This window comes from Microtus oregoni, unplaced genomic scaffold (genome assembly GCF_018167655.1).
Source record: "Microtus oregoni isolate MIOR12 unplaced genomic scaffold, Mior012 000014F_ref0000157, whole genome shotgun sequence".
Taxonomy (NCBI): Eukaryota; Metazoa; Chordata; class Mammalia; order Rodentia; family Cricetidae; genus Microtus; species Microtus oregoni.
This window is the reverse complement of record NW_024543073.1, coordinates 16,550,962-16,682,577: the sequence shown is the minus strand read 5'-3', so window position 1 is coordinate 16,682,577 and position 131,616 is coordinate 16,550,962. Positions and strand designations below refer to the sequence as shown.

Below are 131,616 nucleotides of genomic sequence, written 5' to 3'. Positions count from 1 at the left end.
AGCTCTAAAGAGCACAGGCTGCTCTTCCAGAGGACCTGCGTTCAATCCCCAGCACCACAGACAGCTCACAACTGTCTGTGATTTCTGTTCCAGGGACCCAGCACCCTCACACAGACACACATACAGGCAAAACACCAATGTATATAAAATCAAATTAATTACAAAACAAAAATGCACCATCTGCTACTTTTCACTTCATGCATGGGCTTCCGTGTTTAGGGGTAAAACTATGTGCAACTTCCAGCTCCAGCTGCCAGCTCGTTCCACAAACATTTCTCACATCCCAGGTGTGTGGACAGGACAGGTGAATCCTGTTCCCAGAGTTCTCCCAGCCAGAGGGAATAGACAAGGGAATACATAGTATAATGTCTGTGAGTGGATACCTCGGGGGCTGATAAGTAAGTACAATGTTAAAACATAAGAGGGCAGCAGCAGAATAGTGATGTATTGAATAGTGATCCCTACAGGGTGGGGACAGTTGGTAACAATACGCTGTACTTTTCAAAATCACTGAGCCTTTCGTTTTCAGTGCTGAGGATCAGTGTTAGGCAAGTGTGCTGCAACCCCAGGCCCAGGGATAGATTTTAATTGTTCTCACTAGACACATGAAAATAAGTATGTGAGGTAATGCATATATTAGGCTTTCCACACTGTACATTGATGATAAATACATATTTTTCAAATAAAAAGTAATGTAGGCAGGCCAAAAATGTTATGCACTCACTCTCTCCCTCCCTCCCTCCCTCCCTCCCTCCCTTCCTCCCTCCCTTCCTCTTTCCCTCTGTTCTTTTCTTTTCTTTTCTTTCCGTTTTTCCAGACAGGCTTTCTCTGTGGCTTTGGTTCCTGTCCTGGAACTAGCTCTTGTAGACCAGGCTGGTCTCGAACTCACAGAGATCCGCCTGCCTCTGCCTCCCGAGTGCTGGGATTAAAGGCTTGTGCCACCACCGCCCGGCTTGTTCTGTTTTTCAAGACAGGGTTTTTCTATATAGCCCTGGCTGTCCTGGAACTCTCTCTGTAGTCCAGGCTGACCTCGAACTCAGAGATCTACCTGTCTTTGCCTCTCTAGTGCTGGGATTAGAGGCCTGTGCCACCACCACCCCTCTGCTGTGCACACTCCTAGTACTCGGGAGGCTGAGGTATAAAGACCACAGTTTGCTAGGCTACCTAGCAAGACCTGTCTCCAAAGGCTGTTGAGGCGAGGGCTTTGAAATGGTGTCAGTGGTAGAGCACACGCCAAGCCTATGTGAGGACCTGAGTCCCCTTCACTGCAATAATAAGTTTCTGTTTTGTGTTGTCTTGATTTTTAAATAGCAAATGAGGGACCAAATAGGGAATGACTGTCAAATGAAACTGCCTGGGTTAATATCGAGGCTGCCACTCGTGAGCTCTCTGACCTTAGGAATATTGCTTAACCACGTGTATGACTCAGGCTGCACATTATCCCGTAAAGTAGGGATAATGATGCCGACTTCAAATAGTTGCTATAATGAATCAAAACATGTAAAGCTCTGAAATAGTGCCTGAATTGTGTAATGTAAGCATGTCAATTGAAAGCAGTCAGTCCTTTTAAGAACAGGGAGCAAGGGGCTATTTCAGAGAGTGTATCCAGCATAGACCTATAGGAGGAGAAGGAAGGAAAGAGTCCTGTGGTGTCTGCAAGATTCTGCCAGGCAGAAAAGCAAGTGTAAGTCGGAGAAAATGAGACAAACAATAAAGTCAGGGCTAGAGGGCCGAGGACCTGGAAGAATACTTCTGATGGAGTTTTAAGAGCCTTGAGAGGTCAGAGGATTTTCAGTAATGTTATGACCAAATGCTTAGAAGGTCCATTTTGCTGTGATGTGAAAAGTAAATTATAGAAGTGTATGTTAGCAGATCGTTAAACATCCCCAGCATACCACTAGATTCGATGCATTGCATCATAGAAAAAACATGGCAGGTCGAGCATAGTGGCACACGCCTTTGGTCCCAGCATTGGAGGCAGAGGCAGGCAGATCTCTCTGAGTTTGAGGCTAGCCTGGTCTACAATGCAAGTTCCAGGATTGCCAGAGCTGTTACATATGGAAACTGTCTCAAAAAGCCATTTAAAAAAGGGAAAGAACAAATCCCCAACATACTACCACATACTTTTAAAAGAAGTTTGATTATAAACATTTTAATGTGTATTCAGACATGTACACTCACAGTCTGTGTATATTTTAATACCTACCTTCTTCATCTCTGGAGCCAAGGGTATGTATGCAAGTGGTGACAATGATTCTTTGAAGAGGGGAACTAGGTGACAGTATTGAAAACGAGATCAAAAGTCAGGTGTGGAAGCCGGGCGATGGTAGCGCACACCTTTAATCCCAGCACTTGAGAGGCAGAGGCAGGCGGATCTCTGTGAGTTCGAGACCAGCCTGGTCTACAGAGCTAGTTCCAGGACAGGCTCCAAAGCCACAGAGAAACCCTGTCTCGAAAAACCAAACCAAAACAAAACAAAACAAAAGTCAGGTGTGGTGGCACACCCTTTTGTCCTAGCTCTCAGGAGATGGGCAGGCAAGTCTCTGAGTTTGAGGCCAGTCTGGTCTACAGTTCACAGGACAGCCAGAGATACATAGAGAAAGAAACGCTGCCTCGAAAAAACAAAGGAAAAAAAAAAAAGGAAATTGAGGTTGAGGAGCTGGAGAGACGGCTCCGTGAAGCATGTTTAATAAAAACCCAGAGACAGATACTGGGGTTCAACATGAAGATCCGAAAAGCAAAACAGCTGGTCACTGGCTCTTCTATCTCAGTTCAAAATGGCAATCCTGCCTCCAGGAATCTCAGAATGAGGCTGTGACTAAGAGCTGTCTCCTCCTATTTTATAATCCTCTCTAGGGCTGGAATTAAAGTCATACACCACTGGGTTTAAAAGCATGCACCACCCAGTTTCTATGGCAACTATTTAAAGGTGTGTGTTACTGCTGCCTGGTCTGTAAGGCCAACCTGACCAGTGGGGCTGTTTTATGCTCTGATCTTCTTGCAAGCTTTATTTATTAGAATACAAATGAAATGCCCCTACAGCTCAGTGGTTAAGAGTATGGACTACTCTTCCAGAGGCCTGGGGTGCGACTCCCAGCACATATTCCAGCTCCAGGAGTTCTGGTGCACTCTTCTGGACTCCACATAAATAATTAAAGATTTTTTGAAAGTTTTGTCAGGTGGGGTCTGACAGGCCTTTAATCCCAGCACTCAGGCAGAGGCAAATGGATGGTTCTCCGTGAGTTCAAAACCATCCTGGCCTACACAGCGAGACCCAGTCTCACAGTCAGCTACACAGTCTAAAAAAAGGAGATTGACTCTTGTACCTTGTAAGTTTTCTTTGTGTCAGTGTGCTACATATTTAGAAACAGATAAACTTTTGTATTAAAAAATAAATTTTACCCAGATATTAAAAAAATGGTGGTAGTCCTGGGGTTAAAGGTTAGTGCTGTAACCAAACATATGAGTCTGGTTTGGGTGTTTAATATGAAAAATGCAAATATCACTACAGAGGTGATGAGTGTATACAATAAAAATGAACCAAAATGAAAATTTTTTCCTGGGCTGGGGATGTAGTTCAGTGGTAGAGCTTGCCAAGTGTACGCAAGACCCTGGATTCAATTCTGAGCACAATAAATAAACAAATAAATAAAGGTTTTGGGTTTTTTGTTTTTAAAGATTGATTGATTGATTATCTGCATGTTTGCCTACATCCAGAAGAGGGCACCAGATCTTATTATAGATGGCTGTGAACCACCATGTGGTTGCGGGGAATTGAACTCAGGGCTTCTTAAAGAGCACCAATGCTCATTACCTCTGAGTCATCTCTCCAGCCCTTATTTTGGCTTTTTACTTCAATGACAATTTAGATGTTGTCAATCGTGTAAAATTACTAGTTAATACTTTATTTCCTTGATTTTAGTAATAGTCTGGTGAGGAATAATCCTTTTGTAGACTGTAAAGATTTGTTCCTCGAATTGGTTTAGTAAAAAAGTTGACTGGCTAGTAGTTAAGCAGGAAGTATAGGCAGGACAACCAAACTAAGGATGCTGGGATGAAGAAGGGCAGAGTCAGGAGAGATGCCAGCAGATGCAGAGAGAGACAAGATGGGTATGCCATACTGAGAAAAGGTACTAAGCCACATGGCAAAGTATAGATAATAAATATGGGTTAATTTAAAGTGTAAGAGTTAGCAAGTAATAAGTTGAGCTATTGGCTGAACATATACAATCACTATTAATTTTTTGTGTGGTTATTTGGGAGTGCTGCCAGGACAGGAAAACCCTGCCTACAGTAGTCTACTATTCCAAGCATTAAGATATGTGACTTCTAAACTCCAGCCTAGGACAAATGACTCAGTGCAGTAGTTAAGGACACATAATATTCTTTCAGAAGACCCAAGTTAGGGTCCTAAGACCTCAGTTCAGCAGCCCACAACCATCTGTTACTCCAGCTCCAACGGACCCGACACCCTCTTCTGGTCTCTGCGGGCACTTTTCTCTTGTTTACATACCCACACAGAGACTTACACATATACATAATTAAAAAGCCAAATCCTTAAATTCCAGCCTGAATTGTTTTTAACTTATAAATCTTCCTGCCTAAAAGATTATATATTTTAAAAGATTTATGTGACTTCGCACTGGTTAACATGGGCAAATTTATGTTTTCTTTCCTGTTTTCCCCAGACTCTGATATCTCATGTTTAATCAATATGAAGAAAAATATGATTTCATGCTTTATCCACCCTTTTTATCAAACAGAGTTTTGCTTTGTACCCCAAGCTGGTCTTGAACTCACAGTTCAACAATTGCAGCTTTTTTTTTAAGATTTTATTTATTTATTATGTATACAGTGTTCAGCCTCCATGTATGCCTGCAGGCTAGAAGAGGGCGCCAGATCTCATTACAGATGGTTGTGAGCCACCATGTGGTTGCTGGGAATTGAACTTGGACCTCTGGAAGAGCAGTCAGTGCTCTTAACCTCTGAGCCATCTCTGCAGCCCCAATTGCAGCTTCTTGAGTGTTGAGATTACCCACATGTGCTAACATATTTGGCTGGTCTCCATGATTATAATCCTGCATGTTTTGTGCTCATTTAATGGAGCTGAATTTTATGGAGAGTATTTTATTTTACTTTGGTTTTTTGAGATAAGTCTCAGTAGCTCTGGCTGGCCTGGAAGTTGCTATGTAGACCAGGGTAGTCTCAAACTCACAGAACCTGCTTTTACCTCTAGAATGCTGGGATTCAAGGCCTGTGCCACCACCTAAAACCCAGAGATTAACAAACCAGAGGTGTTGGTGCATGCCTTTAATCCCAGCAATGGGGAGATAGAGGCAGGAAGATCTCTGTGAGTTTGAGGCCAATCTTGTCTACATAGTGAGTTCCAGGACAGCCAACGTTACATAGTGAGAGCCTGTCTCAAAAAGGAAAAGGAGGAAAAGAAGAAAAGAAAAAAGGAAAATAAAGAGTTAATTCATAAAAACAACCCACGACAATCTGTCAGCTCTTTTTTTACCTGCTGCATAGTGAGCCTGCTTTGTCTGCCATTCACTTGGTGGGAACTTTTGTTTTCACCTCTCAGAACATGTTTTAAATGAAAGGCGGTGGTGGTAAGAGACAGAAATCTTTAATAAATAAATAAATTAAAAAAATAAATAAAAACAATAAAAATATCGTCTCCTAATTCCTATGGTTTTGAAAAGATAATTTAAATATAGGTGAATTCTTAATTGTTTTTCTGGAATTCTGTGAGAGAGGCAAAGGTTGGATTCCATTCAGCAGAAATTCTCCTTCTACAGCGTTTCTGTGCGAATCATCTCTGCAAGACTGTGTCCTCAGCAGCCGTCTGAGGTTAACCCAGATGTGCCACTGACAGTACAGTCTTCCTCTTCTCTCTTCAGCAGCATGCTACTTCCTGGAAAATCAGAAGTCAGCTGTGTAACTTCTTGCTCAAAGCCACTCCCTCAGCTTCTGGTCAGCTCCAGATAATCTTTACCACTAACCCTCATACCACTTGGGCAAGAATGGGACGACTGGTTTCTGTCTGTTCTGAGACACAGTCTTTCTTTGTAGTCCTGGCTGTCCTGAATCTTACTACGTAGACCAGGCTGGCCTCCACCACTCAGAGATGCGCCTGCCTCTGCCTCCAGAGGGCTGGGATTAAAGGCATGCGCCCTCATCCTGGGCTGGGACAATTGCTTTTGCATCTCTGGCTCTGCACTCTGCTTCTGAGCCATGAGTTCTGCTGGCTTTTTCTCAGTCCCACAGCTAAGTTTAGGTCTCCAGTGTCTGTGACCTTCGTTCAAGTCCTCCTTCCTTCTTTAGCTCTGGTCATCTTTTAGTTTTAGAGGTGTGGAACTGGCATTCTGCTTTCTTGTTCTTGTTGCTTTTAGTTTCTGAAAGGCAGCAAGGACCTAACTTTTCTTTGTCATGTCAATATTTGGATAGCTTACCTGTTTAGTTAAGGTACAAATCGAGGGCTTTTCTGATCCCAGTTCACACTGTGTGTCTTGCTCACATTTGCCCCTCCACACTGCCCTGTCAATCCTCCCCACTCTTGCCCCGGTGCTCGTCTCCCTGGCACACAGTCCCCTTCTCTTTTGTGTCATATGCATATAAGAAAACGTGCACTGTGTGTCCTTCTGTTCCTTCCCTGTTCCCTCTCCTTCCTTCTTCCCAGTAGGCCCTGTACACTTTCATATCATATACATGTGATACATATACATACATGCACATATTTAAGTCTAAATTTAAATAGATTTCATGAGAAAACTTGTTTATCCAAGTCACTTAAATTCATGTTCTCCATCCATTTTCCTCCAGGTTACGTAATTTTAATTCTTCCTTATGGCAAAATAAAACTCCACTGTGTATATATAGTACATTTTCTGTATCCATCTATGACTGATGGGCCGTAAGCCTAAGTTCCACAGCTTGGCTGTTGTGAACACTGCTGCAGTTACATGAACATGCACGCTGTGGTCCTGGGGATATCTGTTATAGTTAATGCAAGGTTCGTATCAGTTCTCATTAATTTTTGATACATTAGGATGGCCCTGTTCCGCTCCTGAATTCTTTTTCAAGCTCTTGTTTTGTCCAGCAAGTTGGTTCCTCACTTCCTGTCCGTTTGTAGTTACAGGAAATTCTCACTTCAAATGGGAGCTGTTTACCTGGTAGTGAATGGAGTTTTGGTTAGGGGAGGCTGTAGGTGGCATGCTTTCTTGGTCTCTCCTCCCTGACCCCTAGGGCACTGTCCTTGTTCTCCATCCTAGCTTGCTCTGGAGCTGTGGTATTTGGTAAATGTTTAACCACCAGCTTGGAAGTGAGGGGGTCATCCTGATTTGCAGCATTTCCTAATTTCCATGCAATAGAAGCTCTCCCACAGGAGCCCTTCAGTATCACTGAATGGCATGGATGGGCAGAGCCTGTTTCCTTCCCTCCTCTCGCCCCCGGTCAGCTCTGCTGTAGCCTCTGCTTTCCTTAGCCCCCGGTGCAGAGCTGGTGGTTTAGGTGGGATTGCCTCAGCGACTTCATGCTCAGGCTACCTCACCGAATGCCCGTTCTGCTCTGCTAGAATTTTCTATCAATTCTCACGTTTTGTACTTTTTTCAAAACTGTCTTATGTTTGTTTGCTGGAAGTACCCTTTCTGGTTTTTCTGTGCTATTAAATAATTATATAATTTATTACATATGTAACTTCTTTGTGATTTCAATATTTCAATGAGATTCAGAGAAGGAAAGGCAAAAGGGAGTCCTTCTAGTTCGTGCCTTAACTTGTTTGCTTGGGAAGTCACTTCCTCTTCTGTTTCCGAGGTCACGTCTCTCCCATGACCAGTGGTTTTCCTGAGAGCTGGTTTAACTGAGAAGGGCCGCAGAAGGGCTGCCAAGAGGTTTCTGGGGAAACTGATAGCTCCGTTGAGGTTATAGTGACTGCTCCGCTGGAGCTCCTCCTGGGGCACACATGCTTCAGGGCAGGGTGGCCAAGCATACTGGTCAGAGTGGAATTGCCCACAGGTGCCTGGGCTAGGCACAGCAAGTGTCTGTCTGAGATGACCCAAATGGGTGTGATCTTACAGGTCAAATAAAGGGATGCCCAGGCTCATTTAGAGGACCCATGAAGGTGGGCAATTTGGATCTAACATTTGAGAAGTCCTCCCTTGCCAGAGCAAACTAGACTGGGGATTATGGTTAGTGGAACACACACTAATCATAGCATGCTGGAAGCAGAGGCAGGAGGATCCCTTTGAGTATGAATGAGGTCGATCAGACAGGGGTAGGGCTACAAAAAACAAAAACCTGCTTCGCCCAAGACTATAGTAGCCACTCATGACTTTTCCTTGCTTTGCTATTAATATACACCTTAAGTTTCCTCTCTCTCCCCTTTTTGTGATCAACTAAAAAAATATGCAGCCGGGCGGTGATGGTGCAGTCCTTTAATCCCAGTGCTCGGGAGGCAGAGGCAGGTGAATCTCTGTGAGTTCGAGACCAGCCTGGTCTACAAGAGCTAGTTCCAGGACAGGCTCCAAAAAGACCACAGAGAAACCCTGTCTCGAAAAACCAAAAAAAAAAAAAAAAAAAAAACTGCAAAAAGCATGCTTTGGTAATCCACACACCAATAATCACCCCAGGCCATGAGAATAAACAAACAAACAAAACAAAACAAACAAAGGGGCTGGAGAGATGGCTCAGTGGTTAATAGCACTGGCTGTTCAATTCCCAGCAACCACATGGTGGCTCACAACCACCTGCAATGAGATCTGGCGCCCTCATCTGGCCTGCAGGTGACCATGCAGGCAAAACACTGTGTGTGTGTATATGTATGTATCTTAGTTTTATTTCAGTGTTCACACAAGCAACTATTTAAGGACAAACATGTCTTCAGTGTTCACACAGGCAACTGTTTGAGAACATGCATGTCTTCAGTGTTCACACAGGCAACTATTAGAGGACATACATGTCTTCAGTGTTCACACAAGCAACTATCTGAGGACATACATGTTGAGGTACTTACAGAAAAAGAGGTACCTCCAACTATCAGATGGTTCAGGAAGGTTTATCTACTTGTCTATTACAAAAAAGATTTAAAAGACAGTATTTACTCACTAATATTTATCAAAATGAACCTTGCATTCACACAAAAAGTCTATTGAAGCTTAATCCATATTTCCTAAACAGAAAACAACCAAGATGTCCTCCATCATGGCGCCATATACTGCAATACTACTTAGCAGCAAAGGAATGAGCCATTGAGTCTAGAAATCAGCATAGGAAAACCTTAAATGCTTTTTAAGTGAAAGCCAGACTCAAAAGGCTATTTATTATATGATTCTGGTTCTACATTAGCAAAAGCAGATCTGTAGAAATGGAAAAGTCCATGGAACCAATGGATGTATAAAGCATGCTTATATGGGGGGAGTATTTTGAGTAATTAACTGTTTTGGAAGGTTTTGGCATAGTTAAAATTAGTCAAATCAGAATGTTTTCTGTATAGGTTTTTTGTTTGTTTTATTCTTTTTTTTGTTTTTGTTTTTTTAGTTTTTTTTTTTTATTCTTTTCCAGACAAAGTTTCTCTGTAGCTTTGGTGGCTGTCCTGGAACTTGCTCTTGTAGACCAGGCTGGCCTCGAACTCACAGAGATCCACCTGCCTCTGCCTCCCAAGTGCTGGGATTAAAGGCATGCGCCACCACTGCCCGGCCGTTTGTTTTATTCTTTTGAGGCAGGACTTCTCTATGTAGCCCTGACTATTCTGAAACTCACTCTGTAGATCAGGCTGGCCTTGAACTCACAGAAATCTGCCTGTCTCTGCCTCCTGGGTACTGGGATAAAAGACACCACCACACCACCTCCTGGCTCTGTGTGTTTTTATAATCAGGAAACCAAGGGTGGTGGGATCCATGTATGAAAGGCAGATTCAAATGAGTTTATATATTTCAAGTACACATCCTGAGCTAGGGTGTTGAGAAAAGCAGCTGAGCAGCCTAAGGGCCCTCGGGAGCTTCTGCTCCAGCTGGAGAGCAGGAGGTTCGATCCAGAAGGTACTGTCTGGAAACACTGGGATCTGGTTCCTACATTTGCTCATCACAGTAGCTGAGTCTAGATTGTTAGGACTGCATAAATAACACCACATATTGTTGATAATGAGCCAGTTTATTATTTGCAGAGAAAGGTCATCAGTATTTGGGAGATGAGAGGGGATCACAGCTGAAGACATCAACATGAAGCTATGTTTAGTATGGTAACATTCATAGCAAGTAGACAGTGTACATGCAATTCCTCTCCACTGAGAAAAAAACATGACCTTAACAGTGAACACACTCAACACCACCTAAATACCAATTTCTAAAAGAAAAAGTGGGGAGACACCTCTCTCCATCAGGCAGCACCGCGATATTTATTCTGCCTGCATGCCACCAGCCTGCTCATGAAGTAACACAACTTCTCTTTTCCCCTTTCTAGGTACTGGCCAGAGGCTAAGCATGTTTGCCCTCATTCTGGTCAACCTCCACTGCAGATGACATCGCTTTCTCTCTCATCTCCCTTTCCTGGCAGCTGCTGAGATTTACAGCTTTACAGCTTGCCTGCCTTGTCTGTCTCTCTCTCTCTCTCCATCTTTTTTTTTTTTTTTGAGAAGACATGGTTTCTCTGTGTAGCTCTAGGTGTCCAGGAACTCACTATGTAGACCAAGCTGGCCTTAAATCCAGACTGCCTACCTCTACCTCCCAAATGCTGGGATTAAAGGCATATGCCACCACTGTCCAGCCGTTGTTTTCTCTTACAAATAAAATCTACAAAAATTGTTGAGCTAAAAGACAAATGAACAAAAACCAAAATCTAGGGACCTTGAAGAAATAGCTGATTCTACTGGTAGGGGAGACAAGAGGTAGTACCAGGAACTAACTCAGCATCAGTTCAAAGCTATAAAATCTTCATGGGGGAAGGGGGCTGGAAAGATGGCTCCAGCTCCAAGATGCCACACTCTCTCCTGGTCTTCCTTGAGTACTTGGGAGCATACACATTAAAAAAAAGTTACTTAGTAACTAATTCCCAACCATTTCCTTTTCAGAGTGGGCCTGTATCCAAGTGCTAAATAGTCTAAATATTTCAGTTTGCCGTGGCGTGAAAGTGCAGAAAACTTTTATGCTGCAACTTCAATGTGCACTGTATTGACTAATTTTTGTACTTTTTTTCAAGACATGTTTTTTCTATGTAGTCCTGGCTGTCCTGGAACTTGATCTGAAGACCAGGCTGGCCTCGAACTCAGAGATCTGCCTGCCTCTGCCTTGTCTGGGATTAAAAGTGTGAGTCCTCTCTGCCTGGCAGAGTTGACTAATCTTAACACATTACTACATAAACTAGGCCTGTTTGTTATAAAGCATCTGCTTATTTTAAGCTTATTATGCAAATGCATGGCATTAAATATGCATAGCTATTCAAACTCTTCTCTCAAGTTGAATTTATTCATTTATTTATTTTTGGTTTTTCGAGACAAGGTTTCTCTGTAGTAGCTTTGAAGCCTGTCCTGGAACTAGTTCCTGTAGACCAGCCTAGCCTTGAACTCAAGAGTTCAAGCCTATGCTAGGATCAAAGGTGTGCGCCACCACTGCCTGGCCTGAAGTTGAATTTATGTACTGTTGCACTCCTCATACTCCTCTCTCTCTCTCTCTCTCTCTCTCTCTCTCTCTCTCTCTCTCTCTCTCTCTCGGAGTCTGTCCTGGAACTTGCTCTGTAGACCAGGCTAACTTCAGGCTCACAGAGATCCGCCTGCCTCTGCCTCTCGAGTGCTGGGACTACAGTGTGCACCACCATGGCCGAGTTGCCCCACATTTTCTAACTCCTGTCTTGTTTGTAGGCATTCTAGAGAATGATGGTTCTCCAGGTTTGTGTGTCACCTTTGGTGGCTCTAAGCGTCCAGCTTTAATGAGGAAGGGCAGACTCCTTCCACTGTAGCTGGCCTGCATCAGCAGTAAATGCTTCAGTTTTGCCCATGGTGTCTTTCACTGGCAATGCATGCCAGACTTTTATTTTTCAGTTTAGAGAACTTGAAGATACCCAGTACTCTCCCACTTGCATACTTTTCCTGTTTAGTAGTATTACTTGACTTTCTGTCAGTGTTCAGGTGACCAAACTGGGGTTGGATTTCAGCTCATTAAATGGGATGCCCTTACTAGTTCAATTCTTTTATCTGATGGTGGACAATTAAGACTGGTTCCATTTCTTTGCTATTGTGGTAAGAGCAGCAAGAAACAGACAGGTATCTCTATGACACACAAACGGATAATGAAAAACTGCAATAAATAAGTAAAATTTGCAAAAAAAAAAAAAAAACCCAGATGGAATTGGAAAATAATATAGTAAGGTAATACAGACTCAACTACATCTTTTCTCTCTGTGGATTTCAGCTTCTAATATCCAGGACATAGTACTTAGTGGGGTAGTTTGGGTAGAGACCAGGAAACTTGAAAAACATCCATGAGATAGAAAACGAGGCTTTAAGGGAGGTGGCGTGGGTAACAGAACACAGGAGACATGTGAGGTTAAGAAGGGAAGGTTGATGATGGGCACTGAATCTGAACTCAACATGTACAGGCATATTTGTCTTTATTTCCTCTACATCATTACACAGCATTCACACTGCATTTTTCCTTGGTAGCTTCACAGTCTGTCCTGGAACTCAACGATCCGCCAGCCTTTGCCTTCTGAGTGTTGGGATTAAAGGTGTGCACCACCACCACTTGGCCTAGACCTACTAATACTTAAAAAGAAACAGTCCCCTTCGCCAGCCTTTCTACTTGGTTGTCTGACTTGCTGAGCTTTTTAACTTGAGGATTTTGACATTATGCATAATTAACTTATTGAAAAAATCAACTATTTAGGAGGGGGCTGTCCCAGATGCCATGTTACACTACGATCATTTTAAACAGATGAACATAGGGGTTGGAGATGGCTCAGCGGTTGAGAGCACTGGCTGTGCCCGCAGAAGACCAAGAGCCCAGTTCCCAGCCACCCCCAACTCCCATTCCAGGGAATCTGATGCCTCGTCTAGCTCAGTGGGCACTTCTCCCATACAGTGTGGTTACCACACAGGCAAAATAAACATAATATGAACATAAATCATTTAAAAAGTTCAGTATCTTCAAATCAGGAATTTTGGTGGAACGTGAAGTTATAAACCCAACTTCCTTGCCCTCAATTAGTCAGATAATTCATCTTGTCCACTGGAGCACAGTGGTTTCATGTTCAGACGTTTCCAAGCTCGGTTCTGTAGTTGTTGATTCCCAAGAGGAATCCCTCTACCGCAGCTCGAGAAGAGGAGACTCTTCTCCCTTTGTGACTTATTTTCTGCCTGACTCCATGAATTCAAATAACTTTCTCCAGCTAACATTTGGCAAATCTTATGGAGGTGGACTTCAAAGTGACCTCAGGCCACTTGCTTTTCACACGTTTCTAAATTTTTGAACTTAATTTCACAAAACTGAAGACTTCACTTGCCAATTTGACTTTGAGAAAATGGAAACCCAAGGTCTCTTAAGAGTCCCTGGAGAGATGGAGCATCATCTTTCCTATAGTTCTCAAAAAGCCCACCAAAACTAATCCCTTCTATACTGCTGAGTGCAAAGTCCACTCGACTCCCCCAACCCCAACTTCAGATACCATGCTTCTCCGTTCTTTGCTTTTTTAAAGATTTTTTTTTTTATGTTTGAGTTTTGTCTACATGTAGGTCTGCACACCAGAAGATGGCATCAGAGATAGCTGTGAGTCACCACCTGAGAGCACGGAGTTGAACTGGACCTCTGCAAGAGCAGCCAGAGCTCTTAACCTGAGTCATCTTTCCAGGCCCCCACTTCTCGGGCTTTCTTTACTCACCTTTGAGCTTCAGTGCTGACATGCTTCAGTCTGGTCCCTGAGGTTTTTTTTTTTTCTTTCCCATTTCCTTTGCCATCATTCTCAGATATTTTTTCAGCTTTATGATTTGAACTTCCATTTATACAAAACTTCCAGCTCATCATCTTCAGCAGGTATCTGCCTGTTATTGAAAATGCGTTCTCTACTCTCATGAACACCTCCAGCTAACAGTAGTTATGTCCTTCCAGCTGTTGCCATGCCCAAGGTCTCACAAGCCATCTGTGATTTTTTTTTCCTTCTCTACAATATACACAATTCAGTATATTGTCAAACCCTGATCACTCTAAGACATACCTAAGTAGCCAACTGCTTTCCAATTTTTCCACTACTACCCTGGTTCAAACCCTCCCCTGACCACAAAAGCATCCCCCTCTCAAACTCATTTTGACCTTAGTGCCATAGAGCATTTTCAATAAGTTGCATCAGTTTCCATCCCAAAGTCTTACAGAGCCCTTCCCATTCGGCTTTCATTAATCTCTTAGACCTTCTCTCTCTCCTTGCTCTAGACACTAAGGAGCTACCCAAATGCATAGCCTTTCAGGCCATCTAGCATGGTTCCCTTGCCTGAGATAATCTCCCCAAGATCAACAGCCTCACTCCTTCACACTTTTGCTCAAATGACATCCTCTCAGGCCTACTTTGATCTCCCCTCAGCTCAAGTAACAAAACAGTGCCCTGACATCCTGAGCTCCTTTCTTATACCAGCACTTTCCACCACGTAACACTATTTTACACAACTCTCTGTCAACACACGAAACCTCATGGGACTAGGAACAGTGTCTGCAACGTAAGACTGGGGTAACAGTTAAATCTGCAATATGAAAACATACTTCATACATAAAACTTCCTGATGTTCGAAACCATGCCATTAGCTACAACTTACAGCACACTGTAGGCTGGCTCTGAAAACCTGCAGACTGAAGGGTGACCTAACTACTACGATTGCAATGGCCTACCGGTCCCACAAAGATTGCTGCAAATGTGTGCCAAGTATTTCAGCACCTCCATATTCATCACTATTTCGCTCAGAAAAGTCCAGAAATAACATCTGAACGCACACCAAGAGGACAGTTGTAGCTACATCAGCTGACAAGTCTGGCTGCAGACAGCACTGCCTAGAAACAGTGCAGAAATTCTCCTCGCTAATTATGTACTCAGAAGTATTAACAGCAAATTACTGACAAAATTCATTTAGATTTATTTTTTGTTTTTTAGAGAAAGGGCCTCTTTTTTTTTTAAAAAAAAAAAAAGTAGTCCTTGAACTCACAGAAATCCTCCTGCCTCTGTCTCCTGAGTGCATTGATGCACTTCTTACCAATACTGACGGGGAATACTTGAAATGGTCACAGTAAGATACCTGTAACACTTGTAGAAATGAACTCATGAGGTTGGGACAAAAATCTAAAAGTGACAACTAGAACAATCTTCACATCACTATCAGTGGATCAAGTTTTACTCAACTTCAGACGGTCACCTGTGAACTGTAGTAATTAAGGGGACATTTCAGGAAGTCAGACAAAGGAGCTCAAATGACAGTCACAGTGTGAGTAGCTCCTGCTGTCAGCTGCACGATAAAGAAGACCCACCCGAAGACCTGTACGGTTCCAGTGCCATTCTAACCACAACCCGAAATAAGAACATGATTCTTTAAAGGTCAGACTTTAAATGTTCAGAAACAGAATGACCTATTTACTTGCTTATCAATATGCCTATCATATAAACTGAAAAAAAATCATTTGAATAAAAAACTGAATAAAGCTGCTGACTGTAGTTTCACTAAAAATGTCAAGATGTCATCTTCTGGAACAATTTCCTTAGGAAGCAAATTAGAACCTGAACTAATGATCGGGCAGATTAAAATGAACATCTCCACAAAACAAACCTCACACTCTGGGCTCTTGTTTTTTCAATTTTAATCAATTTATTTCCTTTACAACTTGGTCAGTTTTCCCTCTCTCTTACCTCCCAGGCCACTCTGTTTCTGTTCAGGAAAGGGCAGGTCTCCGTTGAGTATCAACAAAACATGGCATATCAGGCTGTATTAAGACTAAGCACCTCCCCGTGTATTAAGGCTGGGCAAGGTGACCCAATATGAGTAGAGTCCCAAAAGCCTGTAAGAGAGTCAGAGACAGCCCCTATTCCCACTGTAGGAAACCCACAATAGGACCAAGCTATACAATTATAACATATGTACAGAGTGCCTAGCTCAGTCCTACACAGGCTCCTTGGTTGTTGGTTCAGTCTCTGTGAGCCCAGGATAGTTGATTCTGTAGGTTTCCTTGGTGTCCTTGACCCCTCTTGACTCCTATACTCCTTTCTCCCCAACTCTGCACTCTAGAATTCCTTCTGCCAGGTGTTTCAGAGAACACTGTATCTCAGTTCCAATGCATAGTTCATCCTCGCCAACACAATTGTGTTACGTCAATTTTTTTTCAAGACAGGCTTTCTCTGAGGCTTTGCAGCCTGTCCTGGAACTAGCTCTTGTAGACTAGGCTGGCCTCAAACTCACAGAGATCCACCTCTCTCTGTCTCCCCGATTGCTGGGATTAAAGACGTGCACCACCATTGCCCAGCTTCCGTCAAATATTTTTAACAAAAGTCAAGAAACCCAAGCTTCACTTTGTAAGTTTCTGGGCTGTAATGACTCACCTCAGGCCCCTTCTTGTTCTAAAATGTTCTATACTTGGGTTAAAAAGAGCACTTTACAGTTATGTAGGCAGGCTCTAGATGTATCAATATATTTACATTTTAATTGGTAATATGTAATTATGTTGTCGATTACAGCCTAAAGAGGAAAGGACTTGAAAGTGTTAATTTCCAAAACCACAAGTCTCAGTTTTCTGAAGGAGCAGAGCTACAACAGGACACTTTTACACTGTCTTCCCTATGATTAGCTCTTTATGTCACAGGGTCACCTCTATTCGTTTCCTTTGGCAAAGCAGTTATTGCATCTATCCTCTGCAGCTTGAGTTGAAAAGCATTAATAGTAGTTAAGTTAAAATGTAGGCAAAAGTTTCTGTAGTACGTGATCCAAAAAAAAAGGCTGCTTGGATAACAATAGCTCACTAATGTGTAAGATAGAGAAAACAAAACCAAAAACAATAAAAATCACACAACACTTTAATCCCACCCCCCAAAACCCCACCAAATCTATTAGGACACAAAATGGAGGAAGACAAAGAAAGAATTTCTTTCCATTAAAAATCAGAGTGCAACATCTATAGTTAAACAACTTTATTAACATAGTCAAGCAGTGATTAACATTCACGTCTATCATGTCACATCATACAAATGTAAATACAAAATTACTACAGTACAATATATATTCTCTGCATGATCCAAAATATTTGGTGGCCCCAAAAAACTCTCTTTAAAATTCAGCAGCTTATCAAAAATTAAAACCGTATTCTATTTAAAATGAAGATCTGTTAGCACAGAGTTAGACTTCAAGAAATATCAATTGAGTACAGTTTGAGAAGTTGCAGGAGGATGTTTGAAGGACACATTTCTAACATAGTGTGGCAGGTACAGGAAACATCAGATTTAAAGCTTTTAAGCATAACTCATACAACCTAAGTTGTCAGCAGAAAGATCCAGTTATTCATAACTAAGCAAGTACTACTAAGTTATTGCACCCAACATTAGCATGAAGATTAAGTGTAAAACTTTCATAATATGAAGTGATTTACCACATTTAAGCATCTCTTAAGATGATAATCTATTGAGTAAAATTAATTACACAGTATTATCTAATATTATCTCCATAAAAAACCAATGAAGTTCAGTTTGGTTATATATCCACATAGGAAAGCAGGGACAAAAAGGTAAGAGGAAAATATAGTGGAACCTGGTGGACATCAGGAGGGACAGCACTGCCTTACAGGCTAACCACGTTACAGCAGGCATTGAGCAACATGACTATACCTGTGAAATAGATAATCCTGCATAATACCAAGCCACAGTTAGAGTGACTTATGGCAAACAAAAACTCCTACTAAAAGACAAACTACTGGCTTTGTAATTAGTGATCTACTATTGGCAAATAGATTTGGCTTAGTTTTTAATGTACAGAGGTGGGGAAAAGAAAACCGGCTTTAACTTCCCTCTAAGTCATGCATACATTACATTCAGCTGCTATGCATCTTTTTATTTCAACACAATACACTCTGGGATACAAACCACAAAAGCAGTTGCTGTAATTAAGCGTATACCTTACAATTGAATAAGTATAATAATTAGGCATTGAGAATTATCTACATATACGTAATACCAACAGGGAGAAGATCTATATCAAGCCTGAAGCTAGCTAGATTCTACTTACCCAGAAAGCATACAGGTAAGAGAAACTAACTTTCATGTGAAACTTAACTTGAAAGAGGCCTTAGAAGCACTGCCATATTTAATACACTACAAAGTGCACTCACTAGTTGATATACAATGCTACTGTATGGTATTGATACTAGATAATATTGTTACCAACACAGGCCGCTACTGCTCTTTTTCCTTCTCAATTATCCCAGGCTGTTAACCACAAGAACCTATTTTCCTTTTAGATTCCAATGCTTACTCACTTTATTAAACAGTACTAGCAGCAACAATTAGTGTCTCCCTGCCTTGTAATATTTGCAAAAGTAACTCCGTAAGCAAATCTGTGTGCACCTGTAGTATTAGCAAAGGAAGGAATCAGGGTTTTAGGTGTGCACGACACTCTTCTCTTGGGAAGAATGCTTTTGCTCTGGCATCTGTTAATACATTCAATATGAATATAATTAACTATATGAAGCAAAAAATGTTCTTCACTGCAAAGGTGTTAAATTGAGACAAGAGTTTAATACATAATTTAATTCCGGCACCTCAACTATGCAGAAAATTTTATGTAAGGGAGAAAAGGTTCCACTTTTGTATTTTGAGAGTCTGGAAAAGAGGAGAACCAAACTTGACTCAATTTCAGATAAATCTGCATACTAAATGTGGAGAGCTTTCTGTATTGCTCCAGTCTGATAGAACAATTGGGGGATGGAGGGAGGGAACACCAGACTAACTGGGAAGATTATCAATAAAATACATAAAAAACAACAACAACAAAAACAACTCACAAACCTCCCAAGACTATTAAGTATGATGATCTTTCTTTATAAACATGTCACCAAAGCAAAATGATACAAGGATATTCACCTGAGATAAAACTTGTATCTGAATATTCATAACTGAGTAGACAAAGCAGTAAGAGGAAAGTCAGTTGAAATTATTTTAAAATATACATCTGACTCTATTTTACAATATATGCAATTTAAGCAATTCAGATCAATGAAAAAGTCTTAACCAAAAAAATCACAGTGTTTATCAATGTTAATTACAAAATGTATGCTACTTGTTTTGTTTTAAGATGTAATGGCTTGGTTAAGTGTTTTAAGATCTGAAATCTAAGTTGCATAACAAAATCAAGTAGCAATAATGTAAGCATCAGAACTGGCTCTAAGGATATTTACAAGTTGATTATTTTGGAAATAACCAACAAACAATACAAAAGTGATTTTTCTTACACAGTATGAAGTCATAAAGAGATTAGACAATACAAAAAGCAAAATTACTTCCTGAAGAAATGAACACCTGTGGCACTAAGTCACTGCTAACTAATGGGCTGTAACATGGAACTGCCGCGTATGCTCTTAAACGCTACTAGACACACTTTCTGTTTCCAACTTAGGTTGATCAGCAGCTTTTGTTCTGTTAGAATCCTTCAAAGAGAGAAGCTCAAACAGGAAAAGAAGGCATATATAAAACAGTAAACACTGACCTCCTGAGGTTCCTACAACATAAAAATATTCAAGTAGAAAATCTACATCACTCAGCAGCGGCTAGCTCTGTAGCTGAGCACACTAACAGCATTTTAGTGTGAAAGGAGCAGGCGGAGGAAGCCGCGCTTTAAGCATGCCAAGAGGCAGAAACACTGGAATGTAACCATGACAAACGCACGATCTCACAGACATTCAGTCAACATTCAAAGCTATCAAGACTGCACAAGAATTAAGTTGCTTTATATATATATTTATATATCCCATGATGTGTTACGTTCATCAAAACAATATATGCTAACTCAGCGTTTACCTCAAACCCCCCCCCCCAAAACAAAAAACAAAAACAAAACAAAAAAACAAAAAAGTTACATGGCTTCTGCAAATTCCTGTGCTATACTATGTTGTCTGAAATATAATTAGGAAGAAACAATAGCCTCAACAAGAAAACTACATTAGAAAATGCCCCTAATCTTAGGTTGTCGGTCATATTTACTTAATTTTCTATTATAAAGTTATTAAACTTAGAAACAAATCTGTTTACTACAAAACTAAATATTGTTTGTTTTTGTGCTGCATAACTGCCAAATTGGAAACATGTTCTTAATCAGACAGGTGACAATATTGCTTTTACTTAATACAGAATTGTTAATCACAGGTCCATATAACTTTATTGAAATTTTTATATTTGTTTTATTATGTTAAGAGACGAATCTGGCTGCTTATTTGCTACTTATCCAAGACCATAACCTCCTATGTTAAGTTCTGGAAAGCATCTGAAGCACTGCATGGCATATACAACCCAAGGATAAAACAGTTATTCTGCTCCAGCTTTAAAGCCAACCCAAGAAGCAAATTTTTGAGCTCTCTGTAGGGTAACTGTATTAAAAAGGAAATGCCATACACCCTTGAGTCTAGCTTGAAATTAACAAAGATTGGGCATTTTAGATGATTTTATTTCAGGCCCTATAGACTGAAATTTGCAAAGCCAAAATAGGAGGAAAGAAGGTAAAAGAACATGTTAAAACAAACACATACACAACAACTAAAACCTTTTTGCATGCTACCATGCATGTGAAATGTTTTGAAACTGCATTTATAAAGTCACACGCACACAGCTCACACTTCAGTGCAATGGCCTTATCAGTCAACACTTTTAGAGAACAGAACCATGCAAAGAGGAGCAACTGCTTCTAAAAACTGTTATTCGGTATTTATCCTGCAATGCAAAGGTGACAAATTAAAATATAAAAAGTCTGTTATGGCTTAACAATTTGTTGCAGATTAAATATGCAGCATTGAAAAATGGAAAGGCGTGGCTTTATCTCTGACCAGCAGAGCTAAAAACAAAACAAAACAAAACAAAAAAAACCCCAAAACTCTCCATTTTCCTTCATCATCATGGGATACACACTGCTCAGGCAATCCGAATTAATAAAGACTCGCACTTTCATATGGACATAAGATCAAGTGTACCAGTTAGGGTCTTCACATTCACAGTATGTAAGAAAATACACATGGAAGGAAAAGTAAAGGGTTAACTTAACAAGGATTTATTCACAGGAATACATGTAAGTAGAGGGGGAAAATAACAGAAAAGCCAAACAAATGAAATGAAGAGGATCCAAACCAACTCTCACTCTGTAGCTTTGAACTTGCACCCTGTGTGCATATATTTAGGGCACAAAGGGCCACCAACATGCGCCAATACAGTGTAGGAACCCTGCATTACATCCATTAACTTAAACGTATCTTTAAGATCATGCTTTGAACAAAAAAATAAAATAAAATAAAATAAAAAAAGGAAAGCTTAGAGGCAATATGTTGAGTGGGAATAAACATTGAAATATAGCAATCCTGTTTCAACTTCTACAATTGTCTTTATGTCTTTATGTGCCAACTAATATTTATGCAGCCTTTTATAGATCTTTTACCATGTAATTTGAAATTTGATAAAATCACTAGTAGTATATAACCATGCAGAAAGCACATCACACTGACAGCACAGAGGCAGAGATTTTGCACAGGTATATCAGCTTTCCACATTGTGCAGGTTACACACAATACAATATCAATCTTATTCCTAACAGATCCTAAAAAGATATTTCAAGGCCTAGCTGTAAACTACAGTACTTTATATATCTATATTCTTAATAAAAATAAAATCCACAAATCTTAAAGTAATTTTAATGCAGGGCTATTGAACTGGTAAACTGCAACCCAAACTGGCGCAACATAGGTAAATGGATACCAACTGCACTCTATGTGATGCAAGCATGCTACGGTCCCACTAATTTACATCACTTTCAATCACTATGAGCCAGAGCGCATGCCTGAACCTTAAACTGCACCTTAAGATAACGTGTTGGCCTAGAAATTAAATCTAAGAAGTACAACCATGAAATCATATCCACTAACGTTTTAATGTAAAATTAGATGTCACCTTTAGTCTGATACCCCGACCCCATTTATTCCTCCCTCCCTGCCCAGCCCGCAAAGGTAAAAGGAGTGACTCGTTGGCATCTCACAGGGTGCTTCATTGTTCAAATTTGTTTTGTTTTATTTCCAACTTTTTGGGGGTACCTTAAATTGTAACTTCCAAGAACCTGCTTCTACTAGGGGAGGCAAGCTGATTTTAACTATTAGTTTTGTGTAGTTCTTCATCAGCATGCAAAACAAGGCCCCGTAACGTGGGAAAATTTATATAAAAACCTTTAATGAAAAAAGCTTCCTTACTGTTGTAGCTTCCCACTCTTAGGTTTCCTTTGTTGTGGACCACGGGATTTTCCTCCTTCTTATCCCTACGCATTGTTTATGTGGTTCTTGTTTTGGTACAATTCCCCATAATATTCCAGCAAGTACTGTTCTGTGAGTAGACTGAATAGTTTTTGCTTCTTCACATCCAGTGCAGAGTTGTAATTGGAGACAGATTTCCACCCACAAAGGCTCCAGATGTTAAAACATTTCCCAACATCGACTTAATACAGTGACGGCAACACCTCCCTCCCGCCCCTCCCAGTAGGGTTGGGATTGTACTGTATTCCCTACTGGTTTACCCTTCCCCCCTGTAAAGGGTAACATTTTCCCTGGGTGCAGAGGCTCCCTTATAGTCTCCAAGACTGATGGACCTGCAAAAAACAAAACCAATTTTATCTTTAATACCTGCCTCTCTTTCAGAGCCAATGAAGCACAAAACCAGTCAAAGAACATTTCTACCTTTACCTATAAAGAAATTAGGAAATTCGACAAATTGCCCAAGATCATGCATGCCATGTTCTTGTGAGACTGAACAAGTTAGTTACCTGCATTAAATATGAAAGTGAACAAACACTGGGGACATACAGTATATAGTGCTTCATATGATAAATTCTGCTTTGCATGTTATTTATCTTTACTTCTTTTAGCAGAATGGGTGTCACGCAAACTGAACATTTCCTGCATAATGTCACTTTACTTTCATAAAATGAAATCACAATATCCGATGTCTAAGAAAATAAATTCTAATTTTACCCTACTGGGATCAGAACATTCAATAATATTCAAAAATATGATTTAATACCACCATCATCTTAAAAAAAAAGATTTATTTCTTTTAACATGTACAGTAGTGGCACTCGCCTATAATCCTAGCACTCAGGAGGCAGACGCAAGAGGATCTCTGTGAATCCAAGGCCAGCCTGATCTATACTGAGTTCTAGGACAGGTTCCAAAGCTAGAGATACCCTGCCTCAAAAAGCCTAACAAAACAAAACAAAAATCCTGGGGGGGAAAAAAATTATTGTGTATATGAGTTGCTCTATCTGATGTACAGCTTTATGCCAGAATTGGTTATCAGATCCCATTACAGACAGCTATGAACTTCCATGTGGGTGCTGGGAATTGAACTCAGAACCTCTAAGCAGCTAGTGCTCTTTAACCACTGAGCCATCTCTCCAGTCTAACACACCCATTTTTGTGATGTTTGTAATTCGTCATCCTTTCAACCCTATTGGTTATTTCGTATACTCTTAGGCAATTTCATTTTTGCTGATGTAGACTTTTTAAAATTGTTACATAAGAAATTTAAGTAAGATTACTAGAATACATAAACCAATGTCTGATATGTGGTCCTTTTACAAAAATACTACAAACCACTCAGGCCACACTCTGGTCACTTCTAACTGTTCGTATGAATTCAGAGGTTAACGGACCCATCAGTGAAGTATGATCAACTGCTTTCTCCTGCTTCTGCATGCAAGCATAAAGAAGCAAGAATAAAAGGTACTGACCAATTTAAAGAATGACAAACTACTTAAGACTCACTAGCTCGATGTGGAATCTTTAAAGCTAAGTAATTCCCCTTTATTGCATTCTCACGACCTAAGAAAAATAAAACACTTCAAAATGCTGAAGCCGAGGATTCATAACTAAAGTGAACAATTCACAGAGTGTCTAGTCAGCCTGAGGCTATATAAACTCATTTCTACTCTCTTCTAGGTTAGGAAACTTGGATAATGAAATCTTTCATGCTCAGATTAAACGAGCGGCTAGCAAAAAAATGAAACAACCCCCAAACCCTTGTAATGTAAAGGGTACTTCAATCTGGTATAGTACACACTTTACACATTTAGCGTGTCCTATGCTGGTTTCCAGTCAGATAGGTAAGTCTCATGTTCAAAACCTGGAGAATTTTTACTAGCTCACTATACTATCCAAAGAGTAAGTCAGCCGGGCGGTGGTGGCACACCCCTTTAATCCCAGCACTCGGGAGGCAGAGGCAGGCGGATCTCTGGGAATTTGAGACCAGCCTGGTCTACAAGAACTAGTTCCAGGACAGGCTCCAAAACCACAGAGAAACCCTGTCTTGAAAAACAAAAAAACAAAACAAAACAAAAAAAAAAAAACCCCAAAGAGTAAGTCAACTTTGTAGGTAAGGCAAGCACACCAAGTTCTCGTACTATATACCACACTGTTACTCCTCAGCATAACTAGAGCTTAGCGAGCACAGCTGTTTATCTCAAACTGAGAACAGAGACTACCAAGAGGCCCAAGTACTTGGCCCTCTATTTCCTCAAACCAAGAGACCAATTCGTGAACAACTTTGAAAGAATTCTGGGTAGCTGCTAAGTGATTAACAAACGAGTGTTAAATGTCATCTACTTCCAGAATTTTCTAAATTTGTTTCCTTAAAGGTCACAACACACAAAGTTTCTTGTCCTTGCTTCCATCTACGATTATAAGGTACGGCTTCAAAACTGAACCCACTGAGAATGCCGCCCATGCAGGGAGACAGAACAAGAAAGGGATGAAATAATGTATAGAGTCAAACCAGTGCATCAACCAGGATTTCTGCTTATCTAAGACTCCTGGAGGATGGGGGAGATGGAGGGACAACACGACATTATTTGACTGGCGTATTCATTAAATACTTTCACTCTAAAAATTTCCAAAGTTTGTAACTTACCCCTAATTCTGGGACGCAGCTTAAGTGTATTAGATTAAACACCATAGAAAGCTGCAAGACGCTCTTTTAAGGGAAGAGGAAACTGGTCAGAGAATCGCCTCCAATTTTCATCCCCGACTTGGTTTTTAAATCCATGAAGGATCTGCAAAGAGTGAAAGACTATTACCTTATGAACAAAGACAAAAACTCAGATCTGTTTATCTTCAGAAATCAAGCATTATTGATTTTAATTATGATTTCCATTTCAAAGTAGTAAATCTCAAACGTTGTAAGTTAAGTTCTAGGCCCCACGAATGACCAAAACTACCCTCTATGCCTTACATTTAAAATTCAGGAAATGTCTTTACCAACATGATGTTGCTAAATAATATTGAGAAATCTCTGATATTAAATTGAAAAAAAAAAAAAGAAAACCAAAAAAGTAAAAACCAAACAACATAAAACCTATCTACTGGGTAACTTTTTTTTTTCTTTCTTTCTTTCTTTTTAAAGAATGTTGGGTTATTTCAACTTAGAAATAAATATATAAGCTTTGGGCTTTTGAATGCAAATATAGTCACTAATTTCAAGTGATTCAAGCATATTATATTTCTCCCTCTGTTACAGCCGAGTACAGACCACAGATCATCAGAAGGGAGTACTAACAAAGCAACACAGGCTCAATCCCTGTGAAGGGCACTGGTGAAGGTTTACTCTGTTCAAGATAGTTCATCTTGAGAACTTCAAGCCATTTTCTACAATTGCAATAACAAGACAACATGAGTCAGTGTTATTAACTAGGAGAATACTGTCCCGAGCCAGTTCTAGATCTTAAGATCAAGCCAGGTTCTCTGCTAAGAGTTGAGATCACAATACAGCTCTGAAGAAGCTGAATTTAAAATAAAGAGGAACTCCAGTGTTTCAACTAGGCATTAACAGTCATAAATGCTGATTAGTTACCTTACAGAACATGTCTCTGAGATCATCTTTTGGGTTAATCCACGATGCAACGGCATCACAAAAAAATATAAAATCCTGTAACAAGCAAGAGGCATTTTATGTTGCTACTCTTTTTACTGAATTCAGTAAAACACATCTGCAAATTTAAGAGCTCGTCGCGATACTTAACTAAAACCCCAATATTTAAAGTCAACTAGGACCACTAAGGTATTAGAACTCATTACCTCCTAGTAACTTATATCAAATTGTAATTTACAAAACAAAAGCAAACCAGTCTTGGAAATATTTAGCATTAGAAATGGTCTGAAAGTACCAGATAAAGTCAACAATAAAATAAGGCAGTTCTAGCTAGATTGTAAACAACCTGAATCAACCTGAATTTATACCACATGCTAGCTTGAAATAGACGAAGGGGATTAAATTTAACAACCATCTTGAGATAGTAAACAAAACCTTAAATACATGGCTAAAGAGATGGCCCAGCAGTTAGGAGCACTGGTTGCTTCTGCAGACGACCTCAATTCAGATCTCAGCACCCACAGGCGATACACAGTGAGAACCGACCAGGGTCTGGAGAGAGGACCAACTAACAAAAACCCCAACCAATCAACGGAACAAATGAATGCTGAGTATTTAATTTAGGGTTCCATACATGTGTTCTGTATTTGTATTTTGAGCATGTGGTATAGAATTCAATGGGTTTTTTTTTTCTGTGTTATGTCTGGAAAACTGGCAGCTGGAAAATTTTTATTGAACTCCCATATATAAAACCTGTCACTAAATAATTAAATGTCAAGAGGGGCTGCAGTTAGATGGCTCAGCAGTTAAGGGAGCACACTGGTTGTTCTTCCAGAGAAACCAGGTTTGATTCCTAGAACCCACATGGCTACTCATAATCATATTTAACTCCAGTTCCAAGGGATCTGACACTGACTTCTGGCCTCCAAGGGCGCCAAGCACACACAAGGTGTACAGACAAGAATGCAGGTAAAACATCCATACATATTAAAAATGATAGCTATAATTTAAAAAATGTCTAAAGATAACAAACTTAGGAAATAAAATAGGATGAATAAATAACAAGTTTTTAAAACAATTTGAAAAAAATAACTCAATACTCTATTTTATTTGCTATTTTAAAGTTCAAACTCTAAACTGATATCCATAAACAGGAGGCATGTACAAAGTAAATAAATGAACTCTAAACATACATGAAAAGGCCTGGTCCAGTGGAAGACAACAGTCTGCTATCACTATCTTACTTAGTGAAGTAAGACTTGAGAAATACTGCAGGGGTGCTGCCACCCCTAAAGAGCTGAGGTCAGTCTCTAGCACCCACCTGTAGGAGGGAGAGAACTGATTTCTGCAGGTTGTTCTGACTCCCTCCCCCACATGTGCCATGGCATGTGTTTGTCCACGCACAATAAACAAATGGAATTAAAGCCTTAAAATATTTTTCCTTTAAAAATCTCTTATGTAGTACACAGAATACTGAGAACAAACCCCCGTGAACATCTTACTTGGATTACGCCACTAGGATTCACACTGATCATGGTACAAATCCCACGGAATGCTGAATCTTTCTCTTCATTGTCTCTTATGTTTCTCAGAGAGGTACACCTATTGAATTACAGAACTGAGTTTAGTATTTAAAGTAAAAAGCAGGTTCAACACAATGCTAATAGACAGTATTTAATGGAATAGGCACCACAATAGAGATAATGATTATACTATGTTTTCAGGAAGCTTGACTTTCATTTCTCATGTCTGACCCATCTTATCTCAATAGTATTAACAGTGAAATTCACATTTTCTTAATAGACTGAATCTATAAAAATAGACAACTGGTTTTTCTTAATCTATTAATCAGCCTGAGACAAAGAGTATATTACCAAATTATTTTTTAAATTTTTTTATGACTTGTATTCCATTAAACACTACTGAAAATGACTTGAGTTAAAAGATTATCAATTGAAAGAAGCAGAACACAGGCTATACTGTCACAATATAAACTATTACTATACACTTATGGTGTAGATGTTTAACTCTGACATTAACAAGCAAATAAGATTTTGTATGTAGCAAATTTAAACGTGTATTTAATGCAATCCAAGTTTCCAAATTAATTCTAAAAAAGAAACATAATGCAAGAACCTAAATTTATAAAATTTGCATGCATCTTAATTTTTCTGGTGGATATTTAAATGCTTTTATGTATAATCAAGCTTTTAAACACAGCAAGCATGTGACAATCTTATCCCATGCATCAATTAGTCGTTAGCCACAACATAAAATAAATATACATGACGATGCTACTGAAAAACCTCACAAACCTGATAGGACAAGATTAGTCACATGGTTGGCAATGATTAAGGATTGTGATTTTTGTAACCAACTGAAAATATATCTAAAAGTGAGATAGAGAAAGAAAGAGTGAAGAAAAATGAATTAAAAAAAAAGATTGAATAATACACACCAGGGTCTTATAAACTGCTGTAGCATGGGGGCCACCTCTTGAGGACAAACGTAACCAAGACGACCAATTGTTATTGCTAAGGTAACGCAATCACGGTTATACACCACCAAACGCCAACCAAGACATGAGCAAATGAGGGGGAAGGAGAAAAAATAAAGAAAAAACAACAAATAACTCAGAAACAGAAACCAACAGAATTTGTGTATGATAATAAACATAAGATCTCACCAGTGCTGTTTATTACCACCCCCTGATGGAAGGGGCAGCAACATATATAGCATACTCTTGGAAAAAGGAAAACAAAAGGAATTAAAGTAACTAAAGATTGAGAGAACACCAAAAACCATCAAGTGTTTTTCCTGCTCACCAAGTGTCAAGTACTGGTAAAAAAGATGAGCTATTAACATGAGTGGGCTTACAGAATCTTCATTCAGAGCCCTCAGAATGGCAGAACATGGATTCTTCCCCCAATAATTAGCAGTAAATGTGATTACATTCAAATGAAGTTCATTCAAACACCAATCTCTGGAGCTACATTAATTCAAAATTTCTCCACTTTTTACAAGTAATTAAAACCTTTAAAAATCACCTAGGGATATTAACCCAAATTTTGGTAACATTTAAGTTAACTTTTCTCAAATTGATGGGGTTTTGTTGATTGTATCAATATCAATTGTTGGATATTAAGTACCATGGTGTCCACCGAATGCACAGACTGAAAAGCCGTTCCGGTGTATCAAACTCCATTCTGACAAATCTCCAATAACTCAGGTAACAGCACTAGCCATATGAGATAAAGCTCTAGAGAAGGAAATTTAGATAGTCCACTGTAATGACAGGTGATATGGACTATAGGAAAAAAAAAACAATCTTTGCTACAAAAGGCTTAAAACAAAATAAATAATAGCATAGTACATCATTTTTTTTTTTTTTTTAAAAACTTGTAGTGGGCAAACATTCTCCATCAAAATTCAGGAATTCCATAAATGTACAAAGAACTAAGAGAGCTGCAATCGGAACTGCATCTTGCAGTTCAAAGGTACATACATATAAATACATTCATACACAACGGGTAAATATACACACAGAAAACAAACCATGAGGTGCTTTAATGGTGTTCTCTCAAAAACTTACAGGTTAACCTTTCATAAAAAAGGGTGGGGTTGGGAGGGTAAAGAAAAATGTTTAAGGATTACTTGAAGCAAACTACACAGATAATACTAAAATTCAGCAGATTCATATGAAGCAAGAGAAAGAAAACCTATGTTCAAAAGACACAAAACTATGCAACATTCTCATTAAACAGGCAAGTATGAACAATCCAATGAAACATGCGAGAAAGCAGATGATGGTCCATTGAAAAAGTTCAGTGTAGGATATACTAGTTGGAAAAAGCAAATACAACACACTAAGGAATTGGCCTCAGAAGATATTGAGAATATGGTAAGTTGCTAAAACATATGGTGATTTTAATAGTTTAAAACCCATTCTTTTGGGTAAGGAATGAAGTCAGTAATTTACATAGCCACTTGTGTCAAAATAAACTTAACGAATCCTGTGTGGTTCTCATACTGACTCAGTTAATCAACCTGAATGGCATTATCATTACTTAGGTATTGCCATGCCAGGAGTATAATCTGATAAACAAAGCCAATTTTTTTAAAGGAAGACATCCGCCAGCTGATATCCCACAAGAAACTTCAGTATACATTACACTCAACATTTATTTGTAGTTATGCATTCACATTTAAAGATAAATAGAAAATTTGTCTTTAGGGTCAATGACATTCTTATAATAACCAAGTGTTTCCATTCTGAATGCCATGTATAGGTACTGCATTCTAGGAAGACAAAAAAATCTGCCAATATTTCAAAATCATTCTATACATAGACTGTTAAACTTTTCAGCAAGAAAATCTAATGTACTTTAAACTAAACAGTACCCATACAGTCAATCAGCCAGATAACTGCTCCATAATCAAAAGATTTCCTTCCATACCAATAAACATTACAAACTTCAATTACATGAAGGTAAAACTATGCAATTCAAAAATACCAAATTAAAATGCCTGGGAAAACTTTCATATTCGGAAGACCTTATTTTAATCTTTCTCTTACTATAGTGATTAGGACTCCCATTGACTATGAATAAACTGCTAGAATTGTTACCTCAATATATAAAGAAAGATGTGCCTGAACAGAAACGAAGCTGAAATATTCATTAGCAACTGTCTGAGAGCGTGGAAGAAAAGAGACGTAATCACCCTATGTGTGCTATTGTATGGAAGGCATTCTTTAACACCAACATGCTTTATATAAATGCAGAAGAGAAACAGTCTCTAAAATAAAAACCCCACTAGGAACTGCTTAAGTCCCTGATTTAAAAAAGTTTCAGGATAAAATACAAAATATATATGATATTTTGAGCCAATTAGTTGCTGAATTATAATCTATTTTTGGCTATATGTAAATGTCTTTACTTTTCCCAGTTACTTTCTGAATTTACAGTAAAAAATTCATATGACTCAACAATGATCTTAGCAAGAATACATATTAGAGGGTAGTGAACTTGAGAATATGTAGAAAAATGTTCGTTCAATGTCCCTATAAACTGGCTATGGAACATAGCTAAACTAGGACACTGTTACAAAGAATTCAAACTCATGATAATAACAAGTAGCTGGATTTTCAAAGTTAGCTTTGCTTTGGTTTCTCTACGCATCTTGATTTAAACTTAAGAAGCAAATCATTTTCTCTTCACCATAACATTTCATTCATATGGTACCTGTGTTCTCTAACAGCGTCTTTGGTGTGTTGGGTCTGTTAATGATTTCTACAAGCTGGTGTAACACCATAGGAATATAAGGCTGCATCTCTATACCTAGGTCATACCACAGAGAGAGAGAATAAGAAGAAATAAATGTTAAGACATCATCACAAAACATTTTCCTTCCTTCATAACTGTGACACAAGCTAGTCCTCCTCCCTCCGATCTCTCACAGAACACTGATGACAACGATTAAGGCACCTATGGATGATGCATAGCTCAGAGGTAAATAACCTTACCCATTTGAATCGATATTTCCCCAATCGCCCAGGTGGCATTGTTGCAGACTGAAATAAACTCTGGATTTAGATTTGTTCCCAATATTGGCATGAAATCAGCTGGGAAAAACAAAAATAACAACAAAATAATAAAATAAGGCTATGTGGTAAACCTGTCAACAGACTTCTTACTTTTAAAGGAAATCCAGGCAAAAATAAGTTTTATCATGAAAGAAACTTTATAGTGGCAATACTAAAACTGATAAAAAATATGCAAAAATATTTCTTTAAAGGAGTTTTAGTATTTTTTAAAAACTACAAGAGATAATATCTGACTACTGAATTTTCATATAAGGCTTAAGTACACTTCAGGTAGCAGCTCCCCTACATTTACTTTTAGCTTATATGTGTATGGGTGTTTTGCCTGAAATGTGTATGTCTATACCCATGAATACCAGTCATACTAACTTAAGCTAAACAGTGTCTTTAGATACCATAAACACTCCCAGACAGCAAAACTCTTCCAGGGTGAGAGCCACTATCTCTTTAATAACCACCATAGTTGGAAGCATTAACAAAAAAAGAGGGACAACTAGTCTCCAGTTACCTTCTGAAGTAGTATACAAAACTGGGAACAAAGAGATAGCTTAGTGGTTTAAAGAACTTGCTACTCTTCCAAAGAATCCAGATTCGGTTCCAAGCAGCCACATTAGTTGGCTCAAATGGTCTAACTCTAGCTACAGAAGATCCAGGTGCCCTCAGACCTCCCTGGATGTATATGCACATAATGCTTAACTGCACTGACACATGAACATAAATACAAATAATCTTTAAACTAAAAAAGCATATAAAACCATCTATAAAAACAAGAAACCCCACAAGCCTACACTCCAAACCCTGGAACTGAAATGAAGTTTGGCTTCTGGACCTATGTCCTAGCTGATGGCTAATACAGAGGAATGGAGTGCATGTTAGACAACACCAGAAGTGTGGTCAGTACACTAAGAACATCAGTAAGTTCAAGACAAAATCTCAGATCCCTTTAGCAATAAAGAACAATTAAAGAGATTTAGAGATAGGTTCTTGATGTAAAGTCCTTCTGTTTATGTGTTGCTTTCATTGGTTGAATAAAGAAACTGCCTTGGCCCAGTTGATAGGACAGAACATAGACAGGCGGAGTAGACAGAACAGAATGCTGGTAAGGACAGAGTGGCAGATGCCATGGATCTCCTGCATGATATGGACGCTGGTAGAATCTTGCCAGCAAGCCAGTCATATGGCAATACACAGATTAATATAAATGAGTTAAATTAAGATGTAAGTATTAGCCAACAAGAAGTTAGAGCAAATGGACCAGGCAGTGTTTAAATGAATACAGTTTCTGTGTGGTTATTTTGGGTGTAAGCTAGCTAGGCAGTTGGGACAAACAAAGGGACCCCTCTCCATGCAACAGGTTCTGAAATACTGAATTTAAAAATATCCATGGTCAGCTGGGCGGTGGTGGCGCATGCCTTTAATCCCAGCAGTCGGGAGGCAGAGGCAGGTGGATCTAGACATTCGAGGCCAGCCTGGTCTACAAGAGCTAGTTCCAGGACAGGCTCTAAAGCTACAGAGAAACCCTGTCTCAAAGAAAAAAAAATTCCATGGTCTTTGTGACTATGGACAGCAATGCATGGGAAACATGGTTTAACATGCACTGACAACACAGCTTTGTTACACTTGTATGAACAGCATCTCATATGAATGTTTTATAGGGCCTGGAGAGATGGATCAGTGGTTAAAAGCACTGACTGTTCTTCCAGAGATCCTGAGTTCAATTCCCAGCAACAACATGGTAGCTCACAACCACCTGTTATGAGATCTGGTGCCATCTTCTGGCCTGCAGGGACACATGCAGGTAAAACACTGTGTACATAATAAATGTTTTATAATTTAGAAGAAGGGAGTCGAGCTGCATGCATTTAATCCTAATACTCAGGAGACAGAGGCAGGCAGATCTCTGAGTTTGGGGGCAGCCTGGTCTACAGAGTGAGTTCCAGGACAGCCAGGGCTACACAGAAAAACCCTGTCTCAAAGATCAAAACAAATAAAAATATATACTTATATATAATAGAGAATTAAACCAAAACCACAATGACTTAACATATGATAGCTGAAATTACTTAAAATCCATAAATAGCTGATTCAAAAAGCATATTTCTACAGAGTGTGGTGGTACACAACTTTTAATCCCAGCACTGGGAGGCAGAGCAGGTGTATCTCTGTAAGTTCTAGGCCAGTAAAAGCTACAAATGAGACAAAAAGAGGAAAAAAAAAAAAAGCAAAAGAAAACAGGGGAAAGTATATTCCTATCAAATGAGATTGTTATATTCTGTTCTGTGAAATTTGTTTTTAAATACAATTAAGACAGATATGCTAGTCCACACCCAAAAAAGAAAACATTCATACCTATACAGGGCTTAACATGCTGAAAACAAGCTTTAGTCAGATCACCTAATAAGGCGAAAGAACTCTGCCGAACTTCGGGCATTTTATCCTACAAGAAATAAGGAGAAATTAACTTCTTATAACACAAAGAAGCAGGTTCCAAATCGTTCACTCTTACAAATCTTACCTGCATGCATTGATACATTAGTGTTAGGATGTTACTTCGGGCTACCAGTTGTTCGATGTTGCCTCCCAGCCCTTCAGCCAGGCCACTGAGTAAGTCAAGAGCCACAATCATAAAATCTTTATCTGGAGCTTCATATTGTTCTGGTTGAGCATTGTTTAGCTGAAATTAAACACACTGTCTTTGCTGTTGCACAATGAAAAAGTGTGTATACCTATCTCTAAAATTATGATACTCAGAAAGAAAGAAAAAAAAACCATATATATATATATATACCATGGCTTGTGCTAGAGTCTTCTGCACTAGGTTTACACAACGCTGATACACAGGTTCACAATAGGGAAGAAAGCCAGACTGCAAGGCTGTGGCAACGGATGAGAGGCACTAGAAAGAATCAAGTAGACACATTAAGTTTTCAGATTATAGAAAAGATTATAAATGCTTTAAATTAGGCAAAAAAGTCTGAGCTGTTTATGTATCCGTTCTACGATGCTATCATACCTTTTCTAACTTCTTTTGTTGTCAGCCAATCAGAAGAAAATTAAACTTCCATTATATCAGAAATAACAAGCAATCTAAGTGTGATTTATAAAGAGGGTCGATAGGGTATGTGTAAGATACACAAACATGACAGACAACCCGAGCATGAGAACACATTTCGGAGTGAGGAAGAGAGTCTGCCAAGTAGACTGCTGTGCCTATGGTACAGGAGTGGCAAGACTATTACAGAGCAACCAACCAGTCTGTAATTTAACCAAAGGCCTAGTCCACGGTAGAGAACTCATACTTGGCACTGTAAACCTAGTCAAAGTTCATGGTTGAGGTGGTCAGACTCTGGGAGTTAAACTATGATTGTTTTTGCTAAGTGATATGTTGTCAAATGTTTTTCTAAATATTTATACTTATAGTCATAGATTAACCGTAAGTTTAACCTTGGTCAGAGAAGCTTCTTTCTGCATTGTGAAGCAGTCCAGAGTTGAGAATAACTGAGTTTTGAATGTTCATCCCTAAATGAAACATCGACATACTCCCTTCCCCAAGCTCAGGGAACATCATGGAAAAGAGTTTAAGAAAAATCTAAGAGCCTGGCGATGGTGGCGCACGCCTTTAATCCCAGCACTCGGGGGGCAGAGCTAGGCGGATCTCTGTGAGTTCGAGACCAGCCTGGTCTACAGAGCTAGTTCCAGGACAGGCTCCAAAGCCAGAGAAACCCTGTCTCGAAAAACCAAAAAAAAAAAAAAAAAAAATCTAAGAGCCAGAAGATGCAGAGAAGTGCTGTGAGACGCTGTCTTCTGGCTATGACAAGGCCACAATGAACTCTGTGTCATAAGGTCAAGGCTAGTTAATATTCTAGAACAGATGGGGGAGGAGCTACGAAGGCCGTCCCTAGTTGAACAGCTACTGGTTGGTAACTACAATAGTTACCAACTACAGAATATCAATTTTTCTTTAGAGTTGTGGCTGCTTGTAGGTTGCTCTGGTAGATGGCCCCATACAGACAATATTAATTGGACTCAGTAAGTTATTTAAAAACAAAACAAAACAAAAAAAACAGGTATGGTGATGTACTCCTTTAATCCCAGCACCTGAGAGACAGAGCAGGGAGAGCTCTAAGGCCAGCTCGGTGTACACAATACCGACAATAAGTGGAAGGGACACACAGTGGTGCAGTTTTAGGAGAGGGAATGTGGGTAAAACATGACCATACAGTCCACACATGTATGAAACTGTCAAAGAACAAACTTTAAAATGCTGCAAAAAACAAGTTCTATAAATATTATTCAGCATTTCAACAGAAATTGTTTTGAGAAACAATTTATTGACATTCTATCAAGCACACACATTTTGGTTCAGAACACATTTGTGATGGGTTTACACTGCAGGAATTCGAACATCACCAGTTCAGCATACCTCAAGCAACGGGAAGAGATCTTTGTCTTCATCCTTTAACATGTTCCATTTCTGGATCAGAGGTGGCATTAGCATCTGAATATATTCCTGTTTACAGAACAACAAACACAGAGCTTCACTACCACCCGGGAACACGCTAGTTCATTTGGAGCAGTTGTGCTAAACTTTTACAAACCTATTTTTAAGACCCAGTTTTTACTTTACAGTTTCCTTAAATATTTTTCTATCCTATCTCCACTTTTTAATTCATATGACCCTGATTTAAAATAATCTTTCATATTTTCTAAAACAAAATGTATATAAGTATCTCATTCCATTAAAATCTGCTACTTGGGTTTCTTTCTCTTTTATTTATTTACTTACTTATTAATATTTTATGTATGAGTGCTCTGCTGGCCAGCAGAGGGCATCAGATCCTATTACAGATGGTTGTGAGCCACCATGTGCGTGTTGGGAATTGAACTCAGGACCTCTGGAAGAGCAGCCAGTGCTCTAAGTGCTAAACCATCTCTCCAGCCACCACTGCTTTCTATTTTAAGTCAGTCTCACCATGTACTGGCTGGCCTGCCTGGAATTCACTGTGTGGTCAAAGATGGCCTCAAAGTCAGAGATCCATTTACCTGTGCCTCCCAAATGCTGGGACTACAAGTGTCTGTCACCAAACCCAGCATAATCCACAGCTTGCTAAATCCCAGGTTTTCCTCCCAAGTAATAAGACTATTTGGGGTGGGAAGGTCTGGCTGTGGCTATACCATAATGGTTGTTGCTCTATAGTGAGCTCATGATAGTTAGACAAGAGGTACAGGATGTAAAACACAACCTATCCCTCAACTAACTAAGCAAACCACCCAACACCAAAGTAGACCTACAGACTGTCTGGCTCTAGGGCTGAGAGTAATTTAAAACAAGGGTGAGTTAAGGCTCTTCCTACAGCGACCATGTATCTCATCAAATCATTTCCAGCAGGGACACTGAGCTATATTAAAAATTTTAAAACGTTAAAAATTAAAAATTTTAAAACATCTTCAAAGCTCACCTCATATGCTACACCATGACAGACAAGACACTTTTAGTGCTCGTCAGCATTGTCCACCTACCATTCCCATTCTAACTTTTATATTATATAGTAGACTCCTGATGTCAGGTATACTCTGAAGAGAAGGTAGAAGCCAATGTTAAAGGGTGCTTAAATGGAAGCAAGTAAATGTAGAGCACAAACTCTTTTTTATCCCTTTCCTCCAGACACTATGAAGTGTATTCATGAGATGTTATTACTATACTAACCATAAGCTTATTTCAACTGCTACCTCTTTCTTAAGAATTATATTCCCTATTCCCACAGTAGTAAAACCTAACTGTTCATACTTCTCAGGCTTTTCATTTTGAAACACACACTATGTATTTATGCAGCTTATTGTACTGTCCCCATAGCAGTCGTCCTCAGATCCTTACTGGCTTGTTTAAATGATGTCCCACTGAATCTGCTAGTGTCCCAATGGCATCGTACAGAATGAGCAGGTTCTTATGCTGGTATTTACTGAAGGCGAAGACGAGGGTATCGAGTATATAAGCAAGGTACGGGACAAGCTCTGTACAAGCCTCCTCTTCTAATGTAGCGAAGGCACTACAATGGAAATGAGAAACACATAGGAGATGAAGTCTCCTGTCACAGATTATACATCACACCATGAGCACAGCCTTGCCTCATTCTTTTTTTTTTTTTTTTTGTTTTGTTTTGTTTTGTTTTTCGAGACAGGGTTTCTCTGTGGCTTTGGAGCCTGTCCTGGAACTCGCTCTGTAGACCAGGCTGGTCTCGAACTCACAGAGATCCGCCTGCCTCTGCCTCCCGAGTGCTGGGATTAAAGGCGTGCGCCACCATCGCCCGGCTAGCCTTGCCTCATTCTATAGGCTTACTTTTCTTGCCTCATTCTACAGGCTTACTTTGGTTTTTAATGATTTTTTTCTCACAAAAATATTTTATGTGTACACGCCTGCATTTGTATGTACACCACGTGCACGCGAGAGTCCTTGAAGATAGTTATAAACATCTAATCCCCTAAAATGAAGTTGCAGGTGGTGGTGAACTGTCATGCGCTGCTGAGAACAAACCTTAAGTGTTAAGCAATCTATCCAGCTCGCCCTCTTCCTTTAAAAATTTTTTTTTTGAGACAGGGTCTCTCTGTGTAGCCCTGGCTGTTCTGGATTTCACTCTGTAGATCAGGTTGGCCTCGAATTCAGAGATCTGCCTGGCTCCTCTTTTCTTAATATGCTACAGTGGTGAGATCTAAAACCATTAAGACTTCTGGTCCTTGTATTTATCCAACCAACAAGTTTATTTGGTGCTTACTATTCATATTGACAGAGTGCTGGGAATGCAGCAATCTGGAGTGTAAGTTCCACAATCTAGATTTAAAACAAATAAAACCAGGCATATTAGTGACTTCTTGTAATTCCAGATCTAGGAAGGTACTTGGTAACCCAGTCGAGCTTAGTAGGCAAGTCTTAGGCTAATGAAAGATCACCCATACAAGAACACTTAATGATAAGCTGAAATGGCAGGTAAATGACTTGCCTGGCATATTTGAGTATCTGAGGTTTGAGCCCTAAACCCACAAAAGGGTTAATGGTAAAAACTACTTGGAGTTATAAATTTAATGGCAGGTAGCCTTGCTCCAGGAAACAGAAACTAGTAAAGATGAAAGCAAATAGTTTTGATGTGAGAAAAGAGTGCCCTAAATCCAACAGAACAGCTATGGAAGATTCACTAAGCATATGATGTCACTGTGGACATACCAGAAGTCTGTAGGACATTCTGCCAAGTTTTGGCAGTGGATCTGTAGACTAAAGATCTAGAATTTTGTTATTCCTTTGAGATCCCACAAACACTTTAGCTGACAGAATGAGGAAGAAAGCAAAGGCTTATGCTTAGCTAAAAGTCACACTTTAACAAAACCATCAGTAAAAATTTTCTAGTCTAAAAAAATTGTAAAATATGCCATTGTGCAAATATTCCAGAGCTACAAATCAGTCCTATTAAAACCGAACCAAGGAAAACTAATTTCCCATCATAACTGCATTGTTGTATGTTTAATGGTTTAACGTCAACATTCTACTACTGGTTCAAAACCAGGCTCTTACTTTCACAATCACATTGTCCCACCTGCAAGCGGCTTCTTGTACTCTCTTGTTGCTATCCAGGATACGCTTCAGCAATTCTGTCATTAATGGCTTCAGGTATGTGTCTGGTGGCTGGCTGACTACCCAGTGTGCATAGCGGCTAAGAGTCCAGCAGGTAATGGACCGCACAAGAGCCTTTTTGTCAGAGAGGCACTGAATAAGGTGAGGAATGAGCTCAGGCAAGTATGGAATCATGCCTTGCATGCAACCTAGGAAAGAACAGCAATCCTTCAAAGCAGTGCTAAACTCAACTGTATATAGAAAGAACATAAGCATTCACAAAGAAAAATTTAGTACATTTCCAGTGCTACCAATAGAAAAGTTGATACCAAATTATTTAGAATAATAAATCAGAGTTAGTTGCTCCTAGATGTCTTATAGGAGGCTATAATTACATTTAAATTTTTGTCATGAAAATTCTGGTTTTCTTTTTTTTTTGTTGTTGTTAATTTATTTTAAATGCAAGGATGACTTACCTGAATATATGTATTTGTACTTTGTCTTTTATTTATTTATTTATTAATTATGTATACAATATTCTGCCTGAAGGCCAGAAGAGGGCACCAGACCTCATTACAGATGGTTGTGAGCCACCAATGTGGTTGCTGGGAATTGAACTCAGGACCTTTGGAAGAGCAGGCAATGCTCTTAACCGCTGAGCCATCTCTCCAGCCTTGTACTTTGTCTTTTTAAAATTGTTATTATTAATTATTTTTCTCCACTCCCCTCCCTGCCTCTCCCCTCCCCTTCAATGTCCTCATGTTCCCAATTTACTCAGGAGATCTTGTTTTTTCTACTTTCCATATAGATTAGATCCATGTATGTCTCTCTTTGGGTCCTTATTGTTGTCTAGGTTCTCTGGGATTATGAATTGTAGGCTGGTTTTTCTTTGCTTTATGTCTAAAAGCCATTTATGAATGAGTACATATTATACTTATCTTTCTGTGTCTGGGTTACCTAACTCAATATGATGTTTTTTTAGAACAAAAAAACCAATCTTCTTATAGAGAATGGTGACACTCTTGCCTTACCAAACTTCCTAGATTTACCTGGGGAATAAAGCTATTTCCAGAGCAACAGCCCTCAGACATCAGATTTCTTCTTAGTGGTACCTAACAGGAACTTACTAAAGTAAGGTGGTTTCTGAATTCAGTCATCTCTTTTAAGGTCAGTAGAGATCACAGTCCCGTCCACCACACACTGGCCTTGCAAGCAGAGCCGTGTAGTATATGAGTTCAGAGTGAAGTCTCTGCTTACTAAGTTAACGACTGCTTAAAGTAACCTAGCCTTATTAAAATCTATTAAGAACTTTCTTTGCAATTGGACTTACCTTCAGCAATTGCTCCTAAAACCAAGATGCCTGATTCTTTAACAACCCATTCATGATGGAAAAGCAACTCTTTCAAAAGTGGCAAAATGTGTGGCAAGAGTTCATCACGATAAACATTTGCAAGAACATCTAGAGCAGCAGCAGAACATTTTCCTAAGGAAATACATTTTTGTTGACAGAATTAGCAAATGTATTAAGATATTTTCTTCTGTACTTGATTACAGATTCTTCTATCTTTGTGGGAAAATCTAATGCTCTATTCAATCTAATGCGCTCCCAGAATGCCATGCACGGTTATTAAAATTCTGTGGTAGAATGTGATCTCTTTAAAGCAAACAAGCAGACTAAAAAGCTAAAGAAAAAAAATCACACTTAAAACTGAATTCTACTCAGGCCGGTAGTGGTAGGCCAATCTGTCAGATACTGAGTTCTAGGTCAGCGAGGGCTACAAGACCCCATCTCAAAAACAAAACAAGCAACAAAAGACCAGCTTAGCTCTACTTAGTATTTCTTTCTTTCTAAAAGATTTATTTACTTATTATGTATACAGCATTCTGTCAGCATGTATGCCTGCAGGCCAGAAAAGGGAATCAGATCTCATTACAGATGTTGCGAGCCACCACGGGTTTGCTGGGAATTGAACTCAGATCTCTGAAAAAGCAACCAGAGTTGTTAACCTCTGAGCCACCTCTCCAGTTTTCTACATAACATTTCTAATAGTAGATCATTTAAAATCAAATATATATATATATATATATTTTCGTGACAGGGTTTCTCTGTAGCTTTAGAGCCTGTCCTGGAACTAGCTCTTCTAGACCAGGCTGGCCTCGAGCTCAGAGATTGGCCTGCCTCTGCCTCCCGAGTGCTGGGATTAAAGGCGTGCACCACCAACACCCGGCTATAGTTGTTTTTTTTTTTCTGACCCACATTCTATTTTAAGTTTTTGTTGTTGTTTAGTTTGGGTGTTCTCCCTTGTTCTGTCTTTACATCAAGTGACTGATGCCTGAGGAGGCAAGAAGAGGGCAGCAGATTCCCTAAATCTGCAGTTATGGTAGGTTGTGAGCTACCATGTGAGTACCGGGACTTGAACCCCAGTCCTCTGCAAGAGCAGTAAACTTTCTTATCTGCTGAGCCATCTCTCCAGCCCTCTGGTCCACACTCTTAATTGAAGAGTAGCAGCTTGTTTGCTTGCACTGGATTAAAGTCTTGGATTTTCCCTTTGTAGGGACACATTACATCCCTCTTCCAGTCATAGATGGCCATGACAAGCAAGCAAGCAAGCTTATGCTGGATACATCTGCCCACAGACCTGAAAACACATCCACACAAAGTTCACCAACTGACGAAAGGGAAAAACTATGGATACATGCTACAACATGGATGCCAAGTAAAAGCTGGTTAGGAAGGGCTGTTTACAAGTAGCAAATCCTTAGACTGACATAGACTGATGGCTATGGGGATGGAGGTAATAGAAATAGCTCACATTAATGATCATGGTGATGGCTGGACAGATGTACAAATAAAACTCACTGTATTATTATTTATTTTCTTGACAAAGATCTTACTACATAGTTCAGGCTGACATAATCAAACTTGTGAGTCTGCTCACAGCTTCCTAAGAACCGGGTTAGACACCAACAATAGAGGTTGTCCAAGAAAACAACTGTGCTTTACCTATCCCACTTACTCAGATTCCAGTCAGAAATTGTATCATCATCATCAATTTCATCGTCATCGTCATCTTCCTCTTCAATCCCATCCTCCTCATGCTGCTGAGCTACTGTCCTTGAGCGATGAAACCGTGGCCTTATATCCTGCTCACTATCAGGGATTGTTTCATCTTCTTCCACATCGCCCTGTTGTTATTTAAACAGAAGCCTTCAGTGGCTACTCCATTTTAAGCTATTAATGCCTACATAAGTAAAGGGACCAGAGCATCATATGGATGTACAGGATTCTGGAGTGTATTTCCTGAGAGAAAACTACTTCTCTCTGTAGTAAACAGGTCCCCGTGAAAGGGACAATGGGCATATGACACCTGCTAGGTTATAGGCCCTTTCTACTATTAGTTGGTGCAATAAGAGTAACCCAAATTAAATTCAGATCAGTGTATTTAAAATAAACCCAGAGAGAGTAAGACGGTCTAAACAAACAAATTACAAACTAAAAATAAACCTCAAATAGCTTTGATCAAAGGCAAATTAAGGAGAGCACCAATGTCACTATCAATTAAGGTAACAAATTTAGTTTGTTACACTTTGAACATCTGTAGCCTATTATAGGTAATAGAAAGCCCTTACACAGGGTCTATCTTAAATAAATGCCCTAATGATCAAATTCAAAACTTTATCAATATAGATATTATGTTCCCTAATCAAATGATGGTTTACTTACCTTAAGCAGAATAATATCTATATCTGAATACTTCATGCCATTCACTAACACAGGAATCAACCTAGAGAGAATTAATGAAACACAGACCTAAAGATTCAGAGTATTAAGTTGTCTTAACAACCTCATGCACACCAAACCAATGATAACAGTGGCAACATAGTCTGTGAGCATATCCTGTGATATATTGCTGCTCCAATTAATTCAAGGAATATGAACAGGGCAGGTTTAAGAAATATTGGTCAGTCAAACATTCATGGTCAAAAGTTCCAAAATAGAAGACCAATAGTAACTAAACACTATAATTATGCTTTATCTGTAAAGGTAGGGTTTGTCCTCTGATCTCCAAGTGCCTGTTTTGGTACCTCTGAATCCACCCCCCAACACATGAATAAATTATTTTTATGTAGTTTAAAAAAAGGTAATCGTGAAAATCTACTCTATCAATAATGAAATCCAACATCTCCATGGTGAGAGAATGCATTTTGAGTGTCCTGAGGACTAGCGGCACTTGGAAGCGGGACACTTACTTAGGCAGATGCCTCACAAGCACATCTTTGCATATTGGCTGTTCAGCCAAAGTCAGCCAGAATTCACAGGCCTCCAAAGCCACGTTCTCATCTTGGTCTTGTGTCCTTTGCAGCATGTACTGTGAAGGGAATCACACTACTCGTCATTTTATTCTGGACAGCAAATAGGAATTTCGTCCTGATCCTACATTCTGCAAATCCTGGTTTCCAACCTGTACGTCTCTCTTTTAGAGCTCCCTATGTGCCTTTAAAACAAGACTAAACTTAAGAATGAAGTTCTCATTTGTGCACATTACTGATCCTGTATACAGGGAAGCTGCTGACCTTTCTGACATGTCAATGTTAATCAGAGGGGAAAAAAGAACTCTGTATCTTCCTTGAAATGAAGAATTTAAAAATAACAAGTTGTCTCTAGTAGACAGACTTTTCTCCATATTCAAAGTGATATATGTAAATCTTTTTTAATTTTGGGAAAAGAAAGTTAGATTTCTTTCCCCTTTTTGTTTTTGTCTTCAGAAGACAAGGTGGATCAGCATGGATCCCCGGCTGTCCTAGAGCTCACTATGTAGCAAATACAGCCTCACACTTAGGATTCCCCTTCTGCCTCCTAAGTGAGGGATAAGGGGTGCACACACCACACTTCGAACACCCTAACTACAATTGCGTACTCTGAACACATCGAACTGAATTCACACAGGGCATTTCCCAGTATACCTAGGACTGGAACCAAAGTCAATCGACAAATTTCTAGTACACTCTCGCTTCTGAACAGACTGTTACGAAAAAATATGGCAACTGTCACTACTCCACTACACGTCAAATACTACTAGGCTTTGAGTACTGCTGAAGAAAATGCTATGTAACACTATATCAGGCTCCCCTGCTGTGACTTACACCAAATGATAAAATTTTAAATGTTCTGATTAGCTTCATCTAACCTTTCAAAACTAATCTTAGGTGACTTCATAGACAAAACAGACTCAAGACACCATTTCTATACTTCTGACAAAAGAAGATGCTCTCTCTCTCTCTATACACACACACACACACACACACACACACACACACACACTGCTGAGCCAGCATTTTCTAACACATTTCGAAAACAACAAACAAAAGTTACTCAATGGCATCATGTTTATATGTTCTGTGTGTGCCTGCCTGTCTGTAAGTGTGCACCTTGTGTACGAACTGTCCACTGAAGCCAGAAGGAGTGGATCTTTTTGAGCCAGAACTACAAGCAGCTGCAGCTGTAAGCTTCCAACGCTAGAGATGAAACCACAACCTCTTCAAGAGCAACAAGCACTGTTAACTACTGAACCATCTCTCCAGAGTCTAACACACTGTAACTCTCACCTCCCAAGATAAAACTGGAAGCAGACGTAAGGCTCTGGACAATATACTGCTTAAAGCACCCGGAGAGCCATGTAATAAATAAGTATGATTACATTCAGCAATATGAAATCATATGGGAAAGTGTGACCCTACCTCTACTGAAGACGGCTTGAATCAGACAAATCTTGTTGATAATGTGAAAAAAAAACTCAATTTTTAATTCTAGTTCCATCAATTTAAGATTGATGTCACCTAATATCCCCCAAACACCCATAAGTTGATCTATACCATGAGAATTTCCTAGCAGTTACAATTAAACCTATCTCTGTTTAAAAAACTTCTCCCATAAACATCTCAAATCTCACAAGAGACAAATCACCAAGAGGATTTAAAAACAACCATCATATCTATTTTTTGCCCCTCTTCTCAAAGGTATTATATAATTCAGAAAACTCTATCCACTATTACAATTATTACATTTTGTGCCGACACTTCTCTGGGGTCTGCCCGGCTCGGGTTACCTCGACTATGTTATGCATATGAGGAAGCAGGCGATCCATCCGGACTTCCAGCAGCATCACCAGTGCCCGGCACACATTTTTCCGCACCTCTGCTTCCTCATCACCAGCCAGTGCAAAGAGGTTCTGTTGTAGAAAAAAGACAATTTTACCCATACTTTAACAGACCTACAAAAAGACTGAATAACGCCTGACAGCTGAAGACAAGAAGACCCTAAAGTTCAAGGCCAGAACGGGACACCTAAGATTCTGCTTCAAATATCCAATCCAACAAACAAACATTCTCCCAACCCCAGAACTGCCTCACGGACAATTGATAAAACAGACAACCAACTGCTAAGTGACAACTACCAAAGACCATGACTGAGATATAAAGATAAAAGTCTTTCTTTTTGATTTTCTGAGACAAAGTCTCTCTGTATATATATTGCTGACTGTTCTGGAACTCTCTATGTAGATGAGGCTGTCCTGGAACTCACAGAGATTCACTTGCCTTTGCCTCCTAAGTGCTGGGATTAAAGCACCATAATGCCAGACTAAAATGCAATTATATAATTATTTCTTTTAATTATGTTTGTGTGTTTAATTAACCTTGTCCGGGGGGAAAAACCCACATCTTTAATTAGGTGGGGGGTAGGGGTGCATGTAAATACAGGTGCCCATAGAGGTCAAGAAGGTGTTATCCCTTGGAGCAGGAGTTACAGATGGTTGTGAGTCATCTGATGTGGGCACTGGGAATTGAACTCAGGTCCTCTAGATGAATATGGTACATGTTCTTAACCACTGAGACATCTCTCCAGGCCTAAAATGTCAATCTTAACGAGAGACTACACACAGTTATGGTTTTTGTGTGTAGCTTACATTCATGTGAGTGATGGAGATAAATACACGGGGAGACCAAAGGTATGCTCTCATGGAGCAGCAGCAGAAGCAGGTTAACAACTTAACCCTAAACTAGTGAAGCAGACAGTAATCAAGGTAATCAATGCTATGTTTCTCACAAATTCTACAAGGTTAAGAGTGTGTGAGTGTATGGCGGGGGGGGAGGGGGGGATGAATAGACCACAAGGCTGTGGTGACATATCCAATTGTCACAACATATGCTATTTACTCATTTTCACAGATAAATAAGTAAACTTCAGTAGGGGTTTAAAAACATGCCATTCAGAGAAGGGATTTGAAACTGGCTTACATAGAATCCTAGGTCAACAAGTTTTTACTCTAAGAGTAAGCCAACTTTTAAGATGAGAACAGTAGCTAGTGCCCCCTGGTTGGCCTGTAACCTAAAGATCTGGCCTATACACTGAGGAAAGTTAGGGTCACACGGTAGTAATGCACGGCGGGCGGGCACAAGGTCAACAATTACATAGCTGTTCTTTTACTAAGTGCCTTTTGGATTCTTAACTTCATCAATCTTACTGTTTTGTATTTACTTGCTTCAAATACTACTCACAAGCTGGGAAATCAATTTGCACATACAATTTGAATGGTCTATTGAGGAAGAATTCTTTAAGTAGTCAAGCTAGTAAGCAGAACTAACTACATATACTTCCTCCGTGAGTAGTGTCTGCACCACCACTCCAATGTTCTATCACATACAGACTGCCTTTATTTCCAGTAAGGAAAAACTCATCAGATTGTATCCAATTTTAATACCGCCAGCAATAACAGCTATTTTTTGCATTGTAAATTACTAGGTATATAAATGAACCCACAGCCCCAGGGTAGTCTTACATGGGCAGTGGTGAATCTTACCTCAATGAAAGAATCAATATGTAGCATAAGTGCTTGAGTCCGACTGATGATGAACTGATTGACACATGCAACAGCGTGAGACCTAGAAACCAAGTTCATAAGGACTTTAATGTGCATCTCTAGAATACTATGGTATATGAGCCCTTATGTGTACCAGTAGGGCAACACCAGTGAGATAGTCCTGCCACACAGCCATGTACTCTAATTTCATTTCTTTTCTTTTATTGAGCTGTACATTTTTCTCCACTCCTTAACTAATTTCTTAATAAGACTTGCTTGACATTACATAAATGGCACTTATCCAAATACCTTTTTTTAAATAGTACAGTTTCTTTCCCATAGAACACAATACTTTTAAATTAAAGAGGGAAAAAGTGATTGCTTTAGAGGTATCTGAGTATTCAGTAAGCACAGAGCAAATTTAAGCAAAGTGAAACACATTTTAATTCCAATTTTCAGTTTAAAATGCCTACACAGTTTAGGTCAAATCATGTTCAGTCTTTCTTTACCCATACTGTGTCTTAAAAACGAGCTCTTGCAGGAGTTTACATTTTTAGGGTAGGTTCCCTAATTGCCTGCTTGACAGACTGTACTAAGAGGGCAACTCTACAGTTCTTTTGGAGGTTTACAATTTAGAAATTTTAGAGGTGGCACCTCAGTGCTCACGGGAATACTTATCACTGGGATGGTTCCCAGCACGGATGAGGCCAACTCCTTGAAAGCTGAAGGTGTAGCCTTCTGTTTCCCCAAACACTCTACAAGGCAACACCTACCACTGTGCTTGGAAAATAGTAATTGAAAGAGATGCACTCATCCCCCACCTCAATGGGAGGGGCTTCAGACGAGCGCACTTCAGAACTACTAAATTTTCATGTCAGTCACCACATTCACAGGATCAGCAGCTAGCCTGCCGCGATCACTCTGCTCTTATCAGTAGCCATTACAACTTTCTTCTGAAATGAGATTACAACTTTCTTCTGAAATGAGATTCACCAAAAATAACTTTCAAAAGTAAAAATCTATATTCCTATGAGCCTCCAGTGTCTAACTCTTTCTTTGTTGTGCAGTGATTACTTTCTATAAGAGTAATAAAAACTGTCTTTATAAGCTATATTCTAAATTATTGCAATTTGTTAAAAATTCAAAATTTTGTTCCAAGAACAGACTAGAATCTCGTATGGTCATTAAGCAAGGACCCAGAAGGAACAACATATACATAGGATTCGCATTGGTCACGGGAGATTCTAAAACCAACGTGGTAACTGTATTTATTTTGAGGCAGGGTCTCACTACATAGCTACAACTGGCCTCAAACTCAAGATGAACTTGCATCCCAGAGCTGCGCTCAGAAGGGAGCAGAGCAGTTTAATGGATGTGATGGTGTGGTGGTTTGAATGAGAATGGCCCATAATTGAACTTAGTCACCAAGGAGTGGAACTGTTTGAAAAGATTACAAGTATTAGGAGGTGTGGCCTTTTTGGAGCTTGTGATAATTAGGACTAATCTCTGACACTATAAACAAGCCCCCACTGAACTGTTTGTTTCCTTTTAAGAGAGTTGCCCTTGTCTCTTCACAGCAACAGAATAGCTAGGGAAAATCATGCTTCTCAATGGCGGAGGAGTGGACTGTGGGGAGGGGCGGTGGGGAACTTGTGGTTAGGATATAAAAACAAAGAAATAAATCATAATAAAAACATGCTACTCAAATGAATCATGATCACGAAAGCAGCAGTTCTCAACCTGTGGGTCAGGATCCTCTGGAGGGGTCAAACAACCCATCCAGAGGGGTTGCATATCAGATATTTATATTATGATTCATAACAGTAGCAAAATTATGAAGTAGTAGTCACAAAATAATATTATGGTTGGGGGTCAGCACACCATGAGGCTCATAGCATTAGAAGGTTGAGAACCACTGCTCTAGAGCCTTGTCGTTTGCACCCAGGAACTAGGGTTAAGATACACAGTCTGAGCCTGGGAGTCTAAAGACCATAATGAACAACAGCATGAGGTGATTTTAAAGATGACAGGAGATGACAGATCCTCCAGATCCACAGATCAAAAGAAGACCCCTAATTTAAAAAGAATGAAAGACAAGAAAAAGGGCGATGCTTATAATAACATGAACCATTAATAGTCTAATGACAGAAAAATATACAATCAAAACGATAATAAAACATTATTTTATAACTACCCGATTAACAGCATTTAAAAAGTGTGATGAACAGAAAATAGAAACAAACAAACAAATTACCCTAAAATTCAGGTGCAACCACAAAAGACCTCAGACAGCCAAAACAATCTGAGCCAAATTAAAAATGCTGGGGGGGGGTCAGGTCACCATTCCAGATCTTAAAATATATTACAGAGCCAGAGTAATAAAAATAGCATGAGCTGTACATAGTGGCACACATTTTTGTCCCAGTATTTGGGAGGCAGGGGCAGGCCAATCTCTGTGAATCTGAGGTCAGCTTGGACCACACAGAGAGTTCCAGAACTACCATGACTACATAGACAGACCCAGTCCAAAAAAAGGGGGGGAGAAACAAAAACAAACCCCCAAACCCAAATATGGAACTGGCACAAGAACAGATGTGTTGACCATTCGAACAATAATCAAAGACCCAAATATGAGTACACATGACATCAGCCATTTCTGTGACAAAGATGCCAGAAACACAGGCTAGAGAAAAGAAAGCAACTTCAATAAACAGTGCTGGGAAAAACTTATGTCCATGTATAGAAGAATGAAATTAATCCAGTATGCATCATCTTGCATAAAAGGCTAACTCTAAATGGACCAAAGACCTAAAGTAAAGCCTGAAACACTGAAGCTACTATAGGAGAAAACAGGCAGAACGCCAAATGACTGAGGTGTGGGAAGTAGGACTCTACTTGCCCCAAATTTAAAGCTAACAATTATTGACAAGTGGAAGTTGGTAAAACCTAAAAAGCTTCGGCACAGATAAAGAGACATCCCCAGTGAGGTGAAGAGAAAGCCTACAGAATGGGAGAGAACCTTCATCAGTGAGACATCTGACATTAAAATCCAGAACATACGAAAAGGAAAGAAACAAACAAGCCATTACCAAATGACCCATTCACAAAATGACGTAAACAGTTCTCAGAAGAATTTAAAAAATAACTTACTAAGACATATGTAAAAAAAATGTTCATTGTCCCTAGCAATTTAGGGAAATATAAATCAAAACAACTTTGAGATTTCATCATACACCAGTATGGCAAAGGTCAACAAAAAACTCTACAACAAATGCCACGGAAAGAAAGAGAACCCACATCCATTGCTGATAGGATTGCAAACTGGTACAGTCACTACAGAAAACAGTTTGGACAATTATCAAAAGGTACTGACACTATGACCCAGCCACAGCACTCCGTGGCATACTATGCTCAAAGGACTTAACATCCTAGTCCAGACACTTGCTCAGCCATGTTCACTGCTACTCTATTCATAGCTAGGGAATGGGAACAACCTAGAACGGATAATGAAAACATGGTACATATACAGTAATGGATACTATTCAGCCATAAAGGAAATTGAAATCATAAACTTTGCAGGTAAATGGGTGGAACTAGAAAAAAAATCATGCTGAGTGAGGTAACCCAGACCCAGAAACAAAACATATGGATCCTCTCATCAGAGGTTCCTAGCTCCAAATCTTCAGCTGAGTATATATCCTGGAGCTACTCTACTGCAGAAACCAGGAAAGTAGACAGGGACTGTTGCTAGAGTATGGGGATGGGGGCAACAGGGGGACAAGAGAGAAGGAAAGAGGAAGGCAAAACAACGCATTACAGGTATTGCTATTCTATTGCCCTCAGTTGCCCCTCCCCACCCCAAAGTGGAAAGTCAGTCCCTATTGCTGAAAACACCATGCATTTCAAACACAGGCCCCAGAGGCCCCTGAGCTGGAACTGACCTATATGCCCTCCCTTTTAAGGACTAGTTTCCATATTTCATAGTACGAGAAGGCACCATGCAAGCTTTCAAAGAAGGGAAACAACCAACAGTTCTATCCAGCCATGTCACCTATTAACAACAAGCACAACACAAAAATCTTTCTAAGGGTGCTGCAGTGACCGTATACCTTGGTCCTAAGGGTGCTGCAGTGACCACATACCTTGACAGTAACCAAAAGCTCTTTCACTGGACTTAAGACCTGTTCAACAAGATGGGAATCATGCCTGGTACTTACTAGAAACCCAGTCAAGTACCCAGGACAAGTGAAGTAAGGGATCTTGAAAGGAACCTACGCCCACCAACTTACTAACAGCATAAGCCTCAACTCCAGTCCCAATGTTTGTCCTTACACTCAGAGACAAGCACAGTCTTCATTCTCATCAAGGAAATTCTCTTTCAACAGAAACAGACCATGCAGAAAACCACAACCAATTAGAATGGAGAGTTATGGAGGCAAGTTCCAGGGGAAACATCAATAAAACAACTCCTGCAACCTAAGGCACAAGGAACTTTTTGGAGAGGGGGTGGGGTAGAAAGGCTGTAAAACCAAAGGACTGGAGAGTCTGCAATGAAATTGTGTCTCCTGGGAAGGTCAGAAGCTCCATCTATAACAATTAATAATTAAAAAAAAAAGAGGCCATTAAATTTGAGAGACAGAAAGAAGAGATGTAGGAGGGTTTGGAGGGGAAAAAAAGGGAGAAATGATGTAATTATACTATAATTTCAAAAAAAAAGTTAATAAAAATGTGTGATAAAGTCAAACACAGCTCTAGTCATAGGAGAGCAGAAGTCTCAGCTCGAGGTAAGTCCTACCCACAGGACAAGCCTCTCTCAAACCTCAAACCCAGGACAGATCAGCAGTAGGAAGGAGTTTCCAAAGGCTCAGAGGGCTGACGCCCAGTGGCATTCCAAGAGGAATCCTATTGTTTAAAAATGAGGTAACCTGGGACCTGACCACCGGAAACAACTGAAGTCAAGGGACCTACATTCAACCAGCCATAGGCCCACAATGAGGGACAATCCTGGGAGACAATTTGAGAGAACGAAGGCCAGATGCTGAGGAGCAAAGGTAGCAGGGGCTCTGTGCAGGCAGAGAAGTATATAGAAAACGGCAATCTACAGGTGTCTTCGAGCTGAACTCATCAGTTTGAGGTGGAACCACTTAGTGTCAGCAGGTAGCATCACCTTTGGAGCCAGCTGTCTGTCATGGACTCACACGCCAAAGCTCCCCACATCCACAGTTCCACTCCACCAGCAGGGTGAATAATACTTAGCAGGACTTAAAGTAGGAAAGTTCCACCTACACAGATCCCAGGGTTGTTTCGACACACTCAGGAAGATGGAAGAACCACAGCGCACAGTCTACAAAGCAGTGTGGTCAGCAGAGGACCCTGACATGCAAGGAAGAGACTCTATCAGAGTGAAGACACACCTAAGCTTAAGACCAGAATAAACTGTAAGAAAGTTAAGAGCTCCCAGTACAATTGACTTCCTTACAACCTGCACATTCTTGGCATGCTCCAATTTTCAAAGATCCAAGACTCCATGGGTATTTAGTATTTTTACTTTTTCATATTTTACTGCTTTTAATGTATTATGCATTTCCACCATAAGGTAATCTTTTTAATGCCCTCTGATTTTTTCTTCTTCTAATATAAAACTTCTAGTAGAATTTAAAATTTTTCTCTGTATTATATATAGATATTTTGACTGTGTGTGCATATATACATATACATAATACATACACACACACATATGTATATCTGTACCATGTGCGTATGTGTGTGCAGGTCGCAGAGGGTGGAAAAAGGCCATCAGAGCCTCTGAAACTGAGGTTGTGAGCTGCCATGGAGGTGTTAGGAACCAAACCTGGGTCCTCTGCAAGAGCAATGAGTACTCTTAACCACGGAGCCATCTCTTTACTCCGCTATTTTTATATCATGTGTGTGTCTGTGTGTGTGTGGGTATGTGGAGGTGACTGCAAGTGCCTTCGTAGCTGTCATATGTTAAGAGGTTTGGGTCCTGGGAATGACTCAGGTGCTCTGTCCAGTCTTTTACCTGTCAAGTCATCTCTTCAACACCAATGAATTATCTTTGTAAATTTTATTTGTTTGCTTCTCTGTACATCCCTGGGCAGAGGTGGTGCATGCCTTTAGTACCAGTACCGGAAGAGGCAGAGGCAGGTGTATCTCTGTGAGTCTGAGGCCAGACTGGCCCACAGAGCAAGTTCTAGGACAGCCATCTCCAAAAACCAAAACAAATGAACAAACAAAAAGCCATACACAAAACAACAAAAACCCAGCCTATTTGCTTCTCACTAAATGGAACTGGAAATTGAGACCACCAAATTAGGTTACTTACTAACAAGATCCCTAAACCAAGAGTAGCACAAATTGTAACAGAAACACAAGAAATGTGAAAGGGCAAGGCCACAAGACTCCCTCAGAGATCCTAAGGAATTCAGACTGAGTGGGTGGCATGCTAGATGACCTCAGAGTTTAACAGCAAAAGGTGATCAATGTCCTAAAAATGATATAAACACATGGGTGAATTGGGGAAGAAATTAAACCAGCACCTAGAAGAAAGCCAGCAGCAAAGAGGAGGGACTAGACAAAAATGATGAAAGTAGTTATATGGCTATATATATATATATATATATATATATATATATATATATATATGGCTATATAGCTAAAAAGGCAAAATAAAGGAGAAATTCAGTAAGTCAATAGAAATTTTGAAAAAAAAAATGCCAGAAATGAAAATTACATAAGTCAAGGGTCAAATTGGCTCTGGGGAGATGCTCAGTAGTTAAGAGCATTGGCTGCTCTTTCAGAGAACTGGGGTTCTTTGCAGCACCCACCGCAGCTCATAGCTGTCTATAACTCCAGTTCCAGACAGTCAACATCCTCTGGTCTCCATGGTAACATGCAATTGGTACACAGACATACAAGCAGGAAAAATACTTAGGCACATAAGATAAAAACAAACCTTATTTAAAAAAAAAAGAAAAAGAAAAGACAAGGTCAAAGAAACACTACACTCAAACAGATTTTTTTTTTTCCCAAAGAAACCCAACCAAACTAAACCAAGCACGACTGCAATGCTCAAGACCTCCAAAGTATGACTGAGAAACCAAACCCAAGAATTTTCAGGATAGAAGACGCTGAGCCAGAGAACTGGGTCAATATAATCATAGCAGAAAGAACTTCTCAACCCAGAGAAACAGACATCCAAACAGAAAGGCCATTTAAAATCCCTGCATCAACACCAAGAACTTGTACAGAGAACACTCGGTGGTCAAGTATAGGTACAAAGCAAGGACACAGCAGGGAAAGTTCTTAGGAAAACCATCACCTTACTAACGGTTCAAACCCACTCAAACTTGTGAACAGTAACACAACCTGCACCACAGACACAAAAACACCCATGGAATGCAACACAGGGTCCAGAAATAAACTTGCTTGTCTGTGGCTACCCAGTGTCTCAAAACAAATACTGTAAACTGGGTTATCTGAACACTAACAACTAGATAGATCCACACCTTACACTTTTTTTTTTAGAAAAAAAAAAAAAACAAAATGGATCAAAGCCCTTAATGTAAACTGCTAGAGGAACATAGTATAGAAAAATGAGAAAACCTCTGATAATTACCTATCAAAGATCAATATCCAGACTCTATGAAGAACTCAAACAAAAATCCTATCACTAATGGAATAATGAATTGGACATTCTCAAAGAAATATACAATGATCAACAAACATCTGAAAGTGTTCCACATCTTTAGGCATTAGTGAGATGTAAATTAAAACCACACTGATATTTCATCTTATACCCACTGGAATGGCTACAATAAGCAAGCAAATAAATGAATAAATAAATAAGACATATAGCAATGCCAGCAAGGATACTGAGAAAAGAGGAACTGCTTTTGCTGATGATGGGAACAGCAACCATGGAAATCAGCAGTTTCCTCAAAAAAACTAAAAATAGAATTACCATATGGTCTAGCCGCACCATTCCTAGGCACACACACAAAAGATCCTAAGTCCAAAAAAAAAAAAAAAAAAAAAAAAAAAAAAAAAGATCCTAAGTCCAAATACTTCCATGCCCATGCTCACTGATACACTGATTCCAACACCAATGAATGGAACTGACCTAGATGCCCAACAGCAGAGAGGTGAATAAAGAAAATGGAATTTAGGGGCTGGAGAGATGGCTCAGTGGTTAAGAGCATTGCCTGCTCTTCTAAAGGTCCTGAGTTCAATTCCCGGCAACATGGTGGCTCACAACCATCTATAATGAGGTCTGGTGCCCTCTTCTGGCCTGCAGACATACACACAGACAGAATATTGTATACATAATAAATAAATAAAAAAGAAAAAGAAAATGGAATTTAATCCACTCAGAGAGCACGTGTGGAAATGGACAAAGCTGGAGCTGTGTTAAGGTGAAGTAAGCCTTATTCAGAAAGACACCACATACTTTCTCACATGTAGGACCTAGATGTAAATTATATACACATTGTAACACATCAAAGTAGAAAGGAAGAGCAGGTGTGAAGGAGGTGTTGCAAAATATTCCTTTATACTCTGTAAAGATGGTGATGCTGAGATTTAGATGCAAAACTACGGAACAGCCCACTGCTCTACTGTATTTCCCAACAGTTTAGAGGTGGGGCGGGTAAGGTGTTTTTGTTTGTCTGTTATTTTGTTGTTGCTGTTGTTGTTGTTTTTGAGACAGGGTTTCTCTATGTAACCTCCCTAGCTATCCTAAAACTCTCTCTGTAGACCAGGCTGGCCTTGAATGCAGAGACCTGCTTGTCCCTTGTCTCTGCCTCCTGAGTGCTGAGATAAAAGGTGAGAGCCACCCTTGCCCGGCATGCTGGGCGTTCTTAAGAGTACAAAACTAGGTAAACTACATAAGAAGTCATCAGTAAATATGTTACATTATAAACATCGTGGTTAAAACCACTAAAATATGTAACAGATAAGTTTATTTACCCAAAAATACATAAAAAATAAGCGAACAATTTGAAGAGCCTAATAACAAAGATTCACTGAAAAAAAAAACAAACAAACAAAAACCAACAACAAAGATTCACTGAAAACACATCTCTCTGTTGCTGAATTCTACCTAAAATTTTAACAAATGACCATGGACAGAACTAAGTGAAGCAATGCTTCTGTGGGTCTTTCCACTGTTGTTTTCTGGTACAGTTGAGAGTCAGTGGGTACAAGTGCCTGCTGCCAAGCCTAGCAATCTGAGTTTAATCCTCAGGAACCACACAGAAGAAAGGGAACCAAATGCAGCAAGCACATGTACAAGCCTACACACATACATGAAATAAAATAAAAACCTTTAAGATTTCTAGTTCAACATGGTGGCGTACACCTTGAGTCCCACACAGGAAGCAGAGGCAGGTGATCTCTGAGTTCTAGCCAGTCTAGTCTACACAAGGTGCTCCAGGCCAGTAAAGGCTGTGCGGAACCAATATAAGCACGCAGATTTCTAGAATTGAAGTACAAGCACTCTGACCACCTGGTGAGAGTGTGAGCAGGGAAGAGTCCATGGGGAATAAAGCCTACCCAGTAAACAGACATGGAGGATAACAGCTTACTTCTAAAGAGGTCATATATGACATATATGACATACCAAATAGCCGTTGAAAAGTTTCCACCAACACCACAAAAGTAAATACAATGCAAGATGAAATGTCTGAAATGAAACTGAGTTGTACTTGTAAATGCAGAATTTAATCAAGAAATAAATTCATGTTAGCTATCTGGCTACAGAGTTGAAAAAGAGCCAGTGGGATGGAATGTTATGACCCAACTAATAGCTATAATCTACACTGAAGTCTATTTACCTTTGAGTGATCCATTATTTTAGGCAATGATTTCTAGTTATATGCCAATACATCTGTCTATTCTATGGAAATACATGAAAAATTAACAACAAAAATAAAACAAAAATCAAAGGAACTGACAATTCACAGAAACAGCAATACCTTCTGAAATAACAGTTAGGGAAATCAACCAACAACACCCAAAACAAAAGCCAAAAAGTTCAACAGCTTAGGGAAACACAGGAGGCGATATACTTGTACTAACACACTGCAATTATAATTTGCTAGGGAATTGACGGCAATTGGCTTCATCAAGACTAATTCATCTTCTAATAGTATTTTCACCACTACAGGGCAGTATCATTTTAGGAATTGCTAAGGTGAAAATGGATACCAGTCCAGCCTAACTTGAGGCCTACCATGTCATTTTATGGTATATAAAAAGGTTCTGGTGCCTGTGTTAAATGACTGCCCACTCTCTATAACTAGATCTAAAACTTTTAAAGTGACAATAGTCAACAACTCAATGAAAACAGGTTTTCATCACAACTCAGTCAGTTTACCCGTCACAGGATGAAAACCAAAGGAGAGGACAGAACTGATCCTGAAAACAGAAGTAGACAACAAAGAGGATATCTTGTTAAAAGTTCAAAGAAATCAGCTAATCTTGTTCACCACAATGGACACGGGTACGTCAACATTGCACGGGGAGAAGAATATTAATTATTCAGCTACAGATGAAGGTATTTGGATGTGACAAATCAGATAACTTAAAAAACAATTTCCCGGAACTATTCTTGGTCTTAAACAAAAGAATGTAATGGTCTATCAGGCTTCAATCAGCTTATAAGCTAACAATGCCATATACACACCTTATTTTGGGACTACTGTGCTTGAAAAACTGTAAAAATTTGGGAATCATGATGTTGAGAGGGCGATCTAAAACATCACTATCTAAAATCTCAGCAGAGTCTTCACATATCTTCTGCAGGGCACCAAATGCTCCCTGTAAGAGACAGATTTATAGCATTAGAACTCACTGAAAACAACTGCGAGCAGGAGGTGGCACACCATATGTCATCCCAGCACCGGGGAGGCTGAGGCATGGAGATCACTACACTAGCTTGAGACCAGTCTAGACAACATGGCAAGACCCCATTCTCAAAGGAAAAAAACTAACTAGAACAAAGCAAAACAAAGAAAAATCAAGATATGTGGACTACTAACAAATCTATGTTCTCAGCCCACATGCTTTATAAAACTTAAAAACAAATTAATTCAGAGTATCAAAATATCACTCTAATGATGTATTTAACTTTTAGTTTAAATAAGTTAAAACTGGAAAATATTTTGATTAGTTGATAAATAGCATCTAAAATTTCTAATTCCGCTGAAATATCAATTTTAAGTCTATATTAAAATTATCTTATTAAATGCTAAAATAATTTTTTTTTTCGAGACAGGGTTTCTCTGTAGCTTTGGCACCTGTCCTGGAACTAGCTCTTGTAGACCAGGCTGATCTCGAACTCACAGAGATCCTCCTGCCTCTGCCTCTTGAGTGCTAGGATTAAAGACGTGCACCACCACCACTAGACTGCGAAAATAACTTTTCATAGAAATGTATTTAACCACTGTAACATAAATTCATTTTGTAATATATCTTACCAAAAATTTTTGAAACAATCATATACAAGCCATATATTGGGAAACTGACAACATAATATAGTAACAGAAGATTCAAGCTGACAGCTACTTCCTCTAATCATCTTGGTAATAAAAATGACAAAACAAAACAACAACAAAAAGGCAAAAAACCTCAAAACGACAACAAAAAACAAACAACGAAGCCAAATTCCATTAAAAACAAACATTTAGAAATATTGTGTGAGGATCTAGATAGAAAGCCTGCGTCTTTAGCAGAGCAGCTTACAATCACTATAGTTTACACTGTCATTGTGTTCCCAGGGTTGCAGCATGCCCTAAGAGTGACTCAGGAGACTAATCTCCCGAGTTCCTCTCTCTTCTCTCCTGACACCATCTTGTTCACTTATACCTCCAAGAGGTGCTGCTGTCAAGTCTAAGCCTCTAAGATGGGTTTCCGCCCATGTGGCCGCACAGCTTCCATCTTAGCACTCTGAAGCTAAGGGAGTGATGGATCTCTAGGAGTTCTAGGCCACCCAGAGCTACACTGTAAGACGAAGGGAGGGAGGGAGGGAGGGAGGGAGGAAGGAAGGATGGATGGACAAAAAAAAAATTCGGCTTGCTATTAAATCAAATAGTACAGTGTTCACCAACATTGAGAAACTAAGAAGGGAATTCCAACTGGGCATGGTGGCTCCTGCCTGCAATCCCAGCCTTTGGGAGGGAGGAGGACTAGAAGAGTTCAGGGTCACAATGAGACCGTCTCAAAATACAAATCCAAACATTTTCTTCATTTCCCCAACACAATAGTTTTACAGATTTTACCAGTGGTGATAAATAATTAAAACAACAACAACAACAAAACATGCAAAGCAAAACCTAAGAAACTAAAACACAAAATCAAGAGATCAGAATTAATTATGATTAAAATGTTCATGTCAGGGGGCTGGAGAGATGGCTCAAAGGTTAAGAGCACTGGCTGCTCTTCCAGAGGTTCTGAGTTCAATTCCCAGCACCCACATGGTGGCTCACAACCATCTACAATCTACAGTGAGATCTGGTGCCCTCTTCTGGCCTGCAGGCATATATACAGACAGAACATTGCATATATAATAAATAAACCTTTAAAAAAAATGTTCGTGTCAGGCTGGCGTGATGGTTCAGCTGCAAAAGGCTAGGATCAAAATAAAAATATATAAAAATGTTTATGCCTCTTACTGTATGTCATTTAGAGAAACTAAAAACAATTTATGGTCTGGTATTTTGGTAAACTCTGGTTTACCTTCAAATACGTAAGACATCAATGAGGGGCTGGAAAGGTGGCTCACCAGTAAGGTAAGAATGCTTGTCGCTCTTGTAGAGGACCCAAGTTTGGTTCTCAGCACCCACATAGTAACTCAAAACCACCAGGAACTCCAGTTTTAGGGGAATCTGGTGACTTATTTTGACCTTGAGAGTACACATGCAGTACATAAACATACATGCAGGCAAAAAGCTCCCACCCATAAAATTAAAAAAAATTTAATTAAAAAAATTAATTGATTAAACATAAAAACAGCTTTAATCACATGCATGTAACATTTAAGAAAAACTTCACAGAGACAATGCATTTCCTTATAGGAAACAGTGATGATTTTTGTTACATTATTTTCAGAAAACAAGTAAAAGGTAACAAATATAAAATACAAAGACAACTTTAGGTTTCAGAGCTTTGAAGCTGTCTAGTTGAGAAGTATCTTCCTGAAGGTTAACATAGGCTATGAAAGGACAGACCTAAGAAGCAAGCCGCCTTACCTCACAAGTGTTGTAATCCTCAGAATCCAGCAGGCTACAGAGCTTTGGTAAGAGATCAGGCCAATTCTGCAGTTCTCCCTTGGAGGCTATGGTTGTAATTAAAATTCCTAGAAAGAAGACACAAATTTGGAGATTAAGACACTGTGTGAGAGGCATGCACAAACACACTTCAAAACATGCCAAGAGGCCCAAACTACAGAGTTACATTAAAGATATCACTCTTATTAGCCTTTAGGCAAGAATCAGTTAGGTACCGAGATCTTCTTCCTCATGTCAACTATTCTTTCCTAAAGTTAAAATATAACAAAACACAGGGACTCCGTGGTTACTAAAACTGCAATCCCAGACTTGGAAGATGAATGCAAGAAGACCCAAGAGGGCAAAGTCAAGCCAGGCTCAGTGATGCACACCTTAATCCCAGCACTTGAGGCACAGAGGCAGGTAGGTAGAGACCCTGTCTCCCAAAAAACTAACCAACCAAGGGGAAAACCCAAACAAAACTTCAGAAACACCAAGTGGGCTAAACAGACACACCTACAACTTGAATGCCATTGCATTTGCTAGGCAAACATTAAAGAATGGTGACAGAACTCCAAATTTATAGAGTCCCATAATTCTACCTACTCCAGAAAAAAAAGAATACTAATACCAAGAAGAGCTGAAAACTGACATAATTTTCACTGTTTAGAACTGTGAGAGTTGGGCATAATGTCACATGCCTATAACTCCCACACTCAAGAGGAAGCAGGGGGACCAGATAGGTAGTTGACTTGGATTCCTGAGACCATATCTCACTAAAACAAAAATTATAATTATGTTTGACAATACTTATTCAAATCTTAAGAATTGAAAAGAATATTTTGGGGGATGGAGAGATGGCTCAACAGTTAAGAGCGTTCAATCCCCAGTACCCACATGATGGCTCACAACTATGTGTAATAGGATATTATCTCCTGTTCCAGCATGCAGGTGTACAGGTAGAGCACTCATACATAAATCAGAAATAAAATTAAAAAAAAAACTACTTTGGTTTCAAAATAAGGTTATTTCTATGAATTACTCTTAAACTTTTTCACAAGTGTATAAGCATACTTAAACAATATTTATTGGAATAGTAAAATTACAAACAAGCTATATATTATTTTATGAGGTAAGCAATTCATTCATCCAAATGAATTAGCATGAAATCATTAAAATGAAGTATCTTCCCAATAAACTTTCTTGACAAGATTCACAAATACTTTAGAAAACAAGAAAAGGAAGAAATTAAACTTAGGTGCAGCAGGCACATGGCTGTAATTGCAGCACAGGAGTGAAGAAAAAGCAAGATCCCATCTCAAAATAACGTCAAAATTTTTAAGCTGGATGGTAGTGGTGCATGCTTTTAGTCCCAGCACTCAGGAGGCAGAGGCAGGAGGATCTCTGTGAGGTTCAAGGCCATCCTTGTATACAGAGTAAGTTCAAGGACAGGGTTCAAAGCTAAACAAAAAAAAAGCCCTGTCTCAAACAAAATAAAAACAAAAAATTTAAACCTAAAGCTGCAAGTTTACTTTTACAATCAGAAATCTTTAGTTAAAATATTTACTAAGTTCTTAATATGGTATCAATATTGCATCGGGTGACAAGAAATCTAAAATTAGCGCATGGTCCTTGCCCTCAGGAAGCTCAGTCATTTGGCAATGTGGCACACTGGATTGGCACAACTGCGAGTATTGCAGCTATGGCATCCTACGGGAAGTTAGAGATGCTGACTAATATCTTACAGTCCACAGAGGAGCCCAACCATAAAAAATTACCTAACCTAAAATGTCAAGAGGTGAAGTTGTAAAATGCTTGTCTAGATAAAGCGCCTACACACTAATAATGTAGTACACATCATACATCTCTCAATTCTGTCAAGGTCTCTTCTCCAATTCTTAGAAATGCCTTTTAGATGAACTATTTCACTTACAAAACGTGTTCCCCAAAGTGCTTTAAATCTTCTCATGTGAACTAAGATGAACTAATTTAAGAAATGATTTTTAAAAATCCCCAGATTTCTTGGAAACTGAGGTTTTACAACATGCTCATATTTATTTTCCTGAAGCAAAAAAATGACTTGAGAAAACAAACAACAAAACAAAACAAAAAGAAAAAAGAATTCACAAGTCTAGGCAATGCTTCATGTGAACTACCTCCACCCCAATAAAGAACTTTAAATTCTAGGTGATGGTTTACAAACAAGGAATTTTAATATCGGGTCCCTTCCAGTAACTTCTCTCTGCGGTCACTCCTACTGTTCTGGCATCGTTACTCTCCAACAATGGAGGGTTTTGCCTTTTATTAAAGTTATTCTTTGACAATTTCATCACTCTAGTTACTGTCACCCTCACCTTCTCTTATCTCATTCTTCTCAACACCCTCTTTCTTCCTCCAAATTCCTTTTCCATATTCATCTGTTTTGTGATTCATCCTTCAGAACTATGCACGAGAGCTTGGTGGGCTCACCAGAGCGTACATGAATAAGGGTAATGACCACATTTCCCCCAGACTCTTTCAGAAGTCAGCAGTAGTGGACGGACTGTTCAGGGGGCCAGGCTCGGGCAGTCCCAGGACACTAGCTTCCAGGACTTACTGACATTCCTCCTACAGCTTCTTCTGTGCCGCTTCCCGCACTGTTAGAGAGGGTGGGACAGCTGTCTTATTTGGGCTGAGCACTGAACTATCACTCAATCTCAGCACCATGAGCAGCTATAAATCTACATATTTTAAGCTTTTGTTATTTTGTCTTATAGAGTCACTGGTCTTTTATTTTTAATTAACAACACAAGGCAGATAATTAACTGATCTGTTTAACTATTTCAAGTTGAGAGATTTATATAGTTAATAAACACTCAGATTTTATAGCAATGTGAACTGTAGTAAGGTTTGCCCAACTGGCAACTTGTATGTAAACATTCAAAAACACCAAGGGAGGGCTGGAGAGATGGCTCAGAGGTTAAGAGCAGTGCCTGCTCTTCCAAAGGTCCTGAGTTCATTTCCCAGCAACCACATGGTGGCTCACAACCATCTGTAATGAGGTCTGGTGCCCTCTTCTGGCCAGCAGGCATACACACAGACACAACATTGTATACATAATAAGTAAATATTAAAAAAAAAACACCAAGGGATATCTAATCTGTATGTAAAAATAAAGAAATATGATGAACTAAACTAAATATGCTCGCTACCCTTTATGCCAGTCTTTGGTACATGCCAATCATTGTTTCAGCTATTCTATCCAGCCCACCTTTGACTCATAATTACTTTATTATATTCCACACATCACTTGGAAACATACTGCAGTTATATCTAAAGTTATATTAAGAACTGCTGGTTACACTGAAAAACTTCAGTAGCCCTTCACAATCAGAATGCCCAAGTACATAATAAAAATTAGACCTAAAACCCAAGAATCGGACAGACTTTATAAAATGCTATCAAGAGGTACAGATTACAGCCATTAATAGTATTTCTATTTCGAAGTAAGAAAACAAAAGATGACAAGGCTCAGGGTGGTGTGTGGTTATCGTGCCTGAGGCCAGGGGTTCAATTCCTAGAACCAAAGGGGAAAAATCCTAAAATAAACCCAGGTCCCAAATGCGTTCAAAGGCTGTTGGTAAAGGAAATCCAGTCTTCACTCACTGCAAGTCAACTCTTCTCTCCGAGTATTTCCAACCTTCCAGTTAGTACACTGAATTCTACAGTCTGGACTACATCCTAAAGCCAGGGTTATGATACCACAGCATAGGGAGCCGACAATCTCACAATGAATTTCTGTATCTCACCCATTTCTTTTCTTTTGCTAAATTGCTTTTCCTTAGGGTGGACTTCTTTCCTTGGCTTTATATAGAAATGGCCGGCAGGCTCCATTCTTTTTACTAAGAGCTGGCAATGCCTTGATACACTAGCAAGTAAGACTAACCTACGGAGCTGGAGTCTATTCCCCTAAACTACAAATGTACCATACTTCTCAAACCTGAAGTCAGAATGATACTCTTTAATACGGAAATGCCCGAGAGTCAGAGCCTCACAGACATAAACAGTACTTCTAAAACTTAAAAGACAAACTGTATAAAACTAAAGATCCTCTCCCCAAACAAGGAATACTTAATGAGACATTGATCCATTTCAAAGACTTTCATTTAAACAACCTAGATTAACAGCGAGCATTCCAGGTCCTGGTAAATGACAGCTTCTTAAACCCATGGCACCTGGACAGCGGAGGCTGCCTATTTCTGTGGGGAGCTACTGACATGCATACCGAGCAAACAGTCAGCAGTGTGCTCCCAAAGTCACCCACACCAGCAGTTACAATTATTTTAATTTACTGCTACATAAACAGTTTTTCAATGCATGAAACCAAGCTGAACACCGAAAAGACTTAAAAAGCAAAGAAACAAACCCTGTGGTTGGAGCAGACACAAAGAAGGCTCGTACTACAGGCCAACAGTAAAACTTTAGAATCCTATACTTAAGACTGTTGCCATGAAACAGGACTTTCTGTACCTGTAAGAGTGACAATAGGAATGACCCAAGGCATTGCAAACAACAAGGAATCCCAGTGTATATAATCTCACAGAAGTTCTAATTTCAGTTCTTGACGCCCCACTCTAACCAACTGATTCATCAGCAGCCATTGGCCTTGGCTTCCCAGGGTTGCAGAGCTCCTACAGCAATGGTGAACACTATATGTAAGGATTTAAATTAAACAAAAACTCCTGCAAAAATAGCATCCCATTTCTAAATGTAATTTAGTTATAAAAAGGATACAAAATTTCTCTAACAGAACTTACCAACAGTGGCTCTGATCAGAGGAGAGGAATCACCAATATTATTTAGACATTCACTTTTGATGAAGTCCGTTACCCCATTTGGGAAGTTCTGGAAATGAGCTTTCACATTATTCTTCAAGATCAGACCGCTCAGGGACCTTGTGGGCTCATCTGTGAGAAGCAGTGACACAACTGAGTTCTAAAGGATTCCTTATTCCAAAAGGTACCAACAGCAATCACTTTAAAAGCATTTATGTTGAAAGTTGATTCCAACATTCCAATTTCTTTCTGCTATAGCTGGTTTTAAAAATCACCAATTACGAAAAATCAGCTCTACAATTTATGGTTCAGGGTTTCTCAACTTTGGTGCTGCTGACATTTTCAGAGTGATTTAATATTCGCAGTGGCATCTATAGCACCTATTCAGACGATGGCAATCTAAAATAGTTTCAGAGAATGCTAAATGTCTCCTTGAAAACTTCTCCTGAGAATCACAAAAATTCTTCCAGGTTGTACAGAAAGGGAGCAAATATATATGATATATAGGATCACTTTCCTATTACACAACTGCCATGTTTTTACTTATCTATTAGGGAGAAACAGTAAAGCAAAACTCTCTCAAACCATTAAAGAAGATGTTCAAAGGCAGAGCAGGAGACAGCTCAGCTGTTCAAGGCTCATAGTTCTCTCCTGAAAGATGCTTAATTCACTGCTGGTGCTAACAGATACTAGACTAGCTGACATTTTTAAATTTGTTATACACCAACACTAGTACAAATATTACTGTAATCAATCCTTACACCCTTTCAAGGTAGGCAATAACTGAATACTTAGTTAAGAACTTGCAACCTGAGTCAAAAAAGACTTAATGCAGGCCAAGTGTAATAAAAGAGACCTTTATTTCAAATCAATGGCTTTGTTTAATCTAGTTATTATTTCAGACTTTTAAATTGATCTGAGCCTGGCAGTGGTGGCATGCCTTTAATTTCAGCACCTGCAAAGAGAGGCAGAATTTCTAAGTGTCAAGACCAGCCTGGTATACAGAGTGACGTCAGGACTGCCAACAGATACACAGAGACTCTGCCTCAAAAAACCAAAAAATAAAAAACAAAAATCTAAAATTTTCAATCAGGTGTGGTGGCATACATCTTTAATCCCAGAACTCAGGAAGCACAGGAAGGCGGGAAGGGTCAGCTTGGGCTAAATAGAGACCCTGTCTCAAATGAAGTTACACGGGACCACTGGCTGGAAAGCCAAGTGGTAGCACCTAGCTCTCTGGGCCTCCCTCCTCAGTACAAGATGCAGGAGTCAACGGGGCTGCAGCTGGATGAGTGCTTAAGACAGAAAACACAGGTAGTCCCCAACTCGTAGAGGTTGGTTCACAATCACTTCTAACTCCATCTCTAGGGGACCTATCGAGGGCACCTCCCCACATAGCAAACACTGACACACAAGTAGGGAAAAAAAAGTGCAAAAGTCAATGTAATGTTACTGCAGTGAAGCTGTCCTTTTATTAAAAGACAAAGTCATGTATCTTCTCTAAAGTGGACAGCCATAAGGCTAACAGTAGAAGCTGTCTGGCTTTCTTTTTTAGAAAAACTAGGTATGGTACTCTTCTGGGCTTAAGGGAGGTAAGTTTATCAGTGGCATAAGAAGAAACAAAGAAGTTTTACACAAGCACAGAGTTCCCACTATATCCTTTGAAGAATTCATAAGAAATAGACAAAATAAATGTGAGGTAAAAAAAAAAGTGAGTATCTTACAGATTTATAATTTAATAGGTCTGTGGGGGGGGGGGTTAGCTGTCTCTAAAATGTAAATTCTTCTCGTTATTTGAACTATGAATTTTTTAAAAGCATCTTTGCAGGCCAAGAAATTCTTAACAAAAAAATATAATACTGTAACAACTTATTTGTAAGTAGGGTAAGAAAAGGATAGAGTGCAAATAGGTTAAAATTTTAAAATAAAACAATTGTAAACCAGAATCTCATTTATAAATATTTAAGTTCTTTTTAAAAGAGTGTGTGTCAGTCAGGTGTGGCGGTGCACACCTCTAATCCCAGGATTTAGGAGGCAGAGGCAAATGAATCTCTGAATTTGAGGCCAGACTGGTCTACAGAGCAAGTTCCAGGACAGTCAGGACTACACAGAGAAACCCTGCATTGGGGGGTGGGGTTTGCTTCTCTACAAATGAACTATACCTCCAGTCAAATAATTATTGATCACAAACTGGTGTGTGTGAAAAGATTTTTCTATACTAAGAAAAACAATATACTCCTTAGTATTTACCAAAGCAGAATAGTAATCACTGATTTTAAAGATAAACTAAAAGAATTTCTAGTTTAAAACCTAGATTTAGTTTAAACTTTTTATTATGTCCCTCGATCACAAAAGCCACAAAAGTAACTAGGAAATCATCTGAGAACAAATCCAAAGATTCACTAGAGTATAGGTCAACTATCAAATCTTTACTTCTGTAATGTGCTAGAGGCTGGAGCTGAGATCTTATAGAATCTGGGTATCCAGCAGGCATTTCCAACTGAAAAAAGCAAGAAGGTTACATGCCTTAGTGTCAGAGTCCAAACAGCTTACTTTACAACTCCATGCACCGTGTTTTTACTATGGCTTCTGAAACACCCATTGCCAAATAAGGGAGAGCGCACTCATTTGGAGGCCAGCAAACTGTCAATACTTATCTACGTGTCTGCAGTGTTCCAGGAAGGGACGTTCAACCTCAGTGTTATGATGAACACACCTCACTCTAATATGAGCTCAGTGAGGGCAATGATCATTATTTGTTTAGTCGTATTTATTTCCCATGGCCTATACATTGTCTGACAAAGAAGAGGTGCTAACAAATAAGTAATCTGTGAAATAAAGTATAGAAGGACATGTGACATGGATTAAGAACCATCAAAGACTGTCACTTAAAAAGCAAGACTAGTTAGCCTTAAAGTAGTGTAGGAATAACCTAAAGTGAAAACTAATAGTTAGTGACTCCATCATTTGTGAATAAGTTTAACATAGTATATAATCATAAACTAGAATAAAGTTCAGAGACAACAATTACCAGGTGGTAAAGTGCTTTCATTTTGGCTAAATAGCTTTTTAGGTTTTTTGTATAACGAACATACACATATATTCAGGTAATTATTAAACCCTACATTCAATCTGTAAACGATTAAAAGCCAGTCTTTGTTATATTCATGTATAAACACTGAAACAAAACACCAAGTCATACTGTGCCCCACATTTTCTAGCTGAAAACAACAAAGAGACTTATATCGACTTCCAATCAGAAGAATTCTTATTACCCATCTAAACAGTAGAGGAGCAGTAACGCTAAGCGGACACCTGACAGCCTCAATCAGATGGCAAAAGGAAATCCTCTGAAAGGAATACTTCACAGCATGTAGATCTTAATGGTGATAAAAGATATTTTTAGTTAATTATCTACACAAGCTCTACTTACCTTCAGATTTTAATTTTGTAAGAACAAAAATCAAGTAGTTGTTAAAATCTGGATACTGATTGAGTTGTTCCAGTTTCTAGAACAAATGGTAGTTAAGGAAACTTCTCTGTATAATCTAAGAAAGAAATTAAGCATTTTTAAATTTAACAATTGATCCTTTCTACAATATTTTTAGGCTTCCACTCTTCCTAAGAATAATATTTGCGCCGGGCGATGGTGGCGCACGCCTTTAATCCCAGCACTCGGGAGGCAGAGGCAGGCGGATCTCTGTGAGTTCGAGACCAGCCTGGTCTACAGAGCTAGTTCCAGGACAGGCTCCAAAGCCACAGAGAAACCCTGTCTCGAAAAACCAAAAAAAAAAAAAAAATAAATAAATAATAATATTTGCTTATTAAATCAAACTTGATGTTATTAACAACACTAGTACTTATTTAAAAAAACCAAACCTTTCGGTTCCTTCTGACTAAATGCGCATCAGGTATATTCAATAAGACACAAGTGAAGGAAAGGTCTGTGTGACCAGCAAAGCAATGAATGCATTTTCAGAGGCAGAGTGGGTAACTTACAAACAACCTAACCTAGTAAGTACTTAAGTACAAATAAGCAAAAAAAAAAAAAGTCAGTCAAGTCAATTCCCTTTCACGCCAGATAACACGTGAGGACACAAACTGGAAGGTAACAGTGACGTAATGCTCTAAACCTTTCAAGCCTTGACTCTCAAATCAGTAGCATGCTTGCCAATAGTATTTTACTGCACAAAGAGATTAAAATGTTTTTTTACTGAAGAAACTCAAATTTTACATATCAGAAATGGCCTCAAAATGCCTAGGATCAGGATGTAAATTCTAGCAAAATATACTTTAAAATTCCAAAATATAACTACTTTTTCCAAGCCCAAAGATTTTTAAGTTTTAGTATGTTTATGTTAACAATTTTTATAGATTATTTTCTGATAAAATGTATTCCCATACAAAACACACACACATAGATGTAAGCAAATCTGTATTAACAATCTCCCAGAAAGTGCTTAAGCTCATACAAAATAAATCTGTTCTCTGCTAAGCAGACACAAAAGAACAGGTCATCACTAGCCTCTAAAATCCCTTCAGCCTCCCTAGTGCTGGGGGTTAAAGAGGTGGCACGACCACGCTTGATTAATTTGTTCTTACTCAGGGAACATAACAAGCTCTCAAGACACAGAATAAACTGTACATTGACTACTGGGCTGGCCCAAGCACCATACTTGGTATATAATAGGTATTTAAAACAAGAAATTAAAATATTTAGTGCTACAGAAATTACAATGCAATCCTGGAGTTGGCTAATTTTAGAAGCCAATTATTTTGTAAAACAATACCGACATTTTTCACCTTCCAACGAGAGCATAAATGAAGATTTATCTACAGCGTGGTTCAGATAGAAGCGCCACTATACCCCAAACTACTATTTTCCCTAGTCTTAAAGGTATTCAAACAAAATGGCTTTTTTGAACAATCCAAGTAGATTTGTCACTGTCCCATCCATTTTTAATCGGGCAGTGTAATATTCGTTCATCTATTGGAAGGCTGAGGTTACAGCACTGCAGTGCTTCTTTGAAACCTTCTAGTAAGTTCACTTCTGTGGTGTTTTAAAAAGAAACTCAAATGCCAGCTTATTTACCAAATTCCCTCTTAGGTGATTTTGCTGCTTACTGAAAACGGTAACAGGAGAATTTGCTGAGAGCATAGCAGACCTAAGTTCTTAAAGAATTAACTTGCTTGGACTTAATGGGTTAACTGGCTGCGATCTGCGTGTTCGTTCCTTCTGGAGCCTGCGTGAGCGCTCCATCGGTGCATCCTGCAAATGCACTCACTACCTTTCTCTCTCCAACTGTGGCAATTGGACCGCTACGCCAGCACTCAGCACCCAGGAACCTGGGGTAACTGAAGTCCAGGCTTGGGCCAAAGCTTTACCCCGCAGACCTCACTGGAGCGCCAGGGAATCGGCAACAGGTGTTAACGGGAGCACTCCCGAGCAGCCAGCCTCTCAGGCACGGCTGGAGAAAGCCCTGGGCCCTCCCGACAGTTCAAACCCCGCGCCAGCTCCACCCCCGGCCGCGCCGCTCACTCCAGCGCAGGCCCCGCGCCCCCGCCCCGCCGGGCATTGTGTGGGCCCGGCCGCTCCCGCTCGGCGGCGGGGACGTGGCGGTCCGGCACGTGTAGCCTCCCCGGCGGCGGCCCGGAAGCGGCGGCCGAGCCCCACGCGGCGGCGGGCCTGGCGGGCTGCGGCCGCGTGCGCGAGGCCGGGCTGGGGGCCGCGGGCGGGAGGGGCGGCGGGCGGCGGCGCGAGGCCCCGCACGGCAAGGATACTTGTTGCACGGTCCTCTGGATGGTGGTGTCTGGAGACTGGGACTCCTTGAGCAGCTGCAGGATCTGCTGAAGCCCTTGCTCGTCAGGTTTCCACTCATACTCCATCTTGGTTTGCTGCACATAAAGCCAGACACAGGAAAAGACGAGCAGATGTTAGTCCCGCGCACAGGCCCGCCGCGCGTCCCCGCACCCGCCCGCCGCCGCCCACCCCCGGCCCCAACCGAGGCTCGGACCCGAAGGCCGGCCGGACCGCTCCGCAGCTCCGCGCCAATGTCCGCTGTGCCTGTGCCGCTGCGGCCGCCTCGAGCGCCAGGAGCCGACCAGACTGAGTCACCGCGAATTTGCAATCTGGCCCCAAGATCCGCTCACGGGAGCCCCCTGGGTCCTAGTGCCACGGAGCACTCTCAGAGCAACCCGGCTCATTCAGCCAGGCTGTTACACTGAAGGCTACTCAAAAGCCAGCCCTAGAGAAGCCCCTGCAGAAATCTGATTCGGCTCGTTATTTTAAATAAGCGTGGTGGAATAACGACAGCGACTGGAATGGGGGAAACGCCGGCCTCCCCTGACAGCCCAATAGTGAAAATAAAAGCACTTGCATGTCAACTTAATATAAAAAGCTATATTAATCGTTCAAATAAAATATTACGGGCGCGCTGCAATAATAACCACACCTCAGAAACATTAAACCCAACCTTTGTAGAACGTCAATGGAAAAAAAAATGCATCTTTCATAAAACTCAACTTATGAACTCAATAAGTGAAATAAATTCCATCACAAAATAAGTGCCTTCCACAAAGGACTGTGGAAAGAAGGAAAAACAAGAAAAATCATGTAGTTTACAATGGGGTAGTGTTTAATTCTGTTAAAATATTCTCGCTGGTCACCCCGATCTGATTCTAAACCCGAATGAGGTGTGTTATTTGCCCTCACTAAAGCTGAACACAACGCTGAGCACATTACTGCAAAGATTCATCGTTGGAGGCTAGAAATTAAAGTGTGGGTTGTATCTGCTGCAGCAAACTAATGCCACTATATCAATGACACAGTTCATTAAAATTAAATTCTCCAACAAAACCAATAAACGGAAGGGTTAACTGTGAATTATTTTTAATAAGAAAACCTGTGAGAGGCTCGGTGAAGGAGAGATTTAATCGGCTCTACTTCTACATAATAGTTTAACAACTTTTGTTAGTAAAACCCCTTCCTCGCAGGTTCATTTTTTCCCCTGGTATTACTACAATCCTCTAACTGACCTTGCCCTCTCCATTTTTAAAGAATGGTTTCCCCTCCTCTCCTTCACTGTTTTGAGCTTCTGATCTGTAACGACTTTGCTCAATGTCTTCTATTGGCTTCCTAAATAGAGGAGACAAAATCAATTGTTCGTTCTTCCAAACACGCACACACACAAAGCGCCAAACACCTACATCAAACCCACAAGTCTCATCTCAACATAACATATAAATATTGCTATCATAAGGTTTTTAATCTAGTTTTCTTAGTATCTGTTGATCTGTAATGTTTTACATTTACATATATGTACTGTGTATTTTTAAATTATGTAATAGTGGGAATTTTCATTTCTTCCCTGGCTTTCTTTACATATTATGTAATTTAAGAAAATATTTTAAAATATATAGTGTTCCATTATATTGTTGTAAAGTTTTTAAACTTTTAATTGACATAGTCACAAAACTGTACAAACTATAAGCACCTAACCAGATGGACTTTATAAGTGAACACACCTATCTGACACACACCTAGTTCAAAATGGAAGTCTCTCATTCTCATTAGCACAATAAACCCTAGAAGAATTTCTATCATAAACTATTTCTTTTTTCTTCTAACTTCAAAGCTTTTTTAAAATTTCAAGAACTACCTTCCACCAGAACATGGTCCCATAGGTGAAGCTGACCCACCTTTCTGGGATAACGATAGCAAACGGGATAGATTCTACACTGTTCTCTAGTCTCCACCACACACAGTGCCATGGCTGGAATATGAGATGCTCCCACAGCTTCATGTATCTGAACCCTTGATTTGTGGATGCTGACAATACTGAGACATGGTGGAAACCTTTACAAGGTAGCCCCCCACTGAAGCAATGGGTCACTAGGGTGCTTACTGAGGTGCTATAGCCCTTTAAACTTCTGTCTGGTCTCTGCTTCCCGTTCCTTTGCATATTCTTAGTCTATGGAACCACAGGATGCCACGCTCACCCACCATGATGCCTGGCTTTTTGCCATAACAGACTGTATCCCCACCAAATCAACTTTGCTCCTTAATGTTGCTTCTTTCAGAAAACATATTGCAGCAATGAGAAAAAAATAACTAATGCATATAGTCCTTTGTTAGATAATACTCCATGTTACACTAATATTATCTCTCTCTCTCTCTTTGTTCCAAACAGATTAGTATTAAGATATCTCATTTGACCTGGGTCTCATGGCGCATGACTTGAATCTCAGCACTAAGGAGGCAGAGGCAGGTGGATCTTCAAATTAGAGGCCAGCCTGGTCTACAGAGCAAGTTCCAGGACAGCCAACACTACATAGGGAAGCCCTCTCTAAATAACAAAAACCAAAGTCAGCAACAAAAAAAAAATATTTAATTTGTCCGACAATGCTGATAAGTATCCCCCAATACCTTATTAAAGTTATCTGTTAACAAAAGGCTTTAAAAAATATTTGATTTGTAATTGTCATTTTGAACTTCTGTTGTCACTTTTTAGTAGTTATGGTGGCATATGCTTATAATCTCAGTACTCAGAAGGATTAGAGTCAGGATGATCAAGAGTTCAAAGTCAGCCTAGGCTACCTAGCTAGAACCTGCCATAACATAATAAAGCATAAGCTGCAATTATAAATACATAAAATTCACCACTTCAACCATTCTTAGTGTAGAGTTTTGCAGCATTAAGTAGATTCTCATTACTGTGCAGCCACTGCCACTATCATCTCCAGAGCTCACCACAGTTTACTAGCAATTCAAATCAGACAAAACCGTATCTCAACCAATTAGATAACAAGATAATCAAAAATATAAATCCAAAGGCAGTTCTTGGAGAGCCAACTAGAGGCAAGCAGATCTATGCATTTTAAGGTCAACCTGGTTTGCATGAGTTCCAGGCCAATCAAGGCTTCATGGTGAGACTCTGTCTCAAAAAGTATAAATAAACATTTCTTTTGAGAGATGAAGATTAAAGTGCTATAAATCTTAGGAGGTGTGAAAATCTAGGCAAGTTAATCAATCCCTCTGAGCCTTAGCTTCCCAACTATTTAATTGGGATATACCAACTCCAAATTAGATTATAGATACCTAGCACAGAATAAGAATGACTTGAAAAAGGTAGTTATATGAGTTAACTAAGGGGCTGGAGAAGTGACTCAGTGGTTAAGAGCACCAGCTACTCTTCCAAGAGATCCAGGATCCATTCGCAGCACCCACACCGCAGCTCACAACTTTCTGTTACTCCACTTCTGGGGAAGTCTGACACCTTCTGGCCTCCACAGGCAACAGTCACATGTGGTGGTGCACTGATAGTCATACATGAAGGCAAAATCCCAACACACATTTAAAAACAAACAAACAACAACAACAACAAAAAACTGGCATAGCATGCCATTAATCCCAGCACTCAGGAGACAGAGGAAGATGGATCTCTGTGAGTTCAAGGCCAGACTGGTCTACACAGTGATTCTAAGACAACCACAGCTACACAGTGAGACTAGCTCAAAAAAATCCAAAAAATAAAAAATAAAAAAGGAAGAAAAAAAAGGTTAATCAATAGGGCTGAATAGATGAACAGATGGCTGTGGCTAAGAGCCCTGTCTGTCTGCTCTTCTAGATGACCAAGACTGGATTCCCGGCAACCACATGGCAGTTTACAACCAGATATAAATCCAGTCCCGCAGGCTCCAATGCCCTCTTCTGGTCTCTGCAGGCACCAAGCACATATGTGGTGCAGGGAGACTGATTGAACAAGTATTTGTTAAAGACTGCGTTGTTATTCATTCAACTGCATCAATATGAAGTTGGTCAATAAGCACATGCTTGATAAGCACTGGAGAGTCAAGGTAAGGTAAGGAAAATACAGTTCTCACTTGGTAAAAGAGATGGACCAACTGTCTACTGAAGAGTGATAAAGAGAAAAGGCAAATACAGTCTGCTAGGAAAGAGAGTGTTTCCCTCATCTGCTTCAGAGCTCTTCCCTGTTTCAATTAAATGCAAACAACCATTTGTCAAACAGTCAGAAGGTCCCATCCACGTGTTGCGCCACTGTGAAGGGATACATGTTGTCATGAGTGACAGGACTTCCCCAAAGGTAAATAAGGTGTGGTAGCATTCCAAAGCAAACAAGGCATAATCACCCCTCAGGAACACTAGAAAAGCGGGCATGTGCATAACTCTATGTGTGTGTGCGATAAACATGTTTCTGTTTCACCTGTATGAGACTTTCTAGTGTAGCATTCACAAGCCATGCAGGGTAGCTTAGGACATTTCCTCCCAGTGAACATCCAACACCACTCTGTCTTACCCTATAAATGAAGAGTACGGTCATTCCTAGTCAGTAGCACTCCCTCGGTGGAGAAAGGCTACAGCAAGGTAAGGGTAAGAGACTAATCCAGTTAGGAGCTAAGGAGAGAACAGACCAAACGTAAAAGCAAAAGTGAGGAAGGCAGACATGAGGATGGGGATGGGGGTGGAGGTGCAGTGTGGTGTGTGTGTGGTGGGGAGCACCTTTAAAGACCCCATGGCTAGTAGACACTGTGAAGGGGGTGAAAGCCGTATCACTTAAAGATACTCCTATCAAGGAGATGCCCATCTTCTGCTCTAGACTGCCTGCTGTTCGGCTAATTTTTACAGGGATTTTGAGAACCCCTCAGGCTACAGTGACAGCAGGAGGAGCCACAGGAAACCTAACTGTATAAACTTCATCTACATAGAGTTTCAGTGTTAGGAGAAGGGTAGTCATGTTTCACTAAAAGTTCTGGCCCTTAAACTGTAGAAAACTTACACAATACACTATAAATGTGGGGCACGGTGGTGCTCGTCTTTATTCCCAGCACTGAGGAGGCAGAGGCAGCATCTGGTCTACAGAGTGAGTTCAAAGCCAGACTGTCTAAAACATCAACAAAAATCCAATGCAATATTATGTCAATATTGGCAGCTAATACTTTTTGATAGCCAAGCAATCTTCTAAGCACTTACATATGATAACTAACTTAATTTTAGTACTTCACGACATGGTATTGATAGTAACCACATGCAATGGGTGAGCAAATTGACCCACAGGGAAGTTAGTCGCCTATGGTTATTCAGCAAGTAGATGGCAAGACTATGACTCAGCCCAAAGGAAGCTGGCTGGAGAGTACACTCTTGCCAGAGCAGTGGTGTGATAATTCCAGGACCGAGAAGGGTGAGGGAGATCACAGGGTCAAGACCCTGTCTCAAAACATTAAACAAAGAATAATAAAACAAAGACCACCCATGAATCTTCTCTGGTATCAAATCATGGTCCAGGCCCCTGATTTTATATATATATATGTATATATATATACATATATATGTATATATATATACATATATATGTATATATACATATATATATAATTTTTTTGCTTTTCCAACAGAAATATCAATCTGTCACCTGGGAACTAATTGTAAAACACACATTCGCATGAAATAATATACTGGCTACCCCTGTGTGAGGTAAGAAGCAAGCCATTGTACTACTGTAAAAATCCTCTAACATCAGAAAAAATCATAATGCAGTCTGACAATATAAAAGTGAGGTATTTTGACAACACTGAGTTAGAAACGTTCTAAATCTACATCTTCACTAAATTCCCGTGTTGTACATACACACCATGTATTACTTCCACTTAAAAAGCATGTAAATATAAGCAGAGCTTAAGAATCATGTACTGAATCATTTGCAGAATAAAATTTAAGACAAACTCACACACTAAATGTTTCTTATGTTCGTTTCCCTGGGGTGGGGGGATGCTATGATGAGCAAAGAAGCAGGGAAAACAGATATCCATGAGGAGGGAAAAGAATATCCACTGGGTGAAAGGGGGAAGGATGAAGCAAAGATTTGAACCTCACGTAGTTCAGAGACTGAGCTCAATCAGACTGGAAGGCAACAAAGACAGCAGGGGGGTGGAGGGGGGGTTAAGTGTTGAACCTAGGGTTCACGCATCCTAGGCAAGTACTGTACCACTGAGCTATATTACCAGTAAGACAGTATATTTAACATGGTATTAGACACATGAGTTTTAAAACTCTTGACTGGCTGACTGCTTAGGGTAAGTGGTTCAATTAGCCACTTGGAAGAAATATGCTAAGGAGTTAAAATTTTAATTTTCCAGCATTACAAACTTATTGCTGCCAAAGGGCTGGAAGATAGCACAGAAAGAAAACAGAAATGAGGGAGATTTTACATAAATGCTTTCTTAGCATGCAGGAAGACCTTTGACCATTAGCTATGCCGCTCAAATGCGCATGTGTGTATGCCAACATTAAAAGATGTGCTATCTTAATGACTGAGTGATAAGGGAGAAAAGCTTGATCCTAAAATTCAAGCCAATACGATAACCAGGGACTTCTTAGACTTTCACTTATTTGACATTCACCACAGCGTGAGGAGACAGATATTAATCCACAACAGAGGCAGAAACTGGGAGCAGTTATGCAGCCTATTCAATATATGTGGCAGAGGGGGTTATTCAACACAGAATTATGATGCCCGAGTCTGTACAGAGCTGCATGATAACAGTAATCCACGTGCCAGGCTTTATACTGCTTTTAAATGCTCTTTAATTCTATGTATATATACTATTATTATCTCTACTTTCCAAAAGATGACGGGGCCTAAAAGAGGAAAAGCAATGTGTTTACTCACAGACACTATAAACAGAGAGCCAGGATTCCCTTTCCTAGTATCCCTTTGCCACCACTCCAGACCTGTGATTGGCTAGTCACAGACCTTAACAGTGGGTGACAGTGAACACTCTTAGTACACTTTCTTCCCTATCATATATATCCCCAAGGATTCAGCAGGCCTCTTGATCCTGCTTCTCCAGGTATGGTAACTGTACCTTGTTTTTAAGAGTTCCTTGAAGGTGGGGGGAGGGTGGCCCTTGTGTGTGTGAAGGCCATCCTCAGGTACTGTCCACTTTATGAGACAGGGTCTGTCACTGGCTTAGAGCTTAGTGATTAGATTAGACTAGACCAGGATGAGACTCACCCGGCCTTCCCAGTGCTGGGATTGTTAGCATGTAACAAAAAGCACGCCTGGCTTTTTGCCTATGTTTGCAGGTACACAGACATGTGTGTGCATGCATGTATGTGTATGTGATGTGGGTATTGGAGATCAAATATGTCTTTCTTGTTTGTTTGTCTGTCTGTTTGTTTGAGACAGGGTTTCTCTGTGTAGCCCTGGTTGTTCTGGAACTCATTCTGTAGAGCAAGGTGGCCTCTTTCTACCAATGCTGGGATTAAAGGCGTGTGCTACCTCTCAAACATGTCTTTATGCTTGCAGAGCTAGTGACTTTACCAACAGAGCTATCTTACTGGCCCCATTTTTTTAGAGTTTAAGCTTTCTATCTTCAATCTAAACAAAAGGCTGACAGGACTGGTGTCTCTTTATATTTAACTTTTGGTAATATTTGTCATTTGCAAAAAATGGTAGTTCCTTGTTGAGTTCTATAGCAAATTTAACCATTATAGGGGATCCCCATCTCCATGTATCTTTAAGCAACTTAAGCCCATAGTTTCTAAACTCCGACCATGTATCATAATCACTAGAGACTTGCATCTGGATGAGAACCAGTCTGATTCAGTATATCTGCTTCTGGAAATGTTCAGTGCTTCTTAGTCTAGTAAGAATTTCTGTACTAAAAATGACAAAAACAGAAGATAGATTTAACTGGTTAATATGGAAACCTAGCTATCTGAAGGCTAATGAAAATCAAAATGCAAGACCATACTGTCAAAAGTTACTTAATAATTTGAAACACAGAGTTGGAGAGATCACACAGTGGCTAACTTAAATCCAATGGCAGAAAGGAAAACCTGTAAGAGTTCAGTTTTGGTGTAAGAACAAAAGGAATTATTTCCAATAAATTTCAAGCAAAACAAACAAAAGTAAAAATCAAGGCCCTTGATTGGTAGTTTACCCTGTGACTAACACCGACCTGAAGTCAACAGAGGGTTGGTTCCAGGGCCCCAGCAGTGCAGTACTGGATATCAGGTTTACAGGTGCTTCTCCATAGCTAGATGACAACTGTTTCTCTAAACTGAATTAGTGCCGTTACTGCAGTGGGACACGGGACACAGATCTTGAGACAAGGATTTAAGGGAAAAAGCTCCTTTCAAGTCTCCTCTATTATAACATTATTATACATCTTACTTCAGAACAGTGATTATTACCAAGAGGTTTTAATAATTTTCCAAATGTTTTTGTATTTGATATTTCAGAATTCCCACTTGAACTGAAGAGCGAGTCTTAGTGGGTTAAATATCTCACTAAAAGTCACTTAGCTACTAAGTGTTAAGACCTGAGCTGGGAGGCTAAAGAGAGAGATTCAGTGGTTAAGAGCACTTGCTGCTCTTACAGAAGATTGGGGTTTGGTGCCCAGAAGCCACAGGGAAGCTCTCAACAATTAACTCCAGGGGTTCCACACCCTCTTTTTACTCTAAGAGTACCAGGCACATGTCATGTACATACATGCATGCAGTCAGAACACCCATGCACATAAGTAAAAATATTAAAAAGAAAAGAACTGGAATGTCTTTCTATTTTGCGCCCAATGTTTCTACTACTCTACACTGCTTTGGTTCATAGGTAATTACATAAGTACATTCAATAAAAACTATAGCCTGTCTTAAAGAAATGTTACTGTTATTTGCTTTTTCACTCACGGGTTAAATGTTGGCATGTGCGATTCTGTGCTAGTCTCATGAGACCGTAACAGTGCCTGGTAGAGTACTGGTATTCAGTGATTAGAACCACACCAGCAACACGTAAGCTAATCTTCTTACTATATAAGAAATTGGTAAAAAGAGGAGTAGGATTAAAACAAAACAAAACAAAAAGCCAAATCTTCCTGTGAAACATCTGCAATTTTTAAGTGGATAAAAGGAATGATCCAATACCTTAGACACTACTGTACATATTTACCAAGTGAGCCATGTTGGTCCAGTCAATAGAGGATGACGCTGATTCTAAGAGAACAGCTAGCTAGCACACAGGCCAACAATATATACCATCTTGATGACAAGCATGCCATTCACTCAGACTGCTCTGAAGTTCTAACCGAGACAGCCCCGCTCTTTCTCCCTCACATCCCAAACCATCTTTAAGCACAACGCATTGCTTCAAGGTCTAACCATTTCAAGGAAACAGAGAAAAGAGCCCAGCGCTGTATTCACTCTCAAGGACTGAATTAGAAAATGGCCAGAGTGGTTTCAAGAGGAAAATGAAAAGGTTAAAAACTGGCAGGCTGCTAGAAATGCAATTAGCAGTGTTTCCCTCATCCTCCATTTGTTCACTAAAAGCCCAGTCACTCGTGACAGGGGCGTGTCTCAGTAATGTTCAGTTATAGGAGAGGGACACAGCAGAAAAGCACAGCAGAGGAAATAAATTTTTAAAAAGTGTTTTTACACCTATTTACTTTTTGTGTGTATATATTTTATCTGCATGTATGTATATACAACACACATGTGCATGGTGCCCAGGGAGATCAGAAGAGGGTATTAGATTCCCTGAAACTGGAAATATAGTTGTGAGGCCCCATGGGGGTCTGAGAATTGAACCCAGGTCCTCTGTAGGAGCAGCCAGTGCTATTAACTGCCAAACCATCTGCCCGGGCCCAGAAAATCAGTTCCTAGGCTGATAACTGACATATGTGTAGATATTCCTTACTGCTGATGAGCGCAATCCCAGTTCTCTCGAATTTGCTTTTTTCAGGAAACTTTCTGAGGAACAGTTAATTACCCGGGAAGATGAAATGAGGACACAAAGAGTGACAACAGCATTCTTCCTGTGCACTACACCCTATTAAAACTCAAGATTGGTCCACGCCAACCCACACCATCCCATAACAGTAAGATGAAGATTATATGCATTAGTTTTGATTATCAAAGAATATTCAACAAAAATGGGCTGCTTGTTATTTAAGTGGGAGGGATGCTGCTGTGTCCAGAGGACAGCAAAAAGCGGGGTCTTTAGAAGGTGAAAGGGGCTCAGGAGAGGGTTGTTGGCCCTTCTATTCTTATTTGGCCTCAAGCTATACCCACATGACAACAGCAAAAAATCAGGAAGGACTCCACCCAGCATTTTGCTACAGTGGCATGGACAGACTTAGAGAGGTGACACCGTAGAACCAGAAAAACTGAAAAAAAAAAAAAAAGACAAATATGAGAAACATACAGAAGACATGGAAATCAAGTGGTGAATACTAGATCAAATATTAATTAAATATGTCTGCAAAAATTATGTAAGAGAAAAACCACAGAAGTTGCTTGATGGTGATCTTCATAGACTGCAAAGATGGATAAAATATATCACAAGAAAACTTTATATTCAAAAATGGGGAAAATGTGTAGAAAATAATGTCAAATAAAAGATGCTACCACATAACTAAAAGTTTTAGTACAAAAGCAATATTATTTGCTTTTAAAGGCAGTGGGGGCACACGCCTTTAATCCCAGCAGTTGGGACTCAGATCTCTGTGAGTTCATGGCCAATCTGGTCTACAAGCTCCAGGACAGTCAGGGACATCCGCACAGAGAAACCCTGTCTCGAAGTTTTTTTGTTTTTTTTTTTAAAAAAAGCCAATACTATATAGTCTGAGTATTCAAATGTTTTCTTTTTTAAGAATTTAATACTGAACATTACTCTAACATTATTAATTTGGCAAAATAAAATACACACACTTCCATCACTGCACAGTGGTTCATACATCCCTATTTTTATCATGTGCCCACATTTCATTTGGAAAAAAAAGCTCTTGGCTTTATTTCCTACTTTCTCTCTTGTCTTCTGTCTTCTGAAGACATTTTCTCCTAACTGCTGCCAGACAGACTTGCAACACACCTAAACGGTAGGAAGGACAGCAAGGAATCACAGATTTACTGTGGCTGGGGCACAATAGTAAACCCAACTTTGGCTAATGTCATTGAGAACAGCTTGGAACCGTGAGCTGTGATAGTCTGTTTCCCTTTTATCATACAAAATAAACAAACAAACAAATAAATGAAGCTTAATGAGAAATATAAAGTTAATAAACTAAGGTGTGGTGATACAAACTTTAATCCCGGCACGGGGGAAGCAAAAATAGGCAGATCTCTGAGTTCAAGGCTGGCCTGGTTACAGAAATTGTTCCAGGACAGCCAGGCTACACAGAGAAAGCCTATCTGGAAACCCCCACCAAAATTAATAAGAGAATAAAATATGAGGAAATTTGAGACTGTGTTGAACATAGGATAATAATAACCAAATATACACAAGAAAGTATTTGGTTTTAAGTGTATGACCCTAACACTGAATACTGTTCTAATACTAACCCTTACTGAAGTTTCTTTCACAAGCAGAGAGGCTTCATTCAACCCCCTCCTCCCACAAAGCTGGTATTCATCAATTAAAATCTAACTGAGTTAGAGAATAACAAACCATTTACCCATGAGAATAAAGAGCACTAGGCAGCAGCTAGCCAATCCTTTTATTTAAAAATAAGGCTCAAAAATCAAAATTACAAGTTAAGAGGAAGAATTTTATTTCTGATTTTAAAACCAGAGCATCCAATCTATGAGATCTTTCCTACCTTCATGTCTAAATGGTACGCTGACATCTGATAAACACCTCAGGAAAGCCATGGGCTGCTTCCCTAAGGAATTAGTAGCTCATAGCCCATTTCTCAGGGAAGAGCATTACGGCAAAGTTTACTGTGTAACCTCATTTCCTAAACACAACTGAAGAAGCTGCAGACAATGACCTTCCATGTGATGAATCCTAGTACAAAAAGATGAGTTCTATTCAATTTCCTTTCCCGGGAGGACGACCAGGAAGATTTACCATTTGCTGGTGCTAAAAGCTTAAGCTGAAGAGTCACAATGGTAGGCAGGTAGTCACACCCAAGATAAAATTACATACATCAGGAATTCTAAGCGAGGCGGACCAACACAGAGGGATGTAAAGTACTGGGCAGGATCACGTGGAATGGCTTGCTTCCTGGTTGCTTTGCGATTCTAAACCATGAATGACTTAAGTGGATCTTAACCTTGATTTCAAAATAATGGAATGTGTTTCTTTTCCTTGAAATAAGTAAAGCCACAGCCTGGCGCGGTGGTGTTCGCTGCCTTTAATCCCAGCACACTAGAGGCAGAGTCAGGCGGATCTCTGAGAGTTTAAGGCCAGCCTGGTCTACATAAATAGCTCCAGGACAACTAAGACTACGCAGAGACCCTGTCTCAAAACAAACAAAAAGCCATCAAAAAGGGGGGAAAAAAAGTTTAGTTAGAAAAGAAATATCAAATAACTACTCAAATATCTATCATATAAGCATACACATTATGTGATTATATAACAATATTAGCAAAAAACTTCCCCAAAAGATTTTGCTTCAGCTGAGTATCTACAGTTCTCTGGGAACTGATTGCTGCACTGGTACAATGATGGCTCATGATCATCCCGGGAATGCATCTCCTTAGCTTGCAAGTGAGCATCAAAGTCTCAAAGAGGTAAGGGCATACCGAATATATCCAGAAGGTAGAGAGGAGACTGAGTAGAAAAATGTCAGCAGCTAGTAAAGGCATTTACTACAAATTCCTTTGTTATCCACTTTCCTATGGCGTGGGTGTGTGTGCCTGTGTGATGCACATCTGCAAGTGTACACGAAGCCAGAGGACAACCTCAAACGCCCCTCGTGAACCATCCACCTTTACTGTATATAATTTTTAAATAGACTCTCAGTGACCTAGAACTTGCCAAATCTGCTAGGCTGGCTGGCTAGAACACCCAGGGGATCCACTCTGCGGTCAGGCACAGTGTACGCACCACCATGCCTAAGGTTTTAGAAATGGGTTCTAAAGATCCAAGATCTTTGAAGGCAAACACTTTACTGACTGAGCTATCTCCCCAGCTCTTGCTATCTACTTTTGTTTTGAGGAAAGGCAATCACCTCATAATATTCACTTTATTAACACTTTATCCAAGTGAGAGAGGTAGGACAGTGGCACTTTTCCCTCCTGTCCCAGTTTTAGGGTACTACTTGTTTCTTAAGATCCTTCCCATCTCCTGTGTTCCCAAGGGGTACACTATGCGTAAGTTGGTAGACAAACACATGCTTTATTTGGACAAATGTAAAAGGGTATCCCACATGGTATATCAGTACAAACTGGTGTGTTCTCATAAGAGTAATACATAAATAACTTTGTGGAAAACTAATTTAGAGCCAAAGACAGTACACATACAAGAAAGTTCACAAGAAAAACTCCAGCAGCACACACACACACACACACACACACACACACACACACACAGGAAAGCACAAAGCTTCACTGATATGGAATAAATGTATTCGTTAAGCAACTTTTTAGTATAACTACCCATCAACATTTTGCTATGATGTCCTACGGAGCCAAGGGTGTGATGAAGTCACATTAACTGTGGGAAAATGAAACTAAACAACCTGCTACAAGTAAACTCAATGTTTATGAGCCTTAGACATTCTTATGCTCTCTCCCCTCGGGGTTACTTTTCTGAGTTTGCATTCTGAGATTATTAAATACAGAAAAGGGTTAACTTATTATTTTTTTTTTTTAAATAACACTCCAGGATATTTCTGCTCTCAGGAAAGTAGCATATTTAATTGATGAGTTACATTCAACACAGCCATCAAAAAGGTATTAATTTTTGTGATAACATAAAAAGTGTTTGTGCCTACCTAGGAAGTAAAAAGAAAACAGAAGTTGTATTCATCGTATAATTGCAAGTAAATATAAAGTACTTGTATGAACTGAGATGCTCTTATAACAGTAATAACTATCTGGAAAACTAACTTAGAACCAAAAAACAGTTCAGTAAAGAAAATTCTCAATAGGAACTCCAGCATTGCGCGCGCGCGCGCGCGCACACACACACACACACACACACACACACAGATCATTAAATGAAAAAGGCTGGACAGACACAATAAAAAGTAGATTACCAAAGTGTTGCTATCATAGGGTCTTTAGGTCTCCTTAAACTGTTAATTACTACTCTGAGTTTACAATGCAGTGCAGTCACTGGAAATCATACCGAGCAGGGACCCCAGAGTGTCCCTATTTCATGTCATGATGCTGCCATTCAAAGCTGTGCCTTCAGTCACAGAGCTTAGACAACACTTTTAAAACGTGTTAAAAAGGCATTGAAGTCGAGATGAAGAGCCGGCTCAGCCGCTAAGAGCAAGGACCAGGGTTTGATTCCCAGTATCACCTGTATATCTCCAGTTCCAGGGATCCAACACCCTCTTCTGGCCTCCACCAGCATCAGGCATGCACATGGTACACAGACACATAGGCAGGTAAAACATAGACACAGAAAAAAATAAATAAAAATAGAATGGAAACTAAAATATTTTAATTTTTATTTATTTATTTTTTGGTTTTTCGAGACAGGGTTTCTCTGTAGCTTTGGGGCCTGTTCTGGAACTAGCTCTTGTAGACCAGGCTGGCCTTGAAAAATAATTTTTAAAAGACAACATAAAACTTTTTAAAAGGTACAAAGCATGAAAGACAGTCTAGAGAATTTTTGTGAAAAGATTTTGAAGGCTATCACACTTAAAAGAGTCAAGTCTTTGGTGCTAGTGAGAGAGATGGCTCAGCTGTTAAGAGTGCCAGTTGCTCTTGCAGAGGACCTGGGCTCAACTCCCAGCACCCACATTGGGACTCACAGCCATCGCTAACTCCAGTTCTAGGGGATCTAATGCCTCCTTCTGACCGCTACAGGCACCAGGCACACCAGTAGCATACAGAACATTCATACACATGTTTAAAGAAGTCAAGACCGAGTTACCTATAAGATCCATGTATGTGGAGCCACTTTTCCCCCAGATTCTGCCACTGAAATTAGTAAACAAAATGGTAAACCATCCTCGTAGGAATAAAAAACAAACAAAACACTGATTCAACTTTTGCAAGTCGCTAGAATTATATCAGAAAACTGTTTTATAGTTAGAGTCCTGGACACAGAGAAGGGCTGGCCTGAATATCAAAGGACAGAAGCCTTATTTTTTCCTTATAGAACAAAGAAAGTTCCCTTGTGATAACTACTCTAATTCTGTGTGGAGACGATTTTAACAATGTTATCATGGGAAGAGATCAATATTCAGACTGGCTAAATGTAAAACACCAAGAAAAGACACAGAGACACAGTTAACACTGCTCAAAATTTAACATAAGAGCCACTGCCACAATTTTACTGAATTTCAAAGGCATCTTTTAGTAACTTCCTAATTTTTCAAGGCTCTGACACATAATTGTGAAAATGCCATGCAGGAAAACACCCACAAATAACTCAAACAACATGGGCAGAACTAACAGAAAAATTTTAAAATGTAAAAGCTAAAAACAAAACAAACAAACGAACAAAAACTACTCAGAAAAGGAAACCTGTAAATCTACAATGGTTTCTTTTCTTTTCTTTTTTTTTTTTTTGGTTTTTCAAGACAGGGTTTCTCAGTGGCTTTGGAGCCTATCCTGGAACTAGCTCTTGTAGACCAGGCTGGTCTCGAACTCACAGAGATCCGCCTGCCTCTGCCTCTGCCTCCCAAGTGCTGGGATTAAAGGCGTGCGCCACCGCCGCCCGGCTCTACAATGGTTTCTAAGAGTTCTGTAATAGTAAATACAACAGATTTTTAAAAAATCATAACTATAAGTATCAAAAGAAAAACTAACATACAAGAAACTAGATGACACTTCTTCAAATAACCCCAAGAGCTAGTATTGTTGTGCTTGCTAAAAAAAAGTCATAGAACATTGAAATAATATAAAATGTTATATAAAAACTTCAAAGCAGCAAATGAAAACTTTACAATTTAAAAAGTGCTGCAGATAGATTCTGCTTAATGAAGTTAGTCTGGTACGGCATGGAAGGGAAATGCATGCGTTCCCTGGTCTAGAATTCAGGGCACAGTCCTGGTGTCCACCCCCTTCCAGGCAGACAACCATTGGGGCCTACACTCACTTACACATGGTAGACACACGGGGTCTAAAGAGATGCCTCTAAAGGATTCACTGTCTCTATGACTTCAAATGGATTATCAGAGTTAGAAATGTACTTCTTACGAAATAAACTCCTAAGCTTCTCCCTAGAGAAGGGTGGAGCATGGACAAAAAAATCTCTATTTAAGTCATCATGAAGGGCTCCTCCAGTTTAAACAGTAACTGCATGTAACAACCCAGCTACATCACTTACACCTAACAAAATGTGTAAATCTTTTTAACTCCTGGTTATATGGATTTTTTTGAGATGAGGTCTTGCTCTCTCACCATGTTGCTCAAAGGCTCATTCATTATCTTGCCTCAACCTCCTGGAGCAGCGGGCACATGCAGCGACTGTGCCTGGCTTGGGTGACACACACTCCTAGGTTGCTATGAGGTAAGTTAGAATTCTGTGAAGCGCTCTCCTTTTTATACCTTCTCCTTTTATTCTGTTCCTTGTTTGCCTTCTCAGTTAAACTCTGACATGGAAGCATTATGCTAAGTCCCTTGATTCAGTACTGTTTAGGCTAAAACAAGATTCCAAAAAATCCGCTACCTTTACAAGGCCTCCACTGTTCCATATCCTTTATTTGTTTGAGCAAAGGATTTGGGCCAAAGGGATGGTATTTGGCAAGGTGATCCAAACTCACAGCTATAGCCTGTCTGGAGCAAGAGCCAACAGCCAGACTCAACACAAACTGCCTCCCTCCAACAGTCTAGTCTGTAAGTCTTCAGTGTCATGAAGAGTTTAAGAAAAAAATATCAAAAGGAAAGGGCAGGGCTGGAGAGATGGCTCAGAGGTTAAGAGCACTGACTGCTCTTCCTGAGGTTCTGAGTTCAATTCCCAGCAACCACATGGTGGTTCATCTGTAATGGGATCTGGTGCCCTCTCTGGTGAGTAGGCATATATGAATACTGTATGCACAATAAATAAAAAATATTTAAAAAAAAAAAAAAAGGAAAGGGCATTAGGATTTCCAGGCTCAACTCTCAATTCTCTGCACCAATAATAACCATGGGGCAATGCTACACAAATGATTTAAACTCTTTTGGCTTCTTTCTTTTTTTTAAATTAATTAATTTATTAAAGATTTCTGTCTCTTCCCCGCCACCACCTCCCATTTCCCTCCCCCTCCCCCAACCAAGTCCCCCCTTCCTCGTCAGCCCAAAGAGCAATCAGGGTTCCCTGCCCTGTGGGAAGTCCAAGGACCACCCACCTCCATCCATGTCTAATAAGATGAGCATCTAAACTGCCTAGGCTCCCACAAAGCCAGTACGTGCAGTAGGATCAAAAACCCATTGCCATTGTTCTTGAGTTCTCAGTAGTCCTCATTGTCTGCTATGTTCAGCGAGTCCAGTTTTATCCCAGGCTTTTTTCAGACCCAGGCCAGCTGGCCTTGGTGAGTTCCCGATAGAACATCCCCATTGTCTCAGTGTGTGGGTGCACCCCTCGCGGTCCTGAGTTCCTTGCTCGTGCTCTCTCTCCTTCTGCTCCTGATTTGGACCTTGAGATTTCAGTCCGGTGCTCCAATGTGGGTCTCTGTCTCTGTCTCCTTTCATCGCCTGATGAAGGTTAATATTCAGGAGGATGCCTATATGTTTTTTTTTTTGTTCTCCTTCTTATTTAGCTTCTCTAGGATCACTAATTATAGGCTCAATGTCTTTTATTTATGGCTAGAAACCAAATATGAGTGAGTACATCCCATGTTCCTCTTTTTGGGTCTGGCTTACCTCAGACCCAAAAATAGTGTTTTCTATTTCCATCCATTTGCATGCAAAATTCAAGAAGTCATTGTTTTTTACTGCTGAGTAGTACTCTAATATGTATATATTCCATACTTTCTTCATCCATTCTTCCATTGAAGGGCATCTAGGTTGTTTCCAGGTTCTGGCTATTACAAACAATGCTGCAATGAACATAGTTGAGCAAATACTTTTGTTGTATGATAGGGCATCTCTTGGGTATATTCCCAAGAGTGGTATTGCTGGGTCCAGGGGTAGGTTGATCCCGAATTTCCTGAGAAACCTCCACACTGCTTTCCAAAGTGGTTGAACAAGTTTGCATTCCCACCAGCAATGGATGAGTGTACCCCTTTCTCCACAACCTCTATCATTGGTGTTTTTGATTTTAGCCATTCTGACAGGTGTAAGATGATATCTCAAAGTTGTTTTGATTTGCATTTCCCTGATCACTAAGGAAGTTGAGCATGACCTTAAATGTCTTTTGGCCATTTGAACTTCTTCTGTTGAGAATTCTCTGTTCAGCTCAGTGCCCCATTTTATAATTGGGTTGATTAGCCTTTTACGGTCTAGTTTCTTGAGTTCTTTATATATTTTGGAGATCAGACCTTTGTCAGTTGCGGGGTTGGTGAAGATCTTCTCCCAGTCAGTGGGTTGCCTTTTTGTCTTAGTGACAGTGTCCTTTGCTTTACAGAAGCTTCTCAGTCTCAGGAGGTCCCATTTATTCAATGAGGCCCTTAATGTTTGTGCTGCTGGGGTTATATGTAGGAAGTGGTCTCCTGTGCCCATGTGTTGTAGAGTACTTCCCACTTTCTCTTCTATCAGATTCAGTGTGTTCGGACTGATATTGAGGTCTTTAATCCATTTGGACTTGAGTTTTGTGCATGATGATAGATATGGATCTATTTGGCTTATTTCTTTACCTAAAAAAGTAACTAAAGACCATATTCATTTCAGCTTCTAGAAGTAAATTTTGCTGACTGTAAATAATGAACAAGGATATAATTCATGTACAAAATTAGCCTCATTTCTGTTCATTTATGCTATTGTGAGTCTCAAAGCCCCTCCTACCTTCCAGAACCGGCTATTCAGTTCAATCATCCAAGTGATGCTCTGGGAAGACTGAGCTAGTGGAGTGAGAGCTGTCTGTCGCTCAGTTCTTCTGAAGACTATGTGGGGCTCCTGTGAAAGGCACAGGGCTATGCTTGCCTTGGTGGCTTCTTTCAGAAGTCACATTCAGCAGAAAAAATGATGCTAAGCCAGGCATGGTTTTAAACCCAGACTGGGGAAGCAGAAGCAGGAGAATCTCTGGGAATTATAGGACAGACTAGTCTACATAGTGAGTTACAGGACAGCCAGGGCTACACAATGAGACCCTGCCTCAAAGACAAAAGGGAGAAGCAACACTTTTGGAGTGGAAACAAATTGCAACAGATCAAGTGATTTTTTGTTGTTGTTGTTGTTTACTGGTTTTTTTTTTGTTTGTTGGTTGGTTTTTATTCTAGAGACAGTTTCTCTTTATGTATCCCTAGCTGGCCTGGAACTCAGAGATCTGCCTGTCTCTGCCTCCTGAGTGCTGGGATTAGAGGCGTGTGCCACTAGGTCTAGCTCAGATCCAGTATTTAATTTTTTTCAGATACTACTAACTGACTTTAGCAGCAGAGGGTTAATCTAAGTATTTGATTTTATAGAAATTTCTTGGCCAGGTAGTGACAGCAGCCTACACCTTTAATCCCAGAAGGCAGAGGCAGGTGGATCTCTGTGAGTTTGGGACCAACCTGGTCTATAAAGCCAGTTCCAGGACATGTTACAGAGAAACCCTGTCTCAAGAAAACCACACACACATACCAAAACAAACAAAACCAAATAAACAATTAGTATCAACAACTGAAAAGCATCATTTATGCTCAGATCTGACATTTTGACATAAAGTTTAAATACCTTCACTTTTCTTGCTTTTCCTTCTGTCCTGACACAGCTTCTTAGCATGAGCCATCAACCTGCCCTTCTTTAGAAGCTTTGTGCTGCAGCAGTGGCTCAGGTTAAGAGCACTTAACTTTGCTTGTTCAGAGGTCCCTTCCAAAACTCCAGTCCAGATTGCACACCTTGTTCTGACCTCTACAGGCACTAGGCACACACAGTGTACATAAATATGTGCAAGCAAAACATTCATATACATAACAAAAATAATACATCTTTTTTTTAAAAAAGTTAAGAATAGATGTAAAACACTACAGGCCTAGAAATGTTGCCAAGTTATTGTATTTTATTTATATATGGAGAATTCTGGTGCATGTATGCCTAATGTTTGCCTGGTGCCATGGAGGCCAGAAGAAGGTGTCAGATATCCTGAAACTAAAGTTACATCTGGCTGTGATCCCCTATGTGCACCCCAGGGAATTGAACCTGGGTCTTCTGCAACAGCAGCCAGTGCTCTTATTTCTCTAGGTCATGATCTAGAAATTTGACTTCTTTGTCCGCCTCCAATAATGAATTTTATCTTTCCCTATGTATTGTCTGAAAGGACTGCAGTCTAAGGCTCCCACACACACTGCACTCCCTCTGCTTAGCTCTATTAGTAATCAGTCATGGGAAAATAATGACTGCAGAATTAAATCTAAGAGACAGCTAATAGTACCTACATCTCATGGGGTTGTTTAAGGGTAAAATGCCAAAGTTCTGTGTCTGTCTGTCTGTTTCTCTCTTTTTGGTTTTTTGAGACAGAGTTTCTTTGTATAGCTCTGGCTATCCTGAAACTAGCTCTATAGACCAGGCTGGCTTTGAACTCAGAGATCTTTCTGCCTCTGCCTTCCGAGTTCTGTCTTAAAACAGAGAGAGAGAGAGAGAGAGAGAGAGAGAGAGAGAGGAAAAAAAGACTCTTCTTGTCTAAAACAGTGTTAGCACTCAGATACAAGGCAAAGGCCTGAAAAACAACACAACTAGTGTACAGGATATTACTGGACTAAGCAACCACTTGTCTGTGCATTTAAAATTCCTTCATGTAGTATCAAATGACTACAGAAACACTGCTCACCCTTACTCATACCCAATTTTCTTACTCCCCTCTATTTGTAGAAATGCTCCAAGATGACCTAGTTGCCGCCCACTGCTGTAAGACAATATTCTTGTACCCTGTAAAGATTTATCACTCACATTGGTTTAATAAAACACTGATTGGCCAGTAGCCAGGCAGGAAGTATAGGTAGGGCGAGCAGACTAGAAGAATCCTAGGAAGAGGAAAAAGGCAGAGAATCAGCCACCAGCCAGACACTGAGGAAGCATGATGAGAATGCCTTCCTGAGAAAAGGTACCAAGCCACATGGCTAAACACAGATACGAATTATGGGTTAATTTAAGTTGTAAGAGCTAGCTAGTAATAAGCCTGAGCTAGCAGGCCAAACAGTTTATAATTAATATAAGCCTGTGTGTTTCTTTGGGACTAAACAACAGCAGGACTGGGCAGGACAGAAAATTCTGTTTGCAATTCTCCCTTCTTTACTCCACTTCATTGAGATAAAATTCCTTGTTGATTTCCTGGCCTCCCTTCTAGCACAGTGCTGAACAGAGGTGACCACATTCTCCCTTAGTTGTGGCACCACATCCCCATGGTTTCCCTGCTGTGGGACAATGGTCTGTACCCTGTCAATTGTATTTTAATAAAATGCTGATTGGTCAGTAGTCAGGTGGGGTGACCAGGCAGAAAGTAGAGGCAGGACAATGAGAACAGGAGAATTCTGGGAAGAGGAAAAAGTCAGTCCACAGTCATCACAGGGAGAGAGAGGAGGCCAGACACAGAGCAAGCAAGATGTGACTGCCTCGCCAAAAAAGGTACCAAGCCACATGGCTAACACAGACAAGAATTATGGGCTAACGTAAGTTTTAAGAGTTAATAAAAAGCTGGGTGGTGATGGCATACGCCTTTAATCCCAGCACTCAGGAGGCAGAGGCAGGCAGATCTCTGTGAGTTCGAGGCCAGCCTGGTCTACAAGAGCTAGTTCCAGGACAGGCTCCAAAGCCACAGAGAAACCCTGTCTTGAAAAACCAAAAAGAGAGAAAAGCCTGAGCTAACAGGCCAATCAGTTTATAATTAATATAGACCACTGTGTGATTTGAGACTTAACGACTGTGGAAACTGAACAGGACAAAAACCTCAGTCAACAAATGGTACCCAATGTGAGACAAAAACCTCAGTCAATATTTCCCTTTGACCTTGCTTGTGGCCCTGTTAGTCTCCTTTGATGACTCACTATCCCTAACATGTTAGGTTGTCTTCTTTTCTCCATGTCCACAATTCCATATGGTCTGTACCATTAGAAAGCATCCTGAATTCTAGACTCAAACATCCAGAATAAGACACAAGCATTTGTCTGTTAGACAGACATCTCAGACACAGCTGGGTGAGAGAGGGGTCTCTTATCTGTTTTTGGACAGTCTTGTAGCTCCGATGGTTTGGACCTTGCAATCTGCCTATGAGACCTATCACTTCAAACCAGACTGAAGAAGAACTCTTGATTTACTTCTCCAGTCCTTTCAAATCTACTCCCACCCCAGCCTGTTATCACTAAATGTCAGTAATTTTCACCCAGTTGTTCAGATCAAAATATTAAAAGGTCATCCTTGATTTTCTGTTTGTTCCACATCTAACATCCCCCCCAGTGCTATCCGAATATACCTTCAAATGTGCTTGGAATCAGACTGCCCAGTTCTCCCCCAGGGAGGTCCAGAGACTGTGCTTTCTGAAAACATGACCTGCTACAACTAAGTTCAGGCCTCCATTTTGCCCCCATGTAGCTGCTTGAAATAAACCAGCAAAGATGACCTGGTAAAGCCTGGGATTAATTGTGGATGGGTTTATCCTCCTATCATAGTCCTCAAAGTTATTACCTAATTTGGGCCAGTACCTCTTCAAGTGCATTACATACAGCTGCCTTGTTTGTCATGTTTTAGCAACATCTGTTTTCTTGTGGTTCCCCTGCCATGTTCAACTTATCCCTACCTACTGGCCTTCACTTTTGCAACTTTCCTCCTAAAATCTTCACACTGGCTCCTCCTACCCTGGATCAGATTTCTGACCACTCTGACATTTAAGAAAGGCAATGTCCTCGGCTCTCCTCTCCAGCCTCTTAATCTATTTCTTCTTACTGTTTCTTCTTTTTTAAAGTATCTATTTCATTATTTCCCTTTTACTTCATTAAAAAAAGCCTGGGATGAAAAAGCAATATGTCTCTCTCTCTCTCTCTCTTTTTTTTTTTTTTTTTTTTTTTTTGTTTTTGAGGCAGGGTTTCTCTGTGTAATTGCTCTAGCTATCCTGAAACTTGCTCTGTAGACCAGGCTGGCCTCAAACTCATAGAGAGCTGCCTGCCTTTAACTCCCAAGTGCTGGGATTAAAGGTATGTGCCACCACCGCTCAGCAAAAAATTAATATGACTCCTTATTGTCAGGAAAAGCAGACAATATGAAATTCAAGCTCCCTAAAACTTCGTAATCCTGGTTCCCTTCCTAGAAGTACTCTGGGATGTGCTTTTGTATTATCTTTATAAAGTTCTTTTCTGTGCATCTAAATAAGTAGAAATAATGAAAGCAAATCATTCAAAGTATGCCTTAGCTTCCCCAGTCATTGTATACAGATTAATAAATACAGTATAGTTCATTGATGAACAATTATCCTATCGACAGTTTTGAACCACTGCAAGCCGGCTGTTCACTTAGCTATTTTACCAGGAATTTACACATTCTCGGATTCCTATAGCTATGTATTTTAAAAGAGGCCAGGAAAGGAACAGAGCAATTGAAAGGCTGGGCCCACTCCCCAGCACACCAGAGGAAAACAACAGAACAAGTTAGTAGAATGTCAGAGGGACAAACTGGTAATAGCACCCACATGGAAGCTCACAACCTTCTGTTAGTCTATTCTCAGGCATGCACATACATGCAGGCAACACACTCATATATAAGTCTAAGAAAATTTTCAAAAGAATATTTTGACAAGAGCTAGTTCCAGGACAGGCTCCAAAACCACAGAGAAACCCTGTCTGAAAAAAACCAAAGAATATTTTGAGAGGGGAGCTCAGGAGATGGCTCAGGTGTTAGGACTGGCTGCTCTTGCAGAGGCCCCAGTTTCAGCTCTCAGCACATACGCAGTCACTCACAAGGACCTCTAACTCCAGTTCCAGGAATCTGATGTCCTCTTCTTTCTCACAGAGGCATATGCAGTGTACACACATACAGGCAAGCAAAACGCTCATATACATAAAATAATAACCCTTAAAAATAGGAATATGCTATAACTTTTCTTTTTTTTGGTAGATGGTCAGTAAATCCCAGAAGGTACAATACAAGGGTGAGAGGAGTTAAGGTGAGGCAGGTGGGGAAGAGACCATAAACAGCCACTTTACAAATCCTACGAATGGAATGCAGAAGACAAAGGCTGACAAGGAACCTGGAGGCTCTGCAGTTACTACAAAGACCTTCTAGCACCTTCTACGCACCAAGTTAAATGGAAGCTACTAGGGCAAAAATGGCTTTACTTTAAAATTCCTGGTTTGGGTGTGGTTGCACACACGCCTTTAATCCCAGTACTCTGGTACGTGGATGAGTCTGAAGCCTGGGCCTGGGTTACACAATGAGACCCTGCCTAAAAATAAGTAAACAAATAAATAAAATACCTGTGCTGATTTAGCAGTGTGTGAATTCTGCCAGACCCCTTCAATAGATTCTGTGTGCTTGTTTCTAAACTGTGGCCAGTACGAAGGGGACTTTACACTTTACTGCCCATGTCCCTTTTAGTGACACAGCACCATCATCACTGACTAGCCGTACTTCCTCTTCTGACAATTTCCTCATTTAAAAAACTGAGTTGTGCCAGGTATGGTGGCACAGGATGAAGAGAGAGGAGAGGAAGAGAAAAAGGAAGAAATTGTTTTCTTTTTTATGTATTTCATAATTATTTTTAAAAAACATCCCATTCTTGATGATTTACACTAGTAATGAGCATTTTCATTTCAAAATTTCAATCATTCATTCTAGGGTAATTTAAGACCTTGGTCCAATTGGACCAGGTTGTCCAGTGAAAACCCTTGAGGCAAATCTGGCCACACTAGTTAGGAGGTTCACTGTCTGAAACTGTTCTGCACAACAATGCCAAGGTTGGTATGGACCACAGAGGAGAAAATATTATCTACCGTGTACAGAAAAAGTATGGTCCTGACCTTAGGCCATTTAGGTCCCTGACCTGCTCAGTGGTCCAAGAACATGGCAGGTTCTTACCTCTTGAGTATTCCACGAAATGGGTTTCTACTTCCCAAATGCTCAGGCCAGTCTCTATTTCCTTCATGGACTCTACTTCTAGTCCTCCCTGAGGCCAACACAGGCTTACGTCATAAAACCTGCAACCCTATAACTGTGCTATAGCATGCCTGTTTACATACAACAGTCAATCCTAGAACCCAGCAGTGGTACAGTTCTCTTCAGCTGAGGGAACCTACCTCTAGGGGCTTACTGTATTAACTAATAGACTCCCAAAACTTGCGTGTTCTCCTATGTTCTAGGTCAAAACAGTTTATTTTTAGTTTATAATATTTTTCCTTTCTCTTTTTAAATATTGGAGTGGGACAGATGTGGAGATCAGAGGACACCCTTGTGTGTTAGTCCTCCCCTTCTACCTTGCTCATTGCTGAGTACAGTAGGCTAGCCCACAAGCTTCTGGACAGTCCCCCGAGTACAGCAGGCTAGCCCACAAGCTTCTGGATAGTCCACATATGTCTTCATCTCTCTGTAGGACAAGTGATTACAGATGCAGGCTACCATACCCAGCTTTACATATGTTCTAGGGATCAAAGCCCAGGCCCTCTACTTTCGTGGCAAACACCTGACCCACTGAACCATCTCCTCAGCTCAGCTATTTCCTCAAAAAATGTTAACTGCTAATGGAAACATAAATGATGTGGTTCTGTAACTTTACGTCCATTTTTTTTAGATTTGGTTGGCACCATCTATTACTAAGCATTTGTTTGCATAAATGCTACATAAGTTTGGAATTCTCTATATTTCTTTTGTTAGTAAATCAAAAGTGATAGAAAGGACCTGTGTCAGCGGGAATGATTTGTGCACCTAGAATTAAGGGGATGCAGTGTCACTATTTTACTAATGTTTCAATAGCTTGTAAAGATGCATGCGTGTGTGTTTTTGTTCCCTTTCAGCATAACATCTTCTATTCTCTTTATGTTAAACAGCTCTAGTCTTTCTGGCTTATTTTTCCATTAAGACTTTTCATTTATTTCACCAGTAATGGGCTTCATCAAGTGTATTTTTCAATTCAATTACTTAATGGGCCTTTAAACTTCTCTTAGTCACTAAATTTAATCAAATTTGTGATTTCTTTGGTTTTTCCCCTTTCTCATTTGTTTGAGAGCATTACTAAGAATGTTGAGTCCACATATGCTTGCTGCCTTCATTTTAGAGTTCAGATTTCTCCCTATCTATCTACATACCTATCTATATATCTATATGTGAAATAACACTTCATCCAGGTAAAGATTATTTTTTCATTTTCTAAAATGTGGAAAGTTAATCTCTGTCTGGTTTAATTTTGTTCACTATTTTAACAGAGTGGCCTATGGTTTATAGGCACATTTTGAAAATATGTGCTACATAGAAATATACAAATATCATCTTTTACTTAGACAGACGTAGATTCAGAGTCAGGCTTGCACACGTAGCCCTTGGGCAAAATGTATAGTCATCTCCTCCCATCAATTAAAGGGAAGTAATTTCCATGTATAAAACAGGACTATGATGCTGAGAATTATGTTAAAGAAATACTACGTACCAGATGTCTACAGATAACTCCTGACATAGTACAAAGGGAAAATGTATTAATTCAGTCTTTCTTTGCCTTCATCTCACATCCGTAGCTACATTAATGTTATTTTGTGTCTATTTATTTTAGGAACATTATTACATTCCCTTAAGCAAGCCTAGCATAGTAGTGGACATTATTATCTCCATGATGGTGCCAGAAGGATAGAAACAGAGACAAAACCAGAGCAACACAGAAAAACTGTCTCAAAACAAAACAAACAAGCCAGCAGGCCTAGTAGTAGAGGCTTATAAGCATATGCTAAGGAACAGGATTAAGATGGAGGACTGCACGGACCACAGTGAGTTCAAGGCCAGCCTGTGTAACTTAGTCCTTTTACAACCCTTGTAGCCTGCATGAGGTCATCAATTCAATCCCCAGCACTCACACAAACAACAGCCACAACAATATAATCAAAACACCACCAGAAGCCGGGTACAGTGGCCCATACCATTAATCCCAGCACTCAGAAAGCAGAGGCAGGCAGATCTCTGTGAGTTTGAAGCCAGTCTGATTTACAGAGTTTCAGTATGGCCAGAGCTACAGAGATGGACCCTTTCTCAGAACACTACCATGAAAACACTTGCCTGAAGCAAAAGCAGCTTGGCAATATGGATCCAGAATTTGGGAAGATACTCAGTATCACAATGAGTCAGAGATGCAGTAACAATTCTATGCACAGAGACGTTCATTGCAAGGGTTCTTATACAGCTACAAGAAATTAGAAACTCTTAGGAGAAATTCACACAAATATTATAGTCATAAAAAAAAGTAGACAAAATAACTAAACAACTTAAATGTTTATATCAGGTTTTTAAGAAAAAAGCAGAAAATTACTTATTAATAAAACTGTAGGAAAACAAAAACAAAAACTCGTATTGGAAGGAAATACACCAAAGGGCTTATAGAAATCATTATATGGTCCTGAGATTGGTGGTTTTCTTAGTTTTCTAAAATAATCACCAACAATGAGAACAGTATTGATGTATGGAGCACTCACAACATGTAGGCCAGGTTAGAAGAGCATACTGTACTGACTCAGAAGATGCTCTCAGAACATAATCAGACAAAAACTCAAGCACTGTAACCTGCCTTTAGTTACGCTGAGAATTACAAAGAGCCTGGCTTCAAGTGTCTGCTCCTGACGTCCATACCACACAGGACAGCTCTATCTTTTTGTTTTTGGTTTTTGAGACAGGGTTTGTCCGTGTAGCTCTGAAGCCTGTCCTGGAACTCACTCTGTAGACCAAGCTAGTCTCAAACTCACAGAGATCCTTCTGCCTCTGCTTCCTAAGTGCTGGAATTAAAGGCGTGCACTACCACCACCTGGCGGGACAGCTCTATTTTATATCATGAAGTAAACCAATGGAAAGGCACCCGTCGGTTCCAATTGCATGGGTCTCCACAGCAGCAGCAACATTTCCTTTCCATGTGGAGCTCAAACAGTTCCACTGCCATTGTCCTTTGGAAATAAGATGTGGCCACCCTTCTGGTATGGAATTTATCTTAGAAAAATTCGAAGGCAGTCACATGTGGTGGAGTATGCTTAATCCCAGCACTCGGGATGGAAGGTGAGAACAGAGGTAGGTGGATCTCTATGGTTTGAGGCCAGCCTGGTCTACAAAGTGAGTTCTAGGACTGCCAATGTTGCACAGTGGGACCCTGTCTCAAAAGACAGACAAAAACACGTAACAAAACAAAAAATTCCAAGATAAATCTCCATCCTCATTTCCTGTTTCAATATTTCATTTGACCCCAGAGACGCATAAGAGCTTTATTACACTAACTGATAGGACTTCCAAGAACACTCTAGAAGTGCCAGAGCCAGCCAATCAAACTCACTTCTCCAACCTCTCTTCATGAACTCTACCTACTTCACCACAAACGGCCCCTTCTCACAACCACCTGTTCCACCTTGAATACATCTTCTCACCTGCCAAACCCTTACTAACACGAGCCCAGCAGGACCTCATCTTCCATGAAATTTCACTCACTCAAACCCCTCCCTTTCTGAAGGGGCATTGTCCTCTGTGAATGTGAAAACCTCTCAGTTGCTCACTCTAGTCCAGTTTTCTCCACCTTTGCAATGTAAGTCAGTATGGGGAGGGGTGAGAGGGACGGAGAGAGGAGGGGAGAGTCTTTCTGCTACTTTTTTGTTTGTTTGTTTGTTTTTGAGACAGGGCTCCTCTGTGCAGCCCCTGCTGTCCTGGAACTGGCTCTGTAGACCAGGCTATCCTAGAACTGAACAGTCCACCTGCCTCTGCCTTCTGAGTGCTGGGATTAAAGGTGAGCGCCACCACACCCTGTGTGCCACATTCTTCATACCTGGCAAAGAAACACAGTCCCCACGGCCCTGCACACCTGTCTTCTGTTTATACTGCTTTAATTTACTTCATGTGTAACTTGATTTGGTTTCCTTAAAACCTGATTTCTTTTCCTAAAAAAATGTTTGCAAAACCCAATATGGTTAACAAATACAAGAAATTCCTCTGAATAAAGATTGTTCACATCTCAACACAATTCATTCAGTAAAAAAAACTGAATGCACACAAGCACTTTAACATTATATAAGAGAAAAATCAGTCATGAAAACAACGAACATAACAAATATTGATAGTGAAAATTGTCACAGCAAGGATAACATTTTTTTACCCCAAAATGTATTCTACTCCTATTATGGAATGACAAAAGGCTTTTAGGGATGGAGACAGAAGTACAAAAAATATTTGTGATAGTCTTTCAGTGGGAGGAATTCAGTATCCTAACTGGGGTGACGATGGAGCACATGAAGGCTCATGGAAGGTGGAGGCCACTTTTCAGAAGAGGAAAATGAAACAGACCCCAATGGGTTTATATCGACTCAAGTAAAAACAGTACTGCCAAGCCACGATCCCCCCACACCCAAGTGTCAAAGATTTTCAAAGAAACCCGCACCTCTAAACTACTATTTTCTCTTGGCAGTTCCAAGTTTTCAGCCAGGTCAGCCATTCTCTCGAATAACTGGGACACAGGGTAAGGGAGCCGGTAGAAATCATAACCCTTCCCCAAAACCCAAATCCTCCACTACCTCATTAAGTATATTTTCTTATCACTCTTAAAGGAAAAAATTCGATAGGGAGACTTCAAACCCAGCAGGCCCTTTTGGTAAAGATGAACACATATGAATGGGCATATTCCGGACAAGTCAGTTCCGAATACTGATTTCATCAAACATGTTGCACTTAACAAGCATCTTTTCTTTAGGGGGCCAAGCACTGCTCACGTACTCACTGAAGCCATTCCTGTTTTACAGCAGGGACAAACTAAGCTTCTTCAGACAACCTTCCCAATTAGTGGACAGCCTCCAAATTCGTTTCTACAGTTACAGCTGATTTGCGACTGGCATGACAAAGTGAAACTGTAAACAATCCCTGCAAGGCCCACGTGATTTGAAGGAAAAAAAATTAAACAACGCGAGATCATTTTTAAGGAGGGGGAAGAAAGCCTTTCTAAAACCAGTTTAATTGTGGTGGCGGGTCTGTTCCTCGGCGGCCGTTCCCCCGTGCCTTGTACGGACAGGACACGGTCAGATGTGCAAGCCCCACAAACCTAAGCAAAACCCGTAGTTATAAACATTAAAATGATGAAAACACATCGCGAGGCCAGCAGGCCCTCGGGGGAGGCGGATCAGCTGGTTGCAGAAATCGAGGTGTGTGAACTCCGGGACAAAGACCGGCGACCTCGGGTCCCAGCCCGGTGCGGCCCGATAGGCGCCGCACCAGCCCGCCCCGACAGCCCTTCCCGCCCCAGGGCCGACCTCCCACGCCCTGGGGCGCCACCCGCCCCGTCCCGGTCCCGCAGGGCGCCCGGGGCGGCAGCTGTTGGGCTTAGAACCGCGCCGTCGCCGGCGGGCTCCAAACGGCCGGGCCGGGTCCTGGAGAGCCGGCAGCCGAGCTTCGTCCCCCTCGGCACGGTAGTGGGTGGGAGCCCGCTCGGCCGCTTCCGCCCCTCCGCCCCGGCCACGCACCCTCACGCCACCTACCCGGTCCCACACCATCCCAGAGGCCTCCGGTACTCGGGCCTTCTGCCGAAGCGGCGCTGCCTCCCGTCCGGGGCCTGAAATGGCTGCGGAACAAAGAGAATGTGGGCTCGGGCGAGCGCCGGTCCGATTGGCCGGGGGGCGGAGCCCGGCGCGGGAATCTTCGGCGGCGGTCGCCTTGGCAACGGCGGCGGGGCTGGGGAAACCGCGGCCTGGGCCTGCTGGCCTGCGTCGGGCGGCGCACGACAGCGGTTTCCCGAGCAGGCCCCGAGGTCGCGTCCTCGGCCCCGCGCCCGTCCCCCCACGCCCTCGCTGCCCCGCAGGCCCAGCGTGGGGCTCTGTCGCTGCCCGGCCCGTGAGTGTGATGTCTAGATGCAGGGCCCTTCCAGGAGGTGACGTGCCCCGGCCACACTGTGTCCCCCGCTGTAGCCCCTCGAGTGACAGCCGAGTCCCGGGAGCCGCCGCTTATCCCACAGCTTCCCCGGTATGAGGCAGATGGCTGTAGGCGGCCCGCTGCCCGCTTGGTACCAGACGGGTTTCTGAGCTGTGCTGCTGTGCAAACAAAATGAAACTATTTAGAAAATTAAATTTACTTCTCTAGGTCTGTATCTTAATACAAAACTACTTTATGTGCTTGGAAATAATTAGCGCTCCTAGCTTTATACAGCCACTATGAGAAAAGTACTGTTATTTCAAACTGAAAATGTTTTCAAATGGGAGAGGTAGACATGTTTAAACCCATTTGTGATGATGGTAATGAATAGATAAGAATTGTTCTCCTTCCCAGCGATTACTTTCACACAAATATACTCTATGAATATTGGAAATGTGCATAGCAAGGTGCTCTTTATTTCTTAAGGGGAGTTGCAGGGGAGACATCCTCACACCAGAACTTAGTGGCACATACTTTTTGTTTAGGCACTTAGTGCTCTTCATCACTTTATATATGGTATAGTGCCTAATTCTAGAAAATGCTAAACGTTTACTAAGACGGCTTATTTATTAAGAAACGTAAGAATCTTCTCTTGTAATATCCATTACAATTAGTTTAACTCATATTTGAGTAAAAGATGACGTTTATTATCAGAAAGTTGAACATAGAAGGGGAAAATATTTAAAATAACTAAAATATGACTGGGTGTGATGGCACACACCTTTAATCCCAGCACTCAGGAGGCAGAAGCTGCCTGATTGCTGGGTTCTAGGACAGCCTGGTCTTCAGAGAGAGTTCCAGGTCAGCCAGAACTACACAGAGAAACCTTGTCTCAAAAAATAAAGTAGCCAAAATATACATTTCAGCATTTTATAATGTTAACTTAATGGAAGCTGGATCAAGTAGTATTCTTGGAAAGGGGGTTTCTAAGAGGAAATATGTTCCCCCCAGGAAACAATTTAATGTAAACCTTTTCCCAGAGCTGTTTGGTGAGTCTCCGAGGAAATGCAAGCAGGGCTTGTTTTGTACTTAAAAGATTGCATTGCAGACTAGGGACTTGTATAACTCAGGATTGTGGTAGCCGAGTTTTACATTGCTAGAGCTTAACAAAAGATTGTTGAAATCTAAAAGATTAGGGGCTGGAGAGATGGTTCAGTGGGTAAGAGCCTTGTTTTTGCAGAGGGCCTGCATTTATTTCTGAACCCACATGGTCGATCATAACTTCATAATTCCAGTTTCAGGAATCCAGTGCTTTCTTCTGACCTCCTCAGACACCAGGGACACATACCACACAGACATCCATGTCTGCAAAACACTCATACACATGAATAAATCTAAGTCCAATCAGAAAGGATAGCAATTAATGACGGTTATGAGACCTACCAGGCAGTTAATATAAATTCACCTAAATAATACTTTGGAAATAATTGGAAGGGAGGAGGAATTGAGTATTGAGGCATTTGTTCCCTCAAAAATTTTTAAAAAAATACTTGGTTATCAGATGTTATGAAATTGAGATGAAGTAACCCAAGAATCTATTCTTTCATAACATTGAAATAAAAAGGACACCGTGAAGTGACTGTGGGTAGAAGAGATGTTTATCTAGGTGGCCTTTGTCTCATCTTCTAGCCTAAATTAAAAATATGTGTTTTAAATAATAACTCTTATTTGTCATTGAAGCTTATTAACATGGCTTATTTAATTTTTCTTTCCTGTTATTTCGTTTTTCCTTTGTGCATATAATAATGGCTACTCGGTGGTGTTTTTCTCTTTACATTTCATGTGGCAAAACTCTGCAGAGTTGTTGGCATTTTTCATTGACATATTTTGAAGTTTAAGATGGTAAATAAACATTGCTTTTCTCTTCACAACCTTTATGTTCTTTAATTTCTACATTAAATTTTCCTTAGGCGAAAGAGTTGACAAAGACAAAAATTAAAGAACATTAACAGTTACCCCCATGAGAAAACCAACCCTTGGGAAAGAAAAGTTGCTTACTTTGTCAGATGTAGCAACATCAAAAACCCTGTGATACTCAGGAGGTCACAACCTGCATCCTGATGCTGGCTTTACCAAAACTCCTGCATCCAGATGCCGACTTTTCCGTGACCTGCATCCAGATGCCAGCCTTACCACTCCTGCTTGCGTGTAGTTCTGTCTCTCAGACCTTTACTTTGTCTTAGACAGGACTAAGGAAGATAAAGCACATGAGGAATTCAATAGCAGTAGGCAGGCAGCAATGGGGCAATAGATAAAAGTATTGCTGGACATTAATGAATATAAATGACCATGTTTGCCTGGGTGGAGGGGGTGATTTTGAAAAAAAAAAGGTCTGAAAGTCAAAACTTGCTAAATATCTTTAATAGGCAAATATTACTAATATTTCATTATTTTAGTAACACTTTTATGACTATTAATAAGTTATTTTATTAGTAGTGATTAGTAACTACCAATATTATATAAAAATTCACCAAGAGAACTGAAGTAATGTTTCAGGCAGGCAAGCTTTAAAATAGGGTACTTCTGAGAACCGTTTTTCCAGTTGTCCTTCGGGAAAGATACTGTTATCTTACCCTGTACCCACTCCCCTTCTTAACGCTTCATCATTTAACACCAGACAGTTTAAGGAATTGTCTTCTGCTTTGAAACATCTCCACGTTAACCTTAAGGAAAATATTTTCTAAGCAATAATTTCGGGAATTTAAGAGTTGAAAGGGGGGGTTACAGTAATTCAGGAATATGTAAATAATTTATAGGTATTTCTTACTTAAAGCAAACCCTTATATAAGGCCTTAATTTGTAAAATGATAAATTAGGAGTTATTATTAAATGGGAAAAATTAACTTCAAAGTTCCTTGAGCTATTAATAACTCCTAGTAATTTAAATATAATTCTATTTATAAAAATGCCCTACTCAGACTCTCGTTTCTGGGAAGATGAAGTAGACAGTGTTCACTGTTCTTCTCAGTACAGCTAAAAGTCCCAGGCATTACATAGAAAGCAAACAGAAGAGGCTCTGATAGAAAACAGACTAAGCAAGGACCTTGGGATTCGAGGAAGGACATAATGATGAATTTAGGTTTTTCTTCGGCCTTACATATCCCACACTTGAAACTGAAGACTCAACTAGCTGGAAATACCAATGGCCCAGACAAAACACAAACAATAAAAAAGGTCCATCAAAACACTGCTCTCTCCAGCTGAAGGGGCAGCATAGGATACAGAAAACTTTTGGAAAAGAACCGGTTAAATCAGCAAAAATCAAAGAAAATTATGACACATTCTGTGGTAGTTTGAATTTAATTGGCCCCCATCATCTCATAGGGAGTGGCATTATTAGATGTGGCTTCATTCAAGTGGGTGTGGCCTTGTTGAAGGAAGCGTGCCACTGGAGGCGGGCTTTAAGGTTTCCTGTGCTTAGGATACTGCCCAGTGTCTCAGTCAACTTCCTGTTGTCTGCAAGATAGGACTCTCAGCTATTACTCCATCACCACATCTGCCTGCATGTCGTCATGTTCCCTTTCATGATGATAATGGACTGAACCTCTGAACCTGTGAGTGAGCCTCCTCAATTAAATGTTTTCCTTTATAAGAGTTGCCATGGTTATGGTGTCTCTTCACAGCAACAGAAATCCTAACTAACCCTCCTTCCACCCCTTTGCCATATCAACAAAGACCTAACAGCCTAATTTCTACTCTTGGGTAGAGTAAGGGGCCTAGTTTGTTCTTCCCTAGGATAATGTCTACAATTTTGTTACCTCTGGGGCCTTCTCTCTTCATTGTCAAAGAAAGACACTTGAGGAACTTGGGCTTCTCTACTAAATTGGCCGTAGTGGGCAATATCTGTCTGCTACCCCATTCATCTTGCCAGCACTTTCAGAAAAAGTCAGGTAAAAGGAAGAACATTAAATATCCTAAATTTTTTTTTTTTTTTTTTTTTTTTTGGTTTTTCGAGACAGGGTTTCTCTCTGTGGTTTTGGAGCCTGTCCTGGAACTAGCTCTTGTAGACCAGGCTGGTCTCGAACTCACAGAGATCTGCCTGCCTCTGCCTCCTGAGTGCTGGGATTAAAGGCGTGCGCCACCAAAAATATCCTAAATCTTGCTGGGCAGTGGGAGCACATGCCTTTAATCCCAGCACTCCAGAGGCAGAGGCAGGTGGATCTCTGTGAGTTCGAGGCCAGCCTGGTCTACAAGAGTTAGTTCTAGGACAGCTAGGGCTATTACACAGAGAAACACTGTCTTGAAAAACAAACAAAACATAACAAACAAAAATTCTAAACCTTGTAGTGTAATACCCCCCAATACCATAGGTATAGCAGAAAAAGATTCATCAAGGACTCAAGCTGTATGGGGCAGAAGGAGATTGTAGGCCAAAACGACAGGGGTGGCACAGGTGACAAATTTAGCAACAGAATAGAGGGGACGGGGGTGGGGTAGGGGAGAAAGAATAAAATCAAAGACCTTGGTAAAGAAATTATCCAGACTAACAAAGCAAGAACAGCCTGACAACAGCTGAGCAATATCATGGAACTGAGTAACTGTAATACATGGTCCATTCATGGACCCAGGGAGGAATGAGGGATAAGAAAAAAATTCTTAGAAATAATAGCAGAAAGCATCTGGCATCTGTTGAAAAATATGAACCTATAACTCAAGAAGTTGAGTACATTTGAACATAGTTAAATGGAGGCAAGATAGCCTTTTTAAAGAGCAGTGCTGTAAGGGTTGGGCAAATGTGCCAAGGAGTCAAGCTGATTCTGTACATCATATTGGGTATAAAAAGTAACCACAAATTGGTCATAAAGCTATTGCAAGTGCTGAAAATTGAGCATTTTTTTTTCTTTTTGGTTTTTAAAAACAGAGTTTTGGTATAGGAGGGTCTTCTTTCTATGTGTTGCTTACATTGGTTGAATAAAGAAAACTGCCTTGGCCTTTTGATAGGTCAAAACTTAGATAGGTGGGGTAGACAGAACAGAATGCTGGGAGAAAGGAGGCAGAGACAGAGAGCTGCCCACCATGAAGCTGCCAGGTCAGACATGTTGAATCTTTCCTGGTGAGCCACGAGCTCGTGGTGACATACAGATTATTAGAAATTGGTTGAATCAAGATGTGAGAGTTAGCCAATAAGAGGCCAGAACTAATGGGACAGGCAGCAATTTAATTAATACAGATTTCCATGTGGTCGTTTCTGGTATAAGCTAGCTGGGCGACAGGGAGCCGGGCTGGACGAAACAAAGTAGCCTGCACCTTTTATTACAGGGTTTCTCTGTATATCCCTGACTGTCCTGGAACTAGCTCTGAAGACCAGGCTGGCCTCGAACTCACAGAGATTCACAAGCCTATGCCTCAGGAGTGCTGAGACTGAAAGTGTGTCCCACCAAGCTAAGTCAAGAAATACACACACACACACACACACATATACACACACACAAAGAATATGATGTATATACTTCATTTTATATACTTAAATCCTTTTATATAAAATGAAGTAAAAGACAATGAGAAGAAACTCTGGATCAGTAGCTATTAGGGATGTGCAAATCAAAACATGGAGATACCACTTGATATCCAACAGTATAACTATGGAATTTCACGTGTTACTGGGGAGCACAGGAGGAGCTGGCGCCCTCATGCCTTGCTAGCAGGGTTATAAAATGCTAAGACTGCTTTAGGAAACAGTCTAGCAGTTTCTCAAACAATTAAATCCACAATCTCCCTGTCTCTCAGCAGTTCTCATAGCCAAAATGAAAACAGGCCTACCCCAGAACGGTGCACAAATGTTCATAGCAGCATCTTGTGACTATGAGTACTCCAAAAGTAGAACAATAGCGGTATCAACTGATTAACGAGTAAACAATACATTCCTTACATCCTCACAACAGACTATTATCTGGCCCTAAAAAGGAATAAAATACTTTTATTAGCGTTAGATATGAATGTTATCATATGAATGAAACTTGAAAAGATGCTAGGCAAAGGAAGCCAGTTTTTAAGAAATCACATACTGAATTATCATATTTATGTGAAATGTCTGGCATGGCCAACTGTATAGAAACAGGAGGAACATTAGTGGTTGCTAAGGGTGTAGGAGGGGTTGGGGCAGTGACAACTAGGAAGTATAGGGTTTCTTTCTGAGGTGGGAAAAATTCTAAAATTAGATATGAAGTTTCACAACCCCATAAATATACCAAGAGCTACTGAATTGTACATTTTAACAGGCTAAGTTTTATGCTTTACAAATTATACCTCAACAAAGCTATTATTTAAAATAAAGCACACACAACCTAAGTAATATAAATGCAAAGAAATCTATGTCAAGACACCCATTCTTCAACTTCTGAGAATTAAAGATGAAGAAACAAATCCGGAGAGCAGAAAGAATATCACCTTCCCTACAGGGGAGAACAATCCAATGACAGTGGATTTCAGAAACCCTAGAGGCACAAGGAAGGCATGACACATCTTGCCAAGTGCAGAAAGGAAAACAAAACAAAACACAAAACTCCCCAAAAAACAAATGGGCAACAAACAAAAATCCCACCTCACTCAGAAGGAAAAAACCTACTCAAATCCCAAACCCACCAAAAGAACCCTTAGAAGCAAGGATGAGGGAAGACATTCTTAGATGAAAGGAAACTAAAGCATTTTTTGTCAGCAGTGGGCTTTTTCTGAAGAAGAAAAATAGTTAAATGGAGTTCTCTAAAGAGGAAATTGTAAAAGAAGGATTATAGGAACCATGGAATCCAAGAAAGACAGTTAGCCAGTGGTTCTCAACCTTCCCAATGCTGTGACCTTTTAATACAGTTAGTCCTCATTTATGGTGACCGCCAACCATAAAATTATTTCATTGATACTTCATAACTATAACTTTGCTACTGTTATGAATTGTAATGTAAATACCTGATATGCAAGATATTTGATATGCAACCTCCAAAGGTTGAGGACTGTTCCATTAAGCAAAACATGGGTAAATGCCATCGTACAAAAGAATTGACCATAATCCACCCAACAGAAGGTAGATACCTGGAAGAGCCTGAAACTGTAGGAAATTGAAATCACAATTTAAAAACTTCTTGGAAAGAAATCTCAAAACTCAGGGAGCTTCACTGGAGATTGCTGCAAGCATTGAAAATTAACACACTAATATCCGCACAATCATCTCCTGGAAAGTGGGAACACAATTCACTTCAGATAGCTGCGCTTCTATTGCCAAAAATCAAACTACAAAATGGAAAATGACAGAGCAACCATTTCTTAAGAAAATTAGCTCAGAAATTCTTGCCAAATTATTAGCGAACTATTCAATGACTTCTGAAAGAATTACATACTGTGATCAAGGCCAATTTATCTGAGGTTTCACGGCCTGTTCAGTAATAAAAACCAGCTGGTATGATGAACCATTAGTTGAATGTACATGGAATCAAAATGGCCTGTCCACATACCTACTGGAAAATGACCGGAATTAAATATATAAGCACCAACAATAAAAGAAATTGGCATGATTTGTACGTGCGCTTAAGAACAGGTTCCATGGAGGCCAGAACAAGTAGAGGTGTTGTCTTTTGAGCTAGAGTCACACAGCCTGTAGAGAGCTGTTCTCAAGTAGGTGCTGAGAATCGAACTCAGGTCCTCTGAATGAGCAGCACACCCTCTTAACCACTGGGCCATCTTTACAGACCTCTTTTTGTATCCTTATTGCTCGTGCTCAATCATCTTTGGAGAAATATCTATATGGATCAGTTCTAGCTTTGCCTTTTTAGGGATGCTGATCACACTTAGGAAACCTTGGTTTCCGCATCTGTACCTTGATACAGTAGTGATACTTGCCTGTGATGGAGAGAGGATTAGATGAGGCTGTACTCGTAAAGTGACTGTCACTTGAAAAATGCCTGCAATTATTCTTATGCTTGGAATGTGTGCTGACTCACTCACTGAAGATGACACCCCTTCTACCATTGTGGAGGCATGTATTCTTTTCTTCAGCATGCCTTGTCAGCAGTACACTTTCTCCAGTTCTTTTCTCTCATCTATAAACTTAAACTTTAATTTAAAAAAAAGTCTCTTACTATCATTTTCAGAGACTTCTAATTTTCTAATTGCAGGTGAAGTCAGAGTTTTTGATACTAATAAAGATCTTTTCTTTCTCTATTCCTTCGTTCATTCGCTCGTTCTTTCCTTCGTTCCTTCGTTCCTTCCTTCCTTCCTTTCTATAGTGAAAGCATATATATTTAGAATTAGCCAGCTGGGCTCAGTTTAGATGATCCCCGTCTTCTCAGTAACATCCAGAGCATTATAGCCAGGAGTCTGCCAAACACAGGCTTCCTTCTCTCTCTCAGGCCTTATTAAGGTGTGGACTTTGGCCACATCAGTGTCATAGAGTTTCTTCACAGCCTGCTTACACTGGTGCTTGTTGGCCTTGACATCCACGGTGAGCACAGCGTGATATCATCATCTGTCTTCTTCATGGCTGGCCCAGTGGTCAGGGGGAATCTGATGATGGCGTAGTCCTCAAACTTGTTTCCTCTGGTCTCTCTCTAGAGAGTATTTGTGCTGCCTCCAGAGCCTCAGGGTCTTGGGACTCTGGAAGGTGGGTGACATGTGGATCTTCTTTGGTGGCTGTGGACACCCCCCAGCACCACCTTCTTGGCTTTCAAGGCCCTCACTTTGACTGCAGCTTTGGGAGGGGCAGGAACCAGTTTCTTCACCTTCAGCGACATCTTGACCCATTATTTCATTTTTAATTTGACTAAGAGATAAAAAAGTATTCAATTTTTATTTTGTATAAAATATATACTATATATTTACTATATTATATATTTAAAGTATACATAATGTATATAATTGAACTAAAACTACTTTATTACAACACTCATTCAGTGTGTCTCTGTGTGCATCTGTGCTCTGGGGGGTCAGAGGAGAACCCATGGGAACTGGGTGAGACTCTGCTTCCACCATGTGGGCCAGGAACAGAATCGTGCTGACAGGTTTGGTGGCAAGCACCTTTACCAGATGAGTAATCTTGCTAGTCTCAGAACTGAATATTTTTTTAAAACTTCTTTTAAATTTATCTTATTTTATGTGTGCAATATATATACTGTGTATGTATGTGTGTGTGTCTGTGTGTGACTTCTGTGCCTGGTGCCAAGGAGGTTGGAAGAGGGCTTCAGATCTCTTAGACCTGAAGTTAAAGATGGTTGTGAGACATCACGTGGGTTCTAAAACCAAACTCAAACTCAGGTCCTCTCCAAGATCACTGAGTGGCCTTAACTGCTAAGCTACCTAAGCCATCTATCTCTCCAGCTCCTGGAATTGAATTTGTTTTTTAAACTGGCTGTCCTAGAACTTACTATGTGGACCAGTTTGGTCTCAAATTCACAGACATCCACCTGCCTCTGCCTCCCAAGTGCTGAGATTAAAGGCCCAGGGGTCACCTCTCCCAGTTCCTAGAACTGAATTTTTGACTGAGTTTACAGAAGCCATAAGATGAGGTTCTAGCCATGGTTTCATTTTTCAGTTTGACTGAGACACAAAAAAGCATTTTGATGCACATAATCTTGAGTTATCAAATTCATATTGGAACAAAATATTTTAAAATTAAATTTAAATTAGTTCCACAATAATTGGAAAGTCACTATTATGATTTTAATATAATTGATCTAAAAATTACAATCTATTTTTATGCTTAAATTTTTGTTTTAGACTTTATTTTATGTACCTATTTGTTTGCTTGATATATATCTGTACACCACATGCGTGTCGTTCCTGTGGAGACCCGAAGAGGATGTCAGGTCCCCTGGGACTGTAGTTACAGTTGTGAGCCACCATGTAGGTGTGGGAGTTGAACCCAGGACCTCTGGAAGAGCAGTCAGTGCTGTTAATCTGTAAACTATCTCTCCAGCCCCTCTTGTTTTGTTTTGATAATTCTGCACGAAATCAACTACAAATGAAATAGAAGTATTCACAGGTCAGAGACATTCTACCCAGAAGGGGCATGCGTGTGTGCGCGTGCATGCGTGTCTGTGTGCGCGTGCAAGGGTAGGGCCTGAGTCTATGGCCTTGAACTCACAGAGCTTTGCCTGACTCTCCTTCCAGTGCCGTGTTAATAGGTGTGTTACAACATGCCCAGCTAGAAAGGTTTATATTTTTAAAATGAGATTATTACGGCAAAATTTACAGATTAAAAAAAAAAAATGAAGCTCCCTACAGGCGTCGTAGTTCAAATGAATCAGCGCTTTGGTGGAGAGCAAGCGCAGGTCATAGGAAAGTCTGGAGTTTTCCGCCAGAAGTTCAGCCAGATAGTCAAGCATCCCACACGTTCCACAGATTCACGAGGCCTTGCTGCTATAACTGTATGTTTCAACACATTTTAAAGAGATTAAAGATTCCTTTGTGAAATGTTCCCTTGGGATGCCAAAGTCACATAAAACTCAGGCAACCCTCCTTTTTCTTTCATGCTTTGTGTGTGTGTGGGAGAGGCTGCGGGGCGCGGGGACGCGGGAGGGGGGGCGGGATTCACAGTGATCCACTTGCCCTACCTCCTGCGTGCTAGGACTAAAGCTCTGCTCCCACTCTCTGCTTTTCCCCGCACTTTTAGCTTGGTCTTCCACACATTCCTCAGCTGTCACTCTTGTTTTGTTCTTAGCATTCGCTGTTGTCTTCCTCTCGGAGTCAATAGACTGGCCGTCTGTCAAAAGACCGATTTGGGGTGGCGCAGGCCTTTAATCCCAGCACTCGGGAGGCAGAGGCAGGCTGATCTCTGTGAGTTCGAGACCAGCCTGGTCTACAAGAGCTAGTTCCAGGACAGGCTCCAAAACCACAGAGAAACCCTGTCTCGAAAAAACCAAAAAAAAAAAAAAAAAAAAAAAGACCGATTTGTGATTCACGTGTGTCATACTTTTCCTGGGCCTTCCGTCAGAAAAGATTTAAAGGATCCTGAATAGGGACCAAACTCTTCTCTAGCTGGCCATTTGGGTTGGCTTTGCTCCTACTGGTGGTCACTGCATAGTGAGGGAAGTGAAATTCGAGGTACCCTGGTACCATTCCACAGGGCTCGTGTTTGCCTGTTAGAGGCAAGGTGGCTGGGGTTTGCTCAGGACTAAACAGGAGAGCTTTCATTCTTGCTCAGATAATTTGTGTTCTCTCTCAGAAGCATGTTCTGAGTGTTGGAGTGTGTAATTACAATGGTGTGGTGGTTTGAATGTAGTTGACCCCCATAGTCTTGTAGGGAGTGACACTATTGGGAGGTGTGGCTTTGTTGGGGTGGGATGGCCTTGTTGGAGGAAGAGTATCACCGTGGAGGCAGGCTTTGAGGTTTCCTATGCTCAGGATACTGCCCACTGTCTCAGTCGACTTCCTGTTACCTGCCAGACATAGGCCTCTTTACTCCTCCAGCACCATGTCTGCCTATGCATTGCCATGCTCTCCACCATAACATTAATGGGCTGAACCTCTGAAACTATGAGCAAATCACCCCAAATTGAATGTTTTCTCTATAAGAGTTGCCATGGTTATGGTGTCTCCTCCCAAAAATAAAAACCCTAAGAAAACTGGCATATATAGATATAATACAGGCTTAGAGCCAAGGAAACAGAACATCATCACTTTACCTAAGGGTTTACCATGACTTTTTATATCTAAAGTGGTTTTTGTTGTTGGAATGGTGGTATTTGTTTTAACTGTTTGATTTTAGGCAAAAGACTGTAATTTTGTGGTTTTTCACGAACTACTTATATCTTATCCCCTCTCAATTCAGGATCTGAGGAAACATGAGTAAGACCCATTTTATTGAGGCAAGAAAAGTCTAGTTACAGTTACTAGGTTCGTGTCTGTTCTGTTCTCTTCCCCGGGAAGAGAACTCAGAGCAGCAGGTCTGAAGGATTGTTCAGAAATGGAGGGTCAAGGTAGAGGTAACTCTATACTGAACTGGTCAACTGTAGCTTAGACTAGCTAAGCTGATAGAAAATTCACGATTTGAAAGAAAGGGGACCGTGACCATAGAAGGCATGGAACAGAAGTATCTCAGACCAGCAGCCATGCCAGGAGTCTTCCCCTGTCAGGAGGTAATCAGAAGAGCAGACATTTCATTCTGTTTGAATATCATTTGCAGTAGTTTAGATATTTGGGAGGCTAAGGAGGAGAGAAGGCAGGAAAGTCAGATGGTTGAGGTAAATGGCAACCTCATTGGGAGAGCACTGGAGTGTTTCTCAAGGAGAGATGGTACCATCTGTTCTGGAACTGAGGATCTATCTAGTCCTGGGACCATCTGCTGGCCTCCTGTTGCTGCAGACCTCCTTCCCCAGGAAGCACCGCTCTCTGTATACCTGAGGTTTACATCTAATACCTCAGCACTAAGGATCAACTCCCTTTCCACGTTTGTTTGCATTTTCCTTATCTAAATTCCAAAGTTTGGAGAATGGGACTCACTGCACCTGAGGAGGTGTCACATCTGGACCGCAAATGATTGTCAGTAGCACAACTTGTTAGGAATGGGAGAGGAGAGGGAGGAAGATATCCTACATCAAGCCGATTAGCTAGGGAGTTCCATGGTTTTCTATTGTAGAATGTCCATTTGTGTGTGTGTGTGTCTGTTTGTGTGTGTGTGCGAGTGTATGTGAGTCTCTCTATGTGCCTTTCTGTGTGTCTCTGGGTTTGTGTGTGCTTAGAAGTATGTGTGCATGTATCTGTGTCTTTGTGTGTGTCTCTTTCTCTGTGTCTCTGTGTTTCTGTGTCTCTCTCTGTGTGTCTCTGTGTGTGTTCATGTGTCTCTGTGTGTACGAGTTTATATATGTGCATGTATCTGTGTCTGTGTGTGTGTGTGTCAAAGGACAATGTTGGGTATCTGTTCTCACCTTCCACTCTGAGGCAGGTCTTTGTTGTTTATATGCCTGATCTACCTGTGAACTTCTGGGGAACCCTGTCTCTGCCTCCCATCTTGCTTTAACAGCACTGGGGATAGAGACATGTGTTGCTCTGATGACTTTTACATGGATTCTGGAGATTCAGACTCATGGCTTCCTGATTACAGGGCAAGGTGGCAGGGCAAGCTCTTACCTACCAGAGAATTTCTCCAGGAGAATATTTCTGAGATATTTTTATGGTGGTCTTCCTTCCTTCCTGTTTTTTAAAATTTTTTTAAAATTTTATTTATTTATTTATTTATTTTCCGAGACAGGGTTTCTCTGTGTAGTACTCACTTTGTAGAACAGGCTGGCCTTGACCTCAGAAATCTGCCTGCCTCTGCTTCCCAAGTGCTGAGATTAAATGTGCGCACCATTATGCCCAGTAGACTTTCTTTTCTTTTCTTTTTTTTCAAGGTCTGATCATTTCTTTGTTACCCCTAAAGACTTATTTTTGACTGGACTCAGAAGTAGAAGCTCTCAGCGAGGACAGCCTTCGCCTCTTGGCAATCTGTTCCTGGTGCTTTTCTTTGGCTTCCTTCATTCTCTTGGCCAAAAGTTTAGCATATTCTGCAGCCTCCTCCTTGTTTTTCTTTGTTCGTTGCTTCTTCAGAGCAATATGCCGGCGTTTATGTTGCAGGACACATGGAGTCACAAGACTCTGAATCTTGGGTGCCTTGGTCCCGGGCTTCTTACCTTCTTTGTTTAAAGGCTTTCTGACAACGTACTGGTGGACATCATCTTCTTTAGAAAGATTAAAAAGTTTTCGGGTTCTGCTAGCCCTTTTAGGTCCCAACTGACTAGGCACAGTAGTATCTGTCAGTCCAGGAACATCCTTCTCTCCTTTTTTTACAATAACCAAGTTGAGAACACTCAGATTGGCATCCACAATGCATCCTCGGACAGATTTGCGCTTCCTCTCTCCAGTTCTCCTTGGTCTATAACAAGAATGCCCCTTACTCAACAGCAGCCGCACTCTGCCATGGGTCAGGACACCTTGTTTCACGGGAAAACCTTGTTTGTCATTGCCGCCACTGATTCGGACCACGTGACCCTTCCACTCTTCACCCAGGGCATCGGCAGCCACTTCCGTGGCCATGCGCTTCTCATAGAAGGTCCGAAGCTTGCGTCCATCGTCCACTTCGATGAGTTTCTGGCAGCCAGTGGCAGGGAAGGAGATATTCAGTTTCATCTTCGCACAGCTGACCGCCTAGGAGGTGCCACGAAAAAGAGAGAAGTAGACTTTCTTAAGACGGGTTTTCACTGTGTATCTCTGGCAACAAAGCTCAGGCTGGATTCAAACCTGTGGAAACCCCTTCTGTTTCAGCTTCCCAAGTCCCGGTATTACACATAAAAACCACCACACTCAGCAGAAACTTAACTGGAAGACATCATTAGATGTTTAGGGAAAGAAAAAAAATCTCATAATATCACCATCATATTTGTATAAGAGCAATACTTGAAGATTTACCAGAGTTTACTTTACAATTTAGAAATGAAAACTGTTTATTGATACTGATTTTATAAATGTATAACAAATTATTTCTTTTGTATTGCAGTTAGAAGGCATTTTTAATTGATTTTTAGTGAGCTCTACATTTTTCTAGACTCCCCTCCCTGCCTCTCCCCTCCCTTTCAACCCTTTCCCAAGGTTCCCATGCTCCCAATTTACTCAGGAGATCTTGTCTTTTTCTACTTCTCATGTCTATTAGATCCATGTATGTCTCTCTTAGAGTCCTCATTGTTGTCTAGGTTCTCTGGGATTGTGATTTGTAGGCTGGTTTTCTTTGTTTTGTGTTTAAAAACGCTTATGAGTGACTACATATGATAATTGTCTTTCTGGGTTTAGGTTACCTCACTCAAAACAATGTTTTCTAACTCCATCCATTTGCCTGCAAATTTTAAGATGTCTATTTTTTTTCTTTTTTCTTTTTTTGCTGTGTAGTACTCCATTGTGTAAATGTACCACATTTTTCTTATCCATTCTTTGATCAAGGGACATTTATTTAGGTTGTTTCCAGGTTCTGGCTGTGACAAACAATGCTGCTATGAACATAGTTGAGCACATGTCTTTGTGGCACGGTTGAGTATTCTTTGGATATATACCCAAAAGTGGTATTACTGGGTCTTGAGGAAGATTGTTTCCTAATTTTCTAAGAAATCACCACACTGAAATCCAAAGGGTCTGTACCAGCTTGCACTCCCACCAGCAATGCAGGAGTGTTCCCTTTACCCCTCAACCTCTTCAGCATAAGTTGTTATCAGTATTTTTGATCTTGGCCATTCTTACAGGTGTAAGTTGGATTCTCAGCGTTATTTTGATTTGCATTTCTCTGATGACTAAGGATGTTGAACAATTACTTAAGTGTCTTTCAGTCATTTTATATTCCTCTGTTGAGAGTTTTCTGTTTAGGTCTGTACTCATTTTTTTTTTTTTACTGGGTTATGTGTTCTTTTGGTGTCCAATTTCTTGAGTTCTTTGTATATTTTGGAGATCAGACCTCTGTCTGATATGGGGTTACTGAAGATCTTTTCTCATTCTGTAGGCTGTCATTTTGTCTTGTTGACCATGTCCTTTGCTTTACAGAAGCTTTTCAGTTTCAAGAGGCCCATTTGTTAATTGTTTCTCTCAGTGTCTGTGCTGCTGGGGTTATATTTAGGAAGTGTTCTCCTGAGAAGGCATCTTAAATCTACACAGACCCCTCACTTTATCAAGGGAGACCCTGAGTGATAAATAGCTGGAGCAGTGTTCATCTGGACTGGGACCCAAGTATTTATTTATTTACCTGGCTTTTTTGAAACAGGATTTCTCTGTGTAGTCCTGGCTGTCCTGGAACTAGCTCAGTAGCCCAGGGTGGCCTTGAACTCACAGAGATCCACCTGCCTCTGCCTCCTGGAGTGCTGGGACTAAAGGCATGTGCCTGACTCTTCTGTAAGAGACTACTCAAACCCTGAACATGCAGTAGGTGCACTCATTCTGTAAGAGGCTGCCCAACGAGAATTGGCTTGTTTTACAATTTTGCATTAAATCATTTAAAAGTTGCCAGCTGTTTTCTTCTCTTTCATCTGCTGAAATGAGACAGTCAATAGCCCACTTCTTCCCTCAGGGCCCTTGAATGAGAAACTAAAGCCAGGGGCTGATAGTCTCCCAGTCAAAAATGCACAGTAACCATGCCCATTCTAAAGGGGGTTCCCAAAAGATGGAATATATTACCACAATATTGCACACTTCTGTCTCTAGACCTGCGTCCTAATACACAGGAGTTTATATTTATTTAGAGTTAGGGTCTCACTATGTAACTCTGGCTGTCTTAAAACTCACCATGCAGGGCTGGCTTTGAACTCAGGGATCTACCTGTCTTTGTCTCCTGGATTAAAGTTATGAGTTCCGCACCCCCACCCAGGCTTTTTTTTTTTTTTTGACAGCAGTGAAGCTATCAGATGGTCTTTGGGGAAGAATTTCTTTATTTTGGGAAAATCACCAGAATGGAGCTTTTAAATTACCAAGGTGTTCAGTAAATATCTCCTTGTCGCTTTGGAGAAAATTGAAGTCTCTGTTAAGTGTAGTAATAAGGGCGGCGGGGCTGAGTCCCTAGCACCCCAGCTGCCTGCTTGGCTAGCTTATGCCCCGAAATAATTACACGGACACTGTATTCTTTTAATCACTGCTTGGCCCATTTCTATCTAGCCTCTTCTAGGCTAACTCTCACAACTGGACTAGCCCATTTCTAATATTCTATGTAGCACCCCAAGGTGCGCTTACCGGGAAGATTCTAGCCTACGTCCATCCTGGGTCGGAGCTTCATCGCGTGTGTCTGCCCAGGAGCCGGGAGCATGGCATCTCTCTCTGAGGTGTCTGCTCCCGAGAGGAGAGCTGTGGAGTCTGAGCTCACTTCCTCTTCCTCCCAGCGTTCTGTTCTGTTTACTCCTCCCACCTATCTTCTAACCAATGAGGGCCAAGCAGTTTCTTTTTATTTAACCAATGACCTTCCTCCATCAGGTAAGCTGATGACTTGGGCTTAGAAGTGTATATTGGGTTTATTGGCTGATGTCTGTTGTTGTTTGGTTGGTTTTTGATTTGTTGTTATTGTTTTCAGGATCAGAGAAGAAAAGTATATATATCTGGAATATGGATTTAGGCCCAAATTTTCCTTCTGGAGTAGCTGATATAAGGACAGAAGGGATAAGGGAGGGGAGGAGGGAAGAGGAAAGGAGAGAGAAGGAGAAAGAAGGCAGAGGAAGGGAGAGAGAGAGACTGACATACGGTTGTTCTTACCCTTGTCTGGAGAGGAGGCATGTAAAAGGGATTCAGTAGGTGGCAGGTTGTTAGGATCCTGTGTGGATGGGACCACTGGTATCTTTTATGTGGTTTTTATTTAAGACAGGATAATTCAGACCCGAAAAATAATGCATCATCATTGACTTATATGAGCCATGATGAGATTTTCCATTGCCAATTTCTATAATTGCCTTCTGAGGTGAGGCATGAAGAATGGACGGTGTCTTTCTTCTGTCTGTCTGTCTGATTCCTCTCTCACCACAGTTCTTAAGGCCAGTGCTCTACAGTGGGGAGCTGTCTGGAGATTGCTGCTGGGGGTGGACTGACCACTGTATATTGGGTCTTAAAACAGTTTCTGGCATCCATATTATATTTGTCCTTTTATCCCCAAAATCTGCTGAGCATGGTTTAATCCCAGCACTCAGGAGTCAGAGGCAAATGGATCTCTGAGTTTGAGGCCACCCTGGTGTACATAGTGAGTTCCAGGAATACCAGGGCCACACACAGAGAGAGACACTGTCTCAAACAAACAACAATAACAAAAATCATACCCAAATCTGCAGCACATTTTTGTCCACCAATCAACCAACCAATCACTTTTTGCGGTTCTGGGGCTCAAACCCAGTTCCTTACATGTTCGGCAAGTGCGCTACCATTAACTAGAGCTCAAGCTTTTCACTGCTTTATTCCTGCATTAGCTGCACTTTGAGACTGAAGAGAGAGCTCAAAGTCCAGTCTTGGAGGGAAACTAATAGAGCAGAATGACAATCTGGAGAAGCAGTCACCAGATGGACGAGAGTCACCCTCTGGACTCAGTGATAACAAAAGATCACAATGATCGGCGGAATGAGTCATGGCCCCATGGGAGACCAATCTCGGGGAAAAGCGAGCCTCAAGAGGCTGTAGCACACAGGTGTGGTGCATGGCTTTTCTAACTTGGCTATTAGAGGAACGCGACCTTCGTGTGTTGCTCTGTGCCTCTGTGGTCTGCGGACTACTGTCTACTCCTTCCTTCATTCTCCACTCCACACCTGTTCTTTAGCTGTTGGTTACATATTGGAACTGGACTAGTGAGCTGCACAGGTACAAAGATGATTAACAGCCTGCCCTGGAGGACAAAACTGCAGGAAGTAAAATATTAACAAATCCAATAGTTAGAAAGAAAAGGAGAGGAAACAGCCATGGGGAAAAACATAGGAGATGGAAACACGTGCTTCCATGTGCCTATAAAGGGGAAACAATAGAAGAATAAAAGGAAGAAAACAAGAGATGGGGTGAGGAGGTAGGGTTTCTTGAAGGAAATTTGACAAATGAGGTAATGGCATTATGCATTTGAGACATTAGAGAAAGCAAAAGCCTACCACCAGTGACTGGGGCATCAACAAACGGGCATCAAGAGCAAGCAAGGAAACAGTCAATTGTAAGAGTTCTTTCAGGAGCAGTTAAATAAACCCCCATTAAAGCAACAACAGAGCAATACATTTAGTATGGTTAAGGATATGTCGCGGAATTACAAAAAAAGCCATGGAAGAACGTACCACTATCTATATAAATTGATGCAATAAAGTAATTTAAAAAGTGACTTAGCATTTAAAAAAATCAAGAACGTGATAATATAAATGCCCTATTGCAACTAAGAACACATCCAATTCCAGTCTTAAGGCTGCAGTGACTGCCGTCTAGAGTGCTTTCTTTGTACCAGGTGCCTTTTCCTTTGAAGAGGTTTAAGTATTGATCCTGGGACTTGAACTCAAGGCCTTACATGTGCCAGGCTAGTCATTTTCTCTAAACTGTCTCCCAGCCCTCTTTTCTTATTTTTTGAGACAGTCTTACTAAGTTGCCCAGGCTGACCTTGAACTCACTCCACAGCTGAGGCGGACTTCGAACTAGTGAGCAAATCGCCTCAGCCTCCTGACTATCTGGGATGACAGGCTTACACCATCAGACCAGAAAAAAAAATTTCAGTACGTGAACATGTGGGTGTGAAATGGCTTCATCTTCATGGCAGGCATGGGAAGTAGAATTTTCTTTATCGTATTTCACACAGGAGGAAACTGAGGTGCCCAAAAGTTGAATGATTATTTTAAATCACATGGATGGTCAAGGAGAGAACTGGACCCAAAGCTTCTGAATTCATTATTATTACACTGAGTTTCTTCTGTCGAGGAAGAGAGGAAAAGATTCTGGCAGCAACAGCTTCCCATTGTGAAAAAGAAAGCATATAGGGACCACAGAGTACAAGATGGTTACATGGTTATGATTCGTCCTGTCAATAAAAGTCGTTCATCCACAGTTGAGTTCATCCCCCCCTCCCCCCCGGCTGCCAGAGTATGGGTCACACATTTAAAAGTGTTACCTGTCTTTTGGAGTCATCTCTATGTTCCTCTGTATTAGAGTCATTTATGAGGGGTGGGAGGTCCTGTCCCGTGTGGACAGTTTGTGCTGCTGTAGTGGCCTGTGGCTTCACATCGTGTGTCATTGCTGAGAGGGCTGGAGTGGAAGGTCTTTAGGAGAATAAGTTACTTTCTCCCTTAGATACTTACCCAACTTCTTTGACATCATATTTTCGTTCTTGTCTGTTACCAAGAATATGTCTACAAATGGCTGTGGAGACTTAAGCAGGTTTCTTGCTCTTAGTGTATCTAAGATCTTGTGTTGTAAATATTAAGAAAGAAGTAAGCTGGGCATGGTAGCACACGCCTTTGATCCCAGCACTCAGGAGGCAGAGGCAGGCGGATCTCTATGAGTTTGAGGTCAACCTGGTCTGCAGAGTGAGTTTCAGGATAGCCAGGGCTGTTACACAGAGAAACCGTATCTTGAACCCTGCCCTCACAAAAGAAGTATCAAAAATTGCAGGTGATTTTTATGCAGAAGCAAAAAAAAGGAAAGAAAGCCACGTAAATGTTAGCATAAATTTCTCCATATCTCTTCCTATAAATTACAAAAATGCTGCATTCCATTTATTAGATGTGTACTACATGCCAGGAATGATAGCAAACTTGCTAGGTAACTTACTGCTCTTACTCCTGTATACACCTGTAAAGTCTGCTTTCTTTACTATTGTCATTTCACAGGTGAGAACATAAAAGCTTGGAGAAGTTGAACAGCTTGCCTCAGGTCATACAATTTGCACGTTGAGGATCCCGGGCTTAACCCAGATCTGTCTGAGTCTAAAGTTCAAGCTGTCAATCATAAGCACACCACTTCCTCCTGGCCTTTCCCCCTGAATAAAGTCTGAGTTACTTTCTCCCCTGATGAGTTCTACGATGAAGTTCTAACTCTGTGGCTACAAATAGCATCGCCGACAGCTGCCCTGGAAATGAATTATTATCACAGATTAAAGCTAGGCGTGGTTTACAGTGTCAGATATGGAGCTCTTTGAAGAGAAGCCTGCCATGCTGATACACAACCAGGAAGAAAGACAGTAAGGATCTGAAAGTGTTAACTAGAACACCCTTCAACAAATTTGCATTCGTGTTTCATAGATATTTTTCTGGAAAAAGAGCGCTGTATATAGGAAAGAAGGAAACTTTGAAAGTTACCTAAATACCTTCTTCATTCAATCGCAAATCTTCCGGAAATACCCCAGTTTTCCTTTTTCTGTTGGCTTAAATCATGCAAAATGCAACCTTACATGTAAGTGAATCATTCACACTAAAGACTACTTAATAAGACAGACCCTGGGTCCCCAGGGGTAAATTCTGCTATATGTCAGGTTGTAATGATATTTCCTTTGTGTTTTTAACAAATAAAGCTTGCCTGAAGATCAGAGTGCAGAGCCAAGCCACTACAGGCCAGGCAGTGATGGCACACACCTTTAATCCCAGGATTTGGGAGATAGAGGCAGAGGGATCTCTGTGAGTTTAAGGCCACCCTGGACTACACTAGATTGAATCTGTCTAAAAGAGAAACAGAGCTCACACAAAGGTATCCCAGCATTTAGGATCCTACATGTTTAATCTCAGCACCAGGGAGGTGGAGTCAGGAGTGATGTGGCTGGGCGGAGAGAGGAACATAAGGACTATAAGGAGACAGGAGCTCCGTGCAGTCTGAGGATGCAGTCTGAGGACAGGATCGTCCCTTCAGTCTGAACTGGTAAGGGTGAAGATCTAAGTAGTGGCTGGCTGCACCGAAAAACTCCCGTTTTCACCCCCTCATATCTAATTCCTGGTTTTATTTATTAAGATCAATTAGAATTTGTACTACATCAGGCTCTGTCATGAGTAGTTTCTTTCACCACCACCCCCTTTGGGACCTTTTCACTCCGTAGCTGAGAACAGCCACAGACGAGGGTCCTCCCTCCTGGGCCTCCAGAGTGCTGGGCTGACACTACCACAATACGCAGCTTTGCTCTCCTTCAACTCGAGAATTAGAAAGCTTCTTGCAAACAGAGAGGATTATGGAAGCGATGGTAACAAGTAGCCACCACAACTGGTCCAAGTCCTGTTCGACAGAAGAATGCGTTTCTGGCAACACAGTTTCACAGGGCAACCTCACCGCAGACCTCTCACTTCTGGGAGGCAGCCAGAGCGGAACAGACACACCCCAGTAAGCATGCCTGTGAGTGTGACGCCAGCAGCAGTGGTGTCACGCGAGCAGCCGTACTTCGTTAGGTGAAGCCAACCTCCTTACAATTATGAGAGGCAAGCGGTTCTCACACCCCACACTTCCTCAGCATGCGAGCCACGACCAGCCATTTGTTCTGTTTGGAAGGACCCGGCCAACTCACATTCTCTTCTGCTGATAAACAGTAGTTGGCTTTGCTTTTTGTTGGTTTCCTTATTTATTAATTAATTTATTTATAGATAATTGAATAATAGTCTCTTGTCTTTCGACAGTTATGCAGGTTTTCTCAAGACTGTTTTGGACACTCCTCATGTAATAGCCTCTCGGGTGACCATCAAGTCAGCAGCAACACTTGCGGGCATCTTGCGCCCAAATCCTGCGCGTGCCTCTTCAGGTGTGCTGCCAAGTGAGCTGGGCCCGACCGTACTCTGATCTCTGCTGTTGTGCTGACTTCCTACTGCAAACTCATTTTGTTATTCTAAGATTTGTAGACAAGTAGGCCTTTGTTTGGATGTAGGTTTTGTATAAAGCAATTAGACTTTTTTGGGTCAATGATGCACCATATGGTAAATAATTAGCCCGAGGGCTTTGTGTGAGAAGATAAGTGGACCTTTCATTTTGGGGGTGAGCCACTTAGTGATTTTAGATGATTAACTGCTTAGTCTCCTGCTGGTCGTCTCCCTTCAGCTCCTGTCTGTCTGGACACACGGTCTTCCTTGTTTTCGATTGTTTCTGCGGCGTGCGGGGTATAAAGGAGTGTTCTCTAAGGATAACGTGGAAGTGTGGGCCTGAAGACTTTCCCAGGCAAATAAGTAAGTCTGGGGGCTGATGCTGGGAGTCCATTAGGCCAGTGATCAATTGGTAAAATAAGGGAGGAGACTTGGTCTGGGACCAAGCATAAAACATTCAACATCGGCTTCTTCTTATCTGGTCATCTGGGAAGGAAGCTCACTTCGTTATACCCATCCCCAGAGCCAAGTACCATGAGGTTGAAATGTGTGTGGATCCTTCATTCTCTAGCTGGTTGGGCTCCTCCTCGTTCATCTAAAGCTCGTGCTGTGAACGGATCACACCGCCCCCTTTTCCTCTCTCTCTCTCTCTCTCTCTCTCTCTCTCTCTCTCTCTCACACACACACACACACACACACACACACACACACACACACACACTCAGGCTTGCTCGTGTCTGCACTATTCTCCCGAAAGAGCCTCTGCTTCTTTTAAGATGTCCTATAGCAGCCGCAGCTCAGTGGTAGAGCACTTACTTGTCTTATATGTATATGTCTTATACTCAAGCCCTACTATTGCTAGAAAAAAATGCATTATAATTTAAAAATGGTAACATCACATGGCAGAAGAAAATTTTATTTGGAATAATAATATATCTGAGATGTATAAAAATTAGTATCTTTAAGGGGAAGTCTAAAAATAAATAAAAAACAGGAGGAAAACCACCAGTCAATAGTCCCCTTCTTTAGGGATCTCAGGAACTCATTCTAATGCCAAGAGAATCTCTCTAAGACTTCTTGGCTGTTGGAAGCCTCTATTGTTGTTCTTTGAAGAACAACAATTTTTCTCTTTTTCTACTCAGCTTTATCTGACCTTCTAAATCAACTTTGCTTTTTCGGGGTAATGACAATTATTTTGTAATCTTTTTAGGTCACGAGACAGATTAAAAATTTTAATATAGAACTACATAATGGCTATAATTAAATTTTTTCATAAATGAGGGACTGGAGAGATGGTTCAATGATTAAGAGCACCTCTGCTGCTTTTGCTGAGGACCCAGGAGTGGGTCCCAGCACCCACATTGAGTGGCTTACTATGATATGTAACTCCAATTCCAGGGATTCTGATGTCCTCTCTGGCCTCTGCAGGCACCTGCACACTCCCACACACACATTCTCTCTCTCTCTCTCTCTCTCTCTCTTTTTCTCTCTCTCTCTCTCTCTCTCTCTCTCTCTCTCTCACACACACACTCAGAAATAAATAAATAAAAGTAAAATTTCCTATGTTCAGAATTCAAGAAGATAACTGTTAGATAATTGATACTTTGTTATCGATCTGTTTTTTTTTCTTTAAAAATGTATTTATGTGTACATAGGAGATGGAATTTGTATTCTCTAGAAATTGGGGACCTGTGGACAGAGTTAACATAGATATTGTGGATACAAGGGTCATAAAAGAGTGAAAGCTCTCCACTAGTGAAGGAACAGAAGGACAGCTGTGTACGATCTGTGTCCATTGAGGCTGCCCAGACAGATGGGTCCTTAGAGGTCCCTTCCTTCCTCTGACCTCGCAGAGGCCCAAGGCAGCTTTGTTTTTATTAGATCAGCAGCTGCATCTACCAATAATCTCTTTACTATGCAATCATATTCCACAGGCTAAGAGCTTAAAGTTCTTTGAAGAACAACCAATACTTGCAATAAAAACAAAAAGAAAAAAAATTATCTTGAAATAAAAATGACTGGCTGTGCCCAGATGCCAAAGAATGAAAGACACATCTGAGACTATACAGTGAACCACAGAAGACTTGAGGAAAAATGAGGCCCATTTACTTGTCTGCTGGAAGCACTCAAATAAGGAAAAATTGCAAAAACTCCCAAGTCCTTTCCCAGTTCTTATCTTGTAGTTGATAGACCCCTTGATCGAAAGAACAGCCATTTCTTCTCTGCAATACAGCGCCTACAAATTAATATGTGGAGGTTACTTTACAAACTGCCAGACAAAATATGGATTACTCTAAATCCCAGAGAGCTGAGTGTGTTGATGTTCCCTATAATTCAGACCTTTGGGAAACTGGGTCATGGGGATCATAAATTTGGGACCAACCTGGGTTGCATAATGAAAACCTGTCTCAAAAAAAAATCCTAAAAAATTTCTTATGTAAGATTCAAGATCCCACAGATACAGGCAGCCCTTAAAATCTCCATGAGAGCTGTTGAGATGGCTCAGTGGGCAAAGACACTTGCCACCAAGCCTGGTGACCTGGGTGTGAGCCCTGGGAGCATGTGGTGGAATGGGAGAATGGACTCTTGCAAGCTGTTCTCTGATCTCCATGCCCACATTATGGTGTGCATGCATAACCTGCTTGTGACATGAGTGTACCCTCATATAAACATACATACACACACATAAAATATGAAAATTTAAGAGATTCCTGTATTATATCACATAAAAAAAATCAACTCAAAATGGGTTAAAGACCTCGAAGTAAATCCTAAAACCATAACTTTTAGAAGAAAAACATGGGGGAAATTCCAGTGTTGGACTTGACAATAATTTCTTGAACTTGACATTAAAAGGACAGGTAATAATGCCAAAAAAAGGATAAAAAACTGAGTATCAAAGGACATAACAGTTAAAGGAATTTGAGAAAACATTTATGTATTGTGTCTGATCAGAGACATATAGATTATATAATATATAAGAGCTCACATAACTCAACGGTAAAAAACTCAAGTGTACCCATTAAAACATGGGCAAAAACTTGAGGGGGCATTTCTACTGAGGTGGATACAGACAGAGAGCAAACATGAGAGGATGTGGAACATCACTAACAAAGAGAAATGCAACTCAGATTACAGCTAGAGATGGTCTCAGGTCTGTTAGGATGGCAGCTGTTGAAAGAAAATTATGTCATTGTATTTTAATTTAAAGTTCTTTTGGAATTAACCAAAAAAAAATTAAAAAATGAAGAAAGCAATCCAGAAGGGTTCTGGAAATGATCCAGACAAATTAACACTCATGCTCTACTGTTGAGATTAGTGGGTAGTGGGACAGTTTTGGAAGACAGTCATGAGGCTCTACAGAACATTACAAGTTAAAACACTGTATGATCCAACAATCCCACTTCTGTATGTGTACCAAAAGACCAAAGGCAGTGTTTCAAAGAGAGTTTCCAAATGTGGTATAACACATGCACACACACACACACATGAATATTGTGGTAGCTTGAAAAAAAATGGTTCCTAAATGAGTGGCACTAATAGTGGCCTTGTTAGAGTAGGTGTGGCCTTGTTGGAGGAAGTGTGTCACTGTGGGGGGGTGGCCTTTGAGGTTTCCTATGTTCAAGCTATGCCCGGTGTCTCAGTTCACTTCCCGTTGCCTGCAGATCAAGATGTAGAACTCTCAGCTACCTCTCCAGCACCATGTGTGCCTACATGCTACCATGTTTCTCACCATGATGATAATTGACTAAACCTTTGAAACTGTAAGCCACCCCAGTAAATGTTTTCCTTTATAAGAGTTCCCAGGGTCATGGTGTCTCTTCACAGCAATTGAAACTCTAAGACAAATATTACTGAGGCTTTAAAAGGAAAGAAAACATGTTCTCAAGCTGCAGGAGCACATTATGTTAACTAAAATAAGGCAGACACAAAGAAAGACAGTCTGTGATTCTGCTAGCACCAGGTGTCTAAAGCTGTCAAATTCATAAGAAAAAAAGTAGAAAAATGGTTTCTAGGAGCCAGGGTGGGAGGATTGCTTTTTAAGGGGACAGAGCCACAGGCTTTCAGGATGAAAAAATTATAAATATACATGACACTACTGAATGACCCATTTGAAATGAGTAAGATGCTGAGTGCAATTAAAAAACTAGCCTATACACACTGTAACTAGCCTATACACACTGTAACTAGCCTATTCTCTCTTTAAAATCTAGTTGCCTTCAGGGCTGGAGATAGCAAAGAGTGGTTGAAAGAACTTACCGTTCTTCCCAAGGAACGAGTTCAATACTCAGCACACACAAGATAGCTCACAGCCGTCTGCAACTCCTTCTGCTAACCTTCCTGTGCATCAGGCATGTATGTGGTCCACATACACACATGTAAGCAAAACATTCGTACATACACCAAGAAAAAAAATACAGAAAATGTATTTGGAAGAAAAAAGAAAAGGGATCTTAGAGCTTGTGAGACGTATCAAGGCCCTTGCTGCCAAGACTGATAGCCCAAGTTCAATCCTCAGGACACACAGGGTGGAGGGAGAGAACTGACTCTTGCAAGCTGACCTCTGACTACACACATGGACACACACACCATGACATACACGCACTCACATACATACATCACAAATCAATAAATGTCATAAAACAAAAAAATATTCTTTACCATTGTTGACCAAATTAGACAAAGGACTTAACTTTGGTCTTTTTAGGAGTATTCAGGTTAGAAAAATATAAGACTGAATATGTAAGGTAATTGCTGATATTCCCATAAAGCAACTTAATTAAACAGTGATACAAAAAGATTTTAAAAAATATTTGGTAGCAGCTGGGTGTAGTGGCACACACATGAGATCTTAGCACTTGGGAGGCAAAGACAGGGAGGTCTTTGTGTGTTCAAGGCCAGCCTCATCTACATAGTGGGTTCCAGGCCAGGCAGGATTACACAGCGAGACCTTGTCTCAAAAATTAAACAAAATAAGGTTCTGTTTAAAAAACAAATAGTAGGCACATTAATTACTTGTTGCCTTATTATGCCTAAAAATAACTGCCATATTAGAGAAATAAGTAGAAAAAGAGGAATTCTAGATGTTACTATACTATACTGTAGATAATAAATACTTTAAAAGTGATTTTGAGCTCTGAGAGTTCAAGGTCAACCTGGCCTACACAACAAGTTCTAGGACAGTCAGGGATACATAGAGAGATCTTGTTTCAAAAAACAAAACAACAAAACAAAGTAAAAAATTTAAAATCTCCTTAGATAAGAACTTCATAAAAACACTAGCATAATCATAAAAAAATCCACAGGGGAAGTTTATGAATTCCATAACAAATGCACAAAATATAGGTGCTCACATTCTTTTAAAAACTTTTATTTATTTAGTGATTTAATTTTTGGGATAAGGTCTCACTATATATCCTTGGCTGTCCTGAAATCACTATGTAGATGAAGCTGGCCTTGAGCTCACAAAGATCTGACTATTGCCTCTCAAGTGTACCATTATGCCCTTATGCCAGGCAGGTGTTTGATGTGGGAAGGTCATATGTCTATCTGTTGCTTTCATTGGTTAATTAATAAAGAAACTGCTTGGCTTGATAGGTCAGAACATAGGTGGGTGGAGTAGACAGAATAGAACGCTGGGAGGAAGGGAAGTGAGGTCAGACGCGATGGAGCCAGCTGCAAGGTCAGACATGCTGAATCTTTCCCCGGTAAGCCACCACCTTATGGTGCTACACAGATTATTAAAATGGGATGAACTAGCCAATAAGAGGCTAGAACTAATGGGCCAAGCAGTGTTTAAATGAATACAATTTGTGTGTTGTTATTTCAGGTGTAAAGCCGCCGTGTAGGAGCCGGCGGGACGAAAAGCAGGCCTGCTCGCCTCATTACTACAGGTGTATTTATCTTTCCAGTTGCGTTTAATTCTATGTAGGCGAGTGTGTCTGAATTTGGGTCTGTGCATTTGAGTGCTGGTGCCTGCAGATTCTTGGAGCTGGAGTTACAGATGGTTGTGAGCCACTTACCATAGGTGCTGGGAACTGAACGTAGGTCCTCTGGAAGTGCCATCTCTCCAGTGCTCACATTCTTAAAAGAAACACTGAGAATCATTTGGTTCTGTGAGGAATGGGGATGAGATCTGTCAAAATCATACATCATGACTCCACATGAAACTTTGAATTGGTACCTGCTGAGCTTTTCCGCGAGACATCCCACCATAGTAAGGACAATTTACCAGAGAATTAAACAATTTCTAGAAAACTTTTGTGTACTAGAGGGCATGAAAAAGGCAAGCTTTAAATTAAGCCAGAAATCCCATAAATGTCAGACATGGATCCTTTCACACTCCACAGTTTGCCTGCTGACCAGTAGAATCTGGCAATAGTGACAACATGTTGCTCCAAGGTTGTGGAAGAGTGTCGTCTCTGCCTGTCTCTCTTCCGATTTGCTCTAGAGGAAGTCAGCTGTCACAGTGTGGGTAGCTTTGGAAGAGCACAGGAACAGGAAACTGACATATCCTGGTTCAAGCCAGGAGGAATTGAACTTCCAGAGCACAGCTGCACAGCCGGCTGAGTGGAGCAGGCTATATCTACCCTTATTTAAACCCTCAGAGAAGTGCAGCCTCAGCTCTCATGGTTGATAACTGTGGTGATATTTTGTTTGTGTTTTAACAAATAAAGCTTGCCTGAAGATCAGAGTGCAAAGCTAAGCCGTTAGAGGGCAGGCAGTAGTGGCACCCACCATCAATCCCAGGATTTGGGAGACAGAGGCAGGCAGATCTCTGTGAGTTCAAGGCCACCCTGGGCTACACCAGCTTGCTCCAGTCTCAAAGAGAAAAAGAGCCAGGCAGTGGTAGCTCACACCTTTAATCCCAGCAGCAGAAAGGTGGAGACAGGAATACTGGGTAGAGAGAGGAAAAAGGAATATAAGGCAGGAGGAGATAGGAGTTCAGTGCAATCTCAGTGCTCAGAGGCAGCAGTCTGAGGCAGTCAGTCAGTCTGAGGCAGTCAGTCAGTCTGAGGCAGCAGTCTGAGGCAGTCAGTCTGAGGCAGGCAGTCTGAGGCAGCAGTCTGAGGCAGGCAGTCAGAGGCAG

The 131,616-nt window shown here is 40.6% G+C and overlaps 2 protein-coding genes across 2 annotated transcripts; both read right to left on the bottom strand.

Annotated features, from left to right (window-relative positions):
- Positions 1 to 21,230: 21,230 nt before the first annotated feature.
- On the bottom strand, positions 21,231 to 102,021 carry Tnpo1 (transportin 1). The gene is made up of 25 exons (XM_041663220.1): positions 101,907 to 102,021; positions 71,040 to 71,153; positions 68,692 to 68,767; positions 65,241 to 65,390; positions 60,427 to 60,533; positions 57,864 to 57,997; positions 47,162 to 47,243; positions 45,410 to 45,532; positions 43,554 to 43,672; positions 43,027 to 43,087; positions 42,320 to 42,488; positions 40,633 to 40,785; positions 39,286 to 39,511; positions 37,578 to 37,749; positions 36,126 to 36,212; positions 34,491 to 34,598; positions 34,218 to 34,376; positions 34,052 to 34,139; positions 31,625 to 31,723; positions 31,344 to 31,439; positions 28,559 to 28,634; positions 27,603 to 27,702; positions 26,083 to 26,157; positions 25,144 to 25,285; positions 21,231 to 22,828 (listed from the first exon to the last, which is right to left on the bottom strand). Exons 1-24 carry the CDS (start codon positions 101,919 to 101,921, stop codon positions 25,178 to 25,180), a joined length of 2,697 nt encoding a protein of 898 aa, XP_041519154.1. The 5' UTR covers positions 101,922 to 102,021; the 3' UTR covers positions 21,231 to 22,828; positions 25,144 to 25,177.
- Positions 102,022 to 115,680: 13,659 nt separating this feature from the next.
- LOC121455946 (40S ribosomal protein S6-like) lies at positions 115,681 to 116,424 on the bottom strand. Its single transcript, XM_041663731.1, has one exon. The coding sequence runs from the start codon at positions 116,422 to 116,424 to the stop codon at positions 115,681 to 115,683; it is 744 nt and encodes a 247-aa protein (XP_041519665.1).
- Positions 116,425 to 131,616: the final 15,192 nt, after the last annotated feature.

Coding starts and splice junctions, on each gene's coding strand:
- LOC121455946 (XM_041663731.1), bottom strand. CDS start 116,424: ATGAAACTGAATATCTCCTTCCCTGCCACTGGCTGCCAGAAACTCATC.
- Tnpo1 (XM_041663220.1), bottom strand. Junction 34,599..36,125: donor ATCTCTTCCCGTTGCTTGAG/GTATGCTGAACT, acceptor GATTCTTTCTAG/TGCCTCTCATCCGTTGCCAC. Junction 28,635..31,343: donor GACGCTGTTAGAGAACACAG/GTACCATATGAA, acceptor GCGTTACCTTAG/CAATAACAATTGGTCGTCTT.